At 40.2% G+C, this 115,124-nt stretch overlaps 1 protein-coding gene across 1 annotated transcript; it reads right to left on the reverse strand.

Annotated features, from left to right (window-relative positions):
• Positions 1 to 20,190: 20,190 nt before the first annotated feature.
• LOC142160977 (clathrin heavy chain 1-like) lies at positions 20,191 to 93,214 on the reverse strand. The gene is made up of 32 exons (XM_075216144.1): positions 93,059 to 93,214; positions 75,934 to 76,141; positions 66,947 to 67,215; positions 65,170 to 65,331; positions 57,959 to 58,072; positions 57,548 to 57,721; positions 52,540 to 52,737; positions 52,260 to 52,460; positions 52,006 to 52,158; positions 51,810 to 51,932; positions 46,563 to 46,700; positions 46,182 to 46,346; positions 45,862 to 46,042; positions 43,328 to 43,491; positions 41,297 to 41,422; positions 40,702 to 40,844; positions 40,199 to 40,433; positions 39,981 to 40,103; positions 38,856 to 39,001; positions 38,584 to 38,767; positions 36,966 to 37,158; positions 36,610 to 36,767; positions 36,360 to 36,524; positions 36,133 to 36,240; positions 34,450 to 34,617; positions 34,126 to 34,275; positions 33,911 to 34,042; positions 33,072 to 33,182; positions 26,534 to 26,704; positions 25,771 to 25,992; positions 25,503 to 25,578; positions 20,191 to 22,714 (listed from the first exon to the last, which is right to left on the reverse strand). Exons 1-32 carry the CDS (start codon positions 93,098 to 93,100, stop codon positions 22,578 to 22,580), a joined length of 5,040 nt encoding a protein of 1,679 aa, XP_075072245.1. The 5' UTR covers positions 93,101 to 93,214; the 3' UTR covers positions 20,191 to 22,577.
• Positions 93,215 to 115,124: the final 21,910 nt, after the last annotated feature.

A 115,124-nucleotide genomic window follows, 5' to 3' on the forward strand; every position in this document is an offset into this window, starting at 1 on the left:
TGTGTTTGTGCCTAATAGCACCATCATCAGGTGCCAATTCTTTTGGGTGAGACTGTTCTATATTTACTACTATTTGATCTCATTCACCATTCCAGTTATTTATTGTCCACATATACTCAGGATTTTAGCCGTTTGGTTTATGTGTACTGGCCACACACATCATCTTTTTATACCTCATTCTTTCAAGTGAGAATATCCTTATCTAAGAATCAAATATATTCCTTGTTTTTGAGGTTCTTCTGCTTCTTCAGATTCATCATTACGGATAGTTTTTAAGGAGGATATATATGTAATTGTTATTTCAATGTTTTTTTTTAGCTTATTCTCATTATCATCAATAAATCTGTGATTTTTAACCAAGTCCGCCATCTAACACCTTTATTCTGTTTGATATCAGGGATATTTCCCTTGGCGCTCCCTATTTTGTTTTTTGGGTGATTTTTAAGGACATAGTCAAAGATTTCCATTTTTTATTATAGATTTACAAAGCATGAATACATAACAGAATAAAAAAAATAAAAATAAAAAAGCCCTGTTCATAAGAACTCACAATCCAAAAGAAGAACTGAAATATTAAGTTAGTTATTATGGGTTCTAGATACACATTTAGTTGAACAGATTTCTTTTCTGGGAGAATTTATGAAGCTGGAGCCTCTGTGTTCAGTGAAGGTAGTTGTAAAGGGTAGGTGCAGCATGACAGAAGTCTTGGAGACATGAGTAAGAAGAGGCATTAGAAATCATCAGGCCCTGTTTAAGGGTTCAGTCTGCCCTAGGCTAATACGCGGTAGACTGCGATTCGAAAAAGGGGGGTATCTGCGCTCAATATATTCAGTCTGGGGCAATGTTACTATAGTGAGAACAGCTTGAGGGAATAGGTATCCAACTTGCTAGGGTTCAAGTACAGGCTTGTAAAAGAATACAATGTATTCAAGCGCTATAATCACTATGGTATTACAATGATGTGAGGAAATCACGTGATAGTGACAAAACGCGTTGGGTCATCCCTTCTCCACATACCACATAGGACGGGAGCAACTGTTCTGAGAAAGACCTCTGCCCTGGAAACAAAATTTGTCCGCTGAAGCCATACAGGAGTCAGAGGAACCACAAAGCGCCTGCAACACAGAGCGCACATAGGAACTCGAGGACCCACAGCATGCCTGTTAGACAGACGATGCAAATGCTGAATCACCTATGCTACTGGTTCCATAAGAGACATGTGAGTGTATACGTTCATGTAATGCACAGATAATGTACAAACAATCTTCACTATTGTACATTGCCTCTCGTCTTTCCTTTCATAACTTATGGAGAGAATTTGACAAAGTGGACACCTGTCTGCAAATTCAACTTCTACCTGCAAGTCATCATCTATACTGTCAGCAGGTTCCGGTCATGCTGATTACATCCTGCTTTATGTGATTTTGTATATCTTGGTGGAACTGCTGCAATTACAGTGTCACGCGCTTCACTAGTGCCGTATCTTCTTTTTCCCTCCATGTGCAGTTTGTGAAACAAATCACCAACATCACAACTACGAGACCAAAGCCTGCCAACATAGGGGAACCTACAAGGACCACAACACTAGTCGAAGTAAAGACATCCAAATGTGAGTAGACTACATAATTTATATATCCAATTATTTGGACTTGCATCATCATGTTGCATCTCTCCTGTTCCATTTTCTACATATCTGTAACAAGGCTACAGCATTCACTAATCCAGAGGGACACATCAAGTAGACAGTCTGAGATATACATCTATAAGCAGCAAGACCTTTCATGGGACATTTACTGAGCACACCAGTTCCATTTTTTGACTACTCAGACATTGAATAACTCTATGTCTAAGTACGCTGGTATCATTTTGATGCCATAGTGACTGTAGCGCTTGAATACATTGTATTCTTATCCATTAGCCAGTGCTAATATTTCTTAGGTAAAAATAAGGCCGTCAGTTTAAAATCCGGCTTCCTTCACCCCCCCCCCCCCCCCCAAACCAATATTTATGGTCCCAAAACTCAGCTCCACTTGGCTTTTTAAAAGGGTCACGGACATCTTTGTAACTCATTTAATTTTCATTCAAATTAGAACCGTATAGCAGATCAGAGGCATGAACAAACGCTACTGAGGGTGAAGGTGGCTGTCACATCTGTACCTGTCTCTGTCCTTGTCTCTCCTATCGCTTATCCTCAAGCACCTGACCAAGGATGACTCAATGTCTTCAGCCTTTGCCATATGAATACATCAAGATTAAAACCTTATTACATTTTTCACTCAGGTTTTCTTTTTACTATGGAGAACAAGTATTCTCATATTATAAAATTAATTTCAGTTTATACCTCTCTCTTTTAAAAGTTTAGCACCCTATGCTGCAGCCTAGTGAGCCTATTGGATAATCAGGCCCGGAACATCATGCAGAAGAAGGAGCCATTGTTTTGGGGCTAGTGATATAATAATGTGCATCATTTATGATGGTTTTGTAATTTAACAGTACATTTGATTTTTGAATGCACTTGTGTGCATGATAGGTAGTCAGTGTAATGTATGGCGGAGAGGAACAGGAGGAGAAGCAAATCCAGGGGCAGCATGCATTATAGATTGGAGAGGAGCACATCTATGACAAAGTATTGTCAAAGCCTGAGAGCAGGCCTGTCCAACCTGCGGCCCTCCAGATGTTGTGAAACTACAAGTCCCAGCATGCCCTTCCAGCTATCAATTGGTTGTCTACCAGCAAAGCATGCTGGGGCTTGTAGTTTCACAACATCTGGAGGGCCGCAGGTTGGACAGGCCTGCCTTAGAGGGAATATTTGAAGAACTGGTTCAATACTCTCCAACCTTCAGTACTCGTTCCTACCTTGGACTTAGCAGACAGTGTAAGAAAGCTTAAACTTCATGAGTGGTGGAGAAGTGCAGATTTAATAAGCCTATCTTGGGTGTAATGTTAGCTACCCTGACTGCTGCATCAGGCAGGTGAACAGATATGCGAGAGGTTGAAATGACAAGTTATGTTTTACTTTTAATGCGCTTTAGGCAGGAGTCACATAAAAGGAGACTGCTGCCAAACAAGCGGTGACACTCAGAGATAAAAGACAAGACTTGAAAAGCTAGACTACACTATATTCAACATATAGATCAGGGATTAGTCTTCACCTGCGGCTCCTGGTGCCTTCCTACTTTGTCATTCGTTAGTAATAGCTTGTAACAATTGTTTAAAATGCCTGCTGATATGTTATTACAGATAGGTGTCTATCCTTGAATAAATGTATTGATTTCACTTACTAGTGAGATTAAGGGTAATGTGTGGACCCTTTGAAGGTTAGAGCCGCCCACTGCTGGCTCCTGCAGTCTATCAGTTTACCAATCACTGATACTAAAATGTAAAGCAGTTCATCAAGAACAGATGCAAAGATGGGTAAAACAAAGGACCCAAGGACAGTCATTGTAATATACTAAGAGAGAGGACAAAAGGGTGGAGGATAGAGCCAGCATGAGAGACAGAAAGATAAGAATAGATGTAAGTGCAGTGACCTTGATTGCAGAGATTAGAGTTCAGAGTAGAAGTGATAAAGATAAAAAAAACACTCTCGATATTTAAAATAACAGATTGAAGTAGGTCTGATAGGGAATTAGGTTCATAACAGCATATTCACACAATGTTCAAATTAAAAGAGAAGGGAGAATGGCCTATGGCCAAGTTTATAAAACAGACGTAAATTACAATATAAAACACATACCATATACACGAAGTGGCCATTTTATTAGGTACTCCTTTCTAGTACGGTGTAGGAACTCCCTTTGACCACAAAACAGCCAAAATTCTTTAGGTATGAATTCCACAAGGTGCTGGAACCATTCCTTAGAGATTCTGATCCATGTTGACATGATAGCCTCACACAGTTGCTGCAGATTTGTTGCCTGCACATTCATGCTGCAATGCTCCTGTTCCACCACATTCCAAAGATGTTCTACTGGATTGAGATCTGGGGACTGTGGAGACTATTTGACTACAGTGAACTCATTGTCATGTTCATGGATTTAGCTTGAAATTATATGTGCTTTGTGACATGGTGTGTTATCCTACTGGACGTAGGCATTAGAAGATGAGTAGACTGTAGTCATAGAGGTAAGCAACAATACTGTGGAATTTAAAGGATGCTTAAGGGGCCTAATCATTCCCCATAGCATTACATCATCACCACAAGACAGGATGAATCCATGGATTCATGTTGTTTACACCAAGTTCTGACCTAACATTTGCCTGTTGCAGCAGAAAAGAAGATTTTTATTCACCGTAAAATCGATTTCTCTGACTCCAGTGGGGGACACTGCGAGACATTGGGTATAGTAGGTGGGACTAGGAGTCTAGGCACTTATAAACTTGTTTGTCCCTCACACTCCTCCCCTGCTATGCCCCCCTTCTCTCCAGCTCAGACCTCAGTTTTGTATAACCAAGACAGGAAGAAAGGAGAAGCAATACAGAAAATAGCACCAAACACAGCACTTTCAGAGCAAAGGGAGGGTGCGCAGTGTCTCGCAATGAAGTCAGAGAAATCGATTTTACGGTGAGTAAAAATCTATTTTTTCTCTTTCTTGCCATTGGGGGACACAGAGGCATTGGGGACATACCAAAGCTACCTCTAAGGGAGGGATTGCTCTTGAACGGCTGCGCGCAACATCCTGTGCCCAAAACTCGCATCAGCGGATGCAAAGCCATGCAACCAAGAAACTCTGCAGAAGATGGGGGCGTTGACACCCTGCACCACTGCTTTACCAAAGCACCCTGACGTTCCGTCCAAGGAGCACCAACCGCCCTGGAGAGAGAGCTCTAAAGTCACCAGAACAGGATAAGGGGCGCGAACATCCCATAGAATGGTGGAAAGGATGTAGCAGGCATGAGAATGTCTTGAAACTGTCCAGCCCTGCTATTGAGCGTGCGAAAAGATGAAGAGGACATTAGTCTCACGAATAGAGACGCTGTGGTCAATCTGGCACTGAACAGCACGAATCACATCCAGCCGATGAAGTGTGTCACACGAAAAGGAGGAAGAATAACAGAATGCTTAGACGCAAGTTCCTGAGTCAAGTGTAATGCAGATACTATCCTCTGAACCAATATTGGCCGGAGAGACGCACCTCTCTATCATCCTGAAAAAGTATACTGTGGGAGTGCAATCCACACTACTGCTACCAAACCCCTGCGAACAGGGGAGATATCCAAGGGAACACCCCTATCCTGGGATAAACATATTTTTCCAGAGTCAGCAAGTCAAAAAGCGCCAAAACAAGTGCTCTGATCACCCGAACTAGATTTCATGGCTCCACCTGACCAGCTACTGGGGGGGGGGCTGAACTGGAAGAGGCCCCTCGAAGAAAGGACTGATAGCGTGCTTCTGAAACTGAAATTGATGTAGAGCCCTGGGAGCTGCACCTTGTGGGAAGCTAGAGAGAGTCCCATATCCAGTGCCGCCCGGAAGGGGGGGGGGGGGGATTTACCAATTGCCCGGCCATGCCAGGGGGCCCACTTTTTTTTTTTTTTTTTTTTTAAACAAAACACAAAACCATATACTCACATGATCGTGTGCCCGGCGTCCCTCCTCCTTCCACTCTACTCTAAAGTAAAAGAAGGGAAGAAAGCAGAAAAGCACAGTGTGAGAAAAAAGAGGGGAGGGCGAAAGAGGCGGGTGCAGTATGATGAAAAAAATGGGAGAGGGGAGAGAGGCACAGTATGATGAAAAAACGGGGCGGGGGGTGGGGGAGAGAGGCACAGTATGTTGAAAAAGGTGGGGGGGTCGGCAGCATGGCACAGTGATAAGGAGGGGCGGCAGGAAGGCACAGTTATGAAGGAGAGGGGGCAAGAAGGCACAGTTATGAAGGAGAGAGGGGGCAGGATGGCACAGTGTGATGATGGGAAGCCAGGTGAAGGGGGGGGGGGGAAGCAGCATGGAGGGCGCAGTGAGATCTTAAGGGGGCACAACGTGGTGATGAAGGGGCACAGTAATGTGTGTGTGATGGCACAGGGGGCTTGTGGCAATGTATGTAGTGTGAGGTAGGTGGTGGCTAATTAATGGGTGCAATTTTGTTTGTGGAGTGATGGTGGGGCAATTTAATAGTGGGCACTATTAATTGAAGGTGGGGTGGTTTGGGGGCTACTGAATGTGGGGGTGAGTTTGGGGAGAATGAGGTCTCTATTAAATGTGCCTATAAATTATTTAATGGCAGTATATTTCTGAAATGTAAATACTATTAATTTATTGCTGGGGCTATTTGGAGGGAGGGAAATTGTATTCACATTTAACAAATAAACCAATTTTTTTAATGTTTGGGCTGGAGAAAGGCCTAATTATTAATCGTAGGTGCTATTGATTTAACGCCAGGGCTGGCTGTAATTTGCTAAATGTACCCATTTTTTTTCCAAATAGGGCCCCCAACATTCTAAGATCCACACAAGCCGCAACTAAAGAAACCAGTAGCCACAGGTGGTAAAAGTGACAAGAACAGGTATGAGAGAGCAGGAGAGTCTGTGAAATGTTGTGATTTTAGTGGGAAAATACCAATTGTTGGTGACCGTTCAATGGTGTACACAACATAATACAGGGTTTTTTTCCTGTAGGAGGGTGGCCTGGCCACGCCCAATGATGCACAGCCACACCCCCAATTGTATGAACACACCCGCTAGCTGCATGACGGGGCAAATTTGTTTACATTCTCAACTATAAGGGGGGCCCCATGAAGTTGTTGTACCAGCCCTGAATTCCTCTTGGCAGCCCTGCCCATATCAGAGCTAGCTTGCAAAAGTAAACAACTTAGAGAGCATGCCCTGGGACGTGTGAAAACTCTAGGATTCACACCAAACACCATACTGTTTCCTGATTCAGGAGAGCGGATGAAGAAGTTCAGCCTTTATTCAAGGTACCAAGCAGCTGCCTGCGAATAACCTCTAGCCTAAAGGTTAGGGTCTCCAACGCCACTGCGGCAAGCTAGATATAAAAAGAGTGGCATAAAGATTTAGCCACAGAGCCATTCTAATTTTTTTGTCAAATAATGTCAGTATACCAAATTTCAGGTCAATTGGATGAGCCCTTTCTGAGAAAAGAGTTTTTTCCACACACACACTAACGCACGCCTCTACACATGTGTGTTCATGAGGTAAAATTACCTCACGAAAATGAGTTTGAGCCCTACCAAATTTCAGCCCTTTTTGAATTTTTTTTCTCACACACACTAAGAATTTAGTAGGTCAATGTATAACTCTGCCCAGCAGGTGGCGCTGCAACTTTTTTTTTTCCACACACAGACGCCACTAAGCATTTATATATATATATATATATATATATATATATATATATATATATATATATATATATATATACACATCAATTGTGAAAAGTACAGCAGTATGTTTAATGGAGTCTATCTACCAGTTAATCCTGAAGTAAGACACTTTAAGCTTCAGTACTTTAAAACAAGCTCTTTCCTGTAATATATGCAACTTAGGTCAGAGAATAAAATTGAACTGCTATAAAGCGAGAAAATCTCGTTTAAAGCACTATTAACACATTTACTGAAAACAATACCGATCAGGACAGGCACAGGTCAGAATGCTTAGCGTTCTATCCAGGTGCAGCATGTGTCCTGTAGTTGCTGCCCTCCGTGAAGCCCGCCAAGGCATGCAAGAGGAAGGAGGAAGTTCCTCCATTCAGACCGCCCGGCTAATGGCCGCTTCCATTTGCAGGCGAACAGACCATCTATATATGGCTGTCGGCTGCAGTGTTCAAGCGTTGTAGGGGAATATTAAATGCCCAATCTTCCCTGCCACTCCAGTCAGCAGATGGCCTCTTATGGAGTCCAAGTGCTGAAGTGTCCCCTTTACTGCTCGTTGTCAAGGGGAACTGCCGGCAAGTGATTTGGGTCCGGAGGAGACTGCTTGAAACTTCACTCCCGCCCGATGCAAACAGCGCTATGAACCTACACGTTAGGCTTTCACTAGCAGCTCTTCCGTTCTTGTGATGTTTTGCTCGTCTAACTAGGGGAAGGTATTGCTGGCAGAGATGTGAGGGATGAAACAAGTTGATAAGTGTCTAGACTCCTAGTCCCACCTACTATACCCCAACGTCTCGCAGTGTCCCCCAATGGTAGGAAAGAGAAATGGAGATTAGTTAGACCAGGCAATGCTTTTCCAATCTTAAACTATCCAGTTTTGATGAGCCGGTGCCCACTGTAGCCTCAATTTCCTGTTCTCAGCTGACAGATGAGGAACCCGGTGTGGTCTTCTGCTGCTGTAGTCAATCCACTTCAAGGTTCGACGTGTGTAACACATGGCAATTTAAAGTACTATCAGCTTTAACCAGTCTGGCCACTGACCACACATCTTAACATATTTTCACCCACAGAATTTCCATTCACTAGATGTATTTTGTTTTGAGCATCCTAGAGACTGTTGTGTGTGAAAATTGCAGAAGATCAGCAGATTCGGAGATACTCAACCCACCCATCTGGCACCAACAATCATTTCATGCTCAAAGTCACTTAGTCAAGAGATTCAGTTGTTCAGACCAAACACCAGAATGTGAGTGATCTATGTCTGCATGCTTTTATGCATTGAGTTACTGCAATAAAATTGGCCGATTAGATATTTACATTAACGAAAGAGGCCACTGTGCGTATATGCTAGTAAAAAATAGTGGATACAAAATGAATGTGGTGTATACTAAATTCACAGATATTTTTTTTGTACTCCAAAAATGTTTTCGGATCCATTGTGACAATATACGTATGTGCTAGGTATTCATTACATCTATAATGACATTGTTAAGGCCACGTAATGGGATTTGTAAAAGATTTCCATTATAATGTTCTATATAACATTTCATAAAAATATTACATGAAACATGTTATATAATGGTTTTGTTAATCTATAAAAAGCTATAGTATGACAAAAATGCAGTGGAGAGCAACATTGAAATCTCTGCAGCGTAAAAAATATTTTCCCAAAGATGCTGAAATACAACATTAGCTAAAAGTAGCATACATACAGTTATGCAAGATCATAATAACACAATGTACACTACCATAAGTTGTAATTCCTTAACCAATGATAATCAGCTAAAAGCATAATGGAAAAAGATGCAGACAATAAAAATTGAATAATAATTTTGTCTAAAAGAAACAATCTACCACAAGAAAATAAAAAAGTGGGATGCATGAACTTTGTTTCACATAAAGGTGCCTTTGTCGCCACAATCTTCCAGCATCATTTTGGCTGAAGCCTCATAACACTTTTTCATTCCTCTCATCATTCTTCTTTTAACATACAGCCTTGTCATCGCCTAAATAATCACAGAAGTGGACAGGTCACTGCCTCCAACACTCATCTGCTGCTTCTGTAAATATTTTGACAATCTTATTGGCTAAGAAACAGAGTAAGGACCGATGAGAACGAATTAAAGTTTGACTACATAAGTAGCTCAGACCTAAGTCAAAAGCACCTTATAAAATAATGGGATAAAGGCCATGCGTAACCAGACATTATGAAGAATACTACGATACTTCCACTCTGTCTTGCATGCATTCAACATAGAGGTAGCTTCTTCGGACAGTCCTTAGATCTCACAGTATGTCAAGGATCCTATGAGCTCTGGGACATATCTCAGTCTGTCAAAAGTTGTCAGAGTTCACTGACGGACAGAAAAGGGAACTCTCTTAGCCAATGGTAACTCAAGCTAAGAGCGCTCCTGACCCAGTGGGTGTATACTAGCCACCAGAGAAGGGGCATTGTTGCATAGTATCCACATGAGGCAAGTGCACATTTAAGAAGGGGGAGGGGGCGTCCAGACGTCCAGAAACTAACCCCTCCTCTCATGCTCCAATTACATCATACTCGTAGATTGGTCAAGTAGCGATGTGTTCATGGAACTGCTCCACCCAACCAATCAGTGTTTGTAGTGGTGCATGCTATATTACTAGGGAGGAGGCTGAAGGCATACTGCTGCTTGTTAAGTGCTAGTCTCGTATTCTCCATGACCTGGCTCTGCTCTCTATAAAAACATACATTTGGAAAAAACCCTTTACAAATCCTGTATTTGCCCCTGTGAGAATGGCATTCCCTGCATACTAGCCCCACAAGAGAGGGATGGGCTTCCATCCATTTGCATATGGTGCCGCTATACAAATGATTATGTATACAGTTTTATATAAAATTGTACACATACCTGTTTTAACTTTTTGCTCTTAGTAAAACAAAATCCTACCACACATCTTACTCTGATTGTAGGCATAGTGCATCCTTTCCCATTTCAGTGACTGTGTGTTTACTAAATTGTCTGCATGTTATTGTGTTTTATGTCAACGAGGATATATTTATTGTGTGGATTAAGGAAAGTATTTGTTTTTTTAATTGTATATATGGCATTATAATGAATTAAACATTTTATTTAATTTTGATGATGTAAAAGATACGTGGGTAATCTGACTATACGGTTTCAGCTTCACTCAAAGGCTCTAACATCTAGCTTATGGATACGTATGCAGAGGTGGTTATAAATTGACCTATGATACACTGCCCTGTGTTCCACATTTCACCATAACAAGTACAGACTACAGAAGAGTGAGGATTGCAAGATTAGCATGCACAGTACTCCACCTAGACCAGAAATACAACTGCTGCATGGTCTGGTTAGAGGCCAGTCTTATGTCTACTCAACATCACAGCTGCATTTACATTCACAGCAGTCAGTCACACAGTTCCAGGAGTCACTGACAATGTCATACTTGTCAATCTGAGCCTACCTAATAAGCAAAAACCAAATCTCTAGGATATCATGTTTTACTAGACAAGGCTGTATGGATTTGAAAACCAAGAAAACCAGAACTTCCTTTATGAGTGCTCATCATAGATGTTCTATACATAACACATGTCAAAAGCACAACTTCACCGGTCAGATATAATAACTAGGTTATAGTGGTTTATTTATTATCAGTATATATCATCATCCATAAAAATTCTAAAAAAAAACAAAAAAAACCTGTTGCAACACAGAAACACTTTACAGACAACACACAGTTTGGAAAACCAGATGAAATGTCAGACCACCAGATGCACAGGAGATGCAACATAGTGCAGGATGCAGGCCCGGCGCTCCCATTAGGCAAGGTTAGGCACTTGCCTAGGAGCCGGGCTCTGGAGGGCGCCCTCTAGAATGAAAATTACTTTAAAACTGTGCGGCGACCGCTGACCATACCTGTCACGGCCGCCGCACAGCATTCAGATGCACGGGGGAGGGAGGGGGGAAGAGGCTATTGCTCACCACCGCCGCCTCTCTGCTCCGTCTCCTCCCCTCCACTCACTAGTGTCAGTGAGTGGAGGGGAGGAGACGGAGCAGAGATGCGACGGTGGTGAGGTAAGGAAAGACGGGGTGAGGGGGGAGGAGGGCGCCGATTGTTGCGCGGGGGGAGGGGGCGCCGATTTTGTAAAAATGCCTAGGGTGCCATGGAGGCTAGCACCGGCCCTGGCAGGATGGTAGTCACTTCTGCCTACTATGGTCTTCCACATCAAATATTCACAAAAATATTTTCATGTGTGTTTGAAACTGCTAATATTTCTTATTTTTTTGTTTTGCCAACTGACAACCATTGGCATTCAAAACAAGTCAACATTGCTGGCCATATTTTAAATCAAAAGTACTTCTTAAACCTTACTCTAAATACTACTCAAACAAAAAATGCATAGAATTTTATGCACACAACTCTATTAGTCTAATTGACAATACTTGGGACTGGGAGACATTGAGAATTGTCCAAAGCTACAAGTTGGTGGAGAATCCCTGCCATAATTATTGTATAGCACCCTTCGTCTAGGATTTAGGTGTCAGTTACCTCTCGAATATTGTAATATAGTACTAAAATATATATATCTCCATGTGCAGCCTGTATGCAAGGTGACATCTAATTTATCAATGTCTGTAATTATGCAGAAGAAACACAGCACCATTCTTCAGTCTCTCAACTGACACCTGGTACATAATGGTGGAAAACGCTGTTCTAGGCATTGTTCCTGAATATCTCAAAATTCCCTTTTGGGTTCCGGTTATGGAGAAGGCCACGATACACGGACATCCGTGTCATGCTCATTAAACCATTGGGTGACCATGGTCTATGACTGGGGCATTGTTATCCTGGAAGACATCGCTCCCTGTCAGGAGAGAAATGCTGTGACATGACCACTCAGTTCTAATTAGCATTGCCCTTACATAAAAAAGGGAATGTCTGCAACTAAACCATGCCAGAAAAGTGCACCCAACATTACAGAATCACCCTGTTGGAAACCAGCACTCTGGGCTGTAGAGTTCTTTAGGTTGGTGCCACACATGCACCCATCCACTTGTGATCATGTTGAAGTACAGCTGGGTAACTAGACATTTGTGGGGCACATAGCAATGCTTTTTAAATGCCCCTACATATACATATGGTTTTGATAGGAGATACACCCCCCCAGCTACAGACCCCATACCCCGGTGTTACCAGGGTAGATATACCTTAGTTTAAGAGGACTCATGTGACCACATCACCTTCCTCCATTGCTCTATAGTCCATTTCCTGTGGTTCATTTCCCCACTGAACTCACAAACTGTGACCATATTGGATTTAATTTGGCTGCTCGGTCCACCAGTTGAAACTTGTAGTTAATTGATCTGCATTAGCTCACATTTTCACTTTGAATTCATACAGGTATATATCATGGTCTGGAGTATGCACACCTGACCCATTTGCAGAGTTCCATGCCAACATCACCTACACACCAGGAGCTTTGGACGGAAGCTCCTGCCAAATGCAACCAACAGTCTTTTAAAGTCACTTGAGGGCAGTCTAGCACTTTTATACATTCCCTCACCAGGTTGGAATCTTGTTTGCTAAATGAATGCATGATACAGACACTTCTTGTTCTTCAATTACCAAGCTATGCTGTAAAGGACCAGAATACAAGCTGTATTAACATACAGTCACAAATTCACAATTATATGTACAGAAAAGTTCAGGAACTTCTTAGAACAGAAGATATTTCAGATAAAATTCTTGTTGGGAGGGGATATTTTTTCCTGCACCCAAAAGACTTATCAGTGATGACATCAACACACTGCAGTCAGCCTTTTTTGCAGAAAACACCTGACAGAAAAATAGCTTGCACTTGGCTGCACATCAAATGTATATCACAATTCAAACTTAGTAACTTCTATTAAGGAGATGGAACTTTTACATATTTGAATATTATCAGTGCATCTTTAACATTTCATTGACACCTCACAGCACACACTGTCCACACTGCAACAAATTCCTAACATCTACTTTATGCAGGATTAGACTTGCCTAACAATAGTATCCAATGGGCAGTTCTAATACCACTAAACAATTGTTCTGCTGAAGGGTAAACTGCAATCTACATTTGATATTTTTGGGAAACAAAAGGATACTGTAAGCAACTCAATTTAATATTTGTATTTCATCATCAGCTATTTATATAGCTCCACTAAATCCACAGCGCTGTACAGAGAACTCGCATCAGTCCCTGCCCTATTGGAGCTTACAGTCTAAATTCCCTAACATACACACACACACAGACCGAGAAAGAGACCAAGGTCAATTTATTAGCAGCCAATTCACCTACTAGTATGTTTTTGGATTGTGGTAGGAAACCAGAGCACCCAGAGGAAACCCACACAAACATGGGGAGGACATACAAACTCCACACAGGTAAGTCCCTTTTTGGGAATCAAACTCATTACCCCAGTGCTGTGAGCATACTTGCCAACTTTGGAGATCACCCCTCCAGATCTCCAAAGAAGGCCGTGTATTGGGGGCATGGCCACACTAATCGCATCATTAGACCCACCTCCTGCTATACACCAATTTTGGCCTTATATGATGATGCAATTAGCCCTGCCCCCACCTGCTTCACCAACGTAGCGGGCAGGATACAGGTGGTTTCCCTGCTCTCCCGAGAGAGCGCCCAAAAATTCGGGAGTCGCCTGGATATTTCGGGAGAGTAGGTAATTATGGTTGTGAGGCAGAAGTGCTAACCACTATTTGGGGAGTGTGAATGCATTGGTAAAGGGTTCTTCGTTTGCTAATCATCTATATATGTGCTAACTCTTTATGAAGCTAGCTTAAACTACAGGCCAAAACGGAAGTAATTTAAATGGTGGTATGAGAATGAGGAAAACATATCATGGGGGAAAAGTTTTGTTTTTTTGCGGTTGTCCACTTTTGGATTAAACTTTCCACATACATAAAGGAAATGCTCTCTGTCCCCTAAACCTTTTTATCCAAAGCTACTTTGTAAGATTTGATATCCGTGACTTCCGCAGCCAAATGCAGCTACACAAGCTGCAAGATCACAGACAGTATTGAGCAATTAGCCGTCCTGCAATGCATATACAAGATCCAACACTACGGATGCTGTGGGGGATGTAATCTATGTTTGTCTCTTTATCAGGGGAACCTTAGCAATGGTGGAATCAGGCAATTCTGGAATTAGCTTCTGTTGCACAGTACATAGCAATCGCTCAATGATTTAGGACACCCAACTGCTTTGTGTATGTAAGCCAGGTCCTCATGGCTCCAGATGCAATTGGTGTGATGACTAATGGAACCAGGAGGAAAAATCTGCCTAAAACACAATCTTTGACCCTCCTGGAAATTGTCGCTGGTAAAAATAAATAAATAAATCATTCATTAATTAACAGTACAAAATCACTTTTCAAAAAGAATCATGGGAACCCACTCTTAAGGGATATTGAGCCATGCTTTGGGAACTCTACAGATGAATATTGTAGACGATACCTTGGCTCTAATCGGTCTTCACCCTTCTTGCTCTACGATGTGATTTCAAACTTGGCCTTAGAACAGGAGAAAAATGTGTCCTGTTTTTCTTGTAAATCAAAGTAGCTAAACCAGGAACCTAGTAAGTCATTAAACTATGGAGCGCAGAAATATCTCAACCACCTAACCTGTAATTATCTCAAGCACATTAATCTCAGTGGTTAAAGTCCCATATCAGCTTTGTAAACTTTAACAGATTAACTGCTGCACAAGCAATTGTACTGGCTACACATAGTGCTTTATATAGAATATACTGTATATGTTTATATACATACATACATACATACAATTAGCTGCAAGAACTAGATATAAAGCTGGGCACACACTGAAGAAAATTTCTCGCAAAGCGATATCGTTAACGATTTTACCAACGACTGAAAGTCCCGATCAGCATGCAGATTCATACTATACACACACACACATACACACCATACAAGTTTTACCTTCACATCTGTGGTCTTCATCAGTTGTAACTATCGGCTGAAAATATTGTCCATCTGTAAACTCTATGGAGATCTGCCTACACTACTGGATGTGAGTACATACACATTTCAGAATTTTCCAGACATCGTTCCATCATTTATAGAGATTTTTAGTCCGATTATAAAATCAAACGATACAATGTGCTTTAATACGATAAAACATGATCATGGGAGTGTACACACATATGCAATATCGGACCTAACGGTCGTTTATGGTGTCGTTGACATGAAAATCGGGTAAGAAACCTGTTGCGTGTACCCACCTAAACCAAGAGAAGTGCTGATTTTGCTGGAGGTGGTCTCATGGTTATCAAACACGAACTCCGATTCCAGATTATGTATTTTACAAAAATTCTTATTAGTTTCCTGTTATGAATTAAGAACGAGACTGTGAAAAAGTAATAGGTGTCTGATTGCTTTTTTTTTCTTTTTTACAAGTTGTTATAACAAGATTTTTACATTTACGTTAAATCCAGGTTTTTTTAATCTATTGGGGAACCCAGAGACCCCAATTATGACACTAGCACTTTAGACAGTCTTCTTAACTCAGATATTTTACTAAAAAAGCCCCACAGGACAGAACGAGAGAGGGATACAACCACTAGCCTCCTGAAAAAATTAGTTAGTTTAAAAACCCTGTTTTCTCATCCATCCGATGGGGGGAAGTTGAGACCATAAGGACACCTCTTAGTGGGTACGCTCACAGAGTTCACAGCAACCCCACAGTTAAACTCCTTAGGTGCATAGTCTTGCAACACTCACAAAGCATTTAATGATCTGGTAAAATGTGCCTGATGATATAAGGAATGGGTTTCCCCACTCCAGTGTAAGCATGATGAAACACAAAAGTAATCAATCTAATTAAAGTCTATTTGGATGCCAGCCAACCTCTTTAGAAGTGTTGTAGAGGACCAGGAGATCATCAGTCGTTCCACCATCTAATGTTCTTCTGACATACCTTATTGCATTGACAACACCCAGTAAGACTCTGATCCAATACCAATGAAAATTAAACACACACTTTCCATTTTGAGAGTTTGATTTTTGATGTACTTGAATGAAACCCTGAAACCGCACAGCTTTGAATTCGAGATATTCCCCGAGAAGTCATAATGACCTAGACAACGTCCGTCAGCAAGTTGATAGATCTAACTAGGCTAAGTAACAACCCATCTCATCTCTGCTGAGAGTCTAACACAGACAGAGAGGGGACCCAAGCAATCTGACAGCCTCAACCTTCCAGGAAGTTGGGATGAGACACACACTACTGTGCAGAAGGACCAGTCTCTGGAGAGAGTAAAGTCCAATGATACAGCACTGGGACTTTTATAACATCGGATGATTTCTTGAACAAGGTGGACAAAATGGCAAAGTAATGGAAGATTATCATCATAGACTTCAGCCATGACTGCCATATCAATGGCCAAGAGCAGCCAAAACTGGAAATGAGGAGACCAAACTTCTAATCTGAGAAGACATGATGTCCACATGGTGACCTTACTAGATTACAACATGCATCCTTGATGACTCATGTTCAACACTGCATATGACCGCTCTCAAGGACTCCATCTTGAACTTGTCCACCCAAACAAGGACTTGAACTTCAACCCTTTTTTCGAAAGCACTTTAGGATTTGAACCAACACAGGTATGAATAAAAACCCATTTCCTGCAGACACTGGGGTGATTACAAAGCTGGATTTGCCCCTTGCGAAGCCTAACACTATGCCCCGTCCACATGGAGTGTCTGTAGGAAAAAAGCATCAGGACACAGTTTTGAGGATAATAAATCCACCAACCATAACACCCCCCCACCCATGATTCTGTAGTGGAAAATAACAACTGATCGTGGAAGAGACGCAGACAAGATCCCAGCCCAGTCTCTGCCGGGTTGGACAATTGCCCGTAATGCTATTGTCTGAACCCTAGTCTGCTGGATGCTTTGCGGGGCAGGTCTATTAGTGACAATGTTACACATCGCAAGCAGTGGACGACTGCCCTCTTGAAACCAGAATCTACTCTTCCTGGCAGCACAAAGGATGAGGACTCTGCTCTTTTGGCATCTTTACTAAGAATTCTTTACACTGCTCAAGATTGTTAAAGTTATAGTAATAAACCTCCGTGTATAGGCGCATCCACACAGACTACCTACTGCACAGCAGTAAATTAAAAAACAGCCATAGCACTGGCAGGAAATTAAAATGTAAAAAAAATAAAATTAAAGCATACAGGCTGCAGAAGTAGACCAATAGAACAGCATCCCTTTCTTGTATGCAACTCAGAGTTTCTTTTTTCTTAAAGGGCCAGTGTACTAACTGGAGCCTATATACTCCACCGTCTCCGTGTCCCCAATAGATTCAGAGAAAGGGATTTAACATAAATAAAAGGTGTGCTTTTTCTTTTTAATAGTCTCAGTGTCCCAAATAGGATGAATGCAAAAATAAATTGATGCATATTTAGGAACTATTTATTATATGTCTTCATATTTATGTTCATAACGCTCCCTTCTAAAGTGCCCTGCTCGAAAGATGAAGCTGATTATTTGAAGTCTACCAACACATAATTCAAATTAGCAATTCAATTGCAAGAACAATTAAAACAAAGAGAAAAAAAAGGAACATTAAATCAACATGCATATTTGTGTAACAATCACTAGTTAATATTATTTTTTTTTTAAGTGTCACTACATTAAATCACTAGCATAGGGTCTAGAAACATATAGGGGCATATTCAATTCCGATTTGCGGCCGCGATTCCGCACGGTTGCGCATTTAAAGCGTCAATACGGTAGCGCAATATCACGGATTTCTGTGCGCACCCCAATCCACGATGTTGCGGTACCGGGACCCGTGCGGCTGCGAATCGTAATTGAATATGCCCCATAGGGTCTAGAAAAAACAAGTTGCATGTGTGAACTTCATGTCATATAGGAGGTAGATCAAATAGGTGTGTATATCATAATCTTCCTGGACCAATGAGGCTCACAGCACTACTGTGCTGCTGAGTCTTTCAACCACATTCAGTCAGTTTTTTCTTTTTTGTATCTATTCCCATCTTCACATCATGCCACTGTCCCTGCCAGAAATAGCCCAGTCCTCACTAACACAATTACAGCAGACAGGTAACTGCTTCACACAAGATGAGCAGATGATTGTCTACAGGTTGTTCTAATCCTTAACTTTACAATAGAAGGGCTTATTCAATTTTCCGTGTTACTTGGAAAAAATGCGGCATGGGCACTATTACCGTTATTACAGTACCTTTAACGCCGGCTTAGAATTACCGTAATAATGGTAATCGTTTTAACGCCGTGTTACTTTTGCAAGTAACGCGGACAATTGAAAATGCCCCATAAAATGTCAGAGGTTCTGAAAATTATAACGAAGAATGAAATGTCCTATCTATTCCTAAAGTTCACTTGTTCCTTTCAGTAGAGCAGTGATAAACAGTAATAACAGTCCACCAGTGGGACAATCCTATAGCACTGTTTTATTATGCCCTTCATCACTTGTGGAGCAACCTGGTAAAAATTGGAGAAATTGCAAGGGAAGCACAGACGAGACCCGCAGTAAAGGCTACTTTTTGTCATATTTTGATTAAGTGCAACTACAAGAGGGAGCACTGGATAGTGGAGATGCACATGCAGTAAATAATCTCCTCCACAGTTATAGTCCTTAAAGGGATGGTGGAAGGTACATTTTACATATACCATTAAATGCTACACCATACTGCATTTTTTCATTCTTTTTTTCTATAGAACTGGAAAAACCTTCTGTATTTTTGACTCGGAAGAGGATCATAAAACAACATTCCTATAAGTCGTCCCATTGGTGGACTGTTAAGTTTTTCACTGCTCTACAGAAAAGAACAAGTGAACTTGTGGAATAGAAAGGACATTTTATCCTTCATGTTGTAATTTTCAGTGATATAGATTTTCATAGCCTCTAACACTCATTTTTCAATGGGTATTTGCGCCTGTACCCTTACGTTGTAAAGTTAAAGATCAATTGGTGTGAAGTGACACTTTCATAGTGGATGAGCATCAATTTTAGAGTGTGTGAGCACTTACGAGGCGTATACATATTATTGTTAGGTTGTTCTAATCCTGCACACTGTAAAACAGAGGACAGCCCGGACAACCAGCAGTTGAAAACCGGATACAATAAAAGGTGATTGAACGGTAATGAAAAGCACAAAAATAAAAAAAAAGTTGCCAGATTTAACCTGCACCTTCCTGCGTTTTATTCTACCAACTTTGGGATGAAAAACTATTGATTGAGCAGCATTTGTCACTTTGATTTATTCAGTCGACATCAACAAAAAATTGGAGTACTTACCTTAAAGCCAAATCTAAATTACAGATGCACTATGAAAAGACATTTTAAAACATGTAAAAAGAAAATATAAAAATGTTAATACTATGATATCGTAATGGACCTTGTTACCTCCCTCAGTGAAACCTACTGCGCCCTTAGCTGCCATGAAGTCAGGTGTGCGTAGAGATAAAGCCCTTTTCCGTAGCTAAACCATTACCTTCGGTTCTAATAAGCAGCTGAAGCATTTACATATCCAATTTTAATATTACAGTAGCACATAGCCGATAAAACAAGCTATATTTTAGATTTATTGGCCTTTTAACTTGTACAAATAAAGTATAGTGGTGTAGTGACTTATTAATGTTTAAACCCCGACCCATAAAATAGAGTGCTATAAAGCATACACCTTTAAACATAAATGCCATAGTCTAGTAACTTGGCACCTGTACCACCTATCATGGGCCTACACAATAATTTTCTTTACACTATTAATAACAAATCTTACCTTACCAGGATGCGCTTAAAGATTTAAGATTTATGATTTATTCAAATAGAGGTCAGAAAATACTGAACATTTCTCATCGTCATTTTGAATAACCCATTTGTCGGTACATTTTTGGTGAGGTTCCAGTTTTAACCATTAAATTGACAGGCAGAGTACATGTAAATCAGCAGCCATTGCATTTGGTGCACAAAATACAGCAGGGACAACACTTCTCAGCTTAAACACTTATAATTGAATGTCTGGTTGATAATATTCATGATTAGCACAATATTCATAGCCATAACTTATATAGGACATTCTAAATTCATTACATAAAATGCTATTGAGGATATGGTTTGATAGACATGGTACAAAGTAAACATAGGAACATTGTCATATTACAGAAAACAAAAAACATTCAGGTGGTGTGTAACTGAGCACAGGACAGCATGTAGAAATAAATCCCCATTTTAAGACAATGTAGAGGAGAGGAAGGTTGTAAGGAGACAATGTCTCATCATGCAGATCTGTACGACTTTAAGTATGGTATCCCGCACAACCTGCGTGGGTTCACTTCAGTCCATCAGAAGGCTCAGTAAATCATAGCTCTAATGGTCCAACTTGCAGCACATAGATAAATATGAAAAGGGCAAAAATTGTTTCTTGGATTCTTTCCACAAACAAATGAGAAGTACTCTTGGATTTAAGTGCAGTAATCTAGCATACTGCAACATGGAAACACAGGTTACATTAACAAAGCTATACATAGTATGGTTTTACTTCCTTTCTGTTGTTCATCGAGACATTGCATATCAAATAGAATTGTAAATCTGATTATCCATTCACTGCAGATTGACATGATCTGAACACAGGTAACAGTATACCCACAAAATAAGTCATCTATAAACAGTGAGACATGCACCACCTCCTTAAACAGTACATGGAGAATGAATAATCATGTATGGCAAAGAAAGGTGACATTGTCTGACATAAAGTGGTCTAATGGGCTTATTGTGCAATACGCTTAATTGCAATAAAACAGATCTCTATATTTTTTTTAAAACAATAGTAAACCACAACACGAAAAACGAATTTAGGATGTATAAAGAACATGCTTTGTCTCTATGTCACATGATTTAGTAGTTGATCAAAGTTAAGAACAAGCACATGAAAAAGTTCCCATGCACTGCTATACAGCATTGTGCCTAACAAGAGCAAGGCAAGAACAGTGTAAATAAGTGAAGATAAAGCAGTTCTCAGAACACAGGTCATGAACAATCTACAATTCTGCATGACTACCTGTGATTTATTTTACCATTGGCTCTGTCATTTGATCTTGTTGTGCCAGTGTTTGTTCAGAATTAGATGGTAGTTGGAGTAAACATTAACTGGTATGGCTACAATGGACTGCTTATTCTACATTTGTGTATGGTACTTTACCCTATAGATACTATAGGAGCCCCAACAGACAGGAGGGTGCACTGAATCTACATATAGTGTCAGAAAAAGCAGCGCAAAGAAACACATAATGCCTGTTCTATCTGTTTAAAATAAAACAAATTATATCTGTATGTATGTATACATACAAACATAGATACATACATATACACCCACATAAAATAAAATGGTGAATGGAGGATACCATCATGCAATATTGCTGGAGAGTAGGAGGTGTTAAGAAAATATGTAAACTGTTTTTCAGCAAACCAGTCTGATCAAACCACAAGGAAGGTTGAATTTGTTTAAATAGGTTTATACTTACTGTATTTAATATTACGATGCATTGTAGCAGGCTGAATTTTCCACACAAGCAATGCCCGTCTAACACATGGCAAACTGTACAAGCTCTAAACATAGTGGAGTATGTTTACTAAACAGTGCTTAATCCTGCTTAAGCAACCCCCCTCCCCACTAACAACAGAGGTGACATGTAGGGTGTAATGTTAAGAATAAGTGTTTTGTGAAAAAAGGAACAAATATAAAAGAAGATTGTTATATCAGATATGCTGCTGTGTTGGGAGACAGAAGACAATAGGGATATACACCTGCATGACTGTCCATGTTGACCACTTAAGGTGGGTTAAATGCACTGACTGGTAAGGGCTTGTGTATGAATATGGAGTTGCCATGTTTTGTGTTCAGCAGTGTACAGTACAGAATGGCTGCTCCGTAAGCATGTGTAAAATTCATGAAATCAATAAGGACAGCAGCTCTGAGCCCTTCCCCTCCATACAAAGAAATAAAACGTTTTAATGAAATTATGGTAGTGAATGGCTGAAAAGCTGCCTTTCTCAGATAAGTCTGTAAGAGAAAATGTAATAAATAATGGTGTCCAAAATGAACTACAGTCAGCTCCTGAAGTGTAGGCTAAAAGCACCCCGTCCTGGTGCATTCCAAGTGAGAAAGGAAGGAAACTGTAGGTTTTACATGTTGAAACCGTAGCCAGGAGAAACAGAAGGAGGAGGATGGGTGAACGTTGGTGGCGGGGTATAGCCATAAGCGAAGCCCGGTTGAGGCGGTACCACCCCGCTTGGACCTGCTGTAAGCATCAGCTGCTGGCCTGCAAATAGGAATATCAGTGAAAAGTTGTTACCATGAGACAGAAAACTCTCAACTATACAGTTACATATAAGTGCAATAACTTACTCTCACCTCTAAAACATTAGGCAAATTTTTTTTGGGTGTATAGAAGCCCTTACTATATGAATTAGCCTTCAGTATTTATTATCAAAGTTAGAATGAGGTGCAATAAGAAAACACATCTAGGTAAACTAAGCTCTAAAAAGAAGGCTAGTTGTTGCAAGAAATTCTATAAATTGTAATGAGAAATTAGTCCAGCATCAATAAAGGCTATCTGCAGCTGTGAGAACAATATTATGGAGTCATTGACTGTCTGCATATGTTGTAACAATGCCCCCTGCTGGGTGCAATGCAGCACAAGGAGTCCGTTATTTTTCTGCATAATCGACAGCATATACTTCAGGGAGTTTGTTGTACTACTACTATTTATCTGACCGAGACTTTACTCCTTCACTTTACTGCCACTGATCTTAGATCATAATGCAATCATGCTTCTGTAGCTAGCAGCTGATTGTATGTAATGGGTAAAAAATATTTTTTTCTATATTGCTTATGAGTCTTAACATACCTTAAAGCTTGACAGTGTATTATTATTGTAAATTTGCTATTCAGCGTGGGACAGTGGGGAAAACAAGACATATATAAAACAGGCACATACAGGGTAGACAAAATAAATGGAGACAAGAAAACAAAGGAAAAAAAAAAAAGATAGAAAGGGCCTTGCTTATGAGAAAGCTTACATTCTAAGTGGAAGAGGGCACAGCTGAAACAAGAGAAACAAGTGTGGCTGAGAGTGGAGATTGGGACAGTTGTGAGCGTGTTTTAGTGGGGTATGAATGTGGGTATTATAGGTGAGAGTAGGGTAAGCTCTAATAAAGAGATGGGCTTCAGAGTGTTTAAAGATTTGATGTCTGGGCAAAGTCTGATCGGGTGCAGTAGGGAATAACATAAGAGATCAGAAGTAGGTCTAACAGGGTGAGTATTCTGAGCTGAGATTTCAGATGTATGAAGGGGTGGAATTGTTGAGGGCTTTGTAGGTAGAGGCAAGTAATTTCAATTGAATTCTGGCAAACACGAGAAGTCAGTGTAGAGATTTTCAAAGTGGTGCGGCAAAAGAAGGAGACTAGTCTTGCTGCAGCATTTAAAATGGAATAAAAGTGGCGATATGTGGGTGAGGGGAATGCCAAATAGTAGGTGATTACAGTAGTCAAGGCAGCAGATGAGAGTGTGGATGAGAGTTTTGGTAGCATCTGCGGCAAGAAAAGGGCCTATTCTGGCAATGTCTCCAAGGTGGCAGGATAGGAAGAAAGTCTGGATGAGAGGAATATGAGTGAGATTTGAGGAAGATGGTCACTCTGGCAGGAGTGTGTCATTATGAATAGAGCCTGGGCTCTAAGGGTGGAGGAGCTTTTTCACCTCCTTCCCCCATTTATGCATTCTTTTATTTTAGATTACACTGTCTTTATATGACTAATACATATTGGCTAATGCGAAGAGGTCCAGTATTTTTTTAGGGTTTGGGGTTTTGTGTTTTAATAACAAATTGCATATTATTGCCTAGCAAGAGACTATTGCATTATATTGTTGTACGCCAATAGTAAGTGGACTGATACATTTTTCCACTTTGTACCCAAATGAACACTTGCTTATTAGGAGCTGTGCAATAATTTGATTATTAACATCTTCAGGATATATCAGAATTCTCCTATACATTTTATACCTGAAGAAACAAGCATTTGCTATACACTTCATAATACAGTTGCAGCCTATATCAGATCATTTTAATCATGAAATGAAATCATGTTGAAATGTCTGATGAGAAATAGTTTGTGTGTATGATATATATGTTTTAATAAATGTACTATTTTTTTATGTTACAAGAGTTGCAACACTATTTATTAAATTTTCATTATATTGATACTGGTTTATTAAATAATAGCGCAGTCCCCACTTTGTTTGGTTATATTAATGTACACAGTGGCAGTGTGTGCTCAATACAGCCATGCTTTGTTTCTCTCATTATTTGTACTAGGTGCAAGTTACCTCCCTGTGGGCTGTATAATGATATATCATAACAACTATGGTTACATTTTGTAAATATTACCAGCAGGCCCCAAAGATAAGCCTGATCCTGAAAAACAGCCCATGCAGATAGTTCATTCTATAGGATCAATGGCTTTAAGACACAAAAGCCTATTTTCATGTTAGTCTACCAGGTTAGCACCAATTTCAGCTGGTTAATAATACAGCAATGAGACTCAATTTGCAGAGTTAGTTGCCTTCACCAAGATATGATGATGCAGTAGTGCTGCCATAGAGGCCATGACTTTGGTGAAATTCTACAGATATAAAAAGGTGCACACAAAAATGGAAGTGAGCTCCCTCTAGACAAAAGTAGAGAAAGCACTAGTGAACCTCCCATACTGAGATATGGATGTAAGCTTCCTAACCATGTTACCTACACATTACATGAATTACAATTGGGCAAAAGGACATATTAGTTGACAGAAAGTGGAGTAGCAGCACAAAGTGCCAGGTAGAGGCTGCAAAGGTAAATAAAATCATTGGATGCACAAAAAGGGAAATAAATGTACGCGAAGCAAACATAATATACCTATACTCTATAAGTCACTAGTTGGGCCATTATCTGGACTATGGGAGCAGTTTTGGGCGCCTCAAATTAAGAACAGAGAATTTATGAAAGGTTGAGCTTTATGGCCCTTTGTCTTTTTTTTCAACCTTACCAACTATGACTTTTGGATACTCACCAAAAACTATAGGAGTTGGCTCTGTCACTTGCTCCTCCTCCTTTCTCAAACTCTCTGCAGCATGTAACTTATCCACCTGTTGGAAGAACATATAGCAGTTACATTTCATGTCCTCATTCACAGGGACACCTCTAACAGTACACAGTTACGTGAAGTGTGGGTGTTGGAGGCTGGTGATATTGTAGACATTACAGTGTTTCACTTAGATCTTTAATAGCTGTTCTCCTACAAAACTTTTTTTTAGCTGCAGAAAGATAGAATAACTCACTTTGCTCAAGTACTCTCTTGTGACCTGGATAAAATAAGGCATGGCAAACTCCATGATGTTGTGTCTCCAAGCCAACTCTAATACAATGTCTGGGTGTAGCAGGTCATAGCAAGTGAAGAGAGTTGCAGCAAAGCACTCGCGTTTCTCCTCCTCTAGAAACCACTGAAGCAGCTTCTCCGCCAGCTCGGTATCTTTTGATTCTGCAGCGTACAACATTGCGTCCTGTGAAGATACATAATAGCAGTAACAATGAGCCTGGTGCAGTTCTGTCAGATGAGCCTAGAATACTTTGATAAGTAAAATAACTGGGAGAAACAGGTGCTGCACACACCAGACATTAAAATAAAGCAACAGCGAGAGCTGCAAGAAAAAAAGAATCTTAATAGAGGCAGTTCACCAACCTTAACTCAATATACACAGGGTAAAAGGTAGGATCTGAGCGAAGTACTGTACCTGAATAAGTTCTTTTATATAATGATGTCTATTCCAGGTATACAGAGACAACAAAGAGCTTCTTTTCACGTGAATATATGAATCCATATATTTTACTATCCCCAACAAAATATATATTTTAATAAATAAGCAAATAAAAACCTGGTGTACACTGATACTGTACAGATTTGAATTTCTGTGGGAGTGAGTAGAATCCAGATGCGATAAGGACTGCATATGATAAGTTGTACAGTGAACTCACTGTTCTAATTCATATATTTTGCAGGTCTATTCTATATTTTGTATAATGAATTTTTTCTCACAATCTTACCTTATACAACCGGTCCTTCTTGCATAGCTCCACACTCTGCTTCCAACGGTTATTCCCCTTGTATAAATAAGCTGCAATCCGGCGGAACTCAATCAGCTCATGTTTCTCCAGCCGCTGTGCCAGGATGATGTTATCAAAGTTATCATATGCATCAATGGATGCTCTCAAGCCCTGTGAACAGACAAGAACTTATACACAACTTTCCAGCATTCTAAATATTACACACACATATAAGCGAGGCACACACACATATAAGCGAGGCACACACACACACACACACACACACACACACACACACACACACACACACACACACACACACACACACACACACACACACAAAATCTCCACAGCAATCTTTTTTTTAGTACAGTGTAATACAATTAGAAATTTGCAAAACTAGTGAAACTAGAAAATGTTATGTTTTAGCTACTTTCTGCTCAAGTAATTTGCATAATTTAGCATTTAAAAAAAAAAACCTGAAAAATTGTGGCTGGTTTACTACTTATCAAAAAAATATCTTCCATAAATCACACTTGTTATATTTCTGTTTATATAGGTGTATACTTTGTAATCAAGTTTACTCCAAACACCAGGGTCGGCTCAAGGAATAAGAAATTATTTTAGGAAACGTGTTTAAAGCCTGAATTAGCATTTTAATAAATTAAAAAGTTAATCTGGGAAACAGAAAAAGTATTATTATTTGCAGTTTGTTTAGATCTACAATGTAAGCAAGATACAGCATGGCAGGACCCTACCTAGATAATTTGGTCTAAAATGATTTCATGTGTCTAGGTTAAGAACACCAAGAATGCAGTATAAACAGAAATTCTAACCTCTTTTAGACTGATGCACAACTACTTCTGGTGATCACAGTGAATTTTGCATTTATGTTAAAATGATTAAAAATAATCCTTTTATACAGGTATCTTGATAGATAGAAGATACTAAAATACATAGCATTCTTTAGTTAACATTTTATAATAAATGATAATGAGGAGGTGAAATACTGGAGGCGATTTCGCTCTCATGCTGTTATTAAACCTTACATTACCTTAAGGTACATGTCATCCTTGGCTTTCTTGGAATGAGGTATGTTCTCACTTTCTTCTGGAATGAGATATAGGGCCTGATTCATTAAGGATCTTAACTTAAGAAACTTCTTATTTCAGTCTCCTGGACAAAACTATGTTACAATGCAAGGGGTGCAAATTAGTTTTCTGTTTTGCACATAAGTTAAACACTGACTGTTTTTTCATGTAACACACAAATAATTGATAGCTTATTTGTACACTGAAATTTAAAGTTGATATTTGTGTGCTACATGAAAAAACAGACAGTATTTAACTTATGTGCAAAAACAGAAAACTAATTTGCACCCCTTGCATTGTAACATAGTTTTGTCCAGGAGACTGAAATAAGAAGTTTCTTAAGTTAAGATCCTTAATGAATCAGGCCCTATATCTCATTCCAGAAGAAAGCCAGAACATACCTCATTCCAAGAAAGCCAAGGATGACATGTACCTCAGCAGGCTGTCAGCAAAAGACACGGCAATAGCAGCCACCTGATACGGACTCATGCTCCTCTCGCAACAGTTGCACTTGTTTGACTAATTCATGCCACAACGAGGCTCAGACTTCAGGATTGCCTGTCCTTCACTTCTGAGCAGACATGGCAATCATCTCGGGGAAAAGTTACTCCACAAGGATGTCTCTAACAATTTTGTGGAGCAGTGGTGTTACCTGGAGGTCAAACTGATGGCCTTTCAACTAAACCATAGACACATCTTTACTTGATTACATTTGTTATAATTTCTATGTGTATTGTAATTTTTACTTTATTGTGCTGATGTTTATTAAATCAAGATCAATTTTATCATAAGCCATGCCAGTTGTAATTCATTATACAGGGTGATTCAAAAGTCGCAGTACACCCTTTTATTTCAAAAACTCTACAGGAAATTGGGAAACCTGAATACTCCAGTAAGGTATGGGTGACGTGGTCTATCTTTTACGGTATGTCCCAAACATGGGCGCCATCTTGAAATCGGCCAATCGGCCCAATTCCTGTAGAGTTTTTGAAATAAAAGGGTGTACTGCGACTTTTGAATCACCCTGTAGAGTTAGTCCCCATCACTAGAACGAATAGGGACACATATATAGGCACCAACATCAGTCAGGTCTGTTATACTGAGAGCTGAATCTTTTTGTTCTGATTATTTAAACCACCAAGTGGACCACTATTGTTCAAGGACCAGGGATCCAAAGACGTTCACATCAGAGTGCATAGGTCTTGCAAACTCTGTGACAGTTTTAAGCGGAGACAGGTTTAACATAGTCTGAATCACTTTTTCAGAGAGACCCTTAGCTCAGAATCCAGCAGGGTAAAGGCAGATGAGCTAGTGGTGAAGAAAGGTACTTTGAGAGAAGAGATCCTCACTAAATGGAAATCTCTAGCCTAGTTCATTCACCATCTTTGGTATGTTGGTGTACTAGGCTTTTTTCACCCAATCTGGTGCCACTAAGATCAATGGAGCTCCTTTCCTCTTGATCTTTTTTGATTACACGAGAAAGCATGGCAGGAAAAATGAATATCAGACAAAAGTTCCACAACACTGTAATGGCATCCATAAAGCACGGCCAAGTATCCCTGGTTATGGAACAAAACAGTTCCACCTAGTGATTAACACAGGAGGCCATCAAGTCAACCTCCAATAAACCCCACCTTCTATGATATGAACATTTCTGGCCGCAGAGACCATTCTCCTGGGAGAACGAACTCTCAATTTTCGACCCCTGGGATGCATACTGCTGATATTGACCACACAAGCAGAGTGTTTGACACAGCTCTGAGTTCTAGATCACTGATGGTTGGCTCTGACTCCAACGCTGGACCAGAGATCCTGAAGGGCAGATACAACATCACTGCCCTTCAAACCTGAAAGCTGGCACCTGTCATTAAGTCCCAGATGTAAAAAAAAAAGGTCAGGCCATTTTCAGATTGTCCGCCATGAGTCACCACAGAAGTAATGTGTTTGAGGCGACAGTCTGATGAAGTGTAAGTTGGATTTGGACCACTTTCACAAAAAAAAAAAAAAATTTTTTATACTCATGATAAATCCGTTTCTCTGATTCCATCTGGGGGACACTGCTACCATAGAGTGGAGGTGGAGTTGGTATTTAACAGATTATCAATGCTGACAAACCTCTCCCCTCTGCAACCCCCTCAGTCTAAGTATAAAGCCCCAAGGAAGGGGAGTCAACCAACCAGAGACTAAGCAGAAGAGCAGAAGAGAGGGAACGCAGTGTTCCCCAGATGGAATCAGATAAACGGATTTATTGCGAGTATAAAAATCCTCTTTTCTAAAGACACTGGGGGACACTGCTATCATGGAGACGATCTAAAGCAGCCCCCCCTTAAGGGAGGGACCGCTCTGACAGCCCGGCACGTAGAGCACTACTGCCAAAAGCAGCGTCTGCTGAAACAAATACATTGAATTGATAAAATTTGGTAAAAGTATGGATCGAGGACCACATGGCTGCCCTGCACAACTGGTCAGCTGAGGGCCCATTTTGTGCAGCCCAGGACGCCTCCACTGAGCAGGTAGAATGGGCAACAATATGATCTGGCAGAGGTTTGTTAGCACTGACATAAGCCTGATCAATAGTAGAAAGTAATCAATTGCTTAGAGGCCGGGCATCCTCTTTTTGAGGAGTCAAACAAAATAAATAATGAATCTGTGCAGCGAATCTTTGATGTCCTCCGGACATAAATTCTTAGAGCCCTAACCACATCCAGAAACTCCATGGAATCTGTCCCTGAAAACTGTGGTCCACCCGTAAATACTGGAACCATTACTTCTTGGTTCAGATGAAAGCTGGAAACCACCTTTGGTAGGAAAGAAGGAACTGTTCTGAGAACCGCCTTATCATTGTGAAAGATATGGTTCACGACATGAGAGCACCCAATTCGGAAACTCTACGAGCCGATGCAATAGCTAGTAGAAATACAATGTTCATAGTCAAGAACCGTAATTCAGCAGTGTGTAACAGTTTAAAAGGAGCATCTTGAAGCATATTAAGCACCAGGTTTAGATCCCAGGGTGCAGTTGGTGGAATATATGGAGGCTGGATACGCAGGACTCCTTGCAAGAAGGTCTTGACATCCGGAATGTCTGCGAAGCGAAGGTGAAAATACACACGACAAGGCCGATATCTGTACTTTCAATGAACCTAGACGAAGGCCCGCATCCAAGCCATCTTGGAGAAAAGCCAGAAACCTTGAACGACAAAAAGCAGCCGGCATGGTCGGCTCTCACACCATCTAATGTAGGTTCGCCAGATGCAGTGGTAAATAAGAGCCGAAACTGGTTTTCCAGCCCAAAGTAGGGTGTTCGCTACTCGTGGAGAGAAACCTCTGGACCTCCACATGTTGGCCTCAACAGCCATGCCGTTAAATTCAGCAGAGGCAAGTCCTGATGTGTGAGCGGCCCTTGCTGAAGAGGGTCTTCTCAAAGAGGTAACTTGAGACCTGGACCTACCGCTAGCCTCAGAATTTCTGCGTACCAAACTCGCCGTGGCCAAGCGGGAGCCACCAGTATGACTGGGAGTCCCCTTTGCTTTACTCGCCGAAGGAGGCGGGTAATCATATGGATGGGGGGGTGGGGTACTCCAACCTGAAGTCCCATGGCATCGTCATTACGTTGATGGCCACCGTCAAGGGGTCTCTTGCTTGAGAGCCAAACTGGAGGTACCTTCCTGTTGTGACGAGATGCCATTAAGTCCAGGTTCGGGATTCCCCATCGCAGGACCAGAGACTGGAAGACCTCCGGATGGGACCACTCGCCCGGCAATATCGCATGCCGGCTGACAAAGTCTGCTTCCCAGTTTTCCTGAAATAAAAAAATTTGCTGCCCAGGTCAAGATCTGAGCCGCCACCCTCATTGCTCCCGTGCTTCTCCTGGCTCCCTGTCTGTTGACATAAGACACTGCCGCCGCATTGTCGGACTGCAGACGGACTGGGTGTCCATAAAGTATTGCCTGGGCCCTCTGTAAGGCCATTAGCATGGCGTTTAGTTCCAGAATGTTGATGGGGAGAGAAGTATCCCGAGCGGTCCAGGGTACCTGGAACTGTAAATGAAGTACCACAGCCCCCCATCCTGTCAGGCTGGCGTCTGTGGTTACTAAGATCCAGTATCCACAGACGGCAGATTTTTTTTTTCTTCCCAGGTATTACTACTATAAAGACTACTATAATTTTTTTTTTTTTTTAATCAACATTTTATTCTGGTGGGTTGGGTACTAAATTACTGCTTAGTAAAAGCAAACACTACTTACCACGACTGCAGGATCCCGAACCACGGATGGCTGACACGCTGACATTCACAGCTGTTGGAAAAAGTGAAGTGCAATCATTTCGACGATTAAACATGCCGCCTCCCAGGAGGAAGTCAGTTTCCATGGCAACAGTGTCATTGCGGCAGTTAAAGGGGCAATGCAAGGAATGGCGTGCTGTACAATGTACATTAGTTAAAAGCATCGCCCCTTTAACAGCTGTAATGACACTGTTGCCGTGGAAGCTGACGTCTTCCTGGGAGGCGGCATGTTCAATCGTCGAAATGATTGCACTTCAATTTTTCCAACGGCCGTGAATGTCAGCGTGTCAGCCAGCCATGGTTCGGGATCCTGCAGTCGTGGTAAGTAGTGTCGGCTTTTACTAAGCCGTGATTATGAGAACCACAGATTCTGGTCCCTTTCAATTTGCTTCTGAATTCATATGCTACACCAATAAATATGGGCCTAGATTTTACACCTACGTCTGGTTCTCCAGACTCAACTGTAGTTTGGCCAAATTTCACTCAAACTTTGACCTGTCCTAGCTGTAAGATCGTACCAGCATACCAGCAAGTTTTTACAACATCCTATAGGATTGTGTGCAACAAGAACTGCCCCTTATACATGATAAGGGTTTGTAGCTACTAAGATTACAAGTTATATTTCTTGGGATATTAACTCATTTTACTATTAAAAAACATTTAAAGTTTTTATAGATGAAGCTGCATGCATCTGCGAGTCCCCGCTCCTTGAAGCAATACCATAAACACTTGGTTAATTCCTCCATTATAAACAATGGCTTTACAGTAGAAAAAAATCCACAAATAAGTTCCGAAAAGTATGACGAGCCTGGTTAAACTGAACAGAGACAGGTGATTCAAACTCCAACAGAGCTAGATAGCTATTGCCTCTAAGGTTCCGTTTCTAGGTCTACCCAACTTGTATAGGCATCTCTCCCCAAGCAGGGGAGCTGTACCCTGTACAGATATCCAGCTCCTATTTCCTCGCCACTTCATGCACTTGATTTACACTAACAAACAATGTTATTTTGTGATAATGTGTTTACGCTTACATTTAATATGTGGTAGAAGTGGCCTCTATCAACTTATGATTTGCTCTGTATGTACTTACTGAATGTATTACATTTGTACTATGTTCATGTACTGTTTTTATCGACATAACATGTTTCCAAATAAAACATTACCTGGTAATCCTCCTCTTCTGTCAGCAAGTTGTTGAGAGCCTCATTTACAGACTTGTTGTTGTGATTTTGAACAGAGCGCAAGTACGGCTTAACAAGGGGCAACTGGTTCATCTATAGAAAGGTCAAAGATCAGATTCCAGTTAAAGCAGCGATATAATGATTTGTAGAAGGACAGTTAAGCTAAGTAGCTTTTAAGCATATCATTTTTCTTGCTATTTAAATTAAAACATAGTATTTCCTTTTCAAAGTCTCTCTGGTGGTTACAAAATATGGCTGCCAGACACTGACACAGGCTCACAGCTATCAGCATGTCATGTGAAAGCAGAAAAGGGAGGAGGACGACTTCACATTACACAGAAAAGACAGAGCCAAGCAGGCGTTCCAAAACCCCACTGCTCACAGCATGTGCCATACACAGTAAAGTCCATAAATTTTAGGACATTGACAATTTTCATATTTTGGGTTCTATACACCACCACAATGGATTTGAAATGACACTAACAAGATGTGCTTTAACTGCAAACGTTCAGCTTTAATTTGAGGGTATTTACATCCAAATCAGGTGAACAGTGTAGGAAGTACAACGGTTTCTATATGTGCCTCCCACGGGTCTACCTACTAGTTGAGAGAGTGTGAGTGTGAGTGTGGTGTTTTAAAAAAAAATAAAAAATATTTGGATGATCAATTTCTGAAAATATTTCTGCTAAAAGGAGATGAAATTCAATTATACACACCTAATGCTGAGGGAAACCCATACATGTAAAATTACAGGGATGGAATTCGGAAAGAATATAGGAATAAATAAAGAGTAAATGTTAGGCCCATCAATTACTACTCACCTTAGAAAAGAAGGTGACTGCTCGTGTGTGGTCCAATCGTGGAGATAAGACCAAAAGGAGATCATTAATTAACAAAGGTTTATACTCCTGGTAGAACTGAAGGGCTTTGTAATACAGTTCCACATTGGCTACCTGTAAGTAGAAATGATGGTCACTGAAGACTTGTGCATAACCGCAACACTAAGGAAAAAGATATATAGTATTTAATGTATTACCTTGGTGACAATGTCCTTAAATTGTCCTTCTTTCCACGCGGTGGTGGGATGGCTCATCATGGTGATAATAGCATTATCAAACTCCTCATACTTATCATATAGGAAAACTAGTTCACCCCATAGATGGGCCTGCTCTGCAGCACGTAGGACCTAAAAGCATAACAAAAGAAATAGGATTAATGCAACAACTGAACAACTACAATTGTGAATCTTTGCTGGATTACTATATTAAATGTAGCTATCAAATTAAAAACACAATCCAATGTCCCCATTGTCCCCAAAGGATAACAGATAAATAAGGATACAAATCTGCTTTTAACTCACCTTAGGGATGTTGACTCTGGACCAGAATAGCTCTAAGTGTTCACGCATTTTCTGAGGTTTGAATTTGGAGTACAGAATGGCAAGCTCGGTGAACATGCCCATGTGTGCACGTTCCAAGCCCAGAGCTGCCTCCAGGAGTGCAATGAGCTCCTCAAAATAGCCCTGATCCTATTGAGATGAAAGGAAGAGAGAATGATGAAAGGAATTCCATGAGCAGATCTGGCTAATAATCACAAACTTGAGGACTGGCAATGATGCCTCCTCCGTTTAAAGATATAGATGCACATTTACAATGAGACATTGTAAAATGCCCCAGGAAAAACAAACTCCACCGCAACCTTTTGTAGAACTGTTGTTCCAGATGAAAACATATCGCTTCTGATTCCAGCTTATCATCGAATCCTATTTTTTTTCCAAAAATACTGCTTTGTTAAGCCTGATTTAGGTTTTAAATAAGTCAGGAGAAACCTGGAGGGGGTCCGACAAATTTATTGAAAATTTGGTTACCTTCTGGAGCTATATTGGGAACTCATTTTCATCTGGGCAGCAAATGTCACTTCACCTTTTGGATTTATCCCGATTATCAAGCGCACATTCAGGTGGCACCAGAATTCTGTCATATTCAAGTACTTCTCACTGATTTACACCAATATTATATTCACTCAACTTGTTACTACTAGATTGTGGAACTCCCCACAAAAGTACAAAAAGCTGGAAAGTTTATGAAGGCCGTTGTGGCAGACTAGCTAGAGGACCTTAAAAAAACAAACACTTTTCTGGGGTACCTACTGTGTCCCTAAACATCACCTTTACAACATGGTGTGGAGCTAGAGCTTTGTGCAATGTGTCTGCAGCTTGTTGGACTCTATTACTCCCCTATATTTCCGCATGTTCCACATTTTTTGTCTATAGCAGAAGACCATAATTGGCTAAGTATTATATTCTATATCTTGCTCACATACGATCTGAACACTCTCTTGCCTCTTTACAGCTTTTAAAAGACGACACTGACTTCCTAAACATATCATAGTTGAAGATATGAAAGATTTCTCCAGCTTTTACGGTTTGATCATTCAGTTCTTAGGGTAGTCATACGTCCCTTTGAGGAATTGTGTTTTTCAGGCCCCCTAAATCTTTTAGCAATGGACAATGCATTTCTCCAAAAAAGGATTCAATTGTTCTAAAATGCTTTTATACATAATGCACAATAGGAGAAAGCCGCTTACCTCCTCTTACACAGCTATGCCAGACAAAGATCAAATGATTCAACAAAAATTCACACTTACATGCCAATGATCCCATCCTCCCCGACTGTCATGTACAAGAAGGAACCTTTTGTTAAATATGGTGAGGGCACGCCATTGGCCAGCAGCCTTCTACACAACTTTAGCTCTAATTACTTCTATTCTAGGTGTCACAATAGTTTTATATCTCATTGTAACCTGGTTAGGCTCTAGGAAGACCTGATCCCATCAAGCACTGGCCACACACTCCTAAGGTTTCCCTTAAGTAAGAAGGCAATTGTCTTTAAATGGAAACCGACTTCCTGCATATAATTTATTTCTGTGAAGTGGCAACAATGTTTTCAATCCATGAGTATAAAGGGTTCATTTAAGTATCTACCGGGGAACAAGTCAGTCAGCTCATAACAGCAAGCAATGAGCAGGTCATTTCTATACCCACCTGGTAATAAGTGATTAGTTCCTCCAGCTCATCTGCATGAATCACAATGTGCAAGCCACACATTTGTGCCAAACGGTACTCAGCACCATCCACACAAGCAAAACAGACCTTGGGAAAAGAAGCACAAAAAGGATTAAAAATGTAGACATTGAGATGAGAGGAGATTATTATGCGCTCACAGCTTTTAATACATATAACCATGTTGTGGAACTCTTAATATGTCCTACCTCTTTCCATGTGCGGGTGCTATTGGCTTTCCGTGCACTGTCCACAGCAGCCTGATACTCCCCAAGGTGTACTAGAGTGGAGGCCAACCGGGCAAAATTCGATACATTGTTATAAAGAAGTTTGGCAGCATCATACATGCCCTCATCATAACAGCGATCGCCCACCTAAATGCCATAAGAGAAATGATGGTGAGCTTTAGAAATCTCGGATAGCACAGTAAATGCTCAGGTCTAGTAAACACTGAAATACCTGCTGAATGTGGGCATTATTAGGACCGCTGACAAATTCCTCCAGTTCTGACAAACGATTTGTTTTTGCCAAAGCAAATATGAGTTCAGTCTCCACGTACGATTCCCTGGCCTTCTTTCTTGCCATTTGTAAGAATTTTACCAAGTCCTCCCAGTTACCTGTGAAACAATCAAATACTTGTAAATACAACTGCAGCCAAACCATGCAAACAGAGCCACAATACAGAGAAGAATGAAAGCTGCTTAGGGTGCAATAAATGATATCTGTCATAAAATAAAATGTTGTTGATGTTGTAAACAGATACATTTATTGAAAAACTAGCAAATAGTCAGATGAAAATTGAGAAAATCACTCACCGTTCCTGCTAGCTGCCTGTTCCACTTCCATATAAGCAGAGGGGTCATCTGCTTTAATATAGGAGTCTATAGCTTCCTTCACCAAGTCTTTCTGTAGCTGAGCCCTGCCCAGCTGGCTCCACACAGCAGGTTCATTGCATTTCTCTGCAAATTCATAAGCACGATCCAGATTCCCAATATGTTCAATCAGGACCTTTAAGAGGTGGCATAGAACACAAACAATATAATTACTGTAAAAACCCACACACACACTCACCACCCTCAATATGAGAACAACTTGCTGTGATATTGAATAAGTGCTTTGTCTTAGTTATCATGCTTTGATACTTTTATGAAATAATATGAAATTAAATTTAAGAAATAAATTATAAATTTTCAAAATGGACAGCACCACTTATGGCATAAATATCTGTCTGAGGTAGTGATAATTATTACTCTAACTCAGAGCGAGTTCAATAAAGACAAACTGCACAAGATGGGAAAGACGGAACACAATATTGACTAGTATTCAGGGTTCTAACAGTGTTCACAACAAATAAGCATAAAACAACATAGAATTTGACAGCAGATAAGAACAGCTTGGCCCATTTAGTCTGCCCATTAACTAATAGTAATCTCAAACCCTACTTGCTCCTTTAATCTTTGTAAGATATCCTTAAGTCTATCCCAAGCGTGTTTAAATTGCTGTACTGTATTAGCCTCTACCACCTCTGATGGGAGGCTATTCCACTTATACACTACCCTTTCTGTGAAGTAGTTTTTCCTCAAACTTTCTCTGTCCCTACTTCCCTCCAGTGTCAGTGCATGTCCTCGTGTTCTAGTATTTCTCTTCCTTTGAAGAATGTTTCTATCCTGTACCTTGTTTAAAACCCTTGACATATTTGAAAGTTTATATCATGTCCTCCCTTTACCTTCCTATACATATTAAGTTCTTTCAGATTTTTCGGGGTAAGTTTTGTGCTGTAGCCTATGACCATTTTAGTTGCCCTTCTTTGCACAGTCAGTAATGTATTTATATTCATCCGGAGATATGGCCTCCAGAACTGAACACAGTATTCTAGATGAGGCCGTACCAATGACCTATACAGTGGCATTACTACCATTACTACTACTTTCTGTCTGCTACTGATTCCTCTCCCTATGCAACCAAGCATCTGACTTGCCTTTCTCATTGCTTTGTTACACTGCTTACCTGTCTTTAATTCACATGAAATAGTGACTCCTAGATCCCTTAGATCCCTTTCCTTTTCAGTAGTTTCCATTACAGTGCCATTAATACTATATTTAGCCTTTGGGTTTTTGAGACCCAAGTGCATGATTTTGTATTTTTTGTCATTAAACTGTAGTTTAACCATTCCTCTAGTCTACCTAGATCATCAATCACTTGTTTTACCCCTTCTGGTGTGTCTACCCTGGTGCATATCTTCGTGTCATCTGCACAATGGCATACTTTCCCTATAATACCATTTGCAATGTCACCAATAAAGATATTAAAAAGCACTGGTCCAAGTACAGTTTCTTGGGGTACTCCAGTGGTAACCTTTCCCTCCTGTGAATGCACTCCATTTACTATAACTCTCTGTTATATATCTGTAGAATACCAATCTTTGTATCTCACTTGTATGGCAGATGTATTAACATCAAATTTCCTAAAGATCGCAAAGGCCTCCTCAAAAAGCTGGTTGCTGATAGCAATGTTAGCAATGTCTGGTGCATCATAGTTATCCAAGCGGTTAATATATTCCATCACTCGCGTACGGTCAGCTTTAATAGCCGTCAGTATCAGCAGGTTCTGTAGGTTTCTGAAAACAAATGAAAACGTGAAACATCACTCACCCATTTCAGTAAAGTACCCACCCTTTGCCATAGTTCTCTTATCCCCAATCTAACCTGTGCTCACTGAACACCGAGTTGTCCAGAACTATCTTCTCCAGAAGTTCAATGAGCTCATTCGGAAGATCAGCGGTCATAAAGGCTTTCACAGTCACTGACACTTCCTCGGGATCCTGAGTTTCTGATAGAGCGGTCTGCACCACCTTTGGAATGAAGAAGTAAATATTAATAAAACGTAACATTCCAATAAGCGCAAACTGCTGTTAGTGCAGCTACATCATTGCTTCATAAAGCCGCTTGAGGAACTTTAGATTTACAAAGATGATTCAAAAGCGATAATGCAAAATAAATGAACAACACTAGCCTTCTAGTGTAGAATGTAGCAGGCTACTTTAACTGGTTTACATAAATGTGGCAAAAAAGGATCCATCGTGGCACATTATAGATGCAGGTGTAGTGCCTGGTGGATTTGATAGTCCAGATTTGGTTGATTCACAAACTTGGCAAACATGAAGACTGATGACAAGACAATTTATTTCCTCTCTAAGCTTCTTGAATAGTTATAGTTCCTTTACAGTGTTGTTCTATTAAAAAATGTTCCCAGGTTAAGAACCCAATTCAAGTGGAAAATGACACTTTATAAAAACTAGAATTCTGTTTGAAAAACAAGACACTTTTAGGAAAGTATTGCACCTGTCTTATACACTGTTCCACTCCCATTATATCTATACAAACTTGAGTCTATATACTCCTGAGATAATTATGCAGGCTGTCTCTTAACGATTCTCCCACTCATACAACTAAACAATTGTTTCTGCCTTCTTCTAGGGGTTTCTCTGTTACTAGTTAGCACTGTTTCCAAATGTACTGACATGGAGAAATACACCCCAGTGTATGGAAATAAAGACATTTCAATACACTGAGACAGTCATGAAAATCGTTCCACAGATATCTGTGCAGAACAGGCAGTGCAGCACAAAGATTATGTCATTTTCCCAGTACAGTTAACAAAATTAAAGCACACATCCAAGTGGTTGCTTTGTCATCGCTAATTGTGGAACTATTTGCATAAATATCCCCCATATTTACTACTGTAAGGCGAATAAACCAATAAATCTGTTAGACACAAATGTAAAAACAGAGAAAATATAACTTCTGCATATTATTTCATTTTCAATTTACCTGATCTATTAGTTGCCTCCTGAACGGGCTGTTTTCCTCAAGGACATTGGCCCACAGATCAGCATCTTTCCTCCGTACGAGGTATCGGGCTTCACTCTTGAACAAGGAGTTTTCATTGCACACCTAAAGTGAGAAATCGGGAGAAATAAATTCATATATAAATATTTTTTGCAATGAACTAAGACATCGGCAATGATAAGAATTGCATCGATACATGCCTTGATTAGCTCCAGGTCACACTGGCCCCTCTCATAGGCTACACAGGCCAGGTGTGGATCCCTCTTTTCACAGTACTTGCCCACGACACAGCTGTCATAGAAAGGGTTCTCCCTTAGGAAGCGTTCAGGGTTGTTGTTGCTGTCAATGTAAATCTTGGCCAGAGCATTGTGTGTAGCAGGTTCCTCACACCCCTCATGGATTCTAGATTCCAACCATGGTAAGAGCAGCTTAAGCCTGATATGAAAGAGAGGGTCAAGCTTTGTAAAAATAGTGCAATTATAGCAGAGCACAGATTCAAGATGATACCGCAGTTGATTAACTTGGTCAACAAATTAAAGAAAAACATAAAAGCAAGATAAACTGAGCATACAAAGGTACTCTTGGAATTAATTTATAAATGTCAAAAGATGCAGGTGCATAATATATAGATTGAGCAAAGCACTTTGTTGGACAGAAGTGAGGGAAATATTTCGCTCAATGTACTAAACTGGGGTGTATTCACCTGTTTCTTTTCTCCACTTCGGCCACTAGCTCATCAGTGGAAAACTGTCCATGTACAACCATGATGAGATTCTTAATGACGTCCTCTGAACAGTCCACATCCAATAATCCTCCAATTACAGCAGGGATACGGCTGGGGTTCACCTAAGCATGGGAGACAAACCAAAATATTATAGTAGTGCTGAAGAGGCCACCCGTGCAGTAATTACCTAAGCAGAAGAAACAGTGAGTGCATACTGAGTAATTCATTATTAGGTGCTAGCAACGCACAAACCTGCACCTCCTGAGAGGTTGCAACTATATTTATTAGGGTAGAGGCTGCTCGCTCAACTACCATGCAAATTTTACAGATGGAGCCTTTGTATCGGGTAAATAGGTAAATTAGTTATCACACGTCACATTTCATTATATGGCATACTCGCAGGCGAGATTATCTCAGTAGAATTTTACTTCATACAAGTAATACAACAGTATTTCTAGTACTACATTGTGATATTAAAAGGGAATATTCAGACCTGAATTTTTTAAGCAATGAACTGAGCAGTGTCCAGAATTATTATTTCTAACAATAAAGTGGAAAAATGGATAGGACTCACCTTCTGCACATAGATTTCAATGTATTTCTGGAGGTTGTTGCGGTACAGATATAACACGAGATCATGTACAAAGTCAAAGCGGTCACAGACAATTATCAGTGGAAGTTGGTCTGTGAGTTTGGCCTCCTATATATAAAAAGGGCAAATAAGAGGATAACCAAAATATTTAGTTATATAGAAATCCCAAGATTCTCTAATTTAACAGGTCAAAATGAGCAGCAGGATAAAAAAACAAAACAATAAAAACAAAGGCACAAATTTATGAGCTTATAGGATAGCTACAGAATCTATGGCACCTTATAAATAAATAAGAACAGTACCTTTGTCTGCTGGCATGCTATTCACAGTTACTGCCTTATACAATAACAAAACCTTTCAAATCCAAATGTGTAGGAAGATATAATTAACATGGTATAATATTAATAGATTAAATATAGCCAATAAAATAACACTGAGCCGTCTACATTCCTCCCGCATGTGCTGCAGGACATATTTATGAAACGTACGCAAATGCGTTAATATATTCTCTGATGCAGCGCCTTGTGCAAAAGTTCAAAAGTATTTTACATACACGTGTAACATGTTTAAAATAAAACAAAGTACTTGGTACGCTGGTGGTCAACTGGAGATCAGGGAGAATCCAGTGGGGTTGACCACAGCCCCGGTTCCCATTTGTGGGAACTGAAGCACTGTGGTGCTGGCGAGTTCCCCTTCTATGAAGGTCTACTGGAGGGCTGCACTGGAACTCGGACAAAACAGCGGCCACTCTGGTGCCAGGGCTTAAGTGCAGAGGCTCGCCTCGGCTGCATTTCCAAAGGCTGCTACCGTATCGGCTACACCGGATCACCAGGGAAAGGAAACCCTCCTGCACAGCAGGGCTCCATATATTGATTTGTATGTCTATACTCAAAGAGTTTTTAAAAAGTTCTTATAGTTTTTGTACTTCAATTTACATTTCTTTAAATGTTCAAAAATTCAAATATTAATAATAAATACTGGCCCAATGGGCTTAAAAGGATAATTCCACTAAAAACAGCAAAACACCTGCCATAATCTCCTTGTCAACCTTTTTTTCAGAGAGGCAGCATGATGGATAACACGTTGGCAACCGGAGGAGCAAGAAAAGGGACACTGGATTTGGTTAGGCTTTCTGCTGACTCACCAAACCTTGTGAACATCCCAAATTTATGCATTGATATTTATCATATTTTAAGGTCTTCTTTTATATACAAGGTGTGTCCCCCCAGCTTCACAAACCCCATGGGAAACGCAGCCGTTAGTAGTGTGCTTGAAATGTGCAGAAGCCAGTGATGGCTGCTGAAGGCAGCTACAGCTGTGAGCAGAGTCGGCTCTGCATGCCAGGGGCACCATAAACAACAGTGTGCCATAAAATATATCAAGTCTCTGCTGGAATATGAAAAATAGAGCCTGGCAGAAATAGGGAAGTAGGCTGTAGCGTGCTCGCTGTTCATTATTTGGAGTCAGATCTGTCCCGTTTCCTTATGGGAGTGAGGGGCCTCGTGTGGAGTAATTCGGTATGTAATGCCCCCAGAAAGTTAAAATCATCTAAAATGTATATTTTTTTGTAAAGTAAAAGTCATATTATAAGGTATTATTTATAAACTCAAGGAAATGCTTCAGGGTGTGTAGACAAGAGGTTTGTTTCTTTTATAGTCACATTTTTTCATGTCAGCAAGAAGCTATCTTCTGGGCAGCTATGAATATTCATGAGTAAACATCCAGTGACTTCATCAAATTGGAAGCTTTCAGTATACTAGCTATAAATGATCGCATGAGTTAGATGGTAACAGCAACTGTCCACACAAAAAAAAAAATTAATAAATGTACATTTTTATTAGGCGTTAACACTGACTGTACAATAAAAGGTAGTTTTTGCAAAACTGCACTTCAGGTACACTTTATGGATAACAGTTAAACAATACTTGGAGGCTTCTCTGCCCAGCTCACCATCTGCTGCTAGCAATACCAGCTAAAAAAATGACAACACTTAGTTTCTGCAAATGCACTTGCCTTTAGGAAGTTCTTGACACGTTCTGGATTGTAACAGTTGCTCTCCCTACATATTCGCTCCACCTCTTTAATTTGCCCAGTCTTGCAGGCGGCTTGGATGTATTTGAAATGCACGTCAGGGTCTTGGCTGAAATTGACAATAGATCCCAGAAAGTAGAAAAGACCTAAAGGACAAGGGACATTGAGAAGTAATTCTAAGGCAAACTACTGCAATTCTACATGAAAATGAAAAATATAAAAGGCCCCACACGCTCATGTTTTTTTATGTACAAATTATGGGATGAAATTTAAATTTTGCAGTTTAAAAAAATGAAAAAATTATCTGGGGGATAGCTCAGGTACGTAGAAATATTTTCAATGAGCTTCTTTCTGGTGTTATCCAGTATATAAACACATTGAGAAATCTATTTGGCAATATTGTCATATCACATCTTCTATGCCCATAAGTTCCAATGAGCAAAGCAAATATCTGTTCAAGCCACTGGTACCATCCGATGAATTTACCTGCATACTGGGGGCTACCACCTCTGCCTCAGCAACAGGCACACTGGTGATAAGGAGAATAGGCTATGGGAATAGGCTATGGAGGAACAACACTTATTTAGCAGACGCAAAGGACCAGAGAACTCTCTGGAGGAAGGACTGGTCTCACAGGCGGGTAGGGAAGTATTTTTATGGTCTCCCACAAACCTGCTCCACTAGAGAGTAGTGTACAGATAAACAAAGTTGCAGCAAAAGTTACGCTAATTTAATTTTGTAGAGGAATAGTCTGGTGATATAATATTTAAGTTCCTTTCCTTTTTTTCCTTCTCTCCATAGACTGGCAATCTACACTGTATATGTAAATTCCACATTCTGAGGAATTTCGTACTCTATTTATAAACAGCTGGGACATCGACTGTGTCAATTCTTTCTGTTCTGTGGTGTGGATGTGGTGTAATAAAGGAAAAGTCTGGGTGGGACAAAAATTATGCAAATATTCTGAAGAATAGTTTTGAAAGTTTCCCTCATCTTTTAACAAGAGGTGATTTATGGAGTCACAGCTCCCTGGTTCTATGCGGTTATCATCCAAGTTAAAAAGTCAAAGATGACAAGTGCACACAATATTTCCCGTCTCACAATGACACATTCCACTGGACTGAAAGCTAGTTCTCACCTGCATCTCGCAGGGCCTGCAGGCTGATACTCTAAGAATGCATCCCCTATGTTAGTTATGCAGCCCTCCTTGTCCATTTTGTTATGAGAATGTTATATATTCAAAGTATTTAGTCGTAATAAGCCTCGTGCTTTAAATACCCACCAGTAGCTTTCTAATGAGAATTATCCTCCTATCAATTAGTCAAAAGCTGTAGTTTAACAAATATACCATACAATAGCCAATCCTTAGTGTGCTTACACATTTAAAAACATTATACACATTTTATGTTACATTCACCTATATTTCCCCCACATATCAATTAATTCTACATGAAACAATTATAAATTCAAAAATATATAAATCTTTCTCAATGTGATTTACTGTTTTAAAATTATTTTTTTTTACAATAAAATATTTTTTATTTGTTGTATTAAAAAACATTTTCAGGAGCTAAATCTGTGTTGCGAGACTGTCATACTGAACAATTTTGAGCAGATTATTTAATTAAAATTCATAATTATTCTACCGGTATTCCCAAAATCTACAGAAGTAATCATGATATGATTTGCTGCTGTTTGGATGCATATTCCTGCTTCGTCTCAGACCTGTCTGGGCAAATGCAAACTACGCTACATAAGATATTGTTACTGATCAGCTGTTGCCCTGTGCTGGATTTCTCCCATTACTACAGTGAATGGCAAGTGGCTCGCACCTAACAATTCCCTCATATAAAAAGTTGATTTAAACCCACCAAGGCTACCCTGGTGTGTTATCCTTACAGTCATGCTGTAGGCACAGTTTTGTCAATAAAAATTGTTGGAATGTATCAAATTACAATAAAAAAAATAAATAAAAACAATATCAATGTCCCAAAGCCATAACAATGATAGAGAAGGAGCGGTCTCATAAGACTTTTACTATTCTCATGTCAAATAAAGCCCCCACGACTAAAGTGGAAAGTGCATCTGACGATTGCTGTTGCCCAGAGACCGGTTGGAAACTGCCCTGTCCTAACCCAGAAGTAAGTTTGGACACCAAACTGCACTCATTCATGGTCTAAACCATATCTATGTTGTGCCAAAAGCACTTAATATCTTTGTCCTTTTGTACGAATTGTGAAGTTTTTGCCCCATAAGCTAAAATAAAATAGACCTATAGTTTATTAAACATACGTGAACCAAACAGTATGCAAATATACTGAAAAGAAAGGTGGAGCTGGTGCAGTAAAGATTGGATTAAAAAAAAAGAAAAAAGGAGTCTTTTCTATTGACATTAGGCCAGCAGAGTGCATATAGAGGAGCCGCAGCTTCATCCCTATACTTACTAAAGGAAGGTGGCTTTCTGACAGCACTAAAATATTTCACCTAAAAAAATTATCAACACAAATTGCACATACCTTCATAACTCTTGAAAGACTCAAAGAGCTCAACCAAAGACTGGGTGCCCAGCTGTTCATGGTATTTAGATGCCACCTGGACACAGAGTTGTAGGTTCTGCCGGATGTTAGCAGATAGCATAGCTCGCAAACACTCCACTGAATCCTCTACCGATAATGAGCCAAAATAATTCACCAACCACTAAATTTAAAGAAAAGAACTTTGCTGTAAGAGCACAAAATAGCATATTCATTCTAAGCATGGTTGTGTGTGGATAATATGAAGGAATAGGATCTCCATATTAGTATGGAAGACTGATATACACAAAATAATAATTCACCTCTGGATTTAGAAGATGTGTGTGTACCACAGCCCGTTTAATATCATACAAGTCTGTGTAGTGCTCCAGAGCCCTTTGCAGCAGTCCAGCTTTCTCACACAGCTGAGCAATGTGGGCCCGGTCATAATGAGTGAACATTTGGTTCCCAAGGATGGCATCTGCAACCTAAGAGGGATTTGGAGACGGCAAGTCATGGAATTATTAAAAGCAGACAATGCACAAAAAAGAAGAGATCATTTGGGAGGCTTGGCTGGAATGTAAACTTATGAAGTCTCTTGTTGGTAGGTGTTCATCGGTTTCTCAAATTTGAAATTGAATTGGAAGGGGGTGGGGTGGGGGATGGCAGGAGGATTATGGAAGGACTTGGGGGAACAGACGTACCTGTGGAGCATGGATCAGATTCATCTCCAGGAGGCGAGTTTGCAGATGGCCCTCAGCAGGCTGATTGTTCTTCAGTGCATCAAGCAGGAATGATGTGCACTGCTGTATCAGACTGTTCTCCATAAAGACATCCACAATCTGGGAATTGAGACACACACAGCCACTTAAATCTGCCTTACACAACAAATAATTAAGGGATTGACAAAGCTTCCTCCTCAATCAAGGTCAGTTTATATAAAAAAAAGGAGAATAAAAGGACAATATATTAACCAAATATTTTAATACATAACAGTAAAAAAACTAAACATTCTACAATAAAAAAAAGTTCTGTCCGTTCTTCTTTGGTTGCCCTACTTTATATCCTTATAACATCATATTTTTTTCTCACCTAACACTTTTCTCTTAAGCTACATAGTACTATAGAAATGAAGTAACATCAATTATCTCTCCAACATGCTCCTGTACATTTAAAAACACCCTCAATCACCCTTTGCTTAGTGAAATAGTTAAATACGATTATCTGTACTTACAGATAAATCCTTTTCTGCAGTAGAGCAAGAGATACTGGGTATACTTAACCCCCCCACCCAGGACAGGAGGAAGGGTACTGGGAAAAGACAAACTGCCCCCTCCCCCCCCCCCCTATAACCCTCCTGGTTCCCTTTCAGTTTACCATTAAAGCAGAAAGGGAACTATAACAAAATAAAAAAGAAGCAGAATAGAACAGATAACACAGCATTCCTGTATAGGTTGGTCTGTAATTCCCTTTTCACCTTCAGTATTAAGGAGTCAGACAATGAGATGTCCCAAAGCCAGTCCATATACGTGTGGAGGAATACCCAGAAATGAACAAGCGCCTAAAGGACCATTCTATCAAAAAAGACAGCAAGTCTTCATTCTAGAACTTGGGAGAAAGTACGTGGTCATTGAGTTAATGTTATGACACCACTCAGCAGGGACCAGTTGCTTTGGTTAAATGCGAGAAGGCAAACCAATGCCTCAATGCAGAATAGGCTCCCGGTACCGCCGCCCCAATTCACTGGGAGACAATGCAAACACGTTTTAGGACCATCAAAATGAACGAGGACAAAGTCTAAAAGATGAAAATCCTATGTCCTGAACAAGTCAATTCATAGACAGCGAACAACATTCAGAGATAAACACCATCTCCCTAGAGAAACTGGGTGGTGTCCACAAAAATAATTCTTTGTTAAAAGGCTACCTTAGGCTGGAAAGATGGAATGCAAAGGACTGCTTGATTTTGACTAAAACTAGGTATGGGGTCTGTGGAAGGGGCCGTCACCTTGGAAAAATGTCTATCTGAAATGATGACTAGGAAGGAGGATAACTTTAATATGAGGAAGGACAGGAGGATCACACAAAGGGTCTCACAAATGGAGTGCCATATGGGACGTTTAGAATGAGGTCAAGGTGCCAAGTAAAAGCTGATAATCAAAAGAGATGTCCTCACATGGCAGAAAATTCAGTAAGCAACACCAACATGCACTGGAAGAAAATTAAAAGTGCAGAAACCTGAACCTATCATGTGTACTGTAATAAGTCTCCTGTCTGTTGCGTCTATATGCAGGCAGCAGGAGTCGCATCTGGGAAGTGAGAACATGAGAGGGGTTTATAAAGACACAAATGCAGGGCAGAGAGGGTCTCTCTCTTCTGGACAATATAGACTAGGGGCTAGATTTACTAAACTGCGGGTTTGGAAAAGTGGAGATGTTGCCTATATCAATCAATCAGATTATAGCTTTCATTTATTTAGTGCATTCTACAAAATGACAGCTAGAATCTGATTGGTTGCTATAGGCAACATCTCCACTTTTTCAAACCCGCAGTTTAGTAAATATATACCTTGGAGTCATTATTCCAGTCAGACTAGTCCAGGATCATGTTTGTGTAGCTCTTAAGCCTCAGCGGACTATGCTTCTTTGTGGACCTGCAAAAAGCAGGGGACATTGAACTCCGTCCCAACCACATGGTAGAGGCGTGAAGAGTGTGGCTCAGTAGCCAGAATTGTGCATAGAAGTGAGTGAGACAGACAGTGGTGAGGTATTGGAGTGTGTAGTTCGCACTGTGGTGAAAACCTCTGGTATTGCTACAGACTTGCTATTATTATGTGTGCTGTGTGTTTTATATATAATAAAAAGGTGCGTCTTTCACCAACTATTTGCCAAGGTGATTTATTTAACCAACGTCTATGTACTATGAAGGTTAGGGCTGACCTACACGTAGACCAGTCAGCTGGCAGGGCAAACAGGGCTAAACATTACCCCAGTATCCTCAGACACCTGCCAATTGCCCAACCCCACGATATAAATTGCTGATTTAATTTGTTCCACCCACATCCGAATACAAGACACTTCTCTAATGGTTTTGGAGCTGTGGGTGGCCCTTTGATGATTCAGTTAGGCCACCACTGTAGTTTTGATCATCTGGACTTTGACAGCATAGCCCTTGGGGTTTACAGTCCAAATAATATCGGGCAGATAAGTATTCCTGATCTCCATGAACTTGACAGACAGAGGGAGTTCCTGAAAAGACATGGTCACATTAATATATATATTTACACTCCCCCCACCCAGTGAGCTAAGGGTACAAGTAAAAGCTGCGTTCAAGGTTCCACAGTCCCATGCAGTTGCAGATGATTATGACTGGTCTGGTCTTGGGGAGGAAATATTTGCCATGGATGACAGCACAAGGGATTATTTTGTTAATAATCCAACCATAAGCTTCCAAGGTCTGGATGGTTAGCTAAAGATTTGAAGGATCAGTTACCTTGAAAGGGACTTGTCTGGACAATATTGTCTGGACAATATCCTGATGAAGTACCTCCACGGAGGCCATGATCCTGATAAAGACACTGAACAGACTGAAGGTCAGACCCAAAACAAAAAACATCCTTGTAAGAGCCTCTGAAATGTTTATATCTTGAACTGCTTTCATGAAGGCATGTGCCAAAGGCTTTTTGATTTAATACATGTCAAGACTAACTGTCCCTCCTGTGTACAAGAAAATGCTTTGCTCAAAAACCCAACCTCCCTGGTGTTCCAAAACAGGACAGAAGACAGAATGGAAGTCTAGACTGGAAAACCTTTATGAGCTATGGGTTCTTGAGAAGACATTGGGAGCCCCGAGAAAGATATATGGTTCCCTTGTTTACAAAGGGGAGTATCCAGGGGTCAGGACAGAGCACAACCAGGTGTCATTGAAGGTAAGTTCCTCCCACCATCGAGGACCTAGGGGTCAGCAGGTAGTCTTGTCTGAGGAGCTTTGGCCAGCCATCTTCCAGTGCTAGAACCACTTCTATTTGATTGCAAAGGCCCAGAACTATGAAACTCTGTAGGAAGGTACAATTCCCTCTTGTAGAATCCTTGATAATCCTGTCCAGTTCAGGCCAAAAAGAAACTTTCCTGGAAAATTTGTAAATGACCAGGACTTTAGCCAGAGGGCTCTAAGCACTATCACTGAGCTGAGGTCCTTGCAGCTAATCTAGCAGAGTCAAAGGTCTCGTCCTTCATGCAGGATAACATGTCAAGGGCAGTTGGTACAGAAATATAGACCAGCCTGTGAATAATTTTTCCTAAAATGGATCATGTAGGTTGGCCCTGGCACTTACGGTTCTGAATGTTAAGGACAAAAAGTACTCTTCTCTTAAGGCTGTCCACAGTCTCTGTTGACAAAAATTAGCGCTGAAAACAATCAACCTTCCAAGAAAGATCTAAAACATACTAGTTTAAGGACCTGTCAGGTTCTGAGATGGAAACAGGTTGTGCTCATGCTCATCCCTAACAGAAACTGTAAGGCAGGAAATCTTATCAAACACTGCATTACAGATCAGATACACATTGGCGTCTGAAACGCCAATGAAGAAAGAAAAGAAAAAAAAGGGAGGGAGAGCTTTCCTAGAGCCCAGTCACCTAGCGGGTGAAACATAACCCATCATTTGTCGTCCAGGGAGAAACATACATATAACTTTCTTGGCACATTGATCCTCTTGGTTCAGGTTGAGATAAGCAATCAATAGTCATCTGTAGTTTTTTTCCCACATTAATGTTTTTAGTCTAAGCATCTGAGGACGATTACCTCTTTTCTATGCGTTTTCAAGTGGCTGATCACGCACTTTTACCTGTACTTGTATACCATATTGTACTGTATTCTTGTAAAGTGCTGCACGTCTAAGTTACAATATAAATAAACATGTACATTCATATTCATGTACATACATGAGACTGAACACGCTGTTTGGTAAGCCTTTAGTCCTCACTTTATGTGTCATTGTCATGATTTATATAAATTCTACTCAAGGAATTAACAATTTCTGATTGATTACCTCTACTTTTTTATGCTTATGATTTGTCAAAGAAATTTTTTATTTTTTTTTATTATTATTTAAATCTGCCCCCTCAATTTAGTTTTGGTCTTTCCTGCCTAATGGTCAGTAACTTCAATAAACAAATAGAGACTTTCATTACTGTTAAGAGGAGCCCCTGCCATTGTAATATTGAGAAAGGACTATTACAATAGTCTCTCTTCAATCGTCATGCCGCAAAACCCTTATTTAACGATTTAAAGACATCAATTTCGTTTTAATACTGGGATAACAGTAACAAATAAAGTAACAAATAAAAATGCACTTTTTATTGCAACAGGAGTCTAATATTATTCACTGTAAAAGCAGTGAGGGGTTATATAACCGATACCCCTGGATTACTGTACAACTACAGGATTGTGTAACACAGATCCAGATTTAATGGTCTGTCATTTGACTTGTCCCAGCTACTGGACGCCTTTGCTCATTATTATGCAGGCGGCACATGTAGTACTATTAGCAGAATGCAAAGATGTGCAGCTAAATCGGACTATTAAAAAGACCAAAAAAATATTGTTATATTCTAAGAGATACATTTCAAATAAAACATTTATTAATGATTAAACCTGCAGCATGAACCAGTGGCAAGACCATTATCAATGTGAATACATACAAAACATTGACTCATAATTACATTGTGTTGATCTCATGACCTATAATTGGTTTATACATGACTCTGCTACAGAGATGTAATTGCAGTTTAATTATTGATAGGTGGGAGTATAATTGATCAATTAAAAGCAAAAATAGATTTAAAAAAACAAAAAACAAACAACAAGGATTGCAGCTGGATAGCCCTTCTGTAGGGACCTCACAGTGTGTAAACATGCCTGCATCTCTGACAATGAATCCCATGTAAGGATTACCTGGTTGATGTTGGCCAAGGGCTCCTCATCTTGTACTAGCATCTGGGAGAATTGCAGACCCTGCTCCGGGCTGATTCGCATGACACTTCGGAGCAAGAAGATCCAGTCTGGAGTGTATCCCACCTAGAACAAACATAATAATATGATTGGTACATTCACGGCAAACAGAAAGTAAAGGACATTGAGTGCGTCTTACTTTTTTGGCATAGAGAACTATTTTCTGGAACTGCCCAGTCTCTGCAAAGCACTGGATCACTTTGTTTGGCACACTAGCACGCAAGTAAACACTAAGCGCAAGAGTAGGGTCCACAGCTTTAACCAAGTCTCCAAGTTCTTCAGAGCATTCCAACTAAATAAAAACACAAATGAGTAAAAGGTTTATACAATGAGACAAACCACACTGAGGAGGTTTGAGAAGATAAGAACATTACAATACAGTGTGGCTCTTACCTTATCTTCCTTCAACCACTTTTCCAAGAGCTGCTTACGCCCCTGTTGCAGGACCGGCCTGCAGAGCTCTAGTGACTCTAGCTTGTTCAGTTGCCCCTGATCTAGCAGAATCCCAAAGTACTGGAGCAGAGGCGATGCCTGTCCAGGTTGAGCTGGCACAGTCTGAAATTTTCTGATGGTGTCAGCAGTGCGAAGGATTCCCTGGAGAGAGACCAGGACGTTATACAAAATGGGAAACATTATTAAGTAAAGTAGTGCGAAAAATCATTTGCCCAGATACCTTTGGAGCCGATGCAGCAACCTTGGCAGCTTCAGAATAATTCCCTTGAGCAAACATGGTGTTAAACTTCCTTGCAAAAAGCTCTTCAGCACCTGCTAAGTTGCTTCGGACAGCCATACGCAGTCCCAGATCAGGGTTCTGTAGCACATTTGTGGCGTAGTTCACAATGTTGTCTTCTTCCACACATACTGAAAGCACCTGAACAAAAGAAAGAGGAAAATCAATTAGCACTCAAGAGCATAAAACATGACAGTTTTCGGGGGACACTCCCAATTATCAGAGATTAAGGGTTGTGGGCAAATTGGTATTATTCGGGTGGAAAGGTGGTATAACCTGTCACAAGCCCGGAAAGCTTGTCAGGTTTGTAAACATATACTTTAATAATAAATAAATATTTTGCTTAAATATTTCAAAACTAGACGGAATTCTCTGCATTATTACCAGACCTGAAGTTTAATGATACACAAAGTATTTCTGGTGAAACGTTTGCATGTCTTATTTTTCCGGATATAAGTCTTTGCATCTACCACTTAAAATATTGGTTTTGTAGGAATTTGATGGCAAAAAACACACAAAAATAAATTGTGAAGTATTAAGATAAAGTGTTCCTTTTGCAAAGTCTCAGTCTCATGGTCTGACCCAGTTATAGGACACAACAATGTATGTTTTTAAAGTATTATTGCACAACGATGGAAGAGATGGAAAACCACCAAGTGCACAATATCGACGTGCTGTTAAATACATAAGATCTGGGTTGAAAAAAACAACAAGGAAATAGTAGGATGGTACTTTTTGGTGGGTTTGGGTACACACAATTTCTACATGACAAATTCTAAGTGCGTAAGTGCAAGAATCAAATTCATCACTCTGACGCAGAGTGAGTGACAAGGACATGTGTGCTAGGGAGAAGGTTGGGGAAAACATGTTCCATTTTTCTCTACAGTTATAAATGGAAAGGTGCAGGGAGATCAGGAATGCGTCATCCCTGTCATACTATGGTCAGCCACAGGCTACACTCCTTGGTGAAGTTGCACAGTCATTGGGAAACTTCTACGACTACCTCATAGGAAATCTAAGTGTTTACAATGAAAACGGTTTTAATAATTGGATGACCAAATCAAACGGTTCCCAGAACAGAACTGATATCAGAGGCAAACACAGGTAACATGGTTAAAGCACGAGAAATGTCCCAGACCAGACCCTGAAGAATTTATAGAAGATCACAAAGCATTAAAATAAAAGCTGGTCATGGTGTCAGAGAACTGTAAGAAAAGGGGGGGTAGCAACATTATTACACAATAAAGTGCCCTTCACGCTTATCCAATCCTATGCCGGCACAAATGGCTGATTGCTCATTGTAATTGGCACATTAAGTCTACCCACACGGCCTAATCAGGTCCTTCTTTTTCAAGGTATTCAAAAACATTGGGAGAGTTGTGCAAGGTTATCCAATTATAGGTGGAGACTTTAATTTAGTACTGAAACCCACTCTGATAAAAAACATCCTCCCACCACACCAAATGACTTCTAGGCACTTCTGACTTAGCTGGAAATGTTTATCATATGCCAGACGACAATTTAAGAACCCAACAGCAAAAGCCTTCAAGCACAGTCCTGCCATGCCCGTACAGCAACACGTTTTTTGTTTCCTGCATCTCTAATTCAGACAATTACAGATGCAGATATAGTTACTCTTGAATGGTAAGACCATGCAGGTACCCCCCACCATTGCAGCTGGTGCCTAAATGACTACACTATTTTAGACTCTACTGCCCATGATATCAAAGTATCCATTGCCGAATACTTTGATTTAAAAAAATCTTGTCTGAAACCATTTGGGAAGACCATAAAGCAACCATACGTAACAAATTAATTACAGTCTCCGCTGCGGCCTGTAATGGCACAACAGCAAAAATTATCTTGATTCGCAGCTGGGATCTTTGACATCACAATACATGAGATCGCCAGCCTTTGATCACCTCTCTCAGACACTCATACAATCCTTTCCAAAAGTTTCTTCCACTTTGAAAAAGCTAAAGCATCATTTTTACATTAAAAATGACACAATGTTGCCAACAAACTGCTGCAAAAAAATATGACAGACATATGACCTGACAGGAATTGTTAAAAAGTACCAAGATTGTTATTAAGCTTTATATAATCTGAATTTCCCCTCCCCATGCTGATACCCAGATGGATTTGAATGACAACTATCTAAACACTAAATCCTTTACAAAATTATCGCCAGAGAGCAGGATGTATTTAAAATGGGTATATTGCTCTGATGGAGACCCGGTAGACTAAATTTTTGAAAACATCATCCCTCCCTAGCCTAGATGGACTACCCTCTTACTATTGTAAGACAATATGCGATATTCAAGTACCGGAACTAACAGAGCTTTTTTAATGACCTCCTAGAGGGAGCAGGGTTTAATCCTCTGCCTAACTTAGTGTGACTGGATCACTTACAAGTAACTTATGGTATAAATTTAAAGATAGCGCAGGGTGCTTATTTATATAATTGCCAATGCACTTATTTTTGATATTGTGTATATTTTGATATAGGAAATCTTTATTTCTGAGACCAGGGGAGAAAATTTGTTTATTCTGTTTTAACCTTGCTAGAGTAAATGCAGATGATAGACAATGAATCTATTCCTAATAAGACAAGACCTTCAACAAATGAGAGAGAGTTGGGGAAAAGGAGCATAACATATCCTGCCTAAAAGAGGACATTACAACCCATATGAAAGGGGTGATCTCAAATCTTGCGTCACAATTCAATGCCTTCAGACAGAAGCTCTTGGATTTGGAGAGAGGACTCCACACAAATCATATATGCTTTGTCAGTTTGCCTGAACAAGTTTCGGCCTCTAATCCTGAGGCCCTTTTGAAGAGATGGCTTATGAAAGAGTTTGGCAGAGATGCATGCACACCTCAGTTCGTGGTGGAGAGCGCTCATCATTTACCTCTTTCAGCCTCCGCAACCAGGTGCACCCCCACAAACAGTTATAGCGAATTTTCTACATTTTAAAGACCGAGATGCTGGTCGGGCAACGCAATCTTTTAAAGTCTGAAAACCAGACTGTGGTCCTTCCCAGATTTCGCATTCAAGGTGGAAATAAGTCAAGAAACTGCATTGTGACCTGCAGCTTCCATGTTCCATATTCTATGCTGTATCCATCGTGAATGCGGGTTGTTGCAGATGGCAGGACTCATTTCTCTTTTAATACCACAGATGGCTCTGATTGGATTGCTGGTCACCCCTCTGGCAAGAATCTGGGCAGAACAGTCATATGGAGTGACTTTGAGCTGCACCTTACAAGTCTCTTTAATGGGCTATTTGCAACTTATGTTTCTTAATATGTTTAGATAATGTTTTACAGTAATGGGGTTAAGTTTACACTGATTGTTGTATTGTGAAGGGTATTGCATTTACCATGTATTCGAAAGAAGTTAGGGGTTTGTTTCATACTATGGGTAAATAAGCCACTGTTATTCATTGTTTGCTGAAGTCCTTTGCAATAGAGGAGTCCCCATCTACAAGGCCACTAGAAAGTAATTTCCCTCCCTCAACTTTTAAAAAATAGTTTATTTTTCTAAGGTGTATGTGGTTTTAATATGTCCCCTCATTTTGCTATATTGTTTACATCTCTTTATACAATTTAAATAATGGCCCAAAATAGGTTTGACACCGTCTGCTCTTATGGAATGTAAGAGGTCTTTAAAAGAAATAATAAAACAAACCCCAAGACATCCTTTGTCCTATCTCGGGTCAAAAATAGAATTAGAACCAACATTAGAACCAAGTGCGGTTGGTGTAAATGTAGCCTCGTAGGTAGCAAAATTCTAGCTATTAAAAAACCATGGCTAGGCCTACCATGCTGTTCATTTCTCCAACTAACATGGGGTATCTGTATTGATCAAGAGGCAATTGCATTTTGTTATGGAACAAACTCAAATTGACCCCTATGGTTGTTATGGGATTGTCCGTGTGCTGATGGACGATTCGCCTCTTCATAATATTGCAGTCTATACTCCTCCCCTTTAAACAAGGATGTATTTAGGAAGGGAGCTGCGTTCATAGCCCTTTCTGAATTCTCCAGTAATTTGTATGAGCAACAATAATAAGGTCATGGATGCTTGACAAGTGGAAGGAATCTGCGTCAGTTTCTGGGCCATCATTAGCCAGGCACGTACACAAAACGTTTTAATCGGTTTTTACATTGGAGAAACATTCCTGTATCTAAAGGGTCCCATCCTAATTGCGAGACCCCTTCCAACCTTTGGAATTGCCCTGTCTGAGACAGGTCTCCACCCTTTACGCTCAACTCTCACTCCCAGGGCCTTCGAATAGAGACCTTTGTGAACTTGCTTTGGATATTTATATTGGCGAGTCACTGGATGGTGCAGAACTCGGCCAAAATACAGGAGCGTATCCCCCCCCAGCTCTATTTGTGTTAGATTTAATATATACTGCCCTACAAATTGATTTCCTGCTCATACCTAAATTTTATCAACACCCCCCCCGCCCCCCGAACCCCATGGGGACAACAAAGTATTAAATATTATTCCACACTTTGTCTCTGCTGCCACCTGCCAACTAGTGGAAGCCTATTTGCTTGCTTAAAAGGCAAATAAAAGTGAAGCATTGGTAAACTGCTATCAAGAGCTCATGTGATATCACATAAAATCTGGCAAATCACACCTAAAAAGTTAAACAAGAGGTTCTGCATTAATATTTTTACACAGCTCATACAATATCATGCAGAGCTCGACACAGATCAAGTTTTTGACTGTTAGGAAATAAAAACTTGTTGAATGCTGCTTCAGTTTATTTATCCATGGCTTAAACCTTCAGAAAAGGCCAACATTAAACTTTTCACTATGTTACATATACATACCCTGACCTTTTTTGGGATAACCAAGAGAAGAATGTTACGGATTTCGGCGGAGCACAATATCTGAACTACATATGACAATATTACAGAAATATTAATAGCCATACCTGTCCTTTCTTATTCACACCAATAATTCCAGTGGTAGGTTCATGAGGAGCGGTAACAAAGATGGTGTCAGCACTGATGCGGTTCATATAAATACAGGCGCCAGACTCTAGGTCATACATGTGGATGTATCCATACTTTGTGATAAGATAGATAACTCCATGTTTGATGCCGATCTGTGCATGAAAGAAATAAAGAGATAGGAGCCAAGAAAATACTAAAATGAATACTAAAATACATGGATGTATTGTGAACACTTGGCCAGTAAACTAAAATAAAAAAAAACAACAATGTGAAATCAAAATCATCATAATATCAATGGCTGGATTTAACAGTGCAGAGTACAACTGTGTTATATAGTAAGATTGAAAGTAGGAGATGCTATATGCAAGAATGGCCATAATGCACTGTACCTGCATAGCCACAGGGAAGTCTGTCTGAGCTTCAGGAGGAAAAAAGACATCCACAGCTTTCTTAGCGAAGGGCTGATTTCCGTTAGCAGGCTGTCCAACCTCTATGATATGCAGCTGGAGGGAGCAAGGCAAAACCCTGGTTATATGCAAATTCAACATAGTCCAGCTAGTACTCTGCCAATCATGTGCATATTATATTATAATCAGGAAAACATATATTAGAGCAATCAAGTTACATTACAGACAGAAAACATAAAATATACTATAAATTAAAAACAGCATAATTATGAAAACCTGGGTTTTTGAAATAATTAAAAGTCACCAAGATGTAAAGTTATAAACAATACCAGCCATATGTTCCAAATCCCAGACTGCTGTTTCAAATAATAAATTTGCTCAATGAAGAAGTATTCCTTAAGAGTACCAATGTACCACAGCTTAGGCTCCCGTCCCCTCCTCTTGCTGGTTTTAACTATAACAATAGCTATGAAAATGGGTCAAAGTTGTGCTCATTAAAAAAAAAGTTAATAATGTACAACTTCGTCAATAAAGCACATTAACTGATCACAAAGTAGAGCACTATGGCTGTATGATTGTATAAAAAAAAAAAAAATACTTCGTCTTATAGACAATGGGAGGATAGTATTTCCTGTTTAACTTCCAGCACTTTCTATTGATTAAATATCATTCTGATGCCTCTTTTACCCTGAAGCGAAATAAATAGGCTCCATTACAAGTAGAAAATCAAATTTACACTTAGTAATTCCAAGTCATAAATCTAAACCCCAGAGGGAGGGGTGGTGGGGGACAGGACAAACAAATATTCTGCCGTTTTCCAGTGGGTATTCCTCTACAATTCAGAGGCAGATAAAAGGTTAGTTGGCTAATAATTAAAATTGTTACTAGTGTGTGTGTGTAAATGTATTTTTTCTGCCTGTGATAAGGAAATTAAATTTTAAACTCCACCGGGGCAGAACTTGATATGAATGAGTAAACAGTTTGACTGTACAGCACTATGTACTGTGTTACAACCATATAACGCATCCCTTTGAAATATAAACTCCTAGTCCCACCTACTATACCCAATGTCTCACAGTGTCCCCCAATGGTAGGAAAGAGAAATATAAGTAATCTTGGACTTTGGACCACCATTCTGAATATGATGTCTATTTTAGATCTCTGATAAGCTTCAAACCTATGACAAGTCTCTTGTACACAGAATATGATGAAAGATGCACAGGTAATCAGCACATCTGTGGTTATAAGACTGCCCACACATACTGCTAACAGGAAGCACCCACTGTTTCCTGCTAGCATTGTTGGTACACAGTGTTGTAAGAGCTGCCGTCTGTCAGCTGCAGATGAAGTAGATGGCTTTCCTTCTCAGGCTCTGTGGCTGCCCTCATGAATGGGTTAACCCTTGGTCAGCTGAGTAGAGTCAGGAAAAGTTGACACGCCCTGAAAGGTGTACAGTGCGACTATTCTTCCTTGCTGTCTTTTCAAGGTGAGTAAGGCAGTGCTGTGAGCTATTTTATATATGTGGGTTGTTATCCAATGTAGACTTGAAGGGTCCCAGTGTCAGCTCCTTGAGCCTCTTTTTACTATCTTTAACTAGTAAATGCGGGCAAGTGATACTCTGTCCTAGGAAAGAGAAAATTTCAAAAGACGCGCACTTCAGCAGGTAATGTGTCCGGGGCGGATGATGTCACTTCCAGTTCATCACGTGTATGGAGGATAGGCGCTGAATTCTACTAAAACGCATTTGCAGCTTGCAATTATATATAGTTTTGTCAAAAACGGCTATCCCATTGGAAGATGGAAGGCCATTAAAAGACCCAATGTATATATGAAAATGGAAAAATGTTTTAAAAAGCTTCATATTTCCTCAACGACGGTAATTAAATCTATAAATAGTCATGGTGTCAGTCTCATGGGCACTCTAAATTTGTATTGATGATCAATAAAAAAAAAATAAAAAAAACAACACTCCAGTGCTGATACACAGCCTGCAGCATTATCCGGAACCTGTCCCAAAAAAAGCCGAGACATCCGTTCCAGGTAAGACCCCAACTAGGGGTGTTTTTTGCACAGATATTAGATTAGTTTCTTATTTCAACGTTCCTTCTCGGTACTCTTAAGAGACTGTGGAGGGTAAAAAAACTAGCAAGACTCAATCGCATTTGTGGAGCATGTGACAAGGATCTACCTAATTATTAGAACGAGGCTTAATGTATGGACTGTATTTCTTAGAGAAAGACAGTGCAACCCCCAAAACAATAAAGCTATTTAATCTGCTAGATTGTGACATATTGTTCATGAAAAATAGAGCTTCAAGCAACTCAAGGGTTTAAAAGGACCAGGTATAAGATGAATATAGACTTGGATAGTATACAAGAACTTTTCACATGTGGATCTATAGATTCTTTTGGAGAAGATTAATTGGATAGTGAAGGGGAGACAAAAGAGGAACCCAGGACAATTAACCTAAAGTAGTGGATGTACTTATTAAACATATTAATAGAACTATAGGAATACAGGATAGGTCAGTCAAAAGCTACCTTAGAGGGAAATAAGCAGCACAAACGTAGTGAAGTGATTAAAAAACCGCAATCAGATGGAAAAGACTGGATAGTATACATCCCTTCAAGAAGCTGAAACCAATAAGTGGGATTCAGTACCTAAAATAGTTGTTGCAGTAGCCTGATTTTTGGCAAAAACTGCTATCCCATTGGAAGATGGAAGGCCATTAAAAGACCCAATTTATATATGAAAATGGAAAATGTTTTAAACAGCTTCATATTTCCTCAGCGACGGTAATTAAATCTATAAATAGTCATGGTGTCAGTCTCATGGGCACTCTAAATTTGTATTGATAATCAATAAAAACACATTCAAGAGAAAGTAAGTATACAGCACTGGCTGAAGGGTATGGAAATAATGGAAAAAAAACAATTGATATGCTTTGAGAGGCATCACTGGATACTATCATTCTTTCCACTAGGAGTGTAGCTTTATCTGTGGTGTCTAGGAGAGCCCTCTGGCTGTGTCCATGGATGACAAATCAACAGTCTAAAAATTGCATCACTATGCTCCCTTGAAAGGTGGCTTTCATTTTGGTGACAAACTGGATGCTATGATTCAGAAGGTCACAGAAGGTAAATTAAATATGTTTGCCATTTTAAAGAGGACCGAACCAATCTTCTTGTCAAACAGTACGCTAGACAGTATATGGACCATAAGAAACCAGGCGGCTCTTTTGTTCATTTAGAGGAAAGTAAGGAAGACAACCGAAAAACTCACAATAATTCCTGGCCAACACAGGCTCCTGCAGGCTTAGTGGGTGGCGGGAGTGGAATGTATGTGCAGGCCTGAACACTCACGATGCAAGGTTGCTTGGCTGGAGACGTTATAGACAAAGGGTACAAGGATAAATAGTTGCCATTGGTTCCTAGAAAAAGGGTTATTGTGATAATTTTATCAAGCTCAGATTTAACAAACGGAGGGGCTTCCAGGACTTGACAACTGCATCCCAGGAACAGAGCCAAAGTGCTCAACTAGCAACTGATGCAAAAGCACAGATTTTAGTGCTGGTAAAAGCAGCATCTAGAGCAATGTCAGCAAGGTATTATGACGCTTCTTAGATTTGCTCCCATTGTAGGAACATATAGGACCGTGATGGCTAACCTATGACAAGCCTGTCACTCGTGACACGCGGAGGCAGTTTGACTGACACGCCAGGCGAGTCAGTCAAACTGCTTGATTTAAACATACCAAATATTTTTTCTGTACAGCAGCCGCGGACGCTTCTTCTTCTCCCCGTCGGCAAAATGGAGCTGCTGCGCATGCGCGGTCGCAGCAGCTCCTCCCTTTCATATCTCCCGGCATCACTGGCTGGATTACCTGGAGCACAGTAGGACTTGCACTTATTTTACAATTTAATATTTGATATATTATCTTTAGATCCTGCCACAATCAATCTTCTGTAGTGTTTTTATTATTAGACAAAAGACTCCATTTCTGGTGAGCCTGCAGGGTATGCAGAGTTGTGTGATTATATATATTGTATTATAGGATTAAAAAAAGTACAGGATTCCTCTACTTTTTTAATCCTATAATACAATATTTATATATAAATCACACACACAGCTCTGCATACCCTGCAGGCTCACCAGAAATGGAGTCTTTTGTCTAATAATAAAAACACTACAGAAGATTGCTTGTGGCCAGTATTTGGTTTCACCCTGTAGCCCAGTGACAAATAAATATATATATATATATATATATATATATATATATATATATATATATATATATATATATATATGTGTATGTAGTGTCATTGGGCTACAGGGTGAAACCAGATACTGGCCACAAGCAATCTTCTGTAGTGTTTTATATTTATATTATTATTAAATTATATATTTTTTTAAAATAAAATAATCTAAAATATATATATATATATATATATATATATATATATATATATATATATATATATATATATATATATATATATATATACATACATACATACATACACACACTTTTTTTATTTTTTTTTTAAAATGACACGCGACCCGAGGAAGGCTACACTTTTTTCCGATTTTTGACACACCAAGCTGAAAAGGTTACCCATCACTGATATAGGACCTAGGCTGGTAAGACTGAAAGCCCTCCAGAAGCTGGTCTGGCCATTTCTCCATGTCCATGGTAACCCACACTAACATTAGCATAGGCCTGAGTGCTGCAAAAGCAGGCATATAGATGGACTATAGTATAAAAAAAAATAAAAAAAATAACAATATAGTGTGCACTAATAAACCTAAAATCAAAACCATAATATATAAATTGGTTCAGTTGCAGCTCTCATATCAGGCTCTGGAACCTGTAATGTACATAATTGCATTAAATTGTTATTCATTGGTTTTAAGTTTGCGCTCTCTTTTGGTTTCTTTTTCTCCTATAGATGAACTGCTGTCACTTTTTCTGTCCATTCCATCCTTGAGCTAAGCTGCATCAGGTATACAAACAGTGATATACTTAGAGAGACTTGCCACCAATGGTTGTTTCCATTTAGTCATGTCCTCAAGGGATACGCCAATAGAGAACCTACGCGGAATGAGAAATTTCTTATCCCATGCCTCTCCTAGGAGCTCTGATAACTGAGAAAACAGTCCCAGAAGACTTTCTTTTGAATAATGTTGCCTCAGCAGCTGGTGAGTTATCCTAATCTAACATATCCAAAGCCGGACGGACTGTCATAACCAGTTAGTCAATGCCCTGACAAATCTATTAGGGTCTTTTCGGTCTGATTCACTCAGAAAATTACCCTCTTTCTTTGAGAAGAATTCTGAATCTTGATACTCACCTAGGTGAACACGATTACCTGCTGGCGTTTACACAGTCTCTGAACATTCGGTGCCTCTAAAAGTCCCTCCCATGATAAAGACACATATGCAAATGCCAGAGCAGATTTTTCCAGGGTCTTCACACACATTGGTTCAACCTTGGACATAACCTTAACCTAGATGACCAATCTCCAGTGGGAGAGAGTCATGTCTAGACACACCCACAGGAAGAGCTAAAGAAGGATCAACACTTACATCCCTAGGATGAGCAGCAAGTTTAGTCAGCTTAGCAATTGAATAAGAAGACTCTGCCATCTCAGCTACACTTCTGTCACCCCCACACGTGTACACACCACATCCTTCGCTTTGCAGGCCACACACTGGGCATCAGGATCCTGCCATCCATTTGGAAGAGGTGTATATATATATAACAGAATTCCCTCCTGGAGCTTTAGCCTTACAACTGGCCATTTTTTTTTTTTTTAGATATCGTGTAAGCAGTATAGCAAACCCAAACAGACAATGCCCCAACAAAGAAAATTAGTAAGTCCTACAGACAATTAATATAACCTGAAACTGCTTGTTTACAAAAGAGGGGCAATACCTCTAACAATCACACACACACAAAATTTACAGAATAGAAATACAGATATAGAAAATGAGGTACTTGGCCCCAAAGGGACCCAGATAGCAGCAGGAGCCTCTTGAGTATAATTTCAGAGAAGAGGAGCTTCAGCCCACTAGCAGGAAGGTACATTTTTGAGTGGCATATTTGGTATTAGTTGCTGATGGGGAGCGCTGGTCCTCTATTATATTTGGTCCTCATTTGGAGGTTCCTGGGGTACCTCTTTGTAAGTTAGCTCTCAATTTTAAAACACATGAATGTATGACCCAATATAGTGACTCTCGTTTACAGTTAGGACCAACCCTATTAACAGAAGAGCCTTGACAGGGCGGGTGACTTATCATACATTTGCAAATTGGGGTTTCTGAATTTTGCGTACAAGTAGAATAGCAACTCTTTTACTGGTTCACAGCAGTGTGCTGGGGGATTTTTCTCTGTATTTGAGCTACAGGTATATAACAGCTATTGGGACCCACAACTGTTCAGATCTAGTTCTTCCAGGCAGTGACTTCTTCTGGTGGGCTTTCTCCTGAAGGAAAACATAAGGGGGAGCAACTATTTGCAGGGGGATATTTCTTCCCCCCTGGCTCAACGGGAGCCTCCATTCCACAGGACAGACCCCCGCTGGCTCCCTATGCCCTTAGTGCAATCAGACCTACCGAGGGCTGCTACAAGTTATTAATCCAGGAAGTTGTGCCCCTAGGAGCGAGTGAGGGAGGTGGACTGAATGGCATGAATGAGCAGGGGACATTCTAGAGATTCCAGCTCCTTACCAGCACCAAATGATTACTACAGTATTCCTAGACTGTGCATAGCTACATTCCCCACCCCCCTTTAAACACATTTGGCTTATAGTATTGTTATTAACAATGACAATACACAGTATGAGCTAACCTTGGTAATATTGACTTCAATACAATACAATCACAAGTTAGCATGAATTGCTGGAGGATTGAAGCAAAGAATACAGTAAGACCACTGCCCATAGACCTTCCAGATGTCATCTCATTCATGCTTCAGGAGGTAATTTCCAGTACCAACAGATCTAAAAACCCTTCCATTATATCGGAACTCAGGCACCTTTAGTACTACATGCTTAAGGGACTGTATGTCAGGCAACATATTTACAATAAGCAGTCTATCAAGGGATGGTCTCCTGGTGGATAGACCTTCGCTAATTTAATAACTATGCTAATTAATGTAAGTTGCATGGGCCTTAGCTTCTAAGATTGACTTACTTTGCCACCAGCCTGACCACGCACAGCAAAGCAGAAGAGAGTTGAAGGTTTTGAATTTCTTTCAATCTTAAATTCAGCAAAAGCTGCAGCATGTCCCTCTATCGGCTGAGAGACCTTCCGATCCACAGAATACAGCTGCATGGCTCCAACGACACGGCTTTGCTAAAAGAGAAGATCAATAAGGTGTGAATGAGCAGACAATATACACACCCGACACTACTAATTTAGCAAGAGTTTCCCATCAAACGCTTCATACATACAAGAGACTAAACGTTGAGAAGGATGGCTTAAGGCAATGGTATCTAAGCCAATAAGAAGTATTAGCTGGCCAAAGACAACTGAACAACTGGATCACTGTCCTATTGAGACACACAAGTAGGTGAGCAAACTGGAACCATTTGTATCACTTCCAGCATCACTTGGGTCTGAAGACTGCTCACATAACCTGACAGCTGTCATGTTCCAAACGCATGTACTAAGATGCCTGGTAATGATCCTACCGATTTCAAGAAGGTCACTCTCAGGCATCGTAGCCCCGTTGGAACAACAAATGCATTTTTTATTTTTATTGTACTACTCTGCTAATGTTTGTCAAAATTCTGCATTCACATAGATTTGTAGATTATTGCTGTCAACAAGTATTTTAATTCAATGGTGAAAAAGTGCAACCCACTATCCAGAATTAATAACTATGGGCCTGATTCATTAAAGTAAAGCAAAAAATTTAGTAAGTTTTCTTACTCAAGTTTTCTGGACAAACCCATGTTGCAATGCAAGGGAGTTTATTATTTAGCACATAAGGAAAATACTGTCTGTGTTTTCATGTAGCACACACTTGATAGCTTATTTGTACACTGAAATTTACAGTTTATCTAGAACATGCCCTACCCCAATTACAAATCTGCTATCACTTTAAATTTACCACCTCCTCCAATGCAACATGGTTATGCCTTACTTGTTTACTTTTGCTTAACTTTCCTTAATGAATCAGGCCCTATATTGTTAACATGTAACATTAATTGAAAGTTTTTTTTTCTTCTGTGCGCTCTTCTGGGACTTTATATTCCACATTTATTGGACGAATCCTACAGTGCATTGTCTGTTATAGCAGAGCGGATCTAGGGCCAGATTCATTAAGGGAAGTTAAGCAAAAGTAAGCAAGGCAAAACCATGTTGCATTGGGGAGGTAAATTTAAAATGTGATTGCAGATTTATAGTTTGGATAAGGCATGTTCAACTTTAAATTTAAGTGTACAAATAAGTTATCAAGTATTTGTGTGCTACATGAAAAAACAGACAGTATTTATCTTATGTGCAAAATAATAAACTAATTTGCACCCCTTGCATTGCAACATTGTTTTGTCCAGAAAACCTGAGTAAGAAAACGCACTCAATTTTTTTCTTAACTTTCCTTAATGAATCAGGCCCTTTGACAGCAATGTATATTATTATACATTGTGAATGTGTGCAGGAAAATGCAAATATAGCTTCTACACTGCAGTGCGTGCTTTCAGCATTATATTTGAAAACATCACAACTACCATACTGTGTATAGTCATCTACAATCAGGAACCACTTCATAAAGAATTAATTTTGTCACCCCTCAATCAATTGGGTTACTGAAAAACTGGCTGTGAAATAATAGGACGATATACTACAGTAAAATTAACTTTAGTCCTACATCTCTCTAAACCTTTTTCTGTTCAAACTAAAACATTTGCAACGTCCATAAAGGGCACAAGTAAAAATGCTAAACAGGTCACTCTCATGTCAATACCTGAGCAGAGATACCAATTAGAAGAAGCCACTTCTGTTGTTCATCTGTCCTGTAGTTGATGATTTGGCAGCCAGCAAGACTTGCATGGCGATCAAACATTTTCTGTGGCTGGGAGTCGCCTTCCATGCTCCAATGGTAGACTGCTGTCTCCGTCACCAGAGCTACAGTATTAACTGAAATCCACTTCCAAAAGAGGACTTCCTCTGCCATAGTGTGAGCCTTCATCTTGCTCTTCATTTCAATGTTAAAGATCTGTAGGGTTTTTCCAGCTAGAATATGAGAAAAGGCAGCAAAGTTTATAAAAACTTAGATCTTTACTACATTTTTTTAGATGCTCTAAGCCCATTCACGCAGCGAATATGGAAATGGTCAGTGATGATGACAATCACTTGTATTAGAATGACAGAACTCAATACCACTGACTGCAGTCTAAATGCATGGATCCATTTGACAGCAAAACAATAAGCAAAGTACGCTTTCTGTAAATATAAATACATCTACAATCCACATACAGAATTAAATGTAAATATATCACACACAACTCTAAACTTGTAAGTTTCCTTAATTGTAAGCTTTAAAATCTGTTTTATCAGTCCAGAGATAAAGGGATAAACAATGATTCATATAAGGGCTACCACTGAACATTAATAGCAAAGAGCAAATATACCTAAAATAATACTTATTAAACATATTGATCCAGCATGCTGCCTCTCCAATCACTATGTTGTCAGATGAAATATTTAAACATTTCAGAGTGTCATGGCTATTGATATGATCATCAATAACGGACATGCTTCACATTATTTTATACTCTTCTCCATTAACAGCAGACTTGTAGCCATTGCCTAACAGCTGTCTGTGATGGGGGAGACACCCAACAAACATAGGAATGTTAGCTAAATGTAAGGGATAGAGCTGTATTTGAATGTTAGCTACTAAACTAAAAACAACACAAGAATTAAAATGTTGAGTTTAGTTGTCCTCTAATGCAGTGTTTCTTAAACCTGATCCTCAGGACCCCTAACAGTGCATGTTTTCCATATCTCCTTGCTTTAGCACAGGTGTATTCATACTGAGTGACACATTGTAACAGATCCACAGGTGGTATAATTATTTCCCTTGCACTGTTAGTGGTGCTGAGGACTGGGTTGTAAAAACACTGCTCTAATGTACATAATGTATTAACAAATGCCTGTTCTTAATGCTTACTGCACATTTTGCCTTCAATATTTGTTAAATGTATTCTGGGAGTAAGCTATATCACGTGAAGCTTTAGGACGCATAAAGAACTAATCCCACCAGCACTTCCCTGCAGGTCTTTTACACTTAAAAGGACTTTCTACTAAGAGTATTCCATGGAATTTGGCTAGGTCCCAACAAACAGCAGGCACAGGAGAGATCCTGCATTTAAAGCAGTGGGGTCACATGTCCCAGCCAAAACTCACCTGCCGAGTGACTCCATGCTAGTGCTACACATTCCCCACCACTCAAGGCAGGGTTATAAACTCAAACACTTAGTAAGCGCAATGACGACCACTTAACAAAACTGTATTGGCATTTAAACAAGGCTAATCCAACAACATAAAAATAAATAGGTATTGATATGTTAATTTAGATGTGAGCACTAGTACTAAACAGTGATCGAGTTCAGCTCAGTTCCATTAAATTAAGAATATTAGAACTATACACCCATACACAGAGGAGTAGTTATATTGCATAATAGCAATGAACTCATGCTGTTTGGAACTGCAAAATACCTCAACCTCTGGGACAGCTAGAGGATTGTCCCATCTTACACTTTCAGAAGACTACAGGAGATTTTCGTTCTGTCTGTTGTAGTGATTTGCCTATATTGTACCGTTCTTTTTTTAACTTTATTGTTTTGTCCTGTTTTTCATGCAAAGTCTTACTGTATACTCTCTGTACGGCACTGTGGACCTCTTGTGGCGCCCCATATAAATAAAATATAATACTAATTGAACCACCACCTGAGAAAATGGTAGTGGGGACGTGAACTCTTAAAGAGCGTGTTCGCTTCTGAACAACCACTTAATATGATAGACTAACTCCGGCTATTACTTAATTACAATTATCCATACAAAGTAATAGTCCTGCTGCACGACTGTGTGTAAGGGAAAATGCTGTCAGCGCAGCTGTGGGGGTAGTTCAAAATTTCCACAACTAAGTATGTTGGCTACCTAATTGGGTAGGAACTGCAGCCAGCTAAGCAGGTGTCACACCACATCCCATTATAGTTGCTGGAAAAGTTAAGATTGGTTTAGTCCACCATAGTCAGTAGCTTTATCCTCATCATCAGGTGTGGGAGGCTATGTGCAGATAACAGAAGTAGATGTAAGGGACGTAGGTAGTGGTCACTAACAAAAGGAGGGCCACCAGAGAGCAGGCTTTGGGGATCCAAATACGTACAACCCCTTTAAATATAAATAATAACCAAATGTGAATATGATGGCATGACCTCTCATTTATCACAAGAGTGGACAATTTTTCTCCTGTATGCAAATACTGCATCAAATGTAACAGATGGGACTAAGTGTACTCACTCTATGGGGCATATCCAATTGTTGGCGTTACTGCCTAAAGTAACGCGGCGCGTGCACAATTACCATTATTACGGTACTTTTCTTGCTGGATTTCAGCTCGCGGCTCAGGGAGCTGCGAGCTGAAATCCGGTTTAGTATTACCTTAATAACGGTAATACTTTTAATGCCGGGGGCATATTCAACAATGGAATATGTCCCTAGGTGTTTAGAGTCCTGCTTTGTCTTGTTTTGTTTGTTTGTTTGTTTTTTTAAAAAAAAGGGTATTCCACCCTTTCTAAAGTTATCTGTACAAGCCATGACAGACAGCTAGCAAACTTAGCTACGTGTTTCTAAAGTTGGAACGATACCTTCAGCCAAATCAGATCATTGCTAATATTTTTGTCTGGAAAACAATGCATCAGCGTGACATACCTGGCCAAAGAGGATGTGCACATAAGAGTGACATGACCTCTTTAGTCAGCTATGCCAGGTTCCTGTATGCAATCCCCTTTAAGTAAAATTAGATACTAAGTCTCTTTAGCTTTTAGAATTACAGAGAAACTTTAAGCGTAAAAGTTGTTATTCTGTTAAAAGAAAAAAATATATATCTTTTTTATATCCACTTGGCATATGTATATTGGTCACAGTGCTTGTGCTGGCCACACTGATGTTCTGCCTGAGTGCCAAGTGACAAGATCTGTTTCCAATATATCACAAAGACCGAGGGGCTGGATCAAATGGGGGCCTGTATGTTAAACAGGCAGATTACTTTACACATGAAAATGGAGATCATGCAGGCAGAATTTCTGGACATGTTCGAACAACAATAGCTAATTAAATATATCTTAGACATGGCACTTGTGTTGGAGGCCATGCCGCAGATAGGGGGGGTGGGGGTAAACTTTGTGGTGTAGCATGGTGGTTTAGTGGCTACCACTTCTGCCTCACAGCACTGGGGTCATGAGTTTCATTCCATAACATGGCCTTATCTGTGTGGAGTTTGTATGTTGTCTCCGTGTTTGCGTGGGTTTCCTCAGTGTGCTACGGTTTCCTACTGCACTCCAAAAACATTATTATTATTATTATTATTAATTTTTATTTATAGGGCGCCACAAAGTATCCTTAGCGCCGTACAAGGACAAACAATGGCACAGTACAAGGTGAAACAGCACAGTACAAGTAACAGTAAGCACTATAACTCTGGGGGCTCAGTCACAGCAAGAAAGAGAGGGAGGGGAAAAGTGAGTACAGGTAGGTAACTATGGCCCAAGAGGGTGGGCAGGGATGAGAGGTAAAGAGTCACTGAGGGGAGCGGAGAGAAGCGAGAGGAGACAGAGGGCAGAGGGTTGGAGAGGAGGTGAACTGAGTAGCTGGAGAGCGCAGTTAAAAGTGATGGAAACAGGAGGTAGGAGAGCCCTGCTCAAAGGAGCGTACAATCTAAAGGGAGGGGAAGACAGACAGGCACATGGATGAGACGGAGACGGAAGGGGAAGAAGGGATGAGAAAGAGAGGAGGCCGACCAGTGGGAGTTTAGGCATGAGACTGAAAGGCTTTTAGGAAAAGGTGGGTTTTTAATGTTCGTTTGAAAGAGGACAGATTAGGGGAAGTTCTGATGGAGCGGGGGAGCTTGTTCCAATGGAGGGGAGCGGCGCGGGAAAAGTCTTGAATACGTGCGTGAGAATCAAATTGACCCTAGTCTCTCTTTCTCTCTGTTTGTGTGTATATTAGGGAATTTAGACTGTAAGCTCCAATGGGGCAGGGACTGATGTGAGCGAGTTTCTGTACATCGCTGCAGAATTAGTGGCGCTATATAAATAGCTGCTGATGAGGATGATGAATTTTTCAATATCAGGGAGTAAAGATATGTATGTGTTGTCCTGTGGTTATTGGTAAAGTCAACGCCATATGAATGGCCCTTAATATAGGGACTAATAGATCACTATGAGGACTCCACTGTAATCACTCATAAGAAGACTTCAAAGTTCCAACAGACAAAAATACAGGGGACATATATGGACAAACTGCTTTTAAGGTCCATTCACCCTGCATTCATCTTCCCATCAACACCATGCCAATCATGCCATTTAAACAAGTCGACCATATCAGCCAGGAAGTCTAGTCATAAGAAACAGTTTTACAGCGATCCATCTATTCAACAGAACAACCACTTTGTAACAATTTTCTAACAACATGCTTTATTTGTTATTCATGTTAAACAAACAAACAAAGTTAGTTCCACAATTTGGCATTTATAAAGAAGATGCTCTGCAGTACCACCTGCAGCATCATGTCTACAACTGTGAAAGTAACCTCAGAACCTGTGCCCTCCTATCAATGACAGGCTGGGGGTTTTCACATCTGCCCTCCAAGAGACGCAAAGAGCAGGAATAAGAAAAGATAGGCGCCTGACTTGCGAATACAATGAGCAACATCAAGTGAGTGTAGCAAGTCCACCCACTCTGCAGGTCAGTGAGAGGGTTCCAGGAAACTCACCTACTCTCCCAATAAGTCTCCTGGAGATTCAGAAAGAGTAGGTTTTTACACCAGGGAACCAAAAACAGATTAATTTTGTCCCTGTGACAACACTGCTCATTGTGAAAGTACTCACATGTTTATGGTAAGATAATAATGCTGAAGAACGTAACAGACATGAACAGAGCAGGAGAGAGATGTTCAGACAGTAACAAATACACATAAACATACACATGTCTACAGGTCTAATTTGTTGTCCCGAGTTTGTCTTGAAGGAAGAAACTGTGAAAAATATCCCACATTATGTCCTATTATGACAATTTGCCATAAATGCCGCAGATATTTGATTTCCTGCCAAGGGTAAGATAGTTAGGTAAATGTTAATACAGCGCTGGAAAGACCTACTTGCTTCGACAGCAGTTTGTGGGTTAAACAAAATGAATCAACTATTACTAGGACATACAAGTGGGTGGTTGGGAATATTATTTGGGTGGAGTTGGTACAGTCAGAAGAAATGTATGCAACACTTGGCTGTTTCTGCAAGACGATTCCAGGAAGTCTGGGATAACAGAATAACAGAGCGCATACTACTGCCATGTTACAGAACAGAAATCAATGTTACATGTAACACACACACTTCCACTTCAATTACCAGGGCATTGTTGACTGTGTTTAATTAAGAGGCATAACAGTCATCGGGAGATATAATGGACTCGTACTTCGGAGAAATATTGGAGAACAAGAATCCTTAACAATGGTCTTCAAATACCTCCAACTAATAACCGAAGCTTTCCCCTTTGTGGGAACAGGTTGACTAATTGGTAACTCAAAAGACTAAATAACTGCATTATTAAGAAAATCCTAGGAATATCACAAGCTCTATTTAAGGAGCAAAATGACTGTTGTGTTTGTGACTTGCACAAAATTGAAGATCGCTTAGACTATTACAGGTACCTATTGGTTCCTGTAACTTGAGAAGAGATAGGATTTTTTATTAAAACGTTTGAAATTAGTGGAGTCAACCTTCAGGCAATCTAGCTCCCAAGGCAAAACTAAAGTAATGAAATACAACTTTAAGTGCTTGAAAAAATAAACTGGAATCTCTGCTTCAAGAACACCTAAGTCTGCTGTAGACACACAGGACATCGACCTGCTCATTGTCAATGTTGGAAAAATCAAGATAAGTGGTTCAGGTTAAGTAAAATGAACACCTTTACATCGCAATACAGTCTATTTAAAGCAGTGTTAATGTAACACCCCAGTTAATCTAGATTTCAAGAAAAGTTTATTGACCCAATTGAAAATGTTAAAATAAATTACTAGCTGGTACAGCAAGGAAGTGTAGCAACTACCTTACGTATCCTTTGCCCAAAGTACAGTGATAGGGAATACAATGATTTGTATGATACTAGGATGCTATCAAACAGGATGAACTCTTCCAGACATAGCTCTCTATAATTAGTGTCCCTTCCTCTCCATACTGAAGCCACTGTCATTAGACAATAAAGTGTGAAAACAAGTAATCCATTTGGAATAAATAGCTTGCATGATAAATATGTAGTTTAATAGACTATTAAAGAAGCTAATGAGGATATAGTCCTGAATATTAAGAGTTCTGGCAAGTCAAGATAAACACAGTAAAACAAAAACAACGTACAATTATTCTATAAAAAGTTATCTAGACAGGGACAAGGCAAGAGAGACAGGACAAAGTATTAACTCACCGTCTGTTTGCGAAGAGAAAGCAGGAAGAAAAAAAGAAAGCATAAGTAAATAAGTAAAAAAAAAATGGAAAAGAAGGCAAACAAGGAAAAGCACAACATTATATACAGAGAAGCAGAAGGATAAGCTATGCATGGTCCAGAATTAAAGTGTACCCATCACCTAACACACACTGGAGAGGATAATCAATACTAGTTATCTAGCTTGCAGTCTTGTGAACATTACTTTAGCTCACACTTTAGCTCACAAAAAGGCTGCTCTCCACTGTGTGTAGATGACAAGTGCATATTGCAAACACCGACCTGTGAATTATTATAGAAAAAAAAAAAGAAGCCTTGTAAGCAGGTTAAGGGAAGAATGCATAACTACTACCTCTGCTAATAAACTGTAAGAAAAAAAATTGTACATAAAATATTTACAAAGTAACATATCTAAACTAAATTTTCAGCATGAATGCTGTTGACGGGCAAAGTGTGAATACATAGGCGCAGAAAACCACAGAGCACACTCAAATAGCTGATACTTTGTCTGTGAGAGAACAGCACTGAAGTGCCTGGGATTCCAACATTCCACATGAATGTAGCCAGTGAAACATCTGACCTAGTGGCCCTGATGAAATAATGCTCCTTCCAGTCATTACAAAACCTTAACTCTACGCCCCTCACCACCCTCGCAAACATTAACCCTAGCAGCAATAAAGAAATGTCACAGAAAGGCCTTTCAGAAGGCGTAAATGAAGAATAACACTGACAGATTAGTTTTCTAAGAAATCCCTTACAATGACCCTGTAGTTGAGGCTTTACTCACAACCTCAGTTTTTTACACTTCAGTTCAAGGCACAAAACAACATCACATTTTAAAATTAATTTAAACATTATTAATAGCTTTTTTTGTGCTGTGAACACACATGCTTTTTTTTTTAGAGTCTTGTGCTAGACGGATCAATGTTCATATTGGATTAGTTGATATAGATTAAAGCACTAGGTTATTAAATAAAACTTTAGAATACTTAAAAAGTAATGTACAAACCCAATTCCAGCTCTTTCACAGCAAACATCTCTCAGTAACCTAACTTTATTTTAAGGCTGAAAAACCACAGAAAGGTAAAAAAAAAAAAAAAAATTAAAAATAAAGGCTGCTGATGTTTAAGTTTTTGGTAATTTATAAGGCTTTCAACATGTGCACATCTTTGATTATTCCTTAAAAAGATTGTCCTAGATCTGTCCAATTCTTTATTGATAAAATATTTTGCTCACTTCCGTTTAAAGACACAAACTCTATACAGTGTTTATATAGTGGCTCATATACCCTGTACTGTACATTATAGCCATGGAACGGAGGAGCTCCATGACATTATATCTCTAATAAACTCATGGAATTCCAAACGTTACTTTATATGTCATAAATGAAGCAGCACGACATGTGATCCTCTACAATACTAATATTGTACTTTTAAAACAGTGGTAATAAATCTAGAAAATGTGTGTGTGTGTGTGTGTGTGTGTGTGTGTGTGTGTGTGTGTGTGTGTGTGTGTGTGTGTGGGGGGGGGGGGGGGGGGGGATGGTTGTTTAAAAGTGTCTGGAGTATGCCTTTTGTCTTACACGCTGTGTATAATGTGTGGTGGCACATTATACACAGCTCATATATAATCTAAGACATAAATACATGCGTATCTTTAGTAATTCCCTCCTTGCACACAGGAAAAGGTCAGTCTAGCAGCTCTTACCATTAAGTGCATAGTTACACTGACACATTCTAGTGGGTTTGCGTAGCCACCAATGCACAGTTATGGAAAATATTAAGTCAGCATTGAATAAACCCTTTATACAAAAGTCACAAGTGTAAATATCATTTGACTGCTAAAAAATGTTTACATTATTAAGAATGTGTTCTGTAAATGTATTCTGCTTTTCTTGTATCCGCGTCTATGCTCCCGCAGATACTTTGCAGGCAGTGGTCTAGAGGTGGGGGTTTGAAAGGCGTTCTTCCAACAACGCAGCATAGAACAGGTACTTGCATGATACACTGTAGAAGTGTCTAGCAGTGCAAAACAAGATTACTGCAGGAAGACCATAAACAAAAGGTCTACTGAGGGTACTAAAAGGTTTAATGCAATACTTAATTCAAATAATGCAATTGCCTTTCTTATTATTTGTGCTGATCACCAAACATTTTGCTGAATTTCCATGTTAACAATAAATAAACAGACATGTTGCATTGCTTTCTAGCTTCTAATTTCCCAGGAAACTCACCTTTCAAAGCAATGACTTTGGAAGCTGGGTTCATGATGGCGCTTTCAGCAGATATTGGCCGTCTCAGTGGGGTGTTTGGATCTGCCATATCTATGATAACCACCTGAGCCTGATCACCGACCTTCTCCCGAATGCAAATAAACTTATCAGACTCCATGGTTAGAGTGCTGAAGCCAATGTTGGCCGGATTGATTCCCAGATTCTGAAGCTGTATTTTAAGAGGAAACAAAACCACCAATTATATGACGTTCCCAAAATATCAGTTCTCTAGACAAGATCATACTCACTAGTATACTAGAACTGTCAGCCTTTCAGTAGAGCCTAATGGACAGTAAGTAATACATATAAAAGTTCTACAAAACTATAATGCTTATATGGCTGAAGGAGTAAAGCTGGGTACACACTACAGAAATTTCAACCAACTTTTTATGCTGAGCGATTTTACATGCGATCGATGGTCCGATCGCTCGGTCCATGGACTGCATTACACACTAGCCTTGTTTAGGACAATAAAGGGAAGAGCGGACGTCCCTTTTTACAGCCATGTTGTCGTGAGCAATGACTAATTTCGTACTCACTGTTGTGGATCGGTCGGAAGTTTATACACACTACACAACAGAAACGAGATTGGAACGGAAATATTAAACGGTACGACCAACCAAATGAGGCGACAATCGTTCATTTGGCCAGACTTTCGACCATCGTGTCACTGCACACACTGATCTGACTTTTGAACGAGCGGTCGTATGTCGGCTGATTTAACCGATTATTGGACGAAAACCATGTAGTGTGTACCCAGCTTTAGAAAGTGAAAGGTAATTTAAATATAAAGATTATTTTACCACAACACAGATTAGAATATAAATTTTTGTAGTGTTTTACCATCAAAAAAAAATGTGGACTAAATCTCAAAAGCATAACAGCTTTGTCTGTATAGGGAATTCAGTATTGAAAGTGAGAACTGGGACAGCTTCCAACATGAATCACGCTTTGAATAAACTACTAACCTGAGGCTACATTTATAGGGACAAACTGCTAGAAAAGACAAGTGAAGCTGAAACACACAGGTTGTTTCCCCAGACAGCATGCTGCAGCGATTACCCATGGGGAAGTTCTGTACATCTGCCCCACTGTGAACCAAAGAGAATTTGCTACAAATGCAGTACAGGTTCCCTTAAAAGTGTCCTGCATATGAATTATTAGAATGGCATTCCACATGCTTCATAAGCTATCCTTAATAAAAGCAAAACATAAATATAAAATAACCCCACCCCCCCACAGAAAAGTGAGCTACATCCCAATCAAATCACTTTTACACGGAAGCACCGATTTCAAGCCTTCTGGAGGCTCGTCAGATACTGTAACAGAGGTAAATCACAATTCGCTGCTGCAGACCTCAGATTATACAGCACTTATGTGTACAGCAGCTTCTTTCATAATCTTGGGGGCATGTAGTAAGTATAGTCTACAGCTAGCCATTCATCAAGCATTATGACCTACATTTCGCACTAAGATGTTCAAATCTGACAACGTCAACTAGTAGGAAGGGCGTGCTGGCTGTAAACAGAGGTCACACACTAAGGCCGTCTCCTGCCACCCTCTCCCCCCCAAAGATGGCGGAGGCTACAGGACAGGTGAATGCACTTCATGTCTGTGTATAATATATATTTTGTAAAGCAAATGCTTAGAAATAGGAATAGAATTTGATGGTAGAACTAGATTAGCCCATGTTTCATCCCCCTATTTGATACTTTTTGTAGATTCAGTATAGCCTTATGCATATCCTTAAGTGTATATCATGCATGTTAAATTCCTCTAAGGTAATAGCCTCTATTACCTCTGTTGAAAGGCCATTCCACCTCTCCACAGCCCAAGTCATTTTTACCCAAATTTCCCTGAACCTACTACTGTCATAATCTTATCTTTGCTGAAAAATGCCTCTCTGCCTTCATAAAACCCTTGATTATCTGAAAGTATTCCCCCTCTCTCTGCTCCAAGTTATAGAAGTTTAGATCCTTTAGTCTTTCCTGGTAAGTGTTGTGATTTAGACATGCTCCATTTTTGTTGCCCTTCTTTACCCACTCACTTATTTCTGTCCTACTCAGGATATGGCTACCAGAACAGATAACAGTACTTTAGGTGGTTTTAAACCAATAACCTATAGAGTGGCATTACTACCTCTCTTTCTGCTACTAATTCCTCTCCCTATGCAACCTATCCTTCCAGATTGGCCATCCTCATTGCGTTGTTTGCTTACCTTTAGATCCCGAAATATTAACCCCTGGATCCCATTCTTCCTCAGTAGATGATATGTTATTGCTATTAACACACTATTCAGACAATGTGTTATTGAACTCCAAGCGCATGATTTTGCTTTATGCTCATTAAACTGTAGTTGCCAGAATAGGAGTTAGAACCAAAAAAATAAAGACTTGTCCTGAATAAAATAATCCATTAAAGTGGGGATTTCCTTTAGGAAGCAATATATATTCATTTTGTACTCTTACCCTGAGAAAGCAGATCTATTAACAATACACAAAAGCTGCATCTATAAAGGAAACATAGTACATTACATAACACGGTTATTAAATCAAAGGTTTATTTAATCACAAAGGTATAGAATGTGGCTGAAAAAAAACCCAAAATCGTTTTTTTTTCCCTTCATTTTTTAGGTGGAATAAAGATACTATAAACAGTCAAAACTCAAAAGATCCAATTCAGCAGATCTCCCAATCCCTGCAATAGTCCATTGAAGAGATCCAATCTCCGGCTCAGGGGAGCCTTATTCAAACTAACAGTGGGGTTGTGGAAGCACCTCAACTATGAACTTAGGCTAGATACACACTACAACCCAATATTGCAGTAGTGTGTACACTTAGACGGTGAACGCTCCAAAGCACCGACCATTGTTTGCTTTGATTTTTCAGCAAAACTATAAGTCTCGTTCAGCTATGGAATGACATCCTTCTAATCTTGCAGTGTGTATACACTCACGATCCGGATCTCCATAGAGTTTACAGAGTCGTGATCTTTTTAGCTGATGGTTATGACAGATGAAGAGCACAGATCTGAGGGGTAAATCTTGTAAAACATGTATAATGTGCACACATGAATCTCAGGCTGATCGGGACATTTTTTTTCCCCAGTCGTTAGTAAAATCGTTGTAGATAAGACATTGGTTGGAAAATTCTGTAGTGTATAACCAGCCTTCGTATAAATGGGTTGTTCACAAAGATTGGGCAGAACCAACACTGCTGCCTGGTTGAATCAGACAAGCGTTACCAGGATATCTAATCTCCTGAGCTAGATCACTACAGACATCTGGGGACTGACAAATATTTTGTACTGTAAGGAATGTAAGTCAGTATAAAATATCAATTTATCACATTTTAAAAGTAAATAAATAAATGAATTTGTGTCATTTAAAAAATAAAAAGACAGAATATTTATTTGGCGTTAAGCTGGGTACACACTACAGAAAATTTCTCCCAATGAGAGATCTGTAACGATTATACCAACGGTGGAAAGTCCCGATGGGCATGCTGATTTATGTGTATATTCACCCTCAGATCTGTGCTCTTCATCTGTCATAACCATCTGCTGAACAGATTGTGACTCTGCACACTCCAAAGAGAGCTATGAACGCTACTGGTCCCGGTTGCATACACACTTCAGAATTTGCTCGACATCGTTTCTTCGTTGATAGTGATTTATAGTCAGTTTATAAAATTAAACGATACAATGAGCTTAAGTAGCATTAAACAGGATTGTGGGAGCGCACACACTAATGCGATCACACCTAACAGCCATTTATCGTGTGATTCGCACGATAATTGGGTTGAAAAGCCTGTAGTGTCTGTAATCCCAATCTGTAGTCCTTGTAAACCCAGCTTTGCAAAGTAAGGAAAATTGCAATCAGGCTGGCAACAATAGAATATGAAAGGCATTTGCCAGAGAAGGAAGACAAACCCTAAAACATATTTTTAAAGTTTATTAAAAGCAAAACAGCAAGTACTAAACATGTTTGTACCGTAAAAAATTAAACCACTGGGGCTGACAGAAGTCTAAGGGATTAGCCAAAATAATGTGAATAAAGGACACAGACCATAGTTTAGCTACGTTATTTCCAAACCATTATTTCTCATGTTTAAGGACAGTCTACTCTTTGGTAGAATTGGCAAAAAGCAAAGGATTCATAAAACAAATTTAGTGACAATATTCAAACAGGAATTTAGATCACTACCAGATAACTATAGGCCAAAGCGCTAAACATCTACAGTGGGAAAGATATTTGAGGGGTTGTTAAGTGACCATATTCAAGAATAGTCTAAAGAAAATAATATCGGCAACAGCCAGCAAGGTTTCATGAAAGAGCAATCTTGTCAAACAAATCTATATGCATTTTATGAAAAAATTGGATGTGGTGGAAATAGCAATTAGATTTAACAAAGTCATTTCACACTATGCCTCACAGGCATTTACCATATGTAACTAAAGCCTGTTGTTCTAAAATAAAAAATAAATAACAAAAAACAAAAAAAAACAAAAAACACACAACATGTAACTAGATAGAACACTGGCTAGAGTCTGTTTCCAGAGAGCAGTTCATGTTAATGGTTCACACTCCAACTAGAGTTGTAGGACTGTCCGTCTTTGGCCCAGTCCAGTTCAATCTGTAAATTATCTAGAAATGTGTGTTAAAGTCCAGTCTCTGGAGTTTCTGTGTTTGCAGACAACACAGAAGGACATAGTGAAATAAGGCCCATACAGCATGGCAGATTAGGTTCAATGTGGATAAATGTAAGTTTAAGCATTTTGGGACCAAGACATTTATGCAGCCTATACCTTAGGTAGAACACTATTGGGTAAAGCTATAATGGAGGATCTCGGTATACTTCATAGAGTTGACAACTACATGTAATGCCAATCCATAGCATCTACAGTCATGTAGATATTACCTTCTATTTAAATGGGAACTTTATATTTTTATTTTAATAAAACGAGTGAGGACTCACCTTGGATAAGCAGTTTTATTTTGGCCACCTATTTACAAAAAAAGGTTCTGGAATTGGAGAGGGTGCGGAAAAAGGGTATTCATAAATTAAAAGGGGTATGGAATATTTCAGTTATGACACAGATTTATTTACCTGGAAAAGAGCTGTTTAAAGGGAGATTTGATCCCTGTGTACAAAGAACCAAACAATGTGCACATTCCTCCAATCAGCTGCCGACTTTTACTAATAGAAACTTCATCCAATCTCTCCCGCTCTGGGAGGGGAATGACTGAGGAGAATATACATAAAGCACCAGGTGTGTGCTCAGTTGAAGAAATGGCAGAAGAACCCCCCACCAAATTATATAGTGATAAATGAATTGTATTTTAATAACAAAAAAAATGGAAAACCTCTTCTTCCTACTCTTTTTTACTAGAAACAGTGCTCCAGCAATGATCTGCTATTTTCCACTGTCTCTCTCACATAACTCAAAGGATTTTAAGAAAATGCACTTTGGTAATGGAACTGATCATATCAGACCTCTCTCCCAGTTTCACAACCTAGCAAAGAAACTCTTCATTCAAGCTTAAAGTGTCTTTTCTACCAAATCTGTAGTTCCAATTGTATAGATAGTTCAACTGAGAGGGCTATATACCCCATTCTCTATTCTTCAGATGTGAGCAACTATGGGAGAATTATTAGTACAAAACAAGCCAATGAATTTTCGACTGGCTGTTTATTATGAGAAATGAGGAAAGTAATGGAGTAGGTGGGATGTGAATTGCCCTTATTTGTGACACTGACTCCAGTGGTCGGTCGGTCACAGTTAAGAATGAAGGGGGTAGACTTATCCAACCTTCTAAAAGGAAAGGAAAAGTGGAGGTGTTGCCCATAGCAACTAAACAGATTCTAGCTATCATTTATCTAGTACATTCTAGAAAATAATAGCTAGAATCTCATTGGTTGTTATGGCCAACACCACCACTTTTCCTTTTCAGAAAGTTTGATAAATCTACCCCTAGAAGCAGAATTTAAGCTTGCAGGGAAGCTGTTAGCTAGAGGCACGGGGCAGAGGAGAATAGCCCTCAGCTTGACTCCCAAACAATAAAATATATTGCTGGTTGTAAAAACTAGATGGATGCATAGGCTAGGCTTCAAACAATTTGCATACACTAGTAGAATGTGCTGTGCATGGGCAGATATTTGAAGAGACACAAGCTGGTGTAATGTGCTGGGCATAAGTTGGCATTACATAGGCTAAAGAATGCGACGTGTACAGAATAAAAGGCAAGACATACCCGTTAGCCATCCAAAACGGCACGAGGCAGGGCTGTCCCCTCTCTCCCCTTATTTTTGCTCTGGTGATTGAGCCACTGGCCTCTCAAATTCGCCATGACCCTAATAATTCTGGTGTGCAGGTGGGGGACATCAACTCTAAAATTTCGCTTTTTGCGGACGATGTCCTGCTCTAACTCTCCCAACCAATGATTTCCCTACCTAACCTGTATAATGCTCTCCAGGCCTATGGTGACGTATCTAGCTATAAAATAAATTATACAAAATCAGAGGCCCTATTGCTCCATGTCTCCCCCCAGGAGGCCGAAGTGTTACGGTCCTCTTTCAAATTCAAGTGGCGGACTAGAAAAATAAAATATTTGGGAGTCTACCTCACATCCCGATACGACCTCCTCTAACCAAGAGAATTTCCCACCTCTCTTCGCCAAAACGCAATCTGATTTGGCTTCCTGGAACCGCCCTATTATCTCGTGGCTGGGTAGGATCATCGCAGTAAAAATGAATATCATACCCAAATGGCTGTACCTCTTCCAAACCCTACCAGTTCCTGTCCCTGCCACCCTCCTATCCAACATCCAGAAGGCCCTCACTCGGTTTATTTGGAATCATAGGCCCCCATGGGTATAGGTGGCTGTCCTGAAGAAACTATTCCCGGTGGTGGGAGGGGTCTACCCGATATTAAGATGTACTACCTAGCTTCTCACTTCTCTCTAATTGTTGCATCATATGCCCCCTCAGGTTCCATGTCATGGCTGGACCTGGAGGCGGCGCATACTGCCCTCCCTGATTTGACACCACTTTGGGGTTTATCCCCTATACACCGCCCTCGCCTTCCAAACTCCTTCCCACCATTAAATTTGACGTTAAGATTTGGGATTCCTACTCCTTCAAATTAAAGCTTACATCTGCCCTCTCTCCCCTGACCCCCATCTGGTTTAACCCCATATTTCCTCCCGGCCTCTCTAGATTGAGACACCGTCTCTGGACTCAGGCCGGCCTTAAATTTCCATCAGATTTCTCGAAACAGGGCCAGTGGCTTCTACTAGCTGAGCTCCAGTTTCACTCCCCAGGCCAGACGCTTAGCCCCTTTGAGTTCTTTCAAATCAGCCATTTTTTGCGATCCCTGCACCCAATTCTATACTGCGTCCCCTCACTCCATTTGAGAACCTATGCAAACACCACCCCATGTCCAAGGGCATGATATCACAGCTTTATAGTATCTTTCTCGATTCCACTCTTCACCCTCAGCTCCCCCACGAAGTTGAGTGGGAGAGAGATCTAGGCCAGATGAGGAGGCCTGGGAGGACATGAGACTGGGGATAGCCAAAAGCTCTATATCGACCAGACTAAAAGAAACATCCTATAAAATTTACTATCGCTGGTATTATACCCCCACTCGACTTCATGCAATGTTCCCCTCCGCGTCGCCGGACTGCTGGTGGAATTGCGGCCACAGGGGTTCTATGTTACATATCTGGTGGACTTGTCCAATTATCGCTCCCTTCTGGGATGCGATCCATGGCTTTATCAATACTTTATTTGAGACTCCCGTTGCGAAGGACCCCTGGATCTTTCTCCTTTGTTACCCTCCCCCGGATCTTGATAAATTCGCCCAAAAACTGACGGCGCACATCCTCACAGCCGCCAAATCTCTTATTGCCCTCAACTGGAAGCGTGCTTCCCCTCCATCTTTTTCGGCCCTTAAAAAACAAATTTGGAATGTGGCAGCAATGGAAGAGATTACTTACCACCTACACGACAGAGGTTACGCTTTCACCCAAGTCTGGGCTCCATGGCAAATGGCGGCAAACGCGTTTCCCTCTGATACTTGATTTCCTCGTGGAGGCCCATGTGTGGCGAGTGAGTCCCTGCTCCTGCTCTACCAACCCTTGACCCTCTAACACACATTCATTACCTTCCCTCTGACTGTACCCCTGCCTAACTTCTGCGATCTTCCTTCCCACCTCCCCTCTCTTACCCCCCCTTTTTTACCCCCCCCCCCAATTCTATTTTGATGTTGTCTGATCTATGTAAGATAAAGCAAGAAATAATATAAAAAACTGGTCACTTTACAGCTTAAGTTCCCTGTGGATGTCCTTACAGGATTTCAGTACAATGTAAATGTCTTCCTATGTACACACTGTAACTTTCAGATTTTGTATCTTGTATACCTTGTATTGCTTGACCATTCAAAATAAAGAATTATAAAAAAAAAGCCAAGACATGCAGAAGACAAAGAGTAGCAGAAATTGGTGCAGAGGACCGCACAATACAACCAAGGAGAGTGCAGTTGCTGTAGCAGGCAGTATCAGCCTACACTAACGAAACAATTCTATGACTGCTTCACTTCTCAATCACCACATATTACCTTTCAATATCAGCACAGAAGTAATCTTGGCCTTAGAAGCTGTGTAATATGTTATATAGCACAGAGTGTTTTGGGATAAATCTATCAACCTCGCACTCATAGACCTTTAACTTTTTTGCAGGAAAAAGTAGTATACAATTGCAAGGTTCATCAAATTGTGAGGGGATCTCCTGTACTCAGGCCTCTTTAGGTCATTCCACAGAATTGAGGTCTGGGATCTGACTGGGCCATTCCAACACTTATATCTTCCTTTCCTGGTTAACTTGCATGTGTGCTTTGGATTGCTATCATATTGGAAGGTGAAATTCCTCTTCAACTTACTGAAACTGGGAAGCAGATTTCAGGCCAAAATATCTTGACATTTGAAACTATTCATCTTGCTGTCTATTCTGACTAAAGCACATGTTCCAGGTGAAATGTAGCAGCCCCAAAGAATGATGCTGCCGCCACCATGGTTCACAATACATAGGATAGTGCAAAAACAACACAGCTCATTACCGAAAGAACACCATGGGCCTGATTCATTAAGGAAAGTTAAGCAAAAGTAAGTAAGGCAAAACCATGTTGCATTGGAGGGGGAGGTAAATTTAAAAATTGATGGCAGATTTATAGCTGGGGTTGGGTATGTCCTTCATCAACTTTAAATTTCAGTGTATAAATAAGCTATTAAGGAAGTGTGTGCTACATGAAAAAAAACAGACAGTATTTTCCTTATGTGCAAAATAAGGAACTCATTCGCACTCCTTGCATTGTAACATGGTTTTGTCCCTAAAACTTGAGTAAGAAAACTTACTCAACTTTGCTTAACTTTCCTTAATAAATCAGACCACATGTGTTTTAGAATTAAGGCCAAAAAGTTCAATATTGGTCAGACCACATAACACTTCCTCACATAGTTTGTGGTGATTGAATGTATGTTATTTGCAAAATTTAAATTGGATATTAACTCGGATATTATTTTTTGTGAGAAACTGCTTCTGTCTTGCCACCCACCTACCCCATAGCACTTATATGTGCAGAATTTTGGGAGATTGTTGTCACATGTAGGGAGTGACTAGTTCATGCCAGACATTTCAACAGCTCCTATAATTCTGCTGTAGGCGTCCCGATTGCCTCCCTGATAAGTTTTCTTTGTATTCTGTTAACTTGGGAGGGATGTGCCACATATTCTCACTTATTGATGATAGTGTTCACAGTTGTCCATTGTAATGGCTGTGAAATTCATTTATAAGACTCCCCTGATTAGTACGTTTCAACAATGAGCTCCTGTAGATATTTTAAAAATATCCTTGCGGACCATGGGTATCCCAGTATGATGCAACCAAAAAAACCCTACAGAAATAGCTGATGTTTATTTGGGGTTAATCACAATCTCTTTCATCGCAGGAAAGTGTACACTAATTAACTTTGAATATGATTTTGAATGTGACTAATCAACTCTGAACACAGCTACAGCCTCATTAGTAAAGTGTATGCAAACTTACCAACCAGGGTACTGTAGTTTTTATATTATTATTATTTCCACAATTTTTTCTAAAAATGATGTATTGTTTTTCAATTGAATTTTGTTGGTTGCAAAGTCATATTAAAGGTGGAAAAAAAAACTGCCATGATTTATCTTGACTTCAGGTTTTACATCACAGGCACCTGCAATTGCAATAAGGGTGTGTAGACTTTTTATACCCGCTGTATCCCCAGTTTGAGTTTTTGACTAAGGGTTAAATGTTTATGTCCAAGGATTGTCTGTTAGATACACCATTAATATTTCCATCGATCCAGACAACATTATGGGGGGTATTCAATTGTTCCTCCGGGCGCCGCCGGAACGAGCGCGTTAAAACTATTACCGTTTATACGGTAATTACTCGCTGAATTTCATCTCGCAGCTCCCTGAGCTGCGAGATGAAATTCAGCGAGTAAACTACCGTATTAACGGTTTTTACGCGCAAGTTTATCGTATAAACGGTAATAGTTTTAACGCGCTCGTTCCGGCGGCGCCCGGAGGAACAATTGAATACCCCCCTATAAGTGCCGGAAGCTGAAAAGCATCCCTATTATACCCCTTTCACACAGAGGCATGGACCCGGGAATAACCCAGGTCGTGTGTCTGTATGAATGGGGAGACCCTGGTCGCAACCAGGGTTATTCCCGGGATGGAGCCGGATACGCTGCTGCCAGAAATATGTTCCCGGGTTATTCGACTCGGGTTCACTTAAAAGCAGCTCATTGGAGGGGCTCAACTTGAACATGCAGCGTAGACATGGGTCCAGTGTGAAAGGGGGCGACCTGGGATATACCCGGGACCAAAGTGCAGTGTGAATGGTTCCAATACTGGTTGAACCCGTGTTCATTATCCCGTGTCTGACCCGGGATGTTGGTGAGAAAGGGGTATAACTGGATGCTATTACTGCCATACTTGGTGTAACCTGGTTGATGCGCACTGTTTGATCTGCACCATACATACTTCTTGGCATTCAGGCCATTCATTTCCACTTTCCTCAGACCACAAGAGCTTCTTCCACATCTCTGCAGTATCATCTACATCAGTGTTGGCTAACACTGTGACACTCCAGGTGTTGTGAAACTACAAGTCCCAGCATACCCTTCCAGCAATAAGCTGCTATATATTGGCAAAGCATGCTGGGACTTGTAGTTTCACAACATCTGGAGCGTCACAGGTTAGCCAACACTAATCTAGGTTGCATTTGCTGCAGTTTTACGGTGTTGCCAGGGCCATTCCTACAGCAAGAAATAGTGCTTCTCTGTATAGGGAATATCATGGGGACTGTGAAGGGAAGCTCATGAGGTTACTGAAGCAGCACATATATGCATGTGCCATTATACCAAAGATTAGTCTGGTGTGTTGCTTGGCTATTTGCTATATAAAAATGTAAAATTATTTTTAATGGTGCTCAATGCCTACCAAAAATGAAAGCACCAAAGCCCAAAAGTTCAAAATCCATTTAATATGCTGAGGGCTCTCGCTATACAGCACACTAGCGAGAAAACTCGGAAACAAGTTGAGAGGTGGTTTTTCCTTTAGCCATTGAATAATCTATAGTTAACTAAAGAAGACTGTGACACAGATAACCACTTCTGTAACTGCGTCTGACTAGTACCCAGATTATAGGCTGAAAACAGCTATTGAAGCCATATTTCAGTTTTCAGCTAATCAAAAAATTATAGCTTAGTACACAAATAATAATTTTGTTGTTGCCAATTGTGCAATAAGTGGAATGGTGGTACTTAAAATAAAATATCATTAATAAGGCCCTGAAGTGAGATTAACATAGTAGCTTCTATGAACACTAAGCAGCGGTAGTAATATCACAGTAATAATCCACTCAAGATTGTTCTAGCTTTATCATGAAGTTTAACCAGATCATCCACACAGATCAATATGAAGAGCAAGTCTAAACTTTTTCTTTAAATAGATTTTAGTCTTTCATCATTTTACAGACGTCGGCAATAAATAAGTATATTCATGGCACGGTTTCTTTAAACTGCTACATATGTATTCTAAATATGTAAACTGGAAAAAAGTATTTGACAATAGTATGTGTCAACACTTGGGGTCATGACTAACAGTCACGATCATTGTTCCATAGAAAAGAAGGTTAATGTGACTTCTTTAACAATGCATTTTGTCAGCTTGTATTGAACAACTGATCCCACATTTCTAATTTCACATGAAAGTATAAAAAGCATTAATAGGGATATTCACTGAGCCATAAAAATATCATGCAGCAATATAAATGTCAGGACCTTTGATGTATGTCAAGGATTCCAGGGCATGTAGTTTTTGAATCTAGCTCTGGGTCAGCAGGATTATGCTACATGATCATAACCACCAACAACAATCAAGTTCAGAAAGTTCACACACTTCCTGCATGTGGACCAACACTACCCTTCCTCACATATAATCAATGGGGATAGGAAGGGAATGTCCCTGAATATCTCATAACATGATGCTGCTCGGTATCACCGATTGGCTATGAGTAATGCACTCCAGTGATGTCATAACTGCACTAGGCGTATTCACAGCCTTTCAATGACTTAGATATGGAGCATGGGATATGATACCCAGGGAACCTCTCTCTACCTGACACTTGTATAGAAGTTAAGAAGCAGGTAAGAACAAATGATATAAAAGGGGGAAATGATTTATACACCATTCATACTGCGCCAAAAACCTGGGTTTTTGCCGGGGCAAGCCCAGACGGCCCGGGTCGAGGCGCAGTATGAATGGTGTCATGGACTTTTGGTGGGGTAATTCCCTGGTCGCCTACAAACACAATTATAAAGTTGAAAAAAAAACAACATCACAAGAGAAGCCAATCAGAGCTCCTCTTGTGATGTTGCCATGAACAGGGTCTACCCGGGAATTTCTTTCCGTGGGAGCCACTGTCCCGCGATAATATACCTGGTTCATATACCCGGGATATTACCGGGGCGGTAGTATGAAAACGGTATTACAGGAGGGGGGGGGGGGGGACTGGGGAGGGGGAATTAAATTACATGGGAGAGTGATTGGTAGTGAATAACAAATAAGTTGCATAGGGGTGGCAGACTGGAAAAGGAAAAAAGAATTATAGAGAAGGGGTAAACACTAAAGTCTAAAACACAGGGGAACCGGCTTGAGTTCAATGGATAACAAAGTTTACATTTGGGCAGTCTAAAAAACTTGTCCATGAGACCAAAGTATAAATTTGCCTCTTATAACTGGAAGGTTACCCACAAAAAATAATTTCATGCCCTGCTACTGGTGAGCTGAGACCACTGCCACACTCATATGGCACTAAATGTGGATACAGCAGTGGACTTCCTGTAAGTAAAGTTTCTTAAAAGCTCTCAAAAATGAAACATAAAAGGCACTTTAGCCTGTCTATGCTTCTTCAGTGTGTATTGGTTTGCCCAGCAAATATGCATTATTGAGAATGTGACTATAGTCAATCATTTTTGTGTTTCCCCTGGTTATGCTTATTATAAACATAGAACCTGTGTTTTATTAGTCACAGCACTTTCATTTATATTTAAAAATTAGGGATTAAAAAGAATGCAATTTAAATTCGGAGACGATTTATTTGACAGAGACATAACTATACTAGAAGTGGGAGGCATGGAGATAAATACTGAGAAACACAGGGGGTACAGTGCCAACCACTATGCTATTAGAGAGAGCAACAATCTCCAAACAAAAGCTTAAAAAGGTCTACAAAACCAAGAGCGATCATAATTTTCAAAAGCAAAATCAGGACTTGCCATAAAAATCCATCATATACTTCTTTTTGGTTTCCAAAGACAGCAGCTATTAATAACCTATAACCATGTATCCTGTAAATATGGGTGCTTTGGTAATTCAAGTTTCAAAAAAAATAAGCACTGTGTATTTCAAGATTTAGGATGGGGGAAAAAAAAATATTTCTTGGAAAATCAGGACACATGGGAGTCATATAGTGTCTGCATTCAAGAAAAGCACTACAAGCAATAATGCATGTTAAAAACACTAACTTACCAATAGATATTTACACGACATGAAATTGAAAAATTATTAAGAACTTTAAGAAAATTGTTAGGTGAATATCCTCTTTAACGTCTGTGGTTGTTCGTAAACTATGTTTCGGAACTTGCTTAGTGCAGTGGCGCACGCAGGGGAGTCTCTAGAAACCCTCCCCCTGCGCTAACTAAGTGGCCACTGTCCAATACAGCAGCCGCGGCGCTGTCAAAGAAGCGTCCGTGGCGGTGCTGCATTGTATACAGCGCCGCGGCTGCTGTATTGGACAGCGCTGGCGAAACGGAGCTGCGCAGCAGCTCTTTCTCGGGTTGTTTTTTTTTGGGTCGGCGGGGAGACACCCACCCCCCCCCCCGACAATCCTCCGTGCGCCCCTGTAGTGGTTTCACCAACTGAACTGATGGAGACTGCATTAGCATTTGGCAGCACGGTGGCTAAGTGGTAAGCACTTCTGCCTTACAGCACTGGGGTCATGAGTCCAATTCCCGACCATGGCCTTATCTGTGAGGAGTTTGTATGTACTCCCCATGTTTGCATGGGTTTCCTCCGGGCGCTCCGGTTTCCTCCCACATTCCCAAAAAAAAAAAAAAAAACATACTGGTAGGTTAATTGGCTGCTAACAAGTTGACCCTAGTCTCTGTGTGTGTGTGTGTGTGTGTGTGTGTGTGTGTGTGTGTGTGTGTGTGTGTGTGTGTGTGTGTTAGGGAATTTAGACTGTAAGCCCCAATGGGGCAGGGACTGATGTGAGTGAGTTCTCTGTACAGCGCTGCGGAATTAGTAGTGCTATATAAATAAATGGTGGTGATGATATCTTTTTGCCAATAGTCCCACTCACAGTGAAGATAGATATTTTAAACTTACAAATTATATATTTTTTACAAACACTGCTAACCCTGTGCAGTTAAAGTATAAGACAAAACATATGGTTTCTGTCTACTGTTTTCTTGTCAATTCACAAATCCTAGTGAGCGCACGTCTTTCCGGACACTATAAACGCTTCCAATATCTATATTACAAGTAATTCTTTTAAAATGGGCATTAACAGCACATATTGTACTTCTTTTTACTCATCTGCTGCATCAATGCATTAAACATAAATAATGACCTGAATAAAATAAAAGAATGGCCAAAACAGTTGGTTCGTATAAGCTCAGATTTGTTTTAGTATCAGAACTAACATGTAAAACCATTTAAACCAAACGACTTTGCTCACTACAGGTATGCAGTGTGCCAGCAAGCATAGACATTAACACAGCAGAAAACGAAAATGGAAGTCAGTAATACAGCGACTGCTACATCCTTGTGACCTTGGGTAAGTTGCTCCACAATTACCCAAACCGTTACTGAAACAGTTATGCAGCAGGAGACTGTCTGGATAATCACAAACACATGCACTGTCAGAGCTCTTCAAGGATGGAAGAGTGATATAAATGTGGGTGAAGCCTGCCCCCAAACGCATAGCAGCGTTTAGTTGTATTTGTGCCTACCAGTTAATTCACAACCTACAAATACCAAAAGGGGAGGAAGCAAGACTGGTTGTACTGACACTCCCAGCCCCTCCATTACATGGAAGGTGGGGGAGAGACTTCAGTCGCACTTCCTGTTCTCTATTCATTAACACATTCCTTTAATTTTTGCTTTAACCTCTTCAGGGCTGAATGGATTGAACAGTGATCAGTATGCAGTCAGGTTGATATAACTAGTTAATTTTTCCCTCCAATCTCATTGATTAAACTACTGCTCCACTACACAACTGGCTAATTGTCATTGCTGTTAGACTGTAGGCTCTCACGACCAAGGGCCTCTCACATTTGCACCACCTTCGTCAACCTTCAATTCTCTTCTTCTGTTTTTATGTACAATTGGTATTTTATATATTTGTTATACCGACTGTCCAGCTCTGCAGAGTTTTGTGGCGCCTTACAAATAAAGGCTGATAATGGTTATGATGCATAGGTCATCTGCCTACAATATGGATGGGAAGCAATAACAGCGTGGAGGCCAGGCAAAACACAGCTCTTTGGTTTGGCTGGAAAACGCTGCCAATAACCAATTACAAAATATGAAATATCACGTGGTCCCATAATTCAGCCAGAAAGCATATGAGTCACTATGCATGATGATGTTAAATTCAAAATTTGTGTATAGGTCACCTACTCTGGTACCCAGAGATGGCAACACAGGCCATCCCTGCATACAGCAACCCCCCCTCCTTCCTCCTCACTGCTGGAAATCAATAACCCAGAGAGGAGGGGGAAGGGAGGCAAAACTGCACATCTGCATTACCCAGTTTCTGCACAACCTGTGCAAGCCAAAAAAACATAAACCTAAGGGTAAAAGAGAATAGTGCAACATACAGCATTAGTGTTAAGTAGAGAATCATGATGTGCAAAATTATGGGTTTTAAAGATGTTGCAACATGGATTCTTACTTAAAGACATATACCAATATGATTTATAGCTTGCTTTAACATAAAATGCTGTCATAACTGGCCTTTAATTCTACAGCCATAAGAACACAAGAAATGGCTGGTAATTAATGATTCTACTACACATAGAACTAGCAGTGTTGTGAAGTATGATCTGTGTCACACAGAGGGGGCAAGAGCCTCTAACCCCTCCCCTAAAATACACCATTTAACCCTATGCTGCCCTAACTCTAAAATGCTCACAGTCACTGTCCAAGGACATTTGCTGATTCACTTCTCTGAAGAGATGCAGCCGATGGACCCGAGAACCCCACGACACGATCTCGCCTGATTTCTCCACCTACGTATGTGGCCAAATTGCACTATGCTCTTGTCACTTGCAAATAGAGTCTCCGTCGTGTCAGCTTCCCTCCTGGTAAACATCAGGCTCATGAACCAAAAATCCGCTATTCCCTCTGGGTGCAGCGCCAGTGTCCCGCTCTCCTCATCCTAATGCCCCTCTCTCCTCCGATATACTGCCCGCTTACCTGGAAGTGCTCCTGGAAGCGGATAGGCAGGATCTGAGCCATGGTTGCAGGTCCGGCCTCGGGCTCCAAGCACAGCACAAACCGTGTCCTAAGGAGACTCCGCCGGCGGCACCCGGGACACACGGTATGACTGAGGCTTATCCCGCGCAGGCGCACCAACAAGCCGGCTGCGCAGACTCAAAGATGGGCGCACGATCGGGTGGGGATGTTACTATGGAAACGGGGAGTAAGAGCAGGGGTCTAGATGGGCTGTAAGATAATAGCTCCCCCTGTCGGGTACATGAAGATGTGATAGGATGTCATTCTCCTCTAGGACCAAGCCGCTTTCGTGATAATACTAATTACTGTTGCAGCTCTCTTGCAATGGAAATCTAATTGAGGGTTTCATAAATTAAATGTGTTATTTGCAGAGTAAGCAATCTGCAATTGACGTTGAACACCTTATAACATTTTATGAACGGGGGAGGGCTGGCATATTTTAGCCAGGGTGGCAAGACTCAACTATTAGGAACATTTTAACGTGACAAAATGCAGGTGACCCAGCCCAAGGTAGTCCACTATGGGACCAGCACAGCCATGTGTATGAACATGTTGGACTGGACACAAGGCACTTTTCATTATGGGACAACTTTGGACAAATATCTGTCAAAACCTGTGTTTAACTAAATTAAATAATATACCTGAAATTACTGATATATTTATACTTAGTACAAGGGAGGAACGTGACCCTATAGCCTCGGGGGAGAGCCTGGTGAGTCCATTCCACCGTCCAGAGGCCCACGGACACGCTCTGCTCTTCTGAACATACATGGAGGCTAGTGCTTGCGCTTTGAAGCCCAATTTGGGGGCCCCACTCACCATACATTGGAACCCCCAGCAGTGGCAGTAGTTCCACCACTGACAACACTCAATGTCTATTTCACACTATGCAGCATGCCAATGCCAGAGTTTGTGTGGGCAGTTTGCAGTCTCCTAGGTAAAAATAAATGCTCTGTACTGACTACATATTGGTGGATTGTCTGAGATGTCACAGCAATTATATCTGAAATGTAATGCTTCCGAATTTTAGCCTATTACTCATTATTTTTAAAGTTCCAATATATGTCATATCACTAGAGGTGAGCAAAGTGTTTAAAACTGTTCCACTGAATATTCACCTCATCCTGCATTTGGCCGCAAAGTATTTTTCTAAACTCTTTTCTTTTATTAGAGGATCACGTAGCAATAATATATGAGTAAAAAATGAATACATTATTAAGTTTTACAATCTGTACCTCAAACAGAGAAATGTTTTACATTATATGTTTTTTTATAACATAATAATATTGGTCAAACTATGAAAACCTCGATACCAAACTGTGGTCATATTAATATTGAAACCACACTTAAAAGGAAAAACATTATAAACTATCCTTTTCCTTAGATCAATATACACCGTCTTCAAAATAAATTATGGAGACATTCACCAACCTGGTGATGTCCCTTCCCAATTTGTTCAATAAATTCACAGAATTTGGCAAGCTATCTCATTTTAAATTAAACTACTTAAAATCCATTGCACTAAACCTTACAACACACCTCAAGTGATAGAGGATCTGAAACATGCATTTCCCATTTGTTTGTCCCACATAAAATATTTAGGCTTTAACATCGCAAAAGACCTAAATCAACTTTTACACACCAATTTCTTGCTGCTGTTATCCAAACTCTGCAAGGAGCTACATGATTGGAATCAAAAAGCTTCTCTTGGATTGGGATGATTAATATTCTTAATATGAATTCACTACATAAAATACATTACCTCCTACAGACATTACCCAACCACATTCCCTTCAAGTGATTCTTGGACGTTCAATGATATAAAGGACTTCATTGAGGGTGACAGAAGGCCTTCTTTGGAAGTGAACCTATTATATTGACCGAAACATAGTGGAGGCCTTCAGCTCCCCCATATGTATAGCTACTATCAAGCCACCTTGTTGAATAGGGTACCAGAATGAACTAGAGGTGGCAGAGCCGTAACTTAGAATTCTAGCACCTGGGGCGAGAAAGACAAATTCCGTCCCCCTAGCCCTCAATTTTAACCAAATGAACCTAAAACATTCCTAAACAGCGCCCCCCTTCAGCGTTGTGCCCTGGGCGGTCGCCTCTATTGCACATCCCTAGTTACGGCCCTGAGAGGTGGGGCTGTAAAGCAGTGGTTGGAGATTGAGAAGCAATCCATGCAAGTTCCTACTAGGATCATCCCATTGTGATTAATTCTGCCTGTGACTTCACACCCATCACTTACCCCCACCATTGCTTGTTGGAAAAAAAAACGCAGATACCAGTAACTTAATTCCTCAGTGGTCTCTCCCTTAACGTCAATTGTAGCAAATGCCCAATTGCCACCAGGTTTGGAAGTATTTGCTTTCAAAAATTGGTTAGAGACAGGGGACTTCCAGGTTTGTTCTGCTGCTGTGTACCAATGGAATACGTGTTTTTAGTGAAATCCAAGCAATGTTGAAACTTCTCCTGAGGGAGGAGTAGAAACATTTACAACTCCACTACTTTCTTAATAGAAAAGGTTTGCTTGGAGGAGACCTTACCTCTTTTGACCAATTGTGCTCAAGTCCTCATAACCCTCCTGATTCAAACTCTAAACTGTACAAATTAATCATCGGAGATCTGTACAACCCTCTGCCACAGTACACTAAAGCTTGGGAGAGGGACTTTGGCCAAAAAATTGAGGAAAGTAAGTGAACAAAGATCTTTCAGATGACACATGCTAGTTCCCCGAGCCTATGTGTAGCTGAAACACATTTTAAATTACTCTCTAAATGGTACAGATGTCCTTATACTATTAGTAAGATGCCCGTAGCTGCATCCAACGTATGTTGGAGATGTCAAGGACCCGGGTAGCCCGCTTCATACTTGGTGGGGGTGTCCAACATTAAAACCCTTTTGAGCAAATGTGTTTGTCTCTCCATTGTGTGTCTTGGTTCTGTTTTCTGTATATGTAATGTACGGCGCTGCGAACCCTTTGTGGCGCCTTATAAGTCAAAGATAATAATAATAATAATAATTGTGACCCTTTGGGAGGGCATGTCCTAATAATCCAATGATTTCAATCGTAAATTGTTCTAAACTACCTGTTTCCACATACATAAAATCTCTCATAAAACACTTTAACAACGCATATGGAGATCCTTCTTTCCTTCTACTATAACCGATTGGTTCTCCAAAATAGATTTCTTTATCTATATGGATGATATCATATCTACGACAGGTGACAGTTATGAGGGACTTCGAGTCACCTGGTTTAGATGGTTGGATTTCAAAGACTCAACATTCTACATTCATACCTTACTCCTCCCTTCGAGTGAGCTACCTCTTCCGTATTGTTGGAACACGACAAATGTCATGTTGCTAATCTTAACAGCTAATACAGATCCACATACATGCTCCTCCCTGACCCTCTTTTCAAGGGTTCAATAGGAAAATTCCGACCAACTAACTAATCACATGGTAAGTTTATTTGATCAAAATGGTTGTTGCCTTATTACATCCTGTTTCGGATTCTCTTCTACCAGAGATAATACAGTATATTCCTTTCACTAGCATCTTCCTCTCTGTCCTCCCCCCTCATTTACTTTTCCTGTTTCCCCTGTCTGACTTTCTACTGGGTTCTTTTTGCATGGTTTATTTTTTCTGCTCCTTTTTCACTGGTGTATATTTCAATATAGTAATTCTTGGAGCTCCACTTGGCATGGTTTATTATGTTTTGCATATTTGATGGCTTCCTGGCTCATGAATTTTGTGCTAGAAAGTTTGAGTGCCCTGATTATTTGTTTACTACCAAGTGTAATATTCTTAATTTTTTTGAAAGTTTACTTAAAAAAAAATTGGGTAATAGTTAAAATTTATTTTCATTTAATCCTAACCTCCATCTCCACAAACATTTTAATTGTATAATTTAAACATACAATAGGGTAAGATAAAGAATAAACTCAAAGTGCTATTTTTAAGCTACTAAGACTGTTAAGTGTTTTCTTTGTATAACCTTTAGTACATACCATCATAACAACCGTGATTTTATAATTTCCACTGTTTCATTGTATCACCTTCGGTGTTCTGCCATCTAGTTTTTCTTGCCCTGTGTTGCATACTGTTCAAAATTCACAACTCTTATATTGTAAACTCATTTGGGCAGGGCCATCTTTATCTTCTGTTCATGCCATTGTATGTAACTTGTTTGTGTCATGATCCCCACCATATTCCAAGCTGAATAAAATGTCTGTGAATAACTAGGATATGGGTGGACATAGAGTCGAACATATTGGGTGGCTCACCGATCTGCTCTGTACTATGGCTACCAAGCACACAGCGCCCGGCCTCTGTCCGAGCCCATCCAGTCCTGGCCCTATCTCTATCAATCTGGTCTAGATGCAATCGCTTAGCTTCCCTCTCTCCTACCCCCTCGATTCTAGTACCCTTATGGTCTAACCCAACCTTTACGCCCGGTCTGTCTCGCTCTATGTATTCGGAATGGGCAGGTAGAGGCAAACTGCTGTTACTCAATCATATAACCAGAACAGCAATATTTCCACAATTCTCGGAGTTGGCGGAACAGTGTGGCTTTGTTCCAAGACAGTTCCATTAGTATCTTCAGATTAGGCACTACCACCAAACAGTCAAAGCTCAACTCTCTTCCAGGCCATCCACCACATTTGAGAATCTATGCCTTTCGGGCCCAACCTCCAAAGGACTCATTTCTATTCTATATAATACTTTACTTCCTACCACTCCGTCTGTTAAGGATCGCTTTCAGACGCAGTGGGAGGATGACCTGGGGAGTGTACTGGATGAGGAAGAATGGTCAGATGTGTTTGATGGTACGGCCCACTGTTCTATAAATGTCTGCATTAAAGAAAATGCTAACAAACTGTTGCACAGATAGTATTATGTCCCCTCGAGATTGAAAAAAATATACCCACAGACCAGCGCTGATTGTTGGAGAAACTGTGGTCAGATGGGAACATTCATGCATATATGGTGGGACTGTCCCGGGATCCGCCCATACTGGGCAGCAGTTCTTGCTCTAGCCTCAACAATCCTAAATGCTCACGTACCACCTGACTCAAAGCACATCTTACTGCCACTACCCATCCCAGACCTCACTAAATCTGCTCACAAACCCTTTAGGCACATCATCAGTGCTGCCACATGTCAAATAGCGGCCTCTTGGAAAAGCTCCACACCACCAACACTCCAGATGGTCTGCAGTCGGATCTGGCACACTTACCAGATGGAGCACATTACTAGTGTGCTGAGGGCCTCCTCCGTCTCCTTCTACAAAGTCTGGACCCCTTGGGCCATATATCACAATCAATCTCCACTCCAGTTCTAGTGGAATCTAGACATGGAAAGATATTCCTAAGCAAGCATACTTGTTCTTTTACTGGATGCGTGAATTATTTACCCCCCCCCCCCCCCCGTCCTGTATACCCCCCCCCCCTTTATACCCTTCAAACCTGAAAAGTTAAAATAACATCTTTGCAGTATTAAATAGATAAATATACATTTAACTCACAAGTGCGAGAGAACCTGTTGTATGTAAACATGTGTTATCTATTTCTGTTTAACGTCTCGAGATTCTGTAATGCATTTTCTATGGGAAAAGATGTTTCTAATAAAAAGTTATAAAAAAAAATAAAAAAATGTCTGTGATAAAAATATATTTGGCTTTTCAATGTCTGAGCCAAAGTATTATTACACATCTCAGTGTTTGTATTTCTCCACGTGGAGATGTTACTATCCAATCCATTCTATATAACTTATCATTTTTTTCAAACTGATGAATTGTTGGTGGTTGGTGGTTGGCCTTGACTCCACATTTGCAAGATGCATTGTCTGTCTACTGCTGAATTAATTGATAACAATTTTCTACTACCACAGAAAAAAAAAAAGAAAAAAAACACCATAAAAAAATTACCCAATCGCACACTGCGAATGGTTGAAATCAGGTAGTCCACTTCACCACCAGACAATCGTACTCGTTTTTCCCTTTCTTTCGTCTCTGACCACTTGTGTTGGAAGGGAAGGGGGTCCTGGGGAATCTTGTCTTTGATAATTTTGCTTCAGTTATTTATTGTGTGTGAGTGGGTTTTATTACTATGCAATTTCTTTTTGAATTTTTTTTTTCCCATTTCAACTATGACAGCTGAAGAAATAAGAAACATTTTATTTTGTATTCAATAAAGTGGTCCAAGGCCATGAGCCATTATGCAATTAAAGTGTATTTTAAAATAATTTTATTTATTTATTTACTCCTTTATTTTAATGGGCTGGGGTCCATTAGACTAGGCCCACTGTGGAGGAAAAGCTTCATCACTTTTCAGTTCAAAGCTGCCAGCCTTTTGGAAGGGTGCAGTATGCAGTATTTAGTACCCTACCCATCAGCCTCCCAAAATGGCAACGACCAGCACTGACCATCTTGGTTCTCACTATAGCAGGGGAGTCACATCCTGTATGTATCCTATGTATGATCCCATTGATACATTGTCTTTGAGCCAGGATGAAACTAATTAAACTTTACTTTTCAATAAAGCAGCTGCACAAAGTCATAGTTTGACTGAACAATGTATTTCACCTTCATTCTTCATATATCAAAAATTCTATTTTGTGGTTTTGCTGTCCTGTAATTTTTTTCATAGACAAGTAAATAAATATGTATTGTGATCCCTCATCCATGGACTGTTATGGTATTTATCCAATGTAATATTTACATAATTTCCTTAATTATTTGAAAAAAGAATTGAAAGAATATTTGACAGAAGCATCTAATTCTGTCTTTTATATAAGGGATACACAACTTTCTTTGGTCCGAGGACCACATTGGGTATAAGTACTCATTTGAAGGGGCCACAATAAAGTGTTAATTTGCTTAAAAGTGTAAAACATGTAGAATTTACTATAGGGCTCTAGGGACCTTTTTGCAGTTATGCCATAACTTTCAACATTGTGAAAGTCCATGTGGGGATAGAAGTGTGTATACTGTCATGAATAGGTGTGAGAGCCGCCAGAGTGGGCATGGTTGTGACACATAGGAGGTGTGGTCATTGCACATAGGGCGCATGTCATGTCCTTTCCATGTAGACCATTTGACCTATGCAACATATATCTTAACCCCAATCACTCCTCTGTGACACATTTATTCCCCTCTCTCACCTCTATCAAACTTCTTTTCTCCAACTCTCACCTGCCCTCAGCTCTTCCCTTCAATACATTCCTCCTACCCTAGTTTCTGTCTGATTTATTACCATCTCTCTAGTTACCTGTCCAGTGGTGAGGAAAACAGTGAAACTTAGTCTCACACAGGGGCTGGCTGGGCTGAGGGGCAGGGTGGCATCTGTCCCCCGGGCTTATCCCATAGTGAGCTACCTTGGTCTGGGTCACTAGGCCACCTGCTTTTTCTTCCTTTAAAATGTTCCTAATTGGCTGCTGAGTCGAGTCTTGTCCCCCAGGCTAAAATTTGCCAGCCCTCCCCTGGTCTGACAAAATGAGACTTTGATCATGTCTCATTCGTGAGACTAAGCTACACATACTTGCCTACTTTTTCGATCACTAGATATTGGTATGAAGTCCGTGACAGTGAATGGACAAACAGAGGAAGATTCAACTTAAGACATAACATTAGGGTTGTACAAGGTGGACAAATATGAGACGTATAGTAGAGAGGATGTTGCCTGAGAAAGCTTACATTCTAGAGGGAGGAGATAGTGAGAGTCAGTGGATGCAAATAGAACACAGGTTATTGGAACTAGAGTAAATGCACATGAGGTTCTAACAAGGGATAGGGTGAGTAGAGGTGAGTTTTGAGGGACATTTTGAAGGATTGTATATTGGGAAAGAGTCTGGTAGGGTGAGGCAAAGAGTTCCATAGGTGGGAGCAGAGCTGGAGAAGACTTGGAAATGGGAATGGGAGGAGGCTATGAGAGGGGAAAAGAGTTGAAGGACAAAGGAGGAATACAGCAGGGGTGTATATAGATTCAGAGATGAATCTATGGTCTATATCTGGGGGTAAATGTATCATAGTGCGGGTTGTACAAGTCGCCGGAAATCGTCGAGATGACAGCTTAAATTTAAAGCGGCGCTGCCTTGTAAAGGGAAGTTTCCCTGTACAAGGCAGCGCTGCTTTAAATTTTAGCTGCGAAGACGCCGATCTCCCGCGAAAATGAAAAAACCGGGGTATGATACATTTACCGCCTGGTCTGATTGATCTTTTCAGTTGACCACACATGGTGAAATCATGTGTGGCCTTATTTTGCTTTTCAGTCAAATTAGCCTTACATTATACGAAGTGTGGGTGGGGAAAAAAGATATTGGGTTAATAAAATACAGCTGGGATTGGTCAAAATGGGCTGGGATCGAGTTGGTTGCAAGGCTTATACATGCTCTGACAGTCACTGAATACAATGTATGAAGACTCTCCAATCATTTGGTCTGAATGGTGAATGACTAGATCTGATGATCCATATCTGTGACTACAGATCTAGGGCCTGATTCATTAAGGTAAGTAAAGGAAAATAATTAGTAACTTTGCACCTTGGCAGAACCATGTTGCACTGTAGGGGTAGGCAAATTTAATATGTGATGGTAGATGTATAGTTGGGGTAAGACATGTTCTAGATCAACTTTAAATTTCAGTGTAAAAATAAAGCTATCAAGTATTTGTGTGATACATGAAAAAACAGCCAGTATTTATCTTATGCGCAAAATAATAAACTAATTTGCACCCCTTGTATTGTAAAATGGTTTTGTCCTGGAAAAAACGTACTCATTTCTTTGCCTTACTTTCCTTAATAAATCAGGCCTCTAGTATTTAGCTGATCAAACATACCTTCCAATAGTACCCATTTAAAGAAGAGTGCCAGCTGAATTATGTTTAAATTTCCGCTAAGATACTTGATTTTTGCGAAGCAAGATGTTTACATTTGTGGAGGAGCAGACGTTTGTAGGGACAGAGGTGAAGAATTGAGCAGAGTGAGGGCATTCCTGTGTGTTTAATGAATTAACACACTTATATCATAACATCTCCCCTTCTTGATAAATGGTCACTACTCCCTCCAGTGGTAATTAGTCAACAACAATATACAGTATAGGCCTTATTATGTGTGACACCTCTGTGAATTATAGAATGACACTTTTCATACAATTCAGCTGTCAAATTACTGTTCATCAATGCTGTAAGGAAGAGATGCCCAAACCACTATTTTTTGCTGCCCCACCAGAGCCACCGGCCCGGAAAAAAAATAAAAAATAAAAAATACTTACCTGATGCGGCGAGGTCCGGCACCCTCCTCCCCTCCTCCCTTCGCACTGAATGTCGGGCATGACGTAATCACGCCTGAAATTTTAAGTGAGGAGCTGCGACGGACAAGACAGAAGAGACACAAGAGAAAGACAGAAGAAAAGAAATCAGAAGAAAGAAGGCAATAGAAAGGTAAGTGAAGGGGAGCAAAGCAGCGTAATGGAGGGCACAGTGTGAAACGGGAAACAGCAAAAGCAACATGAAGAGTGTAGTGTGATAATGAAGGGGGCAGAGTGTGATGAAAGGGGGTGTCAAAATTGCATATTGGCCCACACAATCTTAGACTTTGATTATTTGGCTCAATTGGGGTTTTGAGTTTGACATGCCTGCTGTAAGTTGTATGAAGGTTGATAGATAAGAGTGTAAAAGGGGGGATAATAATCTGATTGTAGTGTAATAACTCCCTTATATAGTAAAAATATTATACATTATCTTTTTCCAGCCCCAATATGAGTTTGGCCAACCCACTTGTAGTTGTAAGTATATTGGAAATCTTTCATGTGCAAACAGGCATGAAAGTTTCAAAGTGATGAGGTAGGTAATGTTTTTTATTAACTTCCTTCTCTCTCAAATGTAGCCTTTGTTAGAAATGGGCGAGGCACATGTGGCAGCACAGGAGGGCAAGCAGCGTCCACGGCTCCAAAACCAGCAACAAATCCATCATCGCCGGCCCAGGGAACTTATGTTCAGGCCACGTGTCAGCCTCTTTGGGATGTCTGATGCTGAAGTGGTACTTTGTTATCGGTTCCTGCCTCGTGTCCTCCTAGACAACCTGCGCATTGTGCAACAACAGAAAGCTATAGAAAACATAAAGAGAGCTATTAAACAGCCACATGATTAGGGTAAACAAAGTAAAACAAAGTAAAATATGACATGAAAGAAAGTAAGAAAACCCCCCCAAAAAAACAAAAACTAGCACATACATATGTATCAGAAAAACAGAACACAAAAAACAGTTATAAAAGAAAGTAAAATTAGGCTACCATTAAACAGATACTTTTAAAAATGTAAAAAACAAACATATCCTGTTAATTGCTTGAAACAGCAAAATTAAACACGATAAAAAGCAGACAAATGCAATACTGCAATGCAGAAATGGCAGCATAAAGCACATGCTCTAATCAGACTTTTTATAGCAGTGTTTATATTAGCAGAGCATATGCAGGTGATTGGGAGCATACGATCACATGCCGATCCGATGTATTATTGTGTATACAGGTGGTTGTCCCAGGAAGATAAACTAGATCCCGAGCAGGTGCATACTATACGCCAAGAACCACGCTATTACCTAGGTTCGTCCAACCCTGATTTAGACGTCCCTGCACGGGAATGCTCTTATTATGAATTTACTATGACACCATGCCCCTTCACCTCCCTGTTTACATCCCAAAATCGCAGCCTATAGTAAGTGCCGTATGCATTTGCGAATGTAGAGGATCTGCTATCGAACGGTAGTACTGGTTGTGAGCATGTGCAGTAGAGTTTTGCATACGATATGCTCAAAAATCTGACACGCATGCCTTAATGACTCAGGCCCATTAAGTACATATCACCACTCTATGTGCTTCTGTGTTCTGGTTCTACTAAATGAGATCATTTTATTGTCTTTTTCAATGTCACCACCACTCCAAATGCAGCAAAATATTCAAAAGGGAAAGCTATCTAGTCAAAGATAACACACTTTTGTACTAAGGGGCTGTAGGTACATTAATACATACAGGTCCTAATTAAAGCAAATAACATTATACAGATAGCCTGAAAAATGATCTGAATTAGTACATTGTTGTGGTTACTAAGGATTGTTACTTCTTACAGGTGACACAAGGACTACATGTATAGCATCTACGGATGAGCATCAGGAATGCAAATAAGACCTGCTGCAGTACATGACTAAAAGCAGGCAGTGACATTCATGCTGCCAGAGCTACTGTAGTCTGCAATGTCCCAGATGCAGAGGTGGGCCTAGACTTTTTTGGCGGGAGTGATTTAACATAGCCCTGCCTCTACTTCACTCTGATTGGTTGACTCCACCCCTTCTTTCACTTTGATTGGACCTGGTTGCTGAGAAACAGGCAGATGCTACCTGGCTACAATGATTGTGTTTAAAACATAATCGACATGGCCGGGCAGGAACCTCTGACTACCTCTTGGCTGCCATGCTAGGGGAGACGATTTCCCCAATCACCTCCTTCTGGATCCACCACTACCCAGATGCATGGAAATGTAAAACAGCTAACAATTTAGTCAGCTGTCTAGATGCTTATTGTAGGCTCAAAGTCATTCTGCATATTATTCCAGGATGACCTCAGGTGGGAGCCTGAACCCACTTCTCATCTCTGGGTTAGGCATCCAAAAGAAGCTTATGCGTGACCTGTAAGCATGCTCCCTGACCCTTAGCCATAATTGATGCAGCTCCTACTGCACTTCTTATTTTTAATTGTGTAATGTTTTGGTAAACAGGTGTAGAAAATAATACATATATGTATGGCATCCCTGCAGCATATATAATATATTTGGTTGTAGAAACCACTTGTTTTTCAATTGCAAGTATAAAACTGATGCAGTAAATTAAGTTAAATATGATGGGTAGACTATCAAAGAATAGCTCTACTATAATGAACAGCTTTGCAGACACAGCAAAGGAATATCTTACTTGAAGCAGTCCAGTAAGAGATTTGTCCATCATAATGGGACAGTGTATTGTGTTTGCAGTGTTATTACAAAATGCGGCAATCGCAATAAACAACTCATGCGGAATCTTATTACCCTTGTTGAATCCAAATATTAAAAACTAATTTCACCATCAAGAGACAGTATAGTGTGTGTTCAATGTTATTACAAAATGCGTAAATCGCAGTACCCAACTCATATAGATCTTTATTGCCCTTGTTTAACTGAAATATCAAAAACAATTTTGATCATCACCAATTAGTATAGTGTGATTTCAGTGTTCTTACAACATTTAGAAATTGTAGTATCCAAGTCAAGCGGAATCTAACTACCCTTGTCAGACCCAAATATTAAAAACAAATTTTACAAGACAGAAAACAGTGTTTACAGTGTTATTGCAAAATGCAGCAATTGCATTTAGCATTTAGATTGTAATTAATTAAAAGCACTCCAACACCTGTCAAATTACCACTGTATGAGTGCAATAAGAATCTTCTTTCCTGCAATGGTTGTGGAAAATGACAATTAATGAATGCCAACAGACAGATAAAATATTGCCGCAACGCTAATGAATGGAGCAGCTGAGAGGCATATCTATGTATGCGTGCACATCAAATTGAGTCACATTTACATGAACATGGCTTTACTGTACTAGGCCTATGCTTGCTCACATGCACATGCAATTTTGGTTTACATGTGCAGTATAAAAATGTGTATTTTAAGCAAAAGAATTCAAGCATGTCTCTAACTCTAAATGATCCCTTATATGTATAATGTATATCCTGTGCTGATATCTGCTGCAGTGTTTGTAATCCGGAACTGTTCTCCTGCACTGACCAGTGGTCGAAGTGGAAATTTAGAAGTGTCGGTATGTAAGTGAATGGAAATGATAGTTTTACAATGAAGGCAGTAGGAGAAGTGTTATTATGGCATACAACCGTATACACCCCCACTACTGACACTGATAATATGACACCTAAACCTGTTGGCTTTTATCTGAAATTATATGAATATCAATAAATGCCTTACTGTAAAAGAAATGTAATGTATACAACTAGATACTAACAACAAACAAACATAAGGATTCATAAAGTATATATATATATAAAATATATACATAAAGTATATTTTTGTTTCCTATCTTCCCCACTTCTTCTCCTTGCCTTTATTTAAATTGTCTATTGTTTAAATTGTGCTATAAGATAAAACAGATTCAAAATATAAAGCTAGAACAAGTGCTGCAATGTTTGCATCTTGCTGTTGACCAGATTAGTATTGGACTTCAAATAAGCAGGGTTTGAAGTTGAGGTCAGTTAAAAGATCAATAGGATGTAAAGTTGCTAGTGTGAGGACCAATGTTATTCACTTTTTATTAAAGGTGTTACATTTACTGCCTCCTCTTAGTTGGTATTTTGTCTCTATCCCACACTTTAGGGTTTGATGGAATTTTTGGGAGGATGGGATTTAGTACTGAGTCCTTTTGTAAAACCTCCCAATGCGTTTGAGAATGTTTTCAATCAGAGGATTGGCTTTATTAAACTGGATCACAAAAAATATGAAAGCTTCAAATGTATGGGCATGGTCCTGTAATGTGTGTCATGTTATTCTTTTTGGCATTAGGAAGTTATTCCTGTCTAAGTTCTTGACAGTTTCTATGGTTAGATTACGTTCTAGTACATTATGCTATTTTTCAATTTTTTTCTTTATGTAAGATAGTTCTTCATCTAGTTGGGTAGTGTTGGTGTAGTTCCTGACAAATCCACTTAATTCCCCCTTAGGGGCTTTTTCCAGTCATCGCCTGAGATAATTAACTTTTAGGTAGAAATTACTGTCTGTACGTTTGTAAATCTAGGAAATCTATATTATGGCAGTTGATTTTGTGAATACATTTTACATAAGTAGAAAAAAATAAAATTTGACTTTATACTTGATACTGAAAAGTATTTTTATTTTGTATAAAGGTATAAAACACACACAGTACATTACATTCAAGTGTAATGCGTCGCAGCACAGCTGCAAACACAAATCACCATCAAACATATTCATTCATACTTTTTAGTACAATACAAGACATAAGGTACAAGATATGGCATCCTACACTATAAATCAAGAATTGCACTAACCATGCAAACTTAAATGTCATAACAGATTCAGACAAGTAATGGATGTGAGGGGACGGTAGGTGAGATGGGTAAGGTGGGGAGATCACAAGCCCAAGGCTTTATTGAGACACAGACACAAATATAGGGGAGGGTGCATAATTTAAGGCAAGACATTCAACAAAACTTCAAACAGGGATGGGGAAATGGGTTGGAGAGGGTAAGGGAGGGGAAGACACAAGCACAAGGCTTTATTTAATAAACAGACACATAGGGAGGAGAATAAGAAGAAGGAGACAACAATAAATCATCTTCCTTATCCTCAGGACTGTCAATGGTGTTATAGTATTTAGCAGGCTGTGGATCAGCCTGCAACAGTCCTGGATGCTCATCTTCTCCCTCTTCAAAATGAGGCTCTTCCTGGCAAGCCATATAGCATCCTTAAAACAGTTCATAAGGCACCAGGCCTCCTGGATTGCCCTAATAGTATGGGCCCCATGAAATAATCCATAAAATACTGAATGGTGTGAAAGGCAGGTCCTGGGCACACTGTCCTTAAGTTTGTGTTCCAAGCCATCCTACAATGCCTGTGGAGTGGGGCAGTCCCAAGAAATATGCTGCGCTGTTTCCCTTCTTGATATGCAGAAGGGGCAGTGAACATATCTGCACAGGTTCCGGGAGTGCATCAATGTCCTGACAGGCAGACCCCCCTGAATAGCCAACCATGCAATGTATTTATGTCTATTAGTCAGCCTCTTAGAGGCCCCATTCTCCCATACATGTTTTGCTGTAGCAGCAGGGAGCCCTGGAACAGACTTCATAACATCTTTAGCTCTGATGAGCTTGTGGACAGTTTTTGGCATCCACAAGTCTGGTTTAAGTCCCTCCAGATGGTGCTCCCTCACAAATTGTCTAACATCCAGTTAAAACCAAGGTATAGTCCAGTTGTAAGAGAAGGAGCTGTCCCACTTGTCCCAGCCCAAGGACCTCCAAAGAGGCATGAGGAAAAAGCGAGATATGGACTTTCCAGCAGAACAAATGCTCTTTTCAATCAAAGTTCTGCAGATGCAGTTACAAACAAAGAAGGCTGGCAGCATGGTGGGGATATCGGGTATACCTTCCCCACCTTTGAGGGGCTCCTTGTACATAACTGACTGCTTCACTTTGTCCATTTTGGAGCCCCAGATGAAGTGATTTTAAATTAAAAGTATCTTACTTTAAAAGCAGTCTATGGGCTTCCTAGAAAAAAGCGATCGGGTTCAGTTTTACTACCCCTCCTTCTTTGTTTACCAGAGGTATAATTATCAAATAGTTTTACTAGGTATTATTGAGCGGTTAGTGTCTCCACCTAAAACTATACTACACTTACGGTAAATACTTGAGATGTAGGTACCAGGAGTGATTCAGGATCCCCGTCCCTATAGTTCCCTGGTAATATTTAATCTGATAGATTCACACAGACAGCAAAAAATATGTGTTATATTATATTTTTATTATAGCAATGGAAAGTATTACACCATAACAACAGTGGTAAATTCATACAGCACATCCCAGAAATCAATACATTCAAAGTATACAGAAATCAATATGTAATCTATATAATTTAACTAATCTTCTGGATCATATTATAGTACTCTCTAAATCACTCATGTATAACTAGTCAACCCTATACTTACACATGACAAAATTGACTGTTACACTACTACTAATTCTTCAATATTAACCATTACTATAATACTGTGTCTGAAATATATATATATATATACAAGATCCTTGAATGGCCTTTGGTGCATGTATTGACAGTTGAAGTATTATTTAGCCATTGCAGTGCAGTGCTGACGTGTCCAGTATAATCAGTGTATAGAATATCCTTGTGCAATTTTTATATTCTGCCTAATATGTCTTCAATTAATGGAGAAACTGCAGTAAATGAAGAGTGTTTCCACTTGCAGTATTGTTGCCACATTAGATAGCCTTTCGTCTAATCCGTCTCCAAATAAATTGTAAACCACATAATTATCTCACATAACTTCACTTTGTTTCTTTGAAATTTCAAGATGTTATTGTTAACATAATGTTTACCGTTTCCTAAATGGTTGAAGACACAAAAGTCTGTGGAAATATGTCCACCCACTGGACACTATGGGACTGAGTCATTAAGGAGAGTAAGTAAAAAAAAATTAGTAAATTTGATCCTGGACAAACCATGTTACATTGCAAGGGGTGCAAATTAGTTTATTATTTTGGATATAAAGACAATACTGACTTTTTTTTGTCATGTATCACAAATACTTGATAACTTTATTTTTACAATGGAATTTAAAGAATTTAAAGTTGATCTAGGACATGCTCTACCCCAGCTATAAATCTGTCCCCCACATTTTAAATTTACTACCCTCTCCAATGCAGCACGGTTTTGCCAAGCTGCAAAACCATGCTGCTCTCCTCAATGACTTAGGCCCTATTTATATGTTCATTACTTGCTACAATGAGTGAAGTAAAAGGTCAATATAATTTAACTATCTCTGTTTGAAGTAAAATCTTAGGGCTATATTTACTAAACTGCGGGTTTGAAAAAGTGGGGATGTTGCCTATAGCAACCAATCAGAATCTAGCTATCATTTTGTAGAAGGTACTAAAGAAATGAAAGCTGGAATCTGATTGGTTGCTATAGGCAACATCCCCACTTTTTCAAACCCGCAGCTTAGTAAATATACCCCTTAGTCTGTTTATCTCTAAATACAGTTCTTGTTTTTAGAGAAAGGGAAAATACTGTAGTTCAGTTATATAAACATCTGTAGGCAAATTACAAACACTATTTACTACTGGACTGTGGCTTCATACACTTCTCACAACTGACCTATTCCCGACACACAGATTATGATCCTTGTGACCTGAGGCTTCTCTATAGCTTATCATCCTTTTGTATCAATCGCTATCTTCTTAGTCTGTCACAATAATCTCATTTCATATATTTTATTGCTAAATGTTCCTCAATGTTCCTCTTCCTTGCCTCTCACATGCCCTCCCCCTTCTTTCTTGTTCTCCTCCACTCAACTTGTTCTCCTCCACTTAACTGGCCCCTGGGCTGGTCAAATAGTGGGCTACCTTGGGCTGGGTCACTGGGCCACCTGCATTTTTTTTCCTTTGTTCCTAACAGGCTGCTAAGTCGAGTCTTACCCCCCAGGCCAAAATTTGCCAGCCCTCCCCTGAACACTGGTAACGTAAAAAGTGGAACTGTCCTAAGATTGACAGATACGGAGAGTGACCTTTCAATGTTTTAGCTAACTCTATAGGTTATAATTTAACCTAACGCTTGGGTTGCTTTATTGGGACTCTACACATCCATATCAGCTAGTGTTGGGTATTTACAAAGCTACCAGTTGTTGCTGAGCTTAACACTGGAAAAGACATACCCTCTCTGAAAAAAATATCTTAATAAAAATTTAGGATATTGTTACAATGGATAAATTGAGCATCTGTGTTAATGAATCCATTTTTGGTTTGGTTTATTTCTGTTTCTATTTCCATTCACCACTGTTGTAGTAATCTGGACATAATCGTAAAATATGAGTCATTTCAGGTAAGGGAAAGCTACAGTGCTTTAATATCAGTCATCTTATTCCTCTTTTGCTTCTCTTCTTCCCTATTTCCAATTAGATTCTTCCTCTCCCAATATCTAAGTTCTTACTATCCTTCTCTTATCTTCCCTCTTTCTTTATTCTTTTGTTATATATTATATTTGATATCATATTCTTATTGAAATCTTATTGATTGTCATGCCCAATATATACTTTTATAGATGCATTTCATTATTTTCTCCAGAGTAGTCGTAAAGTAGTAGAGTACAGAAGAGAATATAAGGGGAGGGGGTACAGCAAAACTCATAAGGTTACAGAGTGCCAATCAAATCATTCAGAACAATGCAAGATCCAGATTTATAAGCAAGGAACTGGAATATAAATTTGAGAAAGGAATTAGGTCCAAAAATATTTATATATATCTGTGACTGGATCACTTACAAATAACTATTGGTATAAATTAATGTAAAGGAAATAGCGCAGGGGTCTTATTTATATAATTGCCAATGCACCTATTTTTGATCTTGTGTATATTTTGATATAGGAAATCTTTATTTCTGAGACCAGGGGAAGAAATTTGTTTCTGGTTTAACCTTGCTAGAGGAAATGCATTATTTCTGGAGGTATATATCTGATATAATAAGCCTTTGTGGATGGAAGTCTTTTGTGTATTGTGATGTGGGGAAATGGCTTGTTTGGGGTTTGTGACTTTCTGTGGGAATGTGTATTCTATAGCTGTCTGAAGAAAGGACCCATGTTAATTAGATCTTTTGATTTGTGAGTGTCCACTTGAAGACAAAGGAATGTTTAATTAAGACTTAATAGATTTCCTGCATCTAAAAACAATACCCAGCAGCTCAGGCCAGTGTGATAGGCCAGGGGGGATCCATCCACAGCACCCTGATCCATAGTAAGTGGTCAGAGGTACCAGCCCAAGTGTGCCAGCACGGGAGTACACTAGTAGTGACAGTTACCCAGAAGGAATGTGGTTCTGGGAGCCATAAAGGAGTCCAGTGGCTGCAGCAGGCTCCTCCTACTGCAGCAGGAGGGGCTTATTCGGAATAACGAAAGAGGATGCTGGCAAAGTAAGCTCAGCCGGTTCCCAGCAACAACAGACAGGGTGGCATAGGCGGTCCATCCTGACAGGGTGGCATAGGCGGTCCAATATCCATTGTAAAAATCAAAATATACAGTGAGTAAGCTATGCTGCTCAAGGGAGAAGGGTAATGCTGGTGACTGTTAGTAAGGGTCCACAGTGGGGTGGGGGATATCATAGATGATCTGTTGGAGATAAAAGTACTGTTTTGGGACTTCAAAACATTTAAGTCTGACAATTGGTCTAGTAAAATTCAGTCCAGGGGGACAATATGCTACAGCATTTATTATGACATTCCTTTAGTATAATTGTTATGTGTTCTATGTATGTGCCATATTTTGTTAAGTGCAATGATCAGGGAGGCTCAGGGTTCTTCCAGTGTGCCGCAAGACTGTAATTAACTGCATTTAAGATATACCTAATCAGTTGACGAACGGACAAGAAGGAACATAAAGCCTGTAATTTTGGGGCAGCACCACCATATATATGAAAGGTTGACCTCATGCCTATAACAGCAATATGAGGAAGGTGGGTAAATCACCTGGAGTTGAGTGTGTACTAAATACCACCTAAACAATCATTTGTAAGTATAATTAATCCTTTAATAGGATACTGATACAACTCTTAACTGCTCTCTCTCTAATCTAAGCTCATTTTTCGGGGTCCAAGCTATCCCCTATGTCCTCCCACTTGATTACATGTGGAACCATTAAGGGTTAATTTGAAATATTATCAAGCTGTATAATGTCAAGATAAGAACTTTTGAGACAGAATGTCTCTAGGGAGGAGTATTGAATCACGATACACAAGGAAGGAAGCGAGGTATGAGGTTTAGCAGTTGTCAGCACCACGCCATCACTGTCCAGCGAAAGCTTGAGCTCCCTCTGTTAGAAGCTCTATAAACAGAATAAACAGTAATGCAGAATAGAATATGAAACCCCTTTAAGCGCGATTTAATCTTCGATAAAAGGGAATACTTATATTTTAGCGTGGTGAATTTTCTTATGTGTCTGATGTCAATACATCTCCCAAAGAAGATCCATTCTGTACTTTCATATTCACATAAAAAAGAGAAAGAAGGTAGATAATCGTGTAATACTATTAGGTCCCCTAGCTCCAGGAGTCCATGTGCTATATTGATTCTTGGTCTGTCTCCCTGGTTCTGATCTCGGCGGTTCCTGACACTCCTCTTGGGTTCTCCCTTCGGTTCTTTAATCCTGCTCCGGTATTTGACCTCTGCCTGCCTGACTATTCTTTTGGAACCTCCTTGTGTACTGCATTGACCGCATGGCATCTGTCACGACTGGTAGTGGGTGTATGACTGATAGTGGGTACCTGCTGTTGTTGGCGCAACTCAGAGGAAGGCGCGGAGTCTAACGTGCCCCTGGTATTCACCAGGAACCCCCGCAAGGAAGTATGGACTCCGCTGCAGGGACACGCAGGTCGCGGTCCTTCCTAGAGTCCACAGCGAGATACAAGGGGGTGTCAGACAGGCCGGTTCAGCAACGTTCAGGTAGAGGAGGTACAAAGGGAAATCCAGAAGAATGGTGAGGCAAGCCGGGTCGGTAACTTTCAGGGAGCGCAGTACAAAGGCAGAATCCAGATAGGGGTGGTCAAACGGTCCGGGTCAAAAGGGTCACAAGCAGCACGAGGAATGTCAGGAACAAATACAGCAACTGGTACACACAAACGCTGGAGACAGGAAGACCTGATACTCTGGCACTGATTAGAGGACAGGAAGAGGTTTAAATAGTGTGGTGACCCAATCAGCATCAGCGCTGCAGCGCTGTCATACCTGCCGCCGGGAATCCACATAGCGTCCCGTTGCCTAGCAACGGGGCGCGTCATACAGCGAGGAGTCAGATGGCAGGGGGGATCCGGAAGTGATGCGTCTGGTTGCATAGCAACCAGACGCGCGGTCAGGCAGTCAGGCGGCCGTGCGGACGGCGCCTGACAGTATACCCTCCTCTTCTTCCTCCTGTTTGAAGGAACTTTTTGAGAATTCAAGGAGCGTGAAGGTCCTGCTTGTCCACCCATGATCTCTCCTCTGGGCCAAATCCTTTCCAATGGACAAGAAATTGCTGTTTGCCACGAAGAATGCGAGAGGCCAAGATCCGATTGACTTCGAATTCAGTTCCAGAAGAGGTTTGTATTGGTGGGGGACGACAGGGAGGTCGATAGAATTTATTGAGTACCACTGGTCGTAGTAATGAGACATGAAAAGTATTATGACATCTCAGAGAAGGAGGAAGTTTCAATTTAAAGCATACAGGATTAATGACTTGCATGATGGTGTATGGGCCAATAAATCGAGGAGCCATCTTCATAGAAGGAACCTTTAGTCTTAGGTCCCGGGTGGATAGCCATACTTGGTCTCCCACCTTTAAGAGAGGAGTGGCCCTCCGATGACGATCTGCAAAGATTTTGTGATGCTGAGTAGCCTTGAGTAAAGCCATCTTAGTCTTAGCCCAAATGAGAGAAAACTCCCGATAAAGAGTATCTACGGCTGGAACCGGTGAAGAGGACACTGGAAAAGGATCCGGAAACACAGGATGACTTCCATATACAATAAAGAAAGGGGAGAATCCGGTAGACTCATGAATGTGTTGATTATGGGAGAACTCCGCCCAAGGAAGGAATTGAGACCATTTATTCTGGTTGTCGGAGGTAAAACAGCGGAGGAATGTCTCGAGATCCTGATTGATTCGCTCCGTCTGTCCGTTGGTTTGCGGATGGTATCCCGAAGAGAATTTCAATTCTATGTTCAATCTCTTACAAAAGGTTCTCCAAAAATGGGATGTGAATTGGACTCCACGGTCCGAAATGATCTCCTTCGGGCAACCATGTAGTCTGAATATCTCCTTGATAAAGATATCTGCCAGACGACTGGCCGTGGGCAGTCCAGTTAGAGGAATAAAATGTGCCATCTTCGAAAATCGATCAATAACCACCCAGATAGTGGTAAACTCTGCACTGAGGGGTAGGTCTGTGATAAAATCCATGGCCACACTTTCCCAAGGAGCATCGGGGATAGGGAGTGGACGAAGAAGGCCTACCGGAACTCTTCTACAAGTTTTGTGTTGAGCACAAGTAGTGCAGGAAGCAATAAATTTACCAACATCGGCACGTACATTAGGCCACCAGAAGCGTCGGCAAAGCAGCGATGTTGTCTTCTTTATTCCAGCATGGCCGGCAATGCGGGATGAATGAGCCCACTGCAGGGTCTTGAGCCGGAGATGGGGTTCCACGAATGACCGGCCTGGAGGAG

Source organism: Mixophyes fleayi, chromosome 1 (genome assembly GCF_038048845.1).
Source record: "Mixophyes fleayi isolate aMixFle1 chromosome 1, aMixFle1.hap1, whole genome shotgun sequence".
NCBI lineage: Eukaryota > Metazoa > Chordata > Amphibia > Anura > Limnodynastidae > Mixophyes > Mixophyes fleayi.

Coding starts and splice junctions, on each gene's coding strand:
- LOC142160977 (XM_075216144.1), bottom strand. CDS start 93,100: ATGGCTCAGATCCTGCCTATCCGCTTCCAGGAGCACTTCCAG. Junction 52,159..52,259: donor AGTGGTTGAAGGAAGATAAG/GTAAGAGCCACA, acceptor GTTTTTATTTAG/TTGGAATGCTCTGAAGAACT. Junction 34,043..34,125: donor TTAAGGACATTGTCACCAAG/GTAATACATTAA, acceptor TTCTACTTACAG/GTAGCCAATGTGGAACTGTA.